Source organism: Musca autumnalis, unplaced genomic scaffold (genome assembly GCF_047663935.1).
Source record: "Musca autumnalis isolate F117 unplaced genomic scaffold, ASM4766393v1 scaffold_1, whole genome shotgun sequence".
NCBI lineage: Eukaryota > Metazoa > Arthropoda > Insecta > Diptera > Muscidae > Musca > Musca autumnalis.
The window spans coordinates 136,235,723-136,379,901 of record NW_027411644.1 but is presented as its reverse complement, the minus strand read 5'-3'; the positions used below and the strand labels follow the sequence as shown (position 1 = coordinate 136,379,901).

Sequence of the window (144,179 nt, the reverse complement as noted above, 5' to 3'; positions counted from 1 at the left end):
AATGAATGAATGTGCAATAAAATCGTGGGATTTTCCCCGCAATTTTTTCCAATTAAAGATTTTTATGACTTTTATGGTATGTGGACATGTAGATCCATAATTTTTTATCATAAATAAATGTTTGTGTGTGTAACATAGACAGTATATTCAGAAAAAGAGAAAGGCAGGTAAGCGGTTTTGGAAAATATGCTACATTTGGTCTATTCTAATTATAATAATCATTAATCCGAAAGAGAAATCTTTAAAGTCACCTCTCGTAAGCTGAGAAGTGTGTACAACATCATTTACCGCACCGAGAAAGAAGCCAGGCTCAAACTGAAGGCGTTACAGGGCAGACCCAAAATAGTAACCACGCGAATTGACAGGAGAATGATTAAAGAAATTGACGAAAGAGCCCAAAGCAGCACGAGAAAATTGATTTTTTTAATTAAAAATGATTTCGGAGTAAGTGTGTCACATGGAAAAGTCAGAAAAGTGCTACATAATAACAAGCACTCATCACGAGTGACTAGGTAAGTCCCGGGCCACACTAGAGTAATTTCAATGACATTTTGACATGAAACTTTGCATTTTTTTGGAAAAATGCATCATTTAAAGAAACTAGTGTACACGATTTCATGTGTTCTGCAATTTTGCTTGGTTGCAATATTCGTATGAAGCAAACAGGCCGTTTTATTTTACATTTTCTTTTACTGTCATGTCAAAATTTCAGTGAAATTACTCTTAGTGTGGCCCGGGACTAAAAACCATTGCCCTCCCAGTACAATATATAGAAACTATTCAGACTTGTTACAGACAACTTTTCACGCCATCTTTAGTATCGGCATGTCGTTATATTTTCTGATGAGACTAAAATTATGCTGTACTATCACGATGGGTCTCAAAAAGTATTGCGAAAATCCTTTACAGCCATGGAAAACAAAAAATTTAATACATACCGTAAAGTTCTGAAAACTGTTATTTATGGTATGGGGTTGTATACCAAACAGTGACGTTGGTAACATCCAGATTTTGGAGGAAACAATGACAGAGGAAGTTTATTTAGATGTTTCAAAACATGAATTAACCAAAAGCGTCAAGAAATTTAGACCTGTTGGCCCTGAAAATTCAAACGAATTGCAATATAAGTACTACCAAAATCCTTTACAGCCATGGAAAACAAAAAATTTAATACATACCGTAAAGTTCTGAAAACTGTTATTTATGGTATGGGGTTGTATACCAAACAGTGACGTTGGTAACATCCAGATTTTGGAGGAAACAATGACAGAGGAAGTTTATTTAGATGTTTCAAAACATGATTTAACCAAAAGCGTCAAGAAATTTAGACCTGTTGGCCCTGAAAATTCAAACAAATTGCAATATAAGTACTACCAAGACAACGCCCCTAAGCATAAATCTAATTTATGTAGGACATGGTTGTTATAGAACTGTACCAAAGTCATTTACACCCCGATGTCTAGATATTAGCCCCATCGACAATTCATGGGTACACCTGAAGGAAAAAGGGAATAGGCCGCCCACTAACCTGGCGGACTAAATAAAATGCAATAAAGAAGAATGGCAAAAAATACCATTGGAATATGACATTACGAAACTTATTTATTAAATTCAGATACGTTTACAAGCTGTTTTTGATGCCAAAGGTGGGCATACGAAATATTAGAATCAACTTTTCGAAAAATCCGTAAAAGACTGGAAAGTTGTGAATTTTGCAATTTTTTAGTTGACAGTGCAAATAATGAGCTGTTTTCATTTTTGTTAATTTTAAGAAAATGTTTAGTGAAATTTAGCTGTTTTTTATTTTATTATATTAATGAACATCTGTAAGTATTATACTGTTAACAAAAATATCAAAAATTATATTTATTTATATCAATAAAATGATGTTTTATTTCAAATTTTTTAATACAGGTATGTGATGAATTTCGAATCGATTTGGTATGAAAACGATTTGTCCAAAACGAGTGAATTGTATTTAGATGTGATGGGAACCGCATCGAATTTCAATTCCACGTTGTTTCAATTTCATTAAATTCCCCCATACAAAAAACGGACTAGTGATCCCGAATCTCCAGCTGAAAGCGAGATAAAATACTTTTTGGCAAAAGCCGAAATAAAATTTAATGGAAAATAAAATAAATGTGTGTTCTTATTTAAATTGGCCTATATGAGAGTTTAGTGAGGAAATGTTTGTGCTATTACATGATGAGAACTAGAAACAGCGCATAACAACATATTAAGCGGGTGTCTTCACCAATTTGGAGATGTTACAAGTAGATTTTTTGTTCTGTGCTTTTTTTATCAAAATCTCAAATATTTTGTTAACAAAATATTCCAAAAATAAGGAAAATAAATGTTAATTTATCATTATAGTCCTGTTCTTACATTTCAAACTCTTTCTCACAAAAAATCTAACCAAATTTATTACATCGTTTTTCAATCGACCACACAAATATGACCGTTTTCAAAACGAGAAAAATAAACGATTATCGGATTGCTTCACACGTCTTTTTGATCAATTTTTCCATAGAACAAAATGGAATATGAAACCGATATCGAAAACAATTCGATGTCGGAAATGTATATGCATAACACCTACAGTCGTTTTTGACTCGTTTTGAGATCGAAATCGGTTTTCATCACATACCTGATAATTTTGGTCTTGCAATAATTAAGTTGACTAACTGTATATAATACAAAGCGCCGTTTCCATTAAGCGCTCGGCACATACGGTGCGTTGAGCGTCGCGCTACAACAACCACATGAAAAATGTGTAAGTGATGCCAAGTTTTTTGAAAAACAACAATATGGCTGACGCCATGGTATAAGTAAAGAGGTAGATTTAAATGAAAAAAATCTATAGAACCCTTTTTTTCTTGAATTCCTAAAACTTCAAAATAAAAGCAACAAGTGGGTTTGTTTACAATGCATTTTTGAGCATTTTATCAAAAACGCGAAAAATGAATGAAGAGTTAAGTTTTCTCCACATAATCGAGTTGTGAATATGATAAACTGATTGTTTCAATGCAAATCTCACCAATTTCTTCCATACAAATGGTCTAAAAACAATTTTAAAAATCATTGAATTCGATTGTTTTTAAAATTGTTTGGCATATTATTCAAACACCACACACACATACACAGTTTGTTTATATTGTTTTGACGTTTTAGGCATACTCGAATGAAAAAATTTAAATTGACATAAAGCTTTGGCTAACCTTTCTTATTAAACCATGGCTGACGCATTAAAGTTAAACATAATTTAACTGTTTTGGGACAACGCGTGTCCCAACGTGTCACTAAACGGACCGTATGTGCCGAGGGCTATAGAGTTTTGCCGGCAGTGCGCTTACTGAGAGCAAGTGTGCATACATTTAATTCATTATTTACGCAAATATTTGCCTAATGTTACCTTAGGCCGCCATCAGACCATCTGCTTTTTCACATGTATGTAGTCATTTTGGGTATACTAATATACAGAACAGCTGATCCCATACATGTGAAAAAGCAGATGGTCTGATGGCGGCCTTACCTTTAAGCCATACAAAATGCAAAAGTAAGTTTGCACCGGAGAACCTTTGTGGAACTGTGCAAAAACTTCTTAACGTTCATTTTCCGGCGACAACAAATTAGCTGTCGCCGTGCATTTTTACAAACAAATAAAAACGAAAAATTGAAACGTAACATTTTCATTTATTTTAAGTGAATTTATTTAATTTTATATAAGTTTTTTGGTGTTTCAGTACTTATAATGGTAAAAATTACTACAAAACAGCAATTTTAAATACTGGTTGAAAAAATGGAAGCTCACCCAAACGTAGCCCGTGGAGTCACACTTTTTGGCGAAACCAAAGCCACTTTTGATGAGGTATGGAAGGATGTTGCGGAGCAATTAAATAGTTGTGGTCCACCAACCCGTACACCAGATGAATGGCACTGAGTGTGGACTCATTTTAAATCCAGCCCAGACAGCCTCCAGGCAGTTCTACTTTTCCATGCACTTCTCCGGCTTTTACAAATGTCAAAAGTCGAGAGTCTAAGTGTACTATGTCGACCCGCTCTTCTAACAAACATCAAATCAATCATCCAGACACTGATACCTTGAGCAGTAGTAAAGTTCTTGCTTCGCCATCTGTGAACCCCCCTCCGGCTTTTAAATATGTCAAAAGTCGAGTATTTAGCCCTTTTTTGTCGCGCTCAAATACCTCTCCGGCTTTTACCAAGGTCAAAAGTCGAGTATTTAGCCCTTCTTTGTCGCGTCCATCCTCCTAACCGGCTTTTACTGATGTCAAAAGACGAGAACCGCGTTTGTTGGATCGGTCTTCGGACAACACCAAACTCTTCCTTAGATAGCAAAGTTTCAATTGTGTCAAAGAAACTTAAGAAAACTATTGGGTTTTCTACTTGCCCTGCTGGATCTTGTTCCAGTAAAACAAAGTCTGGTACCCCAAGAGAAGTTTGTTCTCTTCAGTTGTCTTCCCCTAAAAATACCTCTAGCATTGTTGAAACTAAAGCATTAGTCCTGCCTAATGTAAAGGAAAAATCGGTCGACCCTCCCCCTATTCGTAACTTGAAATCACAGATTCCTAATCTTGATATAGCGGATTCGCTTGATGACAGCCCAATAGATTTGCTACTTGGCGCTGATCTATACCCTAAAATTCTCGAAGCCGTACCGCCAAAAATCGTTTGGATTCGTTGCTGGCCCAAAAGTCTATTTTTGGGTACCTCCTCACCGGTTCGGTTCCTCTTGCCGCTGGTACGTAATCTCGCATCTGATATTGAAAGTCGACCTCAATAGTCCAATAGTCCATTCTAGAAATAAATCGCTTGAAACTAAAATTGAATTGATCAATAACTCGTCTCCATATTCTTGAATCGAGCGAATATCGGAGACGTTCATTTCTTAATTACTCGTTATAGAAATCGCTAATTCCCAATTTGAACTATAGCTCAATTGAAATCTGAATTTAAGTTCGTGAATCCTATTATTAACACATTTGCACAATATTCACCCTTATTACGGTTGGCGTTGTCGTATCCAAAATTACAAACTGACGTGTCGTAACGTCTAATTGGTATTATTATGTATTTGTACAAAAAAGCAAAAATTTAAATTTTTAAAGAATTCTTTTGGTACCAAAATTAATAGAATTATTAGTAGATCATTTTTAAACTATTAACTCAGAAGAACAACTAACCCTACAGTTTTTACAATCAAAATAAGTGTTCGGCGTAGACGTTTTTGTGGTCATTGGCGTAGTCGTTGTCGTATGGATATTTTTTGGTACCACGTAACATTTACGACGACATTTTTTTCTCATACAAAATTGAAAAATATATATATTTTTTTAATTCACGACTCTTTCCTCGTATTTCAACGCCATACGTAATACCCATTTGTCGTATTACGCCAAACGTAATACCGATTTGTCGTAACAAAAAAAATAAATGTTATATTTAAAACTAGAAATACGTTCTGGGAAATACGAATGTATTTCTTTAGATTTTTTAAGGATATAACATGCTATAAAAGTAAAAAATTTTCGTTATATATCATTTTTCATCACATAAAAAATGTAACTTACGACTACGACAACGTCTACGTCACTTGAACCTCCACGACTACGTCAACCGTAATAAGGATGATTATAAATCTTTATCGTAATTATTCCTAGCTTTAATTTGTTGATCCACGCTTACGTGTATCAAGGTGGGCGGCAATGTATAAGTTAGATACCTTGTCCCTCAACTTCCCCTGCTCGATCAATCACGGATGCTGATTGGCGCGCTAGCATCTCCTCTACAATTCCCTCTGCGGATACCGCAGTGTTCGGATCGCCACTGGGCATCGGTTGTTGTCGGTTTGCTCACTTTGCTCTCAATGGAATAATTGTAATTGTATTAGTATATGACATGAGATCCTCCGCGATCACTCAGAACCTCAGCATTCACTTGTCATTAGTCATTTGTTGAAGAATAACGTCTACGCGTTATTACTAAAAGGCCTATGTCGCCACTACCACCGATTACAAAAGGTAATCTTTGTTGTAAGAAAAGAATCACCAATAAACTTCAATTATATTTATATTAAGAATAAATACTGGTTGTTTTTATTTCTCTTATTCTCCCCACTGCTCAACAAACGGTAACTGAGCTATCGAAGAAACCTGGAGAATTTCGAACTGGAGAATTTGTTGTTGCCCAACTAAACAATCCATATTCTTCTCTATACAACCCACAACCTCGTGCAGCGCAGTGTCTGTCGATTTCCCTTTTACGTAGGCATGCTGAGAGTTGCTTACACGGTCATGATTTATATATGATCTGATTTCCAAATCTAGTAGCCTTTCTAAAGTCTTAAGAAGAAAGGAGGAAAGACTTATCGATCTATAGTCTTTCGGCAGAGTGTGACTTGGTTTCCCAGCTTTGGGAATGTAGGTCACAGTTACCTCTTTCCATAGCGCCGGTATGTGCGATAGCAGAATGCATCCCCTAAAAATCCTCCTTAGCGTTGATATCAAAACATGCGGTGCATTTTAAAGCATCGCTGGGATGATACTGTCAGGCCCGGGAGACTTGTAGGGTTGAAAAGTGCTGATCACCCATGAAATTCTGTATTACTTGTTAAACCGTCAACAAAAGTTCACTCTCCGCTGTGGTGTAGCTTCTGCTCGCATCTCTCCTAGGTTGACACGAGCTAGCATCCTTGCAGCCTGGAAAGTGTGTGCTTGGGCCAGCTAAGTAAGTAAGTGTGACTACAACCGTCGAATGTTTTTATTGCACTCGACGCACATTCGACGGTTGAAGTCACACTACACTAGTTTTTAAGTTTGATTATTATTATTATTATTATTATTATTTACATATCTAATATACTCCCTGATGATGAAATTCATAGAATTTCGAAATATTGGAGACAATAAATAAATAAACCAAATTTATAGACCTCAAGCTCGAATAGAATTTTTTATCCACCGAATAAAAAGGTCGAAAAAACACAAAAATAATTATTTTAAAGAAATTTTTCTAAAACATGCAATTTTGCTGCAGATGTATTGGCCACCACTGTCTATTGAAAGCCAATAGCCTTTAAACCTAAAAAATTAACAATTATTTTGATGTACGTTGGAAACCAAACATACAATACTCATGGCAATTCTAAAATAATGGATTTATTTCATAAGTGTCGTCTGATAGATGCTACGTTACTATATATTCTTCTCTATCATCAAAATATAGTTCCACTGAGCTTATCATTTTAGAAAACTATGACATTTGTGTACAAATTCATTTTTCTCATTTATTCAAAACAAAAAAACGCTCCGCCACAGCACCGATTACTTGCTATCGGCGATTATTTTCTATCGCTTTACGTGGTACACATTTTAAATTTTGTCGCAGAGACGATTGACAACGCGACACGACTCGTCCCGCAATACGGAATCGACCCAGAAAAAATTGTGAACTTAGCCAAGTTTCACGCCAATTTTGTTACCAATTGCTTTGGAAAGTGAGACAACACAACACGAAATATTTTTGGTATATTTATTTTAAAATTCATTCTCAGTTTTGCCACTGCTTCATTGAGATTATGGCGACCTTGAGAATGGGAAAACTCCCTGGGAATATTCGGAACAGGGCTCTAAACAATAATCATTGTTTTTTTGTGAATGTGTACATAATTATAATTTATTACTATATCTACAGCTCGTCATGTTCATTGACTTGGTCGTCTTGTTCTGACAGTTCCTCTTTATCATCATCATCTGAATATGAAGACTTTTGTTCATTCTCATCTCTTTTTCTCCGTTCTTCATCTTGTTCTTCCTTCATTTTCCTTTCACCAGCTTGAGTATTCTTTACATCTCCCGCGACTGTCATTGCCATTTCAATATCGTCCGTAATAAGTATATTATCGAATATTGTTCCAGACTTAACTTGCCACAAATCAAAACCAATGGTGCATATTTCCTTTCTAAGATACAGATTTGGATCAGAACTATACTCTGGATTATCGATTTCCGGATGTTGCCAAGGTCCTTTATAATTTGGATTATCAAGTTGTTTTGGTTGACATTCTCCTTTATATTCGGGATTATCAACCATTGGGGGTTCCCATTCACCATCCATTTCATCATCCCAGTCTTCTGGTTTGGTGGCATCAGGATCAGGAATGAGTTGAGGTTTATCCCAATCTTCTGGTTTTGTGTCATCTGGGTCGGGAATTGTCGCCTAAAAATGAAAAGTAAACAAATTAGTCGCCCACTTCACCTGTAAAAAATATTTGTACTAGCGCTTATTATCATAAACTGCTTTATACACCGTTTATATATAACCGGATTTAACAAACCGACTGGGTTTTAAATGTCAATTCCATTGCTTATATTTCAAACAAATCCTCTCAAAGAAGGTTAACCCTGCAAAAAGCTCTAATATAAACAGCATATTATTCTCCATAATATTTATTATTAATTTATTCTATTCTTTTTATTTGTTATATTAATTCTAGAAATTGTATAATTTGCTTCTGAGCGGTATGTATACACAGGCTGACTTCTTAAATGCAACATGATTCGTCTCATGACATCGTCTTGACTTCATAAATGCAACAAGACGCGTCACGTTACACGGTAATTGCCAAATTCGCGCAGTGTCTCCACTTGTGCTACACTACAATTGACATTTCTTTAGTACTGTTATGTCAACTGCCATTTACGAAGAAAACAAGAACAATACATGAAAAAACAATTAGAAACTGCGGATTTGTGGTATGATGTATAATAAATATATTAAAAAAAAAGACGAAAGCAAAAAACAATTTTACGAAAAGTACGCAAATTAATGCAGTAAAATGACATGTGTCTTTTTTGACAATGTCTGTGTTGCCACTCATACTGACTTTGTCTTCACATTACATTGTCATCACTTGCAATGGAAATGATGCATTTATGAAGTCAGCCATAACTAAATTATATTTATATAATACAAAGCGCCGTTTGCATTAGACAACGACATTTTTTCTCATACAAAATTGAAAAATATATATATATTTTTTTAATTCTAAAACAATTAGTTTGAAATCATCTCTTGAACAAAAACTAAGAAATTTGCATTGAATCGTTATATGAGGACTCTAACAGATTTTCAATAGAAATTTTGTCATCTGATAAAAATACGAAATTTATCTTATGCAAATGAATAAAAGTATACTTTAATAATCAATGCTAAAAAATCTTTTGAAATTGATTTGTTTCTATTTTTATATGCTGTCGTTTACAAAATCGGGCATGACTCTTTCCTCGTATTTTAACGCCATACGTAATACCCATTTGTCGTATTACGCCAAACGTAATACCGATTTGTCGTAACAAAAAAAAAATAAATGTTATATTTAAAACTAGAAATACGTTCAGGGAAATACGAATGTATTTCTTTCGAGTTTTTAAGGATATAACATGCTATAAAAGTAAAAAATTTTCGTTATATATCATTTTTCATCACATAAAAAATGTAACTTACGACTACGACAACGTCTACGTCACTTGAACCTCCACGACTACGTCAACCGTAATAAGGATGATTATAAATCTTTATCGTAATTATTCCTAGCTTTAATTTGTTGATCCACGCTTACGTGTATCAAGGTGGGCGGCAATGTATAAGTTAGATACCTTGTCCCTCAACTTCCCCTGCTCGATCTCTCCTCTACAATTCCCTCTGCGGATACCGTAGTGTTCGGCTCGCCACTGGGCATCGGTTGTTGTCGGTTTGCTCACTTTGCTCTCAATGGAATAATTGTAATTGTATTAGTATATGACATGAGATCCTCCGCGATCACTCAGAACCTCAGCATTCACTTGTCATTAGTCATTTGTTGAAGAATAACGTCTACGCGTTATTACTAAAAGGCCTATGTCGCCACTACCACCGATTACAAAAGGTAATCTTTGTTGTAAGAAAAGAATCACCAATAAACTTCAATTATATTTATATTAAGAATAAATACTGGTTGTTTTTATTTCTCTTATGTATTGGCCACTGTTGAACTTATCTAACTTGTTTGAATAAACACTTTATAAAATAGTTACAAAGTAGCATTTTGTTCTTTCTGTAATAATGTATCTATACATGAAAAAATATTTTTTCATTCCGAATTCTGTCTTTCAACATTAAATGCATTTTAATATTTTTTCACAATCTATTATAAAAAATCACACCACTGTTTTATTCATTAACCCAAAAGGATAACGTTAGTTTCCAATAGGTTATGGGCCTTCGTCCGTTTGTGATTAAGAATTGATTTGTGAAAATTTGTGCTGTAAAACACTGCAAAATGGAAGACGTGAAATCGTGTGTCAAGAAATTAAATGGGGAAAATTACCAAATTTGGAAATACAAATTGGAACTCTTGCTTATAAAAGAGGATTTGTGGGATATAGTTTCCAAAGAAAAGCCAACTACATCTTGGACAATGAAAGACGGAAAAGCTCGAGCTACCATAGGACTTTTGGTAGAAGACTCTCAGTTGGTACATCTTCGGAACTTAAAAACTGCTGCGGAGTACTGGCAAGCATTGTCAAAGGTGCATGAGAAAGCGACATTGTCAAACAAGGTCATGTTGTTAAAGAAATTGTGTCGTATGCGATTACGGAGTGGCCAGGATATGGAAAGACACATATCGGAGATGCTAGAAACGGTTGATAGATTAAATGGACTGGGTGAGAACTTGGCAAATCATCTTCAAGTGGCATTTTTATTGGGAAGCCTTCCGGATGAGTATAACTCTATAATTACTGCTTTAGAAGTTCGGGCGGATGCGGACTTGACTCTAGATCTTGTCAAAGAGAAGCTGATTCAGGAACATAAACGTAGGCAAGAAGGGGATCAAACAAAAAGCTCGTCAAATCTTGCCTTGAAGTTGCAGACTAAAGCAAAGTTAAAATGTTTTAACTGTGGTAAATATGGACATATAAAACGTGAGTGTCAATTTAACAAGAATGCTGGAAACAAAACTATTAAGTTCAAAGCCAAGAAAACATCTGAAAAATCTGATTCTGACGAAAATTTTGAATTTTGTTTGAACTCTGGTGAAAAATTATGTCAAGATGAATGGTACATCGATTCTGGTGCTAGTAGTCATATGAGTAGTAACAGAAATTTCTTTACATCATTAAATACGGAAATTGGTGGTAACATTTATTTGGCAAATGGTAAAAATATAAACGCTCAAGGTTGTGGAGAAGGAGTCATTTATAGTTGTGGCAGGAAATTGACTATTAAAAACGTCTTATTTGTACCTGAACACGAAGGAAATTTATTATCAGTGTCAAAAATGGTTAAAAATGGGTTACAAGTTATTTTCAGAGAAAAGGTATGCGAAATCTTGAATGGCGAAAATGTGTTGGCAACGGCTAAACTGGCGAACAATCTGTACATTCTTCAACAAGAACATCGCGCAAATCTTGCAAAGGGAAGCGAAGTTGAATGCGTTCACACATTTCATCGAAGATTCGGTCATCGTGAAATCAATACAATAAAATATGCCATTAATAATAATTTGATTTCAAATGTGAAATTGAAAAGTTGTAATTGTTCCAACAACTGTAGTGCATGTTCACAAGGCAAAATGACAAGGCAAGAATTTCCGAAAGCAACGCAAAATAGAACAGAAGGAATTTTGGATTTGGTACATGCTGACTTGTGCGGGCCCATGCAGGAAGTTACTCCAAGTGGAAATAAATATTTTCTAACGATGATTGATGACTATACCAGGTACTGTGTTGTATATTTTTTGAAAAGTAAAAACGAAACATTTGAGAAGATAAAAGAATATCTTGAATATGTCGAAACTCTCTTTCAAAAACGAGTAAAAATATTAAGAACAGACAGGGGTAGTGAATGTATGAATAAGAATATGGACAATTATTTGAAAAGTAAAGGGGTTCGTCAACAATTCACAGCGCCCTACACACCTGAACAAAATGGTGTGGCCGAACCGAAGAACAGAAGTTTAATCGAAAAGACTCGCACCATGAGTGTTCAATCCGGTATTAATTTAAAGTATTGGGCCGAAGCAGTAAATACAGCGAATTATTTGCAAAACAGGCTGCCATCAAAATCGGTTAAGAAGACTCCGTACGAATTGTGGTTCTCTAAACAACCTAGTATGAAACATATTAGGACATTTGGTTGCGATGCATATTACCATATTAATAAAAAGTTTCACCAAAAGCTGGACAATGTTTCAAAGAAGGGGTTGTTAGTTGGATTTTGTGACGAGTCCAAAGCATATCGGATATTGGATTACGACACTAATAAGATCATCATTTCAAGAGATGTGAAATTCGAAGAAAATTTCAGCGGCAACATATCTGAAAGCAAAGATAATTTTAAACAGTCAAATCTATCTGAAGAAGATAATAGTGATGATATTGAAAATATTGGTATTTGTGATGATCATGATATTTACGATACGGCTGATAGCGATACTGAAGGTTCCAGTAAAAGCCTAATAGCAGATGATACTTTAGTTAATGGTCAAGAATCAGGAGAAATTGAAACAGAACCTGTCATTCGAAAATCGACAAGAGTAAACAAGGGAAAATTACCTGCTAGATATGAATGCAAAATTGTGTCGTCGAGCGAGCCATCAACATATAAAGAAGCAATTCAGAGCCCTGATAGAGAAAAATGGATTGGTGCCATGGAGGATGAAATGCAATCGATGTATGCAAATAATACGTGGGAATTGGTAGAACTGCCTAAAAGAAACAAAGCTATAGGATGTAAGTGGGTATACAAAAATAAAAACATTATCCGATGGTTCTCATAAATTCAAAGCTCGTTTGGTAGCTAAAGGATTTTGCCAAAAATTCGGTCAAGATTATGATGAAATCTTTGCGCCAGTGGTTAAGCAATCTACATTTAGAACACTTTTGGCTGTGGCATCGTACAAAAATTTGATTGTACACCACATTGATGTTAAAACTGCTTTTTTAAATGGGGATTTGGATAATGAAATATTTCTTAAACAACCTGAAGGTTTCAAGACTACTTACAAACAGAATTTAGTTTGCAAATTGAACAAAAGTATATACGGATTAAAACAGTCAGCCAGATGTTGGAATCAAAAACTTAACGAATTTTTAGTAAGTTTAGGATTCAGAAGGGGAGATGCTGACTGTTGTCTTTATACAAAAGGAGACAATGATAACATAATTTATTTGCTTGTCTATGTTGATGACTTACTGATCTTTACGAAGCATACAAAATATATTGATGACACAGTAAAGGACATTTCAAGAAAGTTTAGTATCACAGATATGGGTCCTTTGAAATTATATCTTGGAATACAAGTTAAAAAAGAAAACAACAAGTTTTACATACACCAACAGCAGTATATAAATAAAATCTTGAATGATTATGATATGGCAAGTTCTAAACCATCAAAAGTTCCTTTAGACGTCGGATATATAAAAGAATACCCATCAAGTGAAGATGTTTTGGAATCAAATGACTTATATAGACGTGCAATTGGTTCTTTACTATATTTAGCAAATACTACAAGACCAGATATAAGCGTTGCTGTTTCCATACTAAGCCGTAAAATAACAGCTCCAACAAAAAGAGACTGGAACGAAGTTAAAAGAGTCTTTAAATATCTCATTGGCACTAAAAAGCTTAAGTTGTGTATTAATTGCATGGATCTTAAATTAAAGGGTTACGCTGATGCTGATTTTGCCGGGGATATAAGAGGTAGAAAATCTACAAGTGGATACGTTTTTCAACTTGGCGGTGCAACAATTTCGTATGCCAGCAGAAAACAGAACAACGTTACTTTGTCATCTACCGAAGCTGAATTTGTTTCATTGGCTGAAGCAACTCAAGAGCTAATTTGGTTAAGACGAATGTTTAAAGATCTGAGAATCGATATTGCTGACATTACTTTAAAAGAAGACAATCAAAGTTGTTTAAAACTGTTAGATGCTGAAAAAATTAATCCTCGTACAAAACATATTGATGTTAAATATTATTTTGTTAAAGAAATCAAGCAATCCAAAGAAGTAAAATTTGAGTATTGTCCTTCTGAAGACATGCTAGCTATTCTAGATATTCTAACAAAACCATTACAAAATATCAAGATAACAAAATTTATTAAAATGATTGGCCTCACTTAGATATGGAACTATTTTTAAATTGAGAAGGGGTGTTGAACTTATCTAATGCCTTGTTCAGACTGACGGTAATTCGTTCTCTATTCGTTGTTCGACCCCAAATAACGATGTAATTACTTCATTTCCCATACAAATTTTTGAGAACGAACAACGATTTGTGTGCATTGTTCAATTTAAATTACTCTCAGAATGACGATAAAATATGTCCCATCTCTAACAAATGAGAGAATTTATCGAAATAAATTAGTTATGACAGGAAAAATAAAAAAATAAAAAATTAACTAAAAACCCAAACATATTTAGAAAAACTTCAAAACATGAATGAAATGCAAATGGTTTAACGACTAGTAAACACTCAAATCATAGCAAATTTTGTGTTCCCTTTCATTGCAGTTGCATTTCTTGCCCATCGTTTCAAATTCGCGTACAAATCTAGAAACAAAAATCAAATGCCTGCTAGAAAGTCTGTATACCAAAAAGTTATTTTGGCAGGTCTCTCTCTCGTTAATTTTGAAAATAGAATAATTAAAAAATGTTCTGAAAACTCCAAAATTGTTGGAAAAAATAGAAAAAAATGAATGAAAATAATATAATTTAGTATTAAATAGATATCTGAAAGAAGGACAAATATTTTTTCAGTTCATATCAATTAATTTTACTCGTCTTTGGGCTGAAACTTTCTTTAAAATCAGTAAATAAAAATAAAGAAAATATGAATCATGTTGCTGGGAATTGTGTATGAACGGGTTAATTCGTGTACGTAATTGTGAGAGCCAACAACGTAATTAAAGTGCTGGTCTGAACATGGCATAACTTGTTTGAATAAACACTTTATAAAATAGTTACATAGTAGCATTTTGTTCTTTCTGTAATAATGTATCTATACATGAAAAAATATTTTTTCATTCCGAATTCTGTCTTTTAACATTAAATACATTTTAATATTTTTTCACAATCTATTATAAAAAAAATCACACCACTGTTTTATTCATTAACCCAAAAGGATAACGTTAGTTTCCAATAGCCACCACTGTAAATAACAGCGTCTATTGAAAGCCAATAGCCTTTAAACCTAAAAAATAACAATTATTTTGATGTATGTTGGAAACCAAACATACAATACTCATGGCAATTCTAAAAGAATGGATTTATTTCATAAGTGTCGTCTGATAGATGCTACGTTAACTATATTTTCTTCTCTATCATCAAAATATAGTTCCACTGAGCTTATCATTTTAGAAAACTACGACTTTTGTGTACAAATTCATTTTTCTCATTTATTCAAAACAAAAAAACGCTCCGCCACAGCACCGATTACTTGCTATCGGCGATTATTTTCTATCGCTTTACGTGGTACACATTTTAAATTTTGTCGCAGAGACGATTGACAACGCGACACGACTCGTGCCGCAATACGGAATCGACCCAGAAAAAATTGTGAACTTAGCCAAGTTTCGCGCTAATTTTGTTACCAATTGCTTTGGAATGTGAGACAACACAACACGAAATATTTTTGGTATATTTATTTTAAAATTCATTCTCAGTTTTGCCACTGCTTCATTGAGATTATGGCGACCTTGAGAATCGGAAAACTCCCTGGGAATATTCGGAACAGGGCTCTAAACAATAATCATTGTTTTTTTGTGAATGTGTACATAATTATAATTTATTACTATATCTACACCTCGTCACGTTCATTGACTTGGTCGTCTTGTTCTGACAGTTCCTCTTTATCATCATCATCTGAATATGAAGACTTTTGTTCATTCTCATCTTTTTTTCTCTGTTCTTCATCTTGTTCTTCCTTCATTTTCCTTTCACCAGCTTGAGTATTCTTTACATCTCCCGCGACTGTCATTGCCACAAATCAAAACCAATGGTGCATATTTCCTTTCTAAGCTACAGATTTGGATCAGAACTATACTCTGGATTATCGATTTCCGGATGTTGCCAATGTCCTTTATAATTTGGATTATCCAATTGTTTTGGTTGCCATTCTCCTTTATATTCGGGATTATCAACCATTGGGGGTTCCCATTCACCATCCATTTCATCATCCCAGTCTTCTGGTTTGGTGGCATCAGGATCGGGAATGAGTTGAGGTTTATCCCAATCTTCTGGTTTTGTGTCATCTGGGTCGCGAATTGTGGCCTGAAAATGAAAAGTAAACAAATTAGTCGCCCACTTCACCTGTAAACCATATTTGTACTAGCGCTTATTATCATAAACTGCTTTATTCTCCATAATATTTATTATTAATTTATTAACTTTGTTATGTTTTTCGACCTTTTTATCCAATTATTAAAAATAAAATTATCTTCGAGCTTGAGGTCAGTATATTTTTATTTGGTATTTATCCCAATATTTCGCAATTATAAAATTGCATATTCAGGGGTAGGTCTACAAAATAACAATTATATTCTATAATTAAAGATATAAAATTATACAGAAAAATATCACAGCATTCTAAAGACTAAAAATTAAAATAATAAAAACATCAAAAGATTCGCTTACATATACGTAAAAACTATGTTGTCAAATATTACTTAAGATCTAGCGTAGTTTCACTACAATTGTCTGATGTAAATATTGAACTGAAAGGTTTTTACGTATCGCACATTCTCTTTTGAGTTAGGAATCGATAGCAGTAAGCTGCATTGTCAGTGTCGCTCTTGTAGTTTATCTTCTTATTTGTTGGTATTTTGTTAATATGCAGCATTTCTAATGTTAAACGTCTGTTATAGTTACTCTCTGTTTGTAGGGTATTAACATTTTCAAAATTTGGCAGGTGGTTGTTAAGCTTGCAGTGTTCCGCAAGCGCAGTTTTTTGTATCGAGTTTTGATTCCTTAATTTAATGTCAGATTTGTGTGCCGAAAGTCTTTGCTTGAGTTTGTTTTTGGTGGTGCCCACATTTATCTTCCTCATTACCGTCACATTCGATTTGATATATAACATTGTGTCTTTCAAGACTTGGGATTTTGTTTTTGGTATTGCTGAACAGCCGTTTCAGTGTGTTGTGTGAACGTTGTGCAATATTAAATTTATTATTGTCATATTTTTATATTGATGTTAAATTTGTTGAGTATTGCCATTGTATCCAGTATTACATTATCTCTTAGAATTGCAAATAGATCGTCCACATATTTCGTCAATATTACAGATTTTGTCGTCAGTTGTTCCATACAGGTGTCAAGTAGTTTCTCCATAACTATATCAGCTACAATCGGAGAAGCTGGTGAACCCATTGGTAGTCCTTTCTTTTGTTTGTACAGTTTGTCACCATATATGAAATAACGATTGTCCTTTATGCAGAATTTTAGAATACTTAAAAATAGCCTCTTTGTCATATTTGTGTATTCTTGTATTTTGTCCCATTTTTCTTCTATAATTGAGAGTGCTAAATCTACAGGTATGCTGGGAAACAGTGATACCACATCGAATGAAACCATCTTTTCATTATCCGCAATCGTCAAATTGTGTATCTTATTTCTAAATTGTACGGAATCCCTTACATTGTACTTTGAATTAGTTGTTAAGTTCTTTAGAATGTTCGTCGCATTTCCCAAATCATTAATAGAAAATTTAATATCAAACTACAACAAACTAAACAATAAAGAAAAACCTGGTACCTGGTATTTCTGAGAGATTCCATAATTCTGATTTATATGACAATAATAAATTTAATATTGCACAACGTTCACACAACACACTGAAACGGCTGTTCAGCAATACCAAAAACAAAATCCCAAGTCTTGAAAGACACAATGTTATATATCAAATCGAATGTGACGGTAATGAGGAAGATAAATGTGGCAAAATATATGTGGGCACCACCAAAAACAAACTCAAGCAAAGACTTTCGGCACACAAATCTGACATTAAATTAACGAATCAAAACTCGATACAAAAAACTGCGCTTGCGGAACACTGCAAGCTTAACAACCACCTGCCAAATTTTGAAAATGTTAATACCCTACAAATAGAGAGTAACTATAACAGACGTTTAACATTAGAAATGCTGCATATTAACAAAATACCAACAAATAAGATAAACTACAAGAGCGACACTGACAATGCAGCTTAAGGGTTGTTTACACCATCTATCAATGTCGTATGAGATGTCAAATTTTCTACCTGCGAAAGTTGTACACATAGTGTGACCACTATGAAAATGTTCATCTATAAAAATGATTTGGCAACTCATATGTAAATTTTTCATTTAGGGAGCGCTCTATTTGATACGGCATTCTTGTATGTAAACATAAATTTATCAGCTGTTTTCTGGCATTCTCAAAAAAAAAAGAAAAACAAAATCTTTTAAAAAAGAAAATGGAAAGTTATGTATATTTAAATATTTAGAAAAGTAAACAAAGGGTGTTTATAATGTAATTTTCAGATCGATTGGTCGAAAGAAGCAGTCTTGGAAATGATTGCTTTGTGGCAAAAACATAAATGCCTCTATAACCCCAAAAACCTATTCTACCACAACAAACATGCTAGATATTCATTTTCCTTCAACCAAAATTAAAATTTGCGCAAATTTGCAAGTCAACAATAAATGTAAACAATGACAAAAACAGCTGTTTTTATATTTATTGGTTATGTCATACGAAAATAACACTTGTAGGTATGAACGCTCAAATTGAAAGTTGTATGGATGACGTCAATTTTGACAAACATGGAGAATGTCGAATGGGTGAAAGAAATGACAGCTCATATGACATTGATAGATGGTGTAAACAGCCCTTTACTGCTATCGATTCCTAACTCAAAAGAGAATGTGCGATACGTAAAAACCTTTCAGTGCAATATTTACATCAGACAATTGTAGTGAAACTACGCTAGATCTTAAGTAATATTTGACAACATAGTTTTTACGTATATGTAAGCGAATCTTTTGATGTTTTTATTATTTTAATTTTTAGTCTTTAGAATGCTGTGATATTTTTCTGTATAATTTTATATCTTTAATTATACAATATAATTGTTATTTTGTAGATCTACCCCTGAAGATGCAATTTTATAATTGCGAAATATTGGGATAAATACCAAATAAAAATATACTGACCCCAAGCTCGAAGATAATTTTATTTTTAATTATTATTAATTTATTCTATTCTTTTTATTTGTTATGTTAATTCTAGAAATTGTATAATTTGCTTCTGAGCGGTATGTATACACAGGCTGACTTCTTAAATGCAACATGATTCGTCTCATGACATCGTCTTGACTTCATAAATGCAACAAGACGCGTCACGTTACGCGGTAATTGCCAAATTCGCGCAGTGTCTCCACTTGTGCTACACTACAATTGACATTTCTTTAGTACTGTTATGTCAACTGCCATTTACGAAGAAAACAAGAACAATACATGAAAAAACAATTAGAAATTGCGGATTTGTGGTATGATGTATAATAAATATATTAAAAAAAAAGGCGAAAGCAAAAAACATTTTTACGAAAAGTACGCAAATTAAAGCAGTAAAATGACTTGTGTCTTTTTTGACAATGTCTGTGTTGCCACTCATACTGACTTTGTCTTCATATTAGATTGTCATCACTTGCAATGGAAATGATGCATTTATGAAGTCAGCCATAACTAAATTATATTTATACTAGCAAAATGCCCGCTACTTCGTATGCGGAAAGCATATAAAAAACAAATAAACAATATATAATATGGAAATGACAAACACTGAAAATTTGGTCGCACTAATACCAATTTTAATCAATATTTTTTTTTATCTTAGTACTGTACGTACCCTTTAAGTTCGATTTTCAAAAAGATCAGCCGTATCTCACCCTTACACATTAACAGCGAGATCAACGTTGCACACCAATACACACCCTAACTCCAAAAAATAAAAATTCCAGCACTGTCCCTACACCCAAAAACAAATTGAGTACCATTAAATAATTTTCGTATACTTATGGTACGTATTTCGACGATATATCTCATCCATACACAGACATTAATACAAAATAATTACAGTAAATTCCATAATAATTACAGTATTTCCAAATCTCAAGATTCCAGTCCAATTCCAAATTGTACCAAACTTAGTATCAAGTCAAACTCTTCGTATCCATAAGTAAGATTTTCCAAAACTACCTCAATTCTTCACTTTAGTAGTAATCTTACTTCCAAATTTCAGGATTCAAACTCTATCCGTTAAACCAAATTAAAATTGTACAAAATTTAGAACAATTTAGAATTTTCGTACCAATTTTCAAAACTTTCTCAACGCAACAGGGCTACAATAATCATACTTTCAAATTGCAGGATTCCACCGCTATCCGTTCACCTACATACAAATTGTATTAAATTTAGTACCATAAGTTTGCTTTTTCAAAACAACCTGAATCCTACTCTTCGACTGTAATCGTAATTCCAAATTTCAGGATTCCAGCTCTATTAATTCACCAGAATCCAAATTGTATCAAATTTAGTACCATTTCATTCCCAAACAAAATTTTCAGGATTCCAGGTCTACACGTTCAACCAAATCTATATTGTACCATATTTAGTACTTCTCGTACCCACACGTACGACTTTTCAAAATTTCCTCAATACTACACTCCTACAGTAATCTTAATTCCAACACTATCCGTTTACTAAAATTCAAATTGTACCAAATTTAGTGGTTTTCGTACCCATAAGTACGAATTTCCAAACTACCTCAATTCTACTGTCCGGCAGTAATCATAGTTCCGTTCATCCAAATCCAAATTGTACCAAATTTAGTACCATTTAGTACTTTTCGTACCCAAAGGTACGAATTTCCAAAACTATCTCAATCCTACACCCCTACAGTAATCTTAATTCAAAACTTTAGGATTCCATCTCTATCCGTTCACCCAAATCCAAATTTATTACTGCTCGTAATCATAAAAACGAACTTCCAAACCCATATCCTTATTTCAACGCCACTTCCCAACCTTGATTCCCATACCAAATTTGAAGATTCTAGCTTTATCCATTAAAAATATGCAATTGGTACCAAATTTAGAAACTTTTAGTACTTTTCGTACACTTATAGGTCGAGTTTCTAAATACCCTTTGGTACATCTTCCTAACTCTCCACCAATGACCACTCGTTCAAAATTTCAGAATTCTAGCTCTTCGCGTTTGCCTAATACAATGGATTCCATATTTAGTACACTTTAGCACTTTTCGTACCTTTCTACGACGAATTTCCAAAAACCCATTTACACAAAAACAAATTGTACCAAATTCTGTACAATTCGATTTTCCAAAACAACCTTAATCCTTCACTTAAACAGTAACCATAATTCCAAATAACAGGATTCCAGCGCTATCCGTGCACTCAAATCCAAGTTGTACCATTTGGTACATTTCGTACCCATAAGTACGAATTTCAAAAACTACTTCCATCTCAATCTTATACTCCAACAGCAGTCTGACCGAATTCCAGGATTCCAAATTGTATCACAGGTAGTACCACTTAGTAATTTTCGTACCCTTACTACCTCAGTCCTACACTCCAATAGTTATCCTAATTTCAAATTTCAGGACTCAAACACTATCCGTCACCCAAATCCAAATTCTACTCTATAGCCTACCGCGAACGGGTTTCAAATTCTAACTCTTTCCGTTTACTAAAATTCATACTTTAAATTAAAATAAATAAAATTAAAATACTTAAAATTCAGGATTCCAGTTCTATCCGTTCACCCAAATCCAAATTGTAATAAATTTAGTACCATTTAGTACTATTCGTACACATAAATACGAATTTCCAAAATTTCCCCAATCCTATGCTCCAACAATAATCTCAATTTCAAATTTCAGGATTCCAGCTCTGTCCGTTCACTCGAATCCCTATTGTACCAAATTTAGTACTTTTCGAACACATAAGTACGACTTTCCAAAACCACCCTCATATCTCAGTCCTACACTTCACAGTAATCTTAATTCCAAATTTCAGGTTTCCAGCTACATACATACGTTCACCCAAATCCAAATTGCAATAAATTTAGTACCATTTAGTACTTTTCGTACCCATAAGTACGAATTTTCAAAACTACCTCAATTCTACACCCCACCAGTAATCTCAATTCCAAATTTCGAGATTCCAACTATATCCCTTCACCCAAATCCCCATTGTCCCAAATTTAGTACTTCTCATTAACATAAGTAAGAATTTCCAAAACTTCCCCAGTCCTACACTCCAACAGTAATATCAATTCCAAATTTCAGGAATCCAGCTCTATCCGTTCACCCAAATCCAAATTGTACTAAATTTAGTACCATTTAGTACTTTTCGTACACTCAAGTTTCCAAAAACCCTTTGGTGCATATTTCTTACTCTTCATCAGTGATCCTCAGTCCAAATTTAAGGAATCAAACTCTATCCGTTCACCCAAATCGAAACTGTACCAAATTTAGTGCTATTTAGTATTTTTCGTACCCTATGTACGAATTTCCAAAACTTCCACAATACTAAACTCCACCAGTAATCTCAGTTCCAAATTTCGAGATTCCAGAGCTATCCGTTCACCCAAATACCCATTATACAAAATTTAGTTCCATTTAGTACTTTCCGTACACATAAGTACTAATTTCCAAAACCACCCTCATATCTTAATCCTACACTTCAACAGTTATAGGCCGTTTATATATAACAAGGTTAACCCAGTGGGTCTGGGTTTCAAATGTCATTTCCCTTGTATATACTTCAAATAAATCCTCATAAAGAAGGTTAACCCTGCAAAAAACTATAATATAAACGCCGTATAATATTAATTCCAAATTTCAGGTTTCCAGCTCTTTCCTTTCACCCAAATCTAAATTGTACTAAATTTAGTACCATTTAGTACTATTCGTACACATAAATACGAATTTCCAAAATTTCCCCATCCTATGCTCCAACAATAATCTCAATTTCAAATTTCAGGATTCCAGCTCTTTCCGTTCACTCGAATCCCTATTGTACCAAATTTAGTACTTTTCGAACACATAAGTACGAATTTCCAAAACCACCCTCATATCTCAGTCCTACACTTCACAGTAATCTTAATTCCAAATTTCAGGTTTCCAGTTACATACATACGTTCACCCAAATCCAAATTGCACTAAATTTAGTACCATTTAGTACTTTTCGTACCCATAAGTACGAATTTTCAAAACTACCTCAATCCTACACCCCACCAGTAATCTCAATTCCAAATTTCGAGATTCCAGCTTTTATCCGTTCACCCAAATCCCCATTGTATCAAATTTAGTACCATTTAGTACTTTTCATACACATAAGTACGAATTTCCAAAAGTTCTTCAATCCTACACTCCAACAGTAATCTCAATTCCAAATATCAGGATTCCAGCTCTATCCGTTCACCCAAATCCCTATTGTACCAAATTTAGTACTATTTAGTACTTTTCGTACACATAAGTACTAATTTCCAAAACTACCCTCATATCTCTATCCTACACTTCAACAGTAATATTAATTCCAAATTTCAGGTTTCCAGCTCTATCCGTTCATTCAAATCCAAATTGTACTAAATTTAGTACCATTTAGTACTTTTCGTACCCATAAGTACGAATTTTCAAAACTACCTCAATCCTACACCCCACCTGTAATCTCAATTCCAAATATCGAGATTCCAGCTATTATCCGTTCACCCAAATCCCCATTGTATCAAATTTAGTACCATTTAGTACTTTTCATACACATAAGCACGAATTTCCAAAACTACCCTCATATCTCAATCCTACACTACAACAGTAACCTTAATTCCAAATTTCAGGTTTCCAGCTCTTTACGTTCACCCAAATCTAAATTGTACTAAATTTAGTACCATTTAATACTTTTCGTACACATGATTGGTAATTTTCCAAACCATTTCCTTTTAGAAGCACCACTTCCCAACCTTGATTTCCATACCAAATTCCTATATTCCTGGGGCCTATTATTGATTTCATTAATTAGTTATCGATTTCTTCAAATTACAGATTTTGAAATTGAATAGTTATGACTGTACATCTCCATATACGATAAAATTCTTAATTGCAAATAAATAGTGGTAGTATGCACAATTTTATTGCACTTTCATTGATTTGCAAACATTTAGTTATTCACGACATCTGTTGCAATGGAAGATAACAAATGTCTTGTCTTTCTATTATTTAGTGGTTTACGGTAAAATAAGTGCGCCTAGAAGTAAACTACAAAATTTGAAATTATGTGTGATCGTTTACGGTATCATGAAGTTATAGCATTGTTAATTTGACACATGTCTTGCAGAGGGCCAACTAAGTGCATAAGTACGTAATAATAATGAAAAATAAGGATTTTTGTTGTTGTTATTTTTTGTGGTTCCAGGACGAATTTTCTAAAACCCGGCCTTATCTCGCACATTTGCATCAACAGTGACCCACTGGTAAAATTTCAAGCTCCTAGCTTTAGCCGTTTTGGCTGGGCGTTGATGATGAGTCAGTCAGTCAGTCAGTCAATCACTTATCACCAAGCTCATTTATATATATAGATAATACAAAGCGCCGTTTGCATAAGAGAGTTTTGCCGGCAGTCAGTGTGCGCTTACTGAGAGCAAGTGTGCATACATTTAAGTCATTATTTACGCAATATTTGCCTAATGTTACCTTACCTTTAAGCCATACAAAATGCAAAAGTAAGTTTGCACCGGAGAACCTTTGTGGAACTGTGTAAAAACTTCTTAACGTTCAGATGTATTGGCCACCACTGTAAATAACAGCGTCTATTGAAAGCCAATAGCCTTTAAACCTAAAAAATTAACAATTATTTTGATGTATGTTGGAAACCAAACATACAATACTCATGGCAATTCTAAAAGAATGGATTTATTTCATAAGTGTCGTCTGATAGGTAGATGCTACGTTAACTATATTTTCTTCCCTATCATCAAAATATAGTTCCACTGAGCTTATCATTTTAGAAAACTATGACATTTGTGTACAAATTCATATTTCTCATTTATTCAAAACAAAAAAAAAAAAAAACGCCGCCACAGCACCGATTACTTGCTATCGGCGATTATTTTCTATCGCTTTACGTGGTACACATTTTAAATTTTGTCGCAGAGACGATTGACAACGCGACACGACTCGTGCCGCAATACGGAATCGACCCAGAAAAAATTGTGAACTTAGCCAAGTTTCGCGCCAATTTTGTTACCAATTGCTTTGGAAAGTGAGACAACACAACACGAAATATTTTTGGTATATTTATTTGAAAATTCATTCTCAGTTTTGCCACTGCTTCATTGAGATTATGGCGACCTTGGTAATGGGAAAACTCCCTGGGAATATTCGGAACAGGGCTCTAAACAATAATCATTGTTTTTTTGTGAATGTGTACATAATTATAATTTATTACTATATCTACAGCTCGTCATGTTCATTGACTTGGTCGTCTTGTTCTGACAGTTCCTCTTTATCATCATCATCTGAATATGAAGACTTTTGTTCATTCTCATCTTTTTTTCTCTGTTCTTCATCTTGTTCTTCCTTCATTTTCCTTTCACCAGCTTGAGTATTCTTTACATCTCCCGCGACTGTCATTGCCATTTCAATATCGTCCGTAATAAGTATATTATCGAATATTGTTCCAGACTTAACTTGCCACAAATCAAAACCAATGGTGCATATTTCCTTTCTAAGATACAGATTTGGATCAGAACTATACTCTGGATTATCGATTTCCGGATGTTGCCAAGGTCCTTTATAATTTGGATTATCAAGTTGTTTTGGTTGCCATTCTCCTTTATATTCGGGATTATCAACCATTGGGGGTTCCCATTCACCATCCATTTCATCATCCCAGTCTTCTGGTTTGGTGGCATCAGGATCAGGAATGAGTTGAGGTTTATCCCAATCTTCTGGTTTTGTGTCATCTGGGTCGGGAATTGTGGCCTAAAAATGAAAAGTAAACAAATTAGTCGCCCACTTCACCTGTAAACAATATTTGTACTAGCGCTTATTATCATAAACTGCTTTATTCTCCATAATATTTATTATTAATTTATTCTATTCTTTTTATTTGTTATGTTAATTCTAGAAATTGTATAATTTGCTTCTGAGCGGTATGTATACACAGGCTGACTTCTTAAATGCAACATGATTCGTCTCATGACATCGTCTTGACTTCATAAATGCAACAAGACGCGTCACGTTACGCGGTAATTGCCAAATTCGCGCAGTGTCTCCACTTGTGCTACACTACAATTGGCATTTCTTTAGTACTGTTATGTCAACTGCCATTTACGAAGAAAACAAGAACAATACATGAAAAAACAATTAGAAATTGCGGATTTGTGGTATGATGTATAATAAATATATTAAAAAAAAAAAGACGAAAGCAAAAAACAATTTTACGAAAAGTACGCAAATTAATGCAGTAAAATGACATGTGTCTTTTTTGACAATGTCTGTGTTGCCACTCATACTGACTTTGTCTTCACATTAGATTGTCATCACTTGCAATGGAAATGATGCATTTATGAAGTCAGCCATAACTAAATTATATTTATATAATACAAAGCGCCGTTTGCATTAGAGAGTTTTGCCGGCAGTCAGTGTGCGCTTACTGAGAGCAAGTGTGCATACATTTAAGTCATTATTTACGCAATATTTGCCTAATGTTACCTTACCTTTAAGCCATACAAAATGCAAAAGTAAGTTTGCACCGGAGAACCTTTGTGGAACTGTGTAAAAACTTCTTAACGTTCAGATGTATTGGCCACCACTGTAAATAACAGCGTCTATTGAAAGCCAATAGCCTTTAAACCTAAAAAATTAACAATTATTTTGATGTATGTTGGAAACCAAACATACAATACTCATGGCAATTCTAAAAGAATGGATTTATTTCATAAGTGACGTCTGATAGATGCTACGTTAACTGTATTTTCTTCTCTATCATCAAAATATAGTTCCACTGAGCTTATCATTTTAGAAAACTATAACATTTGTGTACAAATTCATTTTTCTCATTTATTCAAAACAAAAAAAAAAAAAAAAACGCCGCCACAGCACCGATTACTTGCTATCGGCGATTATTTTCTATCGCTTTACGTGGTACACATTTTAAATTTTGTCGCAGAAACGATTGACAACGCGACACGACTCGTGCCGCAATACGGAATCGACCCAGAAAAAATTGTGAACTTAGCCAAGTTTCGCGCCAATTTTGTTACCAATTGCTTTGGAAAGTGAGACAACACAACACGAAATATTTTTGGTATATTTATTTTAAAATTCATTCTCAGTTTTTCCACTGCTTCATTGAGATTATGGCGAACTTGGTAATGGGAAAACTCCCTGGGAATATTCGGAACAGGGCTCTAAACAATAATCATTGTTTTTTTGTGAATGTGTACATAATTATAATTTATTACTATATCTACAGCTCGTCATGTTCATTGACTTGGTCGTCTTGTTCTGACAGTTCCTCTTTATCATCATCATCATCATCTGAATATGAAGACTTTTGTTCATTCTCATCTTTTTTTCTCTGTTCTTCATCTTGTTCTTCCTTCATTTTCCTTTCACCAGCTTGAGTATTCTTTACATCTCCCGCGACTGTCATTGCCATTTCAATATCGTCCGTAATAAGTATATTATCGAATATTGTTCCAGACTTAACTTGCCACAAATCAAAACCAATGGTGCATATTTCCTTTCTAAGATACAGATTTGGATCAGAACTATACTCTGGATTATCGATTTCCGGATGTTGCCAAGGTCCTTTATAATTTGGATTATCAAGTTGTTTTGGTTGCCATTCTCCTTTATATTCGGGATTATCAACCATTGGGGGTTCCCATTCACCATCCATTTCATCATCCCAGTCTTCTGGTTTGGTGGCATCAGGATCAGGAATGAGTTGAGGTTTATCCCAATCTTCTGGTTTTGTGTCATCTGGGTCGGGAATTGTGGCCTAAAAATGAAAAGTAAACAAATTAGTCGCCCACTTCACCTGTAAACAATATTTGTACTAGCGCTTATTATCATAAACTGCTTTATTCTCCATAATATTTATTATTAATTTATTCTATTCTTTTTATTTGTTATGTTAATTCTAGAAATTGTATAATTTGCTTCTGAGCGGTATGTATACACAGGCTGACTTCTTAAATGCAACATGATTCGTCTCATGACATCGTCTTGACTTCATAAATGCAACAAGACGCGTCACGTTACGCGGTAATTGCCAAATTCGCGCAATGTCTCCACTTGTGCTACACTACAATTGACATTTCTTTAGTACTGTTATGTCAACTGCCATTTACGAAGAAAACAAGAACAATACATGAAAAAACAATTAGAAATTGCGGATTTGTGGTATGATGTATAATAAATATATTAAAAAAAAGACGAAAGCAAAAAACAATTTTACGAAAAGTACGCAAATTAATGCAGTAAAATGACATGTGTCTTTTTTGACAAAGTCTGTGTTGCCACTCATACTGACTTTGTCTTCACATTAGATTGTCATCACTTGCAATGGAAATGATGCATTTATGAAGTCAGCCATAACTAAATTATATTTATATAATACAAAGCGCCGTTTGCATTAGAGAGTTTTGCCGGCAGTCAGTGTGCGCTTACTGAGAGCAAGTGTGCATACATTTAAGTCATTATTTACGCAATATTTGCCTAATGTTACCTTACCTTTAAGCCATACAAAATGCAAAAGTAAGTTTGCACCGGAGAACCTTTGTGGAACTGTGTAAAAACTTCTTAACGTTCAGATGTATTGGCCACCACTGTAACTAACAGCGTCTATTGAAAGCCAATAGCCTTTAAACCTAAAAAATTAACAATTATTTTGATGTATGTTGGAAACCAAACATACAATACTCATGGCAATTCTAAAAGAATGGATTTATTTCATAAGTGTCGTCTGATAGATGCTACGTTAACTATATTTTCTTCTCTATCATCAAAATATAGTTCCACTGAGCTTATCATTTTAGAAAACTACCTATGACATTTGTGTACAAATTCATTTTTCTCATTTATTCAAAACAAAAAAAACCCGCCACAGCACCGATTACTTGCTATCGGCGATTATTTTCTATCGCTTTACGTGGTACACATTTTAAATTTTGTCGCAGAGACGATTGACAACGCGACACGACTCGTGCCGCAATACGGAATCGACCCAGAAAAAATTGTGAACTTAGCCAAGTTTCGCGCCAATTTTGTTACCAATTGCTTTGGAAAGTGAGACAACCAGTCGCTACTCAACCTTGGTTGACATTAGACCTCTCTTTTCGACTGCGTTTCTTTTTGTGTGTTTTTCTAACAAACAACAACAAACATACACAGCAAAACATAAACAAACTGCAAACCCGCATTTTTGCATGTCTTTATAATTTTTGCTTTCTTCTTTTGAAATTTACAAAAGAATATTATAATTTTTATTGTGTGATACGCTTAAAAAATGGACGGGGTTGGCAAACCACCCCCGTTACCACCTCCTCCTCCCCTTCCTGGGGATTCAAATAAAAGAAAAGCCCCAAGATTATCCAGTGATAAAAAATCCTTCAAATTTAATTACGGCGCGCCCATTAATAATAATAAATCTCCACAATTCTTTGCTACAGTACCTTCGCAACCTGTTTCATTTGCAACTCAACACAAGGCTTTTACTCCAACATATCCACAGTCAGATCCTGCCTCAGCGACAACTTCAAGGTCGACACCATCTTCATATCAAAGGTCATTATATGGTTCCAATCAGAACCTAAATGAATCTAACCAACCACTATCAATAATAGACATTCCGCAACTCTCAGCACCACCAACAGCAAAACAGCAACCGTCATCAGCTCCAGAAGCAACACAATCCAATAACCCCATTTCAACCAATCCGTCCAATACAACAAACAAAACGGACATTTACAGCTTCAATGAAAACGAAAACAAAATAGTTCTTTATAGCGAATCACATCCAGGTCCCTATTATGTACTTCTTACTTCGGATGAGCCCATTTGTCCTAGGAGAAAGAACTCTGAACTGCATTTATATGCCAAAATAGCTTCAGCAAACATAAAAACGCATTTTGTATCTAAAAATATAGCGTATAAAACTTTCCGCCTACACTTCAACGATTATAACGAGGCTAATAATTTTGTACTAGACCCCAATGTCAAAAGAATAGGGTTTAATGCTTTTATACCTGACAGATTTGTGCAAAAATTCTACGTCATCAAATCTGTACCAGTTGAGTTTACAGGTAAAATGATTTTTGACGAAATCAATAGTAGTGACAATGATTTCAAAGCGGTGTCGGTTTACCGTTTCAAATACAAGAACGAAGAAGGCCAATATGTTCCCTCACAAACCGTAAAAGTAGGTATTGTGGCGGATGGCATTGTAAAAGAAGTCAAAATGTTTAGTTGCTGGATTGAGACCGAATTATACTTACCACCTGTCCGTCTTTGCAAAAACTGCGGTCGCATTGGACATATTGCAGTTAGATGCAGATCAGCTAAAAGATGTCTCCTTTGCGGTGAAAAGATTGAATGTCCGAATAACTGTACCAATACGAAATGTAACACATGCCTTTCCACAACCAAATGCAATCCCTACTGTCGTCTACCTAGATGCATACTATGCAATATGGAAGATCACAATGCCATGGATTTCAAAAAATGCAACAAATATGTTATCGAAAAAAACGTTCAAGAGTCAATGGCTATTTTAAATCTGTCCAGAAAGGAATGTCTTCAAAAAATGTCCTCCAATTACTATGAAGTTTTAGATGAGCCGCAATATGAAAACCAATTTCCCTTACCTTCAAGGAAAAGCAAACCTCCAGTTACTACTTTCAACGAAGAATTCAACCGCAGACAAACTAAAATAAAATACAACAAAGTTACAGCTAACGTTCCTAAAAGAACACTGATCACAGCAGAACCAGAAATGTCTCTACCATCCAAACCATCATTCGAATTTCCGAACTTCTCGAAAGTATCTGAGTATGAAAAAATTTTTTCGAATTTTACGAAACAATTAGCAATTGTTCTAACAAACGCAAAATGCACTGAAGGTCTACAAGTCTTAAAAAATTTTTCAAACGCCTTAATGGCACCTTTACAAGAAACTCTTACAACCTCAAATATAACTAATCATGATAATTCTCCAACATAACATACAAAGCTTGAATAAAAACAAAAACTATCTAGATATCTACTTAAATAAGTTTGCTGTTGATATATGCATTCTCAGCGAAATTTTCAACGTCGATGAGAATGCATCCTTTTCCTACGTGAAAAACTACAATTTATTCTGCAAAAAGAGAAGCGACAATTATGGCGGTGTTGCCATATTACATAAGAAAAACATTAAAATGAAAAAAATTGCTTTTAACACGATCTTGGACATTTTAATTTGTGAAACCACAAATTTGTCTAAAAATCTAACGATTGTCTCTGTGTACTTTCCACATTCGGTAAAATCCAATGTCTTAAAAACTGAACTATCAAAACTCATAAACTTTATTAATGAAAAACCCAATGTCATAATTGGCGGTGATTTTAACGCAAGAAGTAAAGCGTACGGCGACTTATTTGACACTGTCCGAGGGTCCACTGTACAAACACTGATGGACAGCTCTGTCTTTCGATGCATGAATGATGGCTCTGCAACTTTCAAAAAGAATTTATTTGATAATTCCTTTGGTTCTGTTTTAGATCTTACTTTCACAAATATTTTCTCACCTTTTTCATGGAGCGTCAAAAACATAAGTATAGGAGGAAGTCATCACCGACCGATTCTTATAAACGTTGATAACTGTACACCAAAACAGCAATACTTCTTGGCAAAAAGACATCTTCTCAAAAACATTTCTAATCTTAAAGTTGAAGCAAATATGAATGACATTCAATTAAAACTAAATCGTTCAATTAAAAACTCAACTTTTGCAATTGGACCTGACACCAAACTAAATTCGTGGTGGAATGAAGATCTCAACAGGCTGTTACGAATTAAAGATGCAGCGGAAAAGAAATTTGATAAATATAAATGCACAGAAAATGCTTTAAATGCAATTGAAGCAACGGATAAGTTTAAAAAAGCTGTAAAATGCGCAAAGAATCGAGCAAAACGTAAAAAACTTTCCGAATTAAGCCAAATTCCCAACTCCAAAGCGCTTTTTCGCTATGTAAATAGCTGTAAATCTGTTTTTGAACCGCAAGCAGGTTCAAAATGGAATGGAGACAATAATGAAATTTTCCTGCGTCATCTGTGTGAACAAGTTCCTAACAACAGTCAAACAATTTATCCATTGCCATTTAATCATCAATCTCTCGACTTCTCCATGCAAGATCTGAACAATGTCCTAGAACAAAAGAAAAAACCTTCCGCAGCTGGTGTGGATGGAATCACATATGAGATGATTAACAATCTGTCCCATGAAGGTAAACAAAACCTACTGTCATCGTACAATACGCTATGGAGAAATTGTGATTACTTTGAAGAGTGGAGAAAAATTAAAATAATTCCTATACCAAAAAAGGAAAAAATTTAGATATTTGCACCAATTTCCGACCAATTGCCTTAATATCTGTGCTTGCAAAGATTTTAAACCTCATGGTCAAACAAAGACTGAATAGCTTCCTAGAAGAAAACAATATTCTACCACCAAGATCATACGCATATCGCAAACATGTTTCAACATCAACCTGCATAAATGATATACTTCACACCATAAACTCTTCTAAGGAAAATAATGAAAAAGTTCTTGTACTTTCAATGGACGTATCAAAAGCATATGAATGTGTTGATATAAACTGTCTTCTGACCATCCTACATGAATTAAATATCCCACTTCAAATACAAGTATGGATCAGCAATTTTCTCTGCAAAAGAACTCTATTTATGGGAAATAGTTCTATGGATATTTACAACGGTATACCACAAGGCAGTTGTTTAAGCCCGACGCTTTTCAATTTATACACATTAGGATTACACGGTGTTGCAAATGAAAAAACACAAGTCTTTCAATATGCGGATGACTTTATTATACTTGTATCGAGTTCAGATTTCGATGAAGCCAATTATATTATGCAAGTAAAAACCAACAAAATGGTTGCATTATTCAAAAAATTGAACCTTGAGGTAAATGTAGAAAAAACTTCGGTCATGTACGTGGCAAAGGGAGGTCGAAAAACGCCCCATATTCTTATTAATGGAATTCCTGTAAACGTCGTTACGTCCATCAAATTTCTTGGAAGGAACATCAAAAACAGCCTCTCACTCAAAGAACACTATGAGGAAGTAATGCTGTCCTGCAAGAACACTGTCAATGCTCTCAAATTGGTCACTGGACCCAAATGTGGAGTTCATCCTGCAAAAGCAATAAATTTGTCAAAATCGCTTGTCTTTTCAAAAACAGAATATGCAATATCATCGATGGCACACAGGCCAACTTACATAAATAAAAAAATAACAAGCTTCCAAAACCAGATCCTAAGAAGAAATATGGGCCTTGTTCCTTCTACGCCAAATCATGTGGTATGTGCTCTAGCTGGCATTCTACCCACAGACTTAAGAGCACAATACTTGGCTGCCAAAGAACTAATAAGATTAAAAATTTTCAATTCCTCATTATACACATTCTTCACTACAAACGTCTCTACAAAAACTAGCATTGGACTTGTATATTCAAAATTTCGCAACATATTCGATAATCTCAAAATCGGTGTTAACAATACTGTGTCCAAGAAGTTGGTCTTTCTCCTGGATGTCTTTAATACTACAAAAACCGAGACTTCAACGGAATACATAAAAGCACACTACTGCAAGCTCATAAATGGTTTTATGTCGCAAGGTGTATCTATTTGGGCTACGGATGCTTCAGTAATTGGCAATAGCACTGGTTGTGCTGTATGCAACATTTCCTCAAAACAAAAACTTCGTCTTTAAAATTGACACAAAGCTTTCCTCCCTTAGTGGTGAACTACATGCCATTGAAAAGGCCATTGATCTAATGATTGAAGACGGTGTCAGCTCAGCAGCTTTATTTACAGACAGCAAAAATGCATGCCTCCTGCTTCAAAACAACACATCACATAATATCACTGTTCACAACATTTTACATAAATTAGCCAACTCAGAAATTCTTCAACTCTCCGTAATCTGGACACCTTCACATGTTGGCATTTTCGATCAACGAAACAGCCGATTATTTTGCTAAACACGCTGCCAACTTTGGAGCGCCAATAAATCACTGCCTTTCTGTCACAGATGCATCCAAACAAATCGAATCCTGCTTATGGAACGAGTTCGTCGATTACTACAGGCAAGCCTCTCAGTCAAAAGGGGCATACTTCTTTCAATTTTTCCCAGTTCCATCAAATCAACCTTGGTTCAAGAAGTCCAATATGAAACCTGAAAATATAAAAATTATTAACAGACTGCTCACTGGGCATACATACACAAAAAAATATTTCCACAGAATCGGCATAGCAGACACAAATCTGTGTGAGATCTGCAATGAGATTGAAGATGAAAAACATATTATCTTTCACTGCAAGAAATTCGAGGAAAATAGAAATCGTTTTGCCCTTTTCAACGTATACAACAGCTTACCTGAAGTCCTGATGTGCAGGAACCAACAACATATCGATGAGCTTCTCAATTTCATATTTGAATGCAAAATTGAGTTATAATTATTAACGAAATTTTTAAATACAATTAATTAATCAATTACAAATTATTATTTTCATAATTGAATAATATCACGATCTCATTATCCTATTGCCTTCCTTTTTCTATCACCTTTGTTTTGATATAATGTTCCTATAGCTATAAGCACACTAATACATATGTACATACCTTGTAAACATAACATAAAAAGAAATAAAAGAGTACTCAAGTCCATCATGCCCTGGTGAATGACCACGAAAGTGTTCTACCACCAACATACTTGACGACTTTATAGAAGTACAAAAAAAAAAAAAAGTGAGACAACACAACACGAAATATTTTTGGTATATTTATTTTAAAATTCGTTCTCAGTTTTGCCACTGCTTCATTGAGATTATGGCGACCTTGGTAATGGGAAAACTCCCTGGGAATATTCGGAACAGGGCTCTAAACAATAATCATTCAGCCTTATTACGGTTGGCGTAGTCGTATCCAAAATTGCAAATTGACGTGTCGTAACGTCTAATTGGTATTATGTATGTCGTACACGACATTTTCGCAACGACTAATTGGTATTATGTATGTCGTATACGAGATATTACAACTCTGTATGCCATTCTTTTACAATTTTGCTACCACGAGAGGCGTTTTATTACGAGAAACTCTGTGAAATTAGTCGTTAGAGATTTTGTTGACGACAACAGACAAATTTCTTAAAACGTTAATAAAAACGAACAAATAAAATGGATTTAAACAAAAGGTATGTGTCTATATAACAAAAAGATTATATATTCGTATAAATTTTATAATATTGCACATGTTTTAGAACAAAAGTCACCACAAAAAAGCAGTTTGACACAATGGTCCAGATTTTGCAGAACAATCCAAATTTGGCCAGAGGTTACAGCAATGGAATAAAAAACATTAGCGTGAAAGAAGAGTGGAATAAAATTAGTACGAAACTCAACATTTTAGGACCGCCAGTACGAACAGGTGAGGGTTGGATGAAAGTCTGGGCTGACTACAAATTCAAGTTAAGGAAGAAGTTAGTTCACAATCAGCCCTATTCTGAACATTCCCATGGGAACGAAATTTCCCATTCCCATGTTTTCCATATTCTTAACGACGTGGGAACAGCAAACGATGGGAGCTGAAATTTCGAAATTCGAAATCAGTTACACCAAATTATTATAGCATACTTTTGGGGGCTGTAATTATGTTTTGTAATACAAAATGCCTATTTGCATTGCATTCGCGGTTTTTGAATTAGATTAGCAAAGCACAACTCACTTAATTCAACAACCGTGCATTGATTTATGGATTTTTTAAGTGAATGGAGTCAACGATGTGTGGTGTTGTTCTAATAAGCACATTTTCTTCAGAATTTGCGAATTGGTGTAAGCATTTTTTTAATTAGTAGGTAAACATAAGTTTTGTGTATAAATTAATAGGAGCTTTTTAAGTTTGCAACGAATTTAAAAATTGTATGTTGATTCGGAATAATTTTAGTTAGGGGTTTGACGCGTATATCTCTAGTTTTACTTATTCCTAATGATCGCTAGTTCTCGTATTTTGCATATTTTTAAAAAAATTCAAAAAGATAAATTCGGATATTTTTATCGATTATTAAATATTTTAGAAGACGTATCTCAAAAAAAAAAAATAAATAAATAAATAAAATACGTTTTTGATTGAATCTAAAAGTAAAACACATGCCCTTGCAAAATTTCAATCTTCTACGTTCAAAAATAACGATCCTATTCAAGGCATTTCGGAAAATGGAATAGTATTGCAATAATTTAGCATATATGTATGTACGTTTGTGTGATCGTTGTCGTGTCGTTGAGGAGACTAACACGTTTTCAATAGAACGTTAGTCGTCTGATTTAAAAAACCCGAAGGTTATTTTACGAAAATGAATGAAAGTTGTAAAGATTGTATATATTATGGTTATTTTCCAATATATTTTAATAATTATTGCCAAAAATTCTGAAATTGATTTGTTTTTACTTGCTGTGCTGCGTTAATAGAATCAACCATGACTCTTTTTCTCGTATTTCAATACATATGGTCTGTTCCAGAACTGCAAAAATCTACTAATGTTTGCTACTTTTTTGTTTTGTTCGATAACATAAAGGATTGAATCTAAAACTAAAACACATGCCCTTGCAAAATTTCAATCTTCTACGTTCAAAAATAACGATCCTATTCAAGGCATTTCGGAAAATGGAATAGTATTGCAATAATTTAGCATATATGTATGTACGTTTGTGTGATCGTTGTCGTGTCGTTGAGGAGACTAACACGTTTTCAATAGAACGTTAGTCGTCTGATTTAAAAAACCCGAAGGTTATTTTACGAAAATGAATGAAAGTTGTAAAGATTGTATATATTATGGTTATTTTCCAATATATTTTAATAATTATTGCCAAAAATTCTGAAATTGATTTGTTTTTACTTGCTGTGCTGCGTTAATAGAATCAACCATGACTCTTTTTCTCGTATTTCAATACATATGGTCTGTTCCAGAACTGCAAAAATCTACTAATGTTTGCTACTTTTTTGTTTTGTTCGATAACATAAAGGAAAATTTTTTATCGGTGTAAAACATGTTAGATTCTTGCAGGTTTTTGTATCATATAAGAATATGCAAAATCCGAAGTCGTCTAATGACATATTTTACAGTACATTTTGTATGCTTTTATTAAGCAAACACATGGCTATTATAAATATTTGCAATAATTTTGTCGTGTAGATGTCTTAAAATATGAAATTACATAAAAATATGAAACTTCTTAAATTTTTTTTCAAACTCCCACACTGTTTGCTGGGGAGATTTTTCCCACAAAAAGACACAAAATTCTCCCATAATTCAAGATAGAGAATGTATACTTTTTTCCCATGGGAACAAATTCCCAATTCGAACTTCATTCAGAATGAGGGGAGATGGGAAATGGGAAAAAAACTCCCACAAAATTTTATTCAGAATACGAAAATGTGGGAATGGGAAAAAATTCCCAACTCCCATGCGTTCAGAATAGGGCTGAATAAGGCGGAATGTCGTGCTACAGGTGGAGGATCCTTCAAGCAGTATGAACAATTTGCTATGAGGTTTTATTAAACCCATTTTAATTTTTAAATTTGTTTCAAGGATGCTTTTTCTCCTCATTGGAGTCTGTCTACTACCTTAAAATACGACTATGTACTTCGTACATAAAATGAAAGGTAATGACATTCTAATGAGTGACGTTTCTATATAGCCCGCCTTTCAGTATCTACGCTAGAGCTACTAAAACTAACACCAACGATAGGATCACGTCCTACTCGTCAAACCCTTTGTACAAAGGTAATACCGTTCCACGAACGTTAAATCAATAAAAATACAGTCCACTGCGATTAGAAAAAATACTTTCACATCGTGTTTTATTTTTCTCTAATTTTCTTTCCATATTGCTACGCAAACATTGGTCCAATCGAGCCGGATTTTACGATCGGTCTCTTTGCCTTTACAAGGAAAACCCAAAAACCAACAAAAAGCAACGACTACGTCGCAGCAACAACAACAAAGGATCTACGATCAACCACATCAATTTATTTTCCAATAAATTGCGATTTTTACCATCACAACAAAGGTATGTACACATTTCATTACGTGAAAAAGTGACATACCAAAATTTACAAGTGTTGTGCATAATTAAAAGTAAAAAACAAAACCGTTTGTCGTTTTACAATAAATATTTAATGTCCGTCCGCCACCTACGATATTGCCGTCGGTAAAATTCATTTAAAAATACCAACAAAACTAAGTGTCAAATCGCCCACTATTTTCTCACATAATACCAACAACAATCACAGTGATTTTTTTATGTTTATTAATTTCCACATTTATTGGTGTTTTCGCACATTTCTTTTATATTTAATACAAATACATATTGTTATTGTGGTGTTTTCCTTTTATTCTCTTCTTCGTGTTCGCCAAAAACACAAAAATCATCACAACAATAACAATTCTAATATAAAAGAATAAATGTCATTCACTTGTCATTACTGCTGATTGTTTCCACCTTTAATTAATACGGGTGGCAGATTTGGCACTTATATACCATTTACACTACGATCGATTGTATTAGGGGTATTCCCGTGTACTAAAAATTAAAATTATTTTCGTAAAGATATTTTAGTGCAGTTTTCTCTTATTTTTTGAGTTGAATCCTTCGGATATTAACTAAAAATAAATTTTATTCGTGTTTTTGACACCGTGCCCCCCTACCGTCGGTATTAGTGAAGTGGTTTTGCGAATTTTAATTTTTTTTAATATTTTTGGAAATTTGTTTTCGGCAAGTGCTATCTTCGATACGTTGCCATAGTTTACGTGTATTATACGATACACTCTAAATATTTTGCAAAATTTGGAATACACTGAGAGAAAATTGGATTTAGTTTTACATTTTTCTTAAAATTTAAAGAATTTTTTGTGGTTTAATCACGTTAAACCTCAAATATATTGCCGTATCCACGATACATTATTGAAATAGTCTACGACTATTAATAAACTCAGTGTATTTTACCAATAAAATAATTTTATTTTGAAGCATCACGTGTTTTAAAATTATTTTTTCTAATACTTTAGTGAAAATTTACCTTTATTGGATTTTCGCATACAATTTTTGACATCACGTGTCATTTCCAAAGTAATAAAATAATTTTTGTGCAATTTTGTTGAATTTGTACAACTACGTGCATTATTTAGGAAATTTATTTAGTCTTCGACTACATTTAATTTCTCAATACGACATTTCGTGTCACAAATTGTCTTTGTTTTTGACTTTAATCCTGAATTTTATTCAAAATGCCCCTCACTCCTTTAGATTTATTCAACAGAGCTGCTGATGCTTTAGTCAATTTTGATGCATACTTATGTTCCCAACGGGACGATGAGCTCGATGTTTATATCTTAGAATTGCTAGGAACTGAGGCGAGATCATTATGGGAAAAAAATAAACTACAATCTGATATATGCCTCAATTATCTATATGAAGATAAAAATTCCAATAAGGACAACCTTGTAGCTGCCGACATCAAATTCGATGTCGCATACAAGTGTTTTATGAATGTTTTATCGTCCATTAATAGAAAGTTAGGTGTACTCCGGACCTCGTCTCAGTCACCTACTTTCACTTCTCCAAAATCTCATATAGATAAACCTACAGTACCACGTTCTGAAGATACAACGACCATTTCCGATGTTTCACATCGATTGACACCTTCAAATAACACATCCTTCACATCCTGTGGAGATGTTAATGCTGGTCACAGACTTAATTTACCTCCCTGTGACATTGAAGTGTTTAATGGCGATTTTCTCTCCTGGCCTACGTTCAGGGATTTATTTTCTGCCCTCTATATAAACAACAGCGGCATAAGTGATATAGAACGCTTATGTCATTTAAAGAAAAAGACCAGTGGTGATGCCCATGAAATAGTGGCTAAGTTTTCGCTTACCCACACAAATTTTAGTCTGGCGTGGAATGCTTTGCAACAAACTTACGACAATCCACGTATTTTGGTGAACCACCAACTAAAACGCCTCTTTGACCTACCAGTTTTAGAAGAGGAAACTAGTTTAGGGTTGAAGACTTTGCAAAGAGGCATAAACGGGTGTATTTCGTCCATGTCTAATTATGACGTGCCGACAGAAGACTGGGATCCAATTCTAGTTTTCCTTTGTCTTCAGAGATTACCTAAACACTGCGTTGTGCTATGGGAACAATGCATTAAAAACAAGTCTGCATTGTCCTCGTGGGCAGATTTGGATCAATTTCTCACGGAAAGAATCCAAACTCTGACCTGCTTACGTGATATTAGGGGCATAGACTACGTCGAACCTCTAAATCACAATAAAAGACTTTCCCATTCCACGAATGGTGGAAGCATTAAAACATCTGTGGCCACGCCACAAAGCACACCTCGTTCTTCACGGTATTCTCGCGCACCCTCGCCTAAATCATGTGCTCTTTGTTCACGACAAAGACATCATCTTAGGGTTTGTCAAAAATTCCTTAGATTTTCAGTTCCTGAAAGGATAAGTGCAGTTAAGAAACATTACTGTTGTCTTAACTGTTTGTCTCACGGACACAAGGCTTCACACTGTAATAGTGTACATAATTGTGCTATATGCTACAAAAGGCATCACACCCTGTTACATAGGGAGGTCTCAACACTTCACACGTCTCCGACGTCACCTGTTTCCAGGAGTTTAGTTGCAGTATGTTCCCCTTCTACCTCTACAGTTCTTTCATCTGGGTCTACTACGAGACAGGTATTCCATACCACTCAGAATAGGAAAGTATTGTTAGGCACGGCTATGGTCCATATTGTGCACCAAGGTACTACGTATCCAGCCAGAGCTTTAATTGATCCTGCTTCTGAATCATCTTTCATTTCTAAAAATATGCAGAGTAGAATAGGTATTGCCACAAATGCAGTTAGAGCCTCAATTTTGGGTGTGAGTAGGTCAGTTTCTGTCATTTCTGACAAAGAATGTTCCATTCACATTGTGTCTCCTTTGGACGCTACGCATTCAATGGACACAACTGCTCTTGTCGTCCCGACCATTGCAGATAATCTGCCCTCCTGTTCCATCCCAACTGACACTCTACCACAATTGCCAAATCTACGTTTGGCGGACCCCGATCCATTCTCTTCCCATTCTGTTGACCTTCTTCTTGGTGCAGATCTTTATCCGAAGATTCTGGCACAGGGCTCTCATACTAAGATATTAGGTTCGTCGATAGCGCAAAGTACAGTCTTCGGCTGGATCCTTACAGGTCCAATGCCATCCACCCATACTGGGCCTTCTATTTAGGGATTCTCCTTGAAATAGTTAGGATAGAAGACTGGGGACATTGAGTCTTTGGGCTCCAATTTATCCATACGGACGCTATTGACAGTCATGCACTTAACCTTCGGTGGTGTATGTGTTGACGGGTTAGTAAGCCATGCTAGGTTAGTTTTCCCACGGAAAACAGAGATTACATCGCCTACACTTCTCCACCACTTGCTACGCAAGTATTGGTTCTACGACCATCTACTTAAACTTTGGCCCTACGGCCGTCTATCTTATTGGTTTTAATGGGCACATCCCAAAATGTTCATTAGGCATTTGATTGAAATTTTGATTAATAAAAAGTCCTAAAATATTCCGTCACTGGATATTTCATTCAAGCTCCTCCGGGGCAAAAATATTTATCTATGTTCGAAAGAGGGTATCAATACTGATACTGAAAACGAAATTTAATCCCGACGGCACTCAATCATCCATATTCCCACTCCCACGGAGTTAATTAATAATAGACCATGTTTCGAGGCGTCTACGCGACCTCACTACTTTTTCGTGTTATTGAAAAAATATAGCTTTGATGACCGTGTTAGAGCCGCGAAGCATCGGGCTATATATATGTAAAACGACCAACGGTTAAGAGGTCCTTCTGACCTAAAAGTTTGTTCTTTGTTTAATTCTCGCTTCCTCTCCATTTTTCTTATGACTTGGAAAATTTCGAATGATGGTTGCGACGATGGTGTGAGGATGACGTCCCCATGCACGACAAGGAACAACAAGCTGACTGCAAAGCCGCCAACCAATGAAGCCTACGGCAAACATGGCAGACGATGCGGCCCTCCTTCGGAAAAAAAAAATTATACTAACCAATTTCGCCCTCGGCGACTCCTCGGAGTTCCTCCAGGAGAAACTTGTGGTCTCGCCACGTATATCTGTAAAAGGTGGTCTTCAATCACCTTTTACAATCTTTACATGATGATCAAGGTCTCCACGAGGCATTGCACGATCGTGCCCCACGGGCACACGAATGTAAAGTACTTAAATAACTAACATTCAATTTTGCAACATAGCTGGATATTGCAAGGCCGGCGGAATGAACAATTTGCTATGAGGTTTTATTAAACCCATTTTAATTTTAAATTTGTTTCAAGGATGCTTTTTCTCCTCATTGGAGTCTGTCTACTACCTTAAAATACGACTATGTACTTCGTACATAAAATGAAAGGTAATGACATTCTAATGAGTGACGTTTCTATATAGCCCCTGTCTGTATCTACGCTAGAGCTACTAAAACTAACACCAACGATAGGATCACGTCCTACTCGTCAAACCCTTTGTACAAAGGTAATACCGTTCCACGAACGTTAAATCAATAAAAATACAGTCCACTGCGATTAGAAAAAATACTTTCACATCGTGTTTTATTTTTCTCTAATTTTCTTTCCATATTGCTACGCAAACACAGTACATACTAACAGACACGGAAGAAGCAGCATTAAGCTTGTTACAATTGGATACAATTGTAAACGCGGACATCAGTCAATTGGAATCCAGTAGCCTTCAACGCTTCGAGAAACAACCACTGAGGAAGAACTGTTTGAAGCATGTATAATCCATGAAGATAGAAACCACGATCCCTGCACAGTTACTCCCCAAAGCGTAAGCAAGTCTCATGCAAAAGAGCCGCAGGTCGTAGTGAATCAGGATCCCGCACAAAAACCCTGTAAGCATAGGTATCACTCATGGAAATGAGCAACAGGTCCAAGTGAACCAGGATCCCTGCACACTAGTCACACAAAATACCCCTCACAGAATGGATTTCAGAACAGCAACTGAGTATCAGTCATGGAAAAAATGTTTTTGATTCTTGTCGTAACTGTTTTCGTCTTACGTTTAAATCGTTCGGAGTATATTCATCCTCATCGTCAGATATAAAATAACCACCCTTAACATTTTTATGGTTTACTAGCATATGCCCGCTACTTCGTTAGCGGAAAATCCCCATGTTAAGAGTATTATGAACAGTTTCGTTAAGACGATACGAATACAAATGTGTTCAAACTGCTACCTGAGTTACGTTTTGTTTATATATGAAGTTATTTTGTTGTTTTTTTTGTTTGTTTTCAGTCTAACAACCATTTTCTACACCGAAAGGCGTTTGGTAGTAATTCGAACGAATTTGATTTCGGATCGTCTTAGAAATCAAATATATTATAGTCATTCATTAACCATCATTCAAAACACAAATTTGGTTTTCACTGAACACTAATTTTAAATGTAAGTTATATGCATAGGTAAGGGTACTTTACACAAAAATACATTTCGAAATGTCATATTTTATTGGTATTTTTCCCATTGATCTTTATTAAGTTTCGCATATTAGTGGAGGGTCTTTTTCCAGCATTTTTCCTCAGATGAATCCATAAAGTTTTTGTAAATATGATTTACGTCTAGAATGTCTTGTCTTGGTAGATTTTATTTGTATATACTTTTTTGATTTTCAGGTTCCAAAAACCACAATTTTGACGTTGTCGTTAAATAAGTTGTAGAAGATCTTCAAATTAACCTTAGAAAACTTATTTTACCTAATGCCAATGCTTCATATACAACCCTTTGCCATAGACAAATTAAATGTACATATAGACAAAGGAATGCTCTAAACAATGTTCGTAACATCGAGTTTGTTGACAGAACAACTCAATTAAAACTACAATAAACACAATTCTATAAAGTTACTTTTTGACGGAATCTACATCCTCGGATAAAAATGTAAAAGAAAATCTTGCAATTTTTCTCAAAAATCTCCTTAGAAAAATATTCAATATTTTGGTTTGAGTCTGTTGACAGCACACAGCATGAGTAATCTTTTGTCTATACAATTCGTTTGTCTATGCCAGTACCATAACTTATAGTTCTCCGAAGTTTTCAGTATGTATTAAATTTTTATTTTCCAGGGTTGTAAGATGGTTGCGCCATACTTTTGGTGTCCCCTCGTAATAATACAACATAATGTTCATCTCATTAGAAAATATAACGTCATCAAAGTACTTTAAAGGGCTTGAAGTCTTCTCTGTAGAAAATTCGTTTCCCTATATTTTACGGGGAGAGCAGTGGTTTTTCCTATCCCTTCGCGATAATGCTTTTCTGACTTTTTCACGTAACGCACATATTCCAAAATCCTTTTCAATTACAAATCAAAGGTTTGATTCTGGTTTGTGGTCTATTATTGATTTTCTAAATAATTTAGTGACGAAAAGTTATAGACTCTACATTTCTATATACCAAGAACGCCATAAAAATTGCTAATTGCAAACAAATCATGGGAGTATTCACAATTTTATTGCACTTTAACTGATTGCAAACATTTAGACCAAGGCCAAGAAATCAAGTACATACAGTTTTTGCTGTTGTTATTTCTGGCCGATTTCTGATTTTATTGCTTAATGATATTTTAAACAGTAAAAAACTTAACATTATTGAACTAAATTTTGTTTTAATCTTAAATTAAAAATCACAATTTTCCAAATTCGCTGGTAATAATTTTTTTGTTTAAAAAAGAAAATCTGTTTTGCGACATCTATTAAGTGAAAACAAAATTACTCCCGACACGTAAATCTGGATTGGTTGGTTTTTATACTGCTTATATTACGTTAATACTATACAATTGCGACATCTGTTGAAACGGAAGAAAAACTTCTAATGTGGTTTTATAATTTAGTGGTTTACGATAAAATGATAAGATAAAACCTGCGCCTAGAAGTAAACTACAAAATTTGAAATTATTTGTGATAATTTACGGTATATAATATTTTACGGTATATAATAGCAAAATATAAGGATTTTTGTTGTTGATATTTTTTGTGGTTCCATGACGAATTTTCTAAAACCCGGCCTTATCTCGCACATTTGCACCAACAGTGACCTACTGGTAAAATTTCATGTTTATAGCTTTAGCCGTTTTGGCTGGGCGTTGATGATGAGTCAGTCAGCACTTATCACCAAGCTCAAATATATAATATAGATAAATGCCCGCTACTTCGTATGCGGAAAGGATATAAAAAAAACAAATAAACAATATATAATATGGAAATGACAAACACTGAAAATTTGGTCGCACTAATACCAATTTTAATCAATATTTATTTTTATCTTAGTACTGTACGTACCCCTTAAGTTCGTTTTTAAAAAAGATCAGCCGTATCTCACCCTTACACATTAACAGCGAGATCAACGTTGCACACCAATACACACCCTAACTCCAAAAAATAAAAATTCCAGCACTGTCCCTACACCCAAAAACAAATTGAGTACCATTAAGTAATTTTCGTATACTTTGTTACGTGCGCTTACGGGGCTTATCATTCGGGACACCGGCTAGTCAGGTCGCCTCTCTTGGGTGTGGTCCCAACCCTATTTGTCCCCACTCCTGGCACGCAACAGTAAATACAAAGGAATTTCTCAAACAAACATATATTAACATATTACAAAAACGCATCATCGCCCATACAAACCACATCCTGCTGGCCAATATCCTGCCCTCCCAACCATGGTCACTTATTCCTTTCCTTCACCCCAGTGACCCCACACGCCGCCACATCACAACACTTACCTCGTCATATATGTCCTCCTGTTAATTACTTAACACATTGTCATTTTTCTTATCAGACTATACATTAAGTCATATTTATTTAATAAAAAATCCTAATACTAACAAAAATTTCAATACTATTACTAACTCTTAATTTCTCAATTTTTTCTAGGATGTTTACAGTAATCAATAAAATAAATGGTATTAAAAATTATAAATCAAATTATTGAGAGTCTTAATTTTCATTTTCTCCTGCTTAGGAAATTTAAAATTGTAACGGCTTATTGCCAAATTTTGTTTTAAAGTATTAGAACGATAGGTCTTTAGACCAAAAAAAATTATGCCTAAAGGGCTTTCTTTTTTTATGTCATGCAATTGAACAAACAAAACGAACTCAACATTCACAAAGGAATATAATAACCCCAAAACGGGTAATCAACAATAACTCTATATCCCAAATTTATCGCACCCCAACCTAATGTTCTTAACAAAAGAGCTCTTTTCTTAATCATAGACAGGGGGAGGGAATAAACTGATCACTTTTAAAAACTTAACTTTGAGAATGCTGAAAATTACAAAAATAAGTACATAAATATATCAACAAAAACTAAATAAATAAATAAAGATAACTTAAAATCTAAATGAATAAATATGTCAATAAAAAGGTTATTAAAAAAATATGAATCTGATAAAAATTTAGTGCCATGCAACAAAATCATAAATATATATCATGTTCAAAGGATTTCCAGTAAAAAGTTCAAGTAGGTTCAGTTTGAAGTTTGTTAATACATTTTTTTTGGATCAAATCCAAACCGCTAGGGCAATAAATGCACATTACAGTCCTCTTTTGGGCCCTTTGGTTCTCGTATGGGCATAATACGCAGCTTGGACTGACTCGAAAATATGTCAGTTATTATATCTTTTTGTTAAAATCCAAGCCACTGTGATTATAACAAAACAGGCGAATTCAGTTCGGTTGGGTATGTGTGTCAGACTAACACAAATTAAACTGGTGCTGAACCTGGGATGGCGAGTGTTACACTGTTGGTGGTGTCCAACAGATGGCAGTGAGACACATTTATCTATTATCTTTGGAAAATATAGCTTTCCTACCTTGAGATGATCGGGGTTGTGTCTAGCATAAATAGTGTAGCTAGAATCCAACAGGTATCACTGTTTCACTTTTTTGGTCGATACGCCAGTGCACCCAGATTCGACTTGCCTATCCACGAAGGATAAATAATTAATTTTCTTTGAATATTAGGATATTTTCATCATTTAACTATTTACCTTTTGGCCTTCCGTCGACTTATTTAATTTTTGGAATGCTATACCGGTAATATCTGACTTAATTTCTCCCACTCGTCACCTATTTTTAGAAATAACTTTTATAAAATCACTTATCTCACACGATTTACACGGTTTAAATAGATTACCTCTAATGTCAAATCTCAATATTTGCACTTTTCGGATTTAAATATTTAAACTTTGAAAGTTTTTAACCTTTTTCTCACAATTAACTTCCATTTATTATGACACTACAGGTTTAGTTCAGCACCAGTTAACAAACTAACCTGTTCTCTTAACATTTACTCTCTTTTATAACTTTGGTGTAACTGTCCACTGGTAGACATCTTGATAGAGTAACTAATTCTGTCCTTCTTTATTTTTTTATATAGTAATTGTCCCTTTCTTAAACTATTTTTTTTGCAATTAATTGCACTCAAAGATATTAAGAGACCCATTTTTCTCACGGTGTTATTTAAGAGAATTGGTACTGCCCATTGTCGGTATTGCCGTACCCTACATTATCTAAACTTGGCAGCACCTATTCGTTTGTCATTAGTCCCATGGTCCAAAGTGAATGCAATTATTTGAACTCTCATCATCAGCTGACATTTTATTGACAAAGACAGACGGCGTGTGGTTTGTATCGTTCCTGAATTTTACTTTTACAATTTTCTAATCTATTTTTTTCTTTTCTTTTCAGGATTTTCTCGTGTGATGATCTGCACGAGCCCACCCAAACTCTCGGTGGATCAGTATATGTTTCCTTGGAAGAATATGCCAGTCCACCGGTAGAGGAAGGAACTTTTGCATTCTCATCACAAGAGGAAATGTTTGCAATGACCTGGCTTAGCATACCCAGCCATTGCAAACAACAGATCAACAGTTTTGGGCACAAGAAACAAATATAAATTTTCGCCTCCCCACCAATGAGGCTTGAATAAAAAAATAATCGCCGGCCCCAAATACTTGTGGTCCACAACAACATACGCCACCAATCTATATTTGTGGCCCACAACAATAAATGTTTGTGGCCCCTCAGCAATTTTGCCACCCACAACAACAATTCGCCGCAGGAATGTAGTCCAATCAGAATTCTCTAAGAATATAAATGCGAAATTCTGTAAAAAATTTCTAAAATGTCGCATACTGAGGCCCGTTGGGGACAATATGTATGAACTTGAAAATTTACAAGGTAACCCCATTGGGATATATCACGTTAAAGATATCAAAGTATAAGTGCAATGTAAACCGATCTGTGATACAAATAGGATTAAGCATACATGTTTGTTTTTTTGTCCTAATAGTATCTAGGTTAAGTTTACAGTGCAATATATTTTTAATATCTGTGATAACCAAGTACCTGCAAATTTCTGTCCGTGTTTGTCCCGATTATACATGCATTTATACATCTGCCTTAATTATACACCTGCATTTTAATTATACTCCTACTTGAATTATACACCTAGCTCAACTATACCCTTTCCCAATTATACTCCTTGCTTTAATTATTCAGAATCGAAAATTTTACCCTACACCAATCATACCCCATGTATAATTAGTATTAGTATATACAGTATACATTCATTGACACTTACGCCAATCCATATATATAGCGATTCCAAAAAAATCCAATATTCGGAACACAAATAAGGCGGCCCCCCTACAAGGAAAATGATAACACCAAGTAAATGAACATATAATAGGAAATATTCATTATACTTCCCTAAAGTCATATGCCCGGCTTGTCTCAGGGTGTGGGAGTTCCCCACGTTGGGTTCCCATCTAATTCAACAACTAGGCCCGTCGCACACCATCACTTCCGGCATACTTTGGCAGTGCTGGAGTTTTGTTGCGAGGCCCCCAACAAACCTAAGATCGCCCATGGACTCAAAAATAAAATTTGACGTGGGGGTACCTTAGGGAGAGACCTTTTTGGCCGTGGGGGTCTCAAATCCACATTCAAAATTTATAGCTCACAATGGTTATGGCTGGTGGAGCATTAAGGGAACTACATTTTATCACTGGAGCACTCTCTATGGGTAACTACACGTATGCGGGGTGTAGTTAGCCATGTTCCAGGTGATTGTGGCGAATTGTTGTTGTGGGTGGCAAAATTGCTGAGGGGCCACAAACATTTATTGTTGTGGGCCACAAATATAGATTGGTGGCGTATGTTGTTGTGGACCACAAGTATTTGGGGCCGGCGATTATTTTTTTATTCAAGCCTCATTGGTGGGGAGGCGAAAATTTATATTTGTTTCTTGTGCCCAAAACTGTTGATCTGTTGTTTGCAATGGCTGGGTATGCTAAGCCAGGTCATTGCAAACATTTCCTCTTGTGATGAGAATGCAAAAGTTCCTTCCTCTACCGGTGGACTGGCATATTCTTCCAAGGAAACATATACTGATCCACCGAGAGTTTGGGTGGGCTCGTGCAGATCATCACACGAGAAAATCCTGAAAAGAAAAGAAAAAAATAGATTAGAAAATTGTAAAAGTAAAATTCAGGAACGATACAAACCACACGCCGTCTGTCTTTGTCAATAAAATGTCAGCTGATGATGAGAGTTCAAATAATTGCATTCACTTTGGACCATGGGACTAATGACAAACGAATAGGTGCTGCCAAGTTTAGATAATGTAGGGTACGGCAATACCGACAATGGGCAGTACCAATTCTCTTAAATAACACCGTGAGAAAAATGGGTCTCTTAATATCTTTGAGTGCAATTAATTGCAAAAAAATAGTTTAAGAAAGGGACAATTACTATATAAAAAAATAAAGGACAGAATTAGTTACTCTATCAAGATGTCTACCAGTGGACAGTTACACCAAAGTTATAAAAGAGAGTAAATGTTAAGAGAACAGGTTAGTTTGTTAACTGGTGCTGAACTAAACCTGTAGTGTCATAATAAATGGAAGTTAATTGTGAGAAAAAGGTTAAAAACTTTCAAAGTTTAAATATTTAAATCCGAAAAGTGCAAATATTGAGATTTGACATTAGAGGTAATCTATTTAAACCGTGTAAATCGTGTGAGATAAGTGATTTTATAAAAGTTATTTCTAAAAATAGGTGACGAGTGGGAGAAATTAAGTCAGATATTACCCGTATAGCATTCCAAAAATTAAATAAGTCGACGGAAGGCCAAAAGGTAAATAGTTAAATGATGAAAATATCCTAATATTCAAAGAAAATTAATTATTTATCCTTCGTGGATAGGCAAGTCGAATCTGGGTGCACTGGCGTATCGACCAAAAAAGTGAAACAGTGATACCTGTTGGATTCTAGCTACACTATTTATGCTAGACACAACCCCGATCATCTCAAGGTAGGAAAGCTATATTTTCCAAAGATAATAGATAAATGTGTCTCACTGCCATCTGTTGGACACCACCAACAGTGTAACACTCGCCATCCCAGGTTCAGCACCAGTTTAATTTGTGTTAGTCTGACACACATACCCAACCGAACTGAATTCGCCTGTTTTGTTATAATCACAGTGGCTTGGATTTTAACAAAAAGATATAATAACTGACATATTTTCGAGTCAGTCCAAGCTGCGTATTATGCCCATACGAGAACCAAAGGGCCCAAAAGAGGACTGTAATGTGCATTTATTGCCCTAGCGGTTTGGATTTGATCCAAAAAAATGTATTAACAAACTTCAAACTGAACCTACTTGAACTTTTTACTGGAAATCCTTTGAACATGATATATATTTATGATTTTGTTGCATGGCACTAAATTTTTATCAGATTCATATTTTTTTAATAACCTTTTTATTGACATATTTATTCATTTAGATTTTAAGTTATCTTTATTTATTTATTTAGTTTTTGTTGATATATTTATGTACTTATTTTTGTAATTTTCAGCATTCTCAAAGTTAAGTTTTTAAAAGTGATCAGTTTATTCCCTCCCCCTGTCTATGATTAAGAAAAGAGCTCTTTTGTTAAGAACATTAGGTTGGGGTGCGATAAATTTGGGATATAGAGTTATTGTTGATTACCCGTTTTGGGGTTATTATATTCCTTTGTGAATGTTGAGTTCGTTTTGTTTGTTCAATTGCATGACATAAAAAAAGAAAGCCCTTTAGGCATAATTTTTTTTGGTCTAAAGACCTATCGTTCTAATACTTTAAAACAAAATTTGGCAATAAGCCGTTACAATTTTAAATTTCCTAACCAGGAGAAAATGAAAATTAAGACTCTCAATAATTTGATTTATAATTTTTAATACCGTTTATTTTATTGATTACTGTAAACATCCTAGAAAAAATTGAGAAATTAAGAGTTAGTAATAGTATTGAAATTTTTGTTAGTATTAGGACTTTTTATTAAATAAATATGACTTAATGTATAGTCTGATAAGAAAAATGACAATGTGTTAAGTAATTAACAGGAAGACATATATGACGAGGTAAGTGTTGTGATGTGGCGGCGTGTGGGGTCACTGGGGTGAAGGAAAGGAATAAGTGACCATGGTTGGGAGGGCAGGATATTGGCCAGCAGGATGTGGTTTGTATGGGCGTTGATGCGTTTTTGTAATATGTTAATATATGTTTGTTTGAGAAATTCCTTTGTATTTACTGTTGCGTGCCAGGAGTGGGGACAAATAGGGTTGGGACCACACCCAAGAGAGGCGACCTGACTAGCCGGTGTCCCGAATGATAAGCCCCGTAAGCGCACGTAACAACTTATGGTACGTATTTCGACGACATATCTCAGCCATACACGGACATTAATACAAAATAATTACAGTAAATTCCATAATAATTACAGTAATTCCAAATCTCAAGATTCCAGCTGTATCCGTTCGTCCAATTCCAAATTGTACCAAACTTAGTATCAAGTCGAACTCTTCGTACCCATAAGAAAGATTTTCCAAAACTACCTCAATCCTTCACTTTAGTAGTAATCTTACTTCCAAATTTCAGGATTCAAACTATATCCGTTATACCAAATTAAAATTGTACTAAATTTAGAACAATTTAGAATTTTCGTACCAATTTTCAAAACTTCCTCAACGCAACAGGGCTACAATAATCATACTTTCAAATTGCAGGATTCCACCGCTATCCGTTCACCTACATACAAATTGTACTAAATTTAGTACCATTTAGTGCTTTTCGTAACCATAAGTTTGCTTTTTCAAAACAACCTGAATCCTACTCTTCGACTGTAATCGTAATTCCAAATTTCAGGATTCCAGCTCTATTAATTCACCCGAATCCAAATTGTATCAAATTTAGTACCATTTCTTTCCCAAACAAAAATTTTAAGATTCCAGCTCTACCCGTTCACCCAAATCCACATTGTACCATATTTAGTACCATTTAGTACTTCTCGTACGCACACGTACGACTTTTCAAAATTTCCTCAATACTACACTCCTACAGTAATCTTAATTCCTAATTCCAACACTATCCGTTTACTAAAATTCAAATTGTACCGAATTTAGTGCTTTCTGTACCCATAAGTACGAATTTCCAAAACTACCTCAATTCTACTGTCCGACAGTAATCTTAGTTCCAAATTTCAGAATTCCTGCTTTATCCGTTCATCCAAATCCAAATTGTACCAAATTTAGTACCATTTAGTACTTTTCGTACTCAAAGGTACGAATTTCTAAAACTATCTCAATCCTACACCCCTACAGTAATCTTAATTCAAAACTTTAGGATTCCAGCTCTATCCGTTCACCCAAATCCAAATTTAGTACTGCTCGTAATCATAAATACGAACTTCCAAAACCATTTCCTTATTTCAACGCCATTTCCCAACCTTGATACTTAAAATTCAGGATTCCAGTTCTATCCGTTCACCCAAATCCAAATTGTAATAAATTTAGTACCATTTAGTACTTTTCCTGCACATAAATACGAATTTCCAAAATTTCCCCAATCCTATGATCCAACAGTAATCTCAATTTCAAATTTCAGGATTCCAGCTCTGTCCGTTCACTCGAATCCCTATTGTACCAAATTTAGTACTTTTCGAACACATAAGTACGAATTTCCAAAACCACCCTCATATCTCAGTCCTACACTTCACAGTAATCTTAATTCCAAATTTCAGGTTTCCAGCTACTTACCCAAATCCAAATTGTACTAAATTTAGTACCATTTAGTACTTTTCGTACCCATAAGTACGAATTTTCAAAACTACCTCAATTCTACACCCCACCAGTAATCTCAATTCCAAATTTCGAGATTCCAACTATATCCGTTCACCCAAATCCCCATTGTCCCAAATTTAGTACCATTTAGTACTTTTCATACACATAAGTAAGAATTTCCAAAACTTCCCCAGTCCTACACTCCAACAGTAATATCAATTCCAAATTTCAGGAATCCAGCTCTATCCGTTCACTCAAATCCAAATTGTACTAAATTTTGTACCAATTATTACTTTTCGTACACTCAAGTTTCCAAAAACCCTTTGGTGCATCTTTCTTACTCTTCATCAGTGATCCTCAGTCCAAATTTGAGGAATCAAGCCCTATCCGTTCACCAAAACCGAAACTGTACCAAATTTAGTGCTATTTAGTATTTTTCGTACCCTATGTACGAATTTCCAAAACTTCCACAATATTAAACTCCACCAGTAATCTCAGTTCCAAATTTAGAGATTCCAGCGCTATCCGTTCACCCAAATCCCCATTATACAAAATTTATTTCCATTTAGTACTTTCCGTACACATAAGTACTAATTTCCAAAACCACCTTCATATCTCAATCCTACACTTCAACAGTAATATTAATTCCAAATTTCAGGTTTCCAGCTCTATCCGTTCATTCAAATCCAAATTGTACTAAATTTAGCACCATTTAGTACTTTTCGTACCCATAAGTACGAATTTTCAAAACTACCTCAATCCTACACCCCACCAGTAATCTCAATTCCAAATTTCGAGATTCCAGCTATTATCCGTTCACCCAAATCCCCATTGTATCAAATTTAGTACCATTTAGTACTTTTCATACACATAAGTACGAATTTCCAAAAGTTCTTCAATCCTACACTCCAACAGTAATCTCAATTTCAAATATCAGGATTCCAGCTCTATCCGTTCACCCAAATCCCTATTGTACCAAATTTAGTACTATTTAGTACTTTTCGTACACATAAGCACGAATTTCCAAAACTACCCTCATATCTCAATCCTACACTACAACAGTAACCTTAATTCCAAATTTCAGGTTTCCAGCTCTTTACGTTCACCCAAATCTAAATTGTACTAAATTTAGTACTTTTCGTACACATGATTGGTAATTTTTCAAACCATTTCCTTTTAGAAGCACCACTTGCCAACCTTGATTTCCATACTAAATTCCTATATTCCTGGGGCCTATTATTGATTTCATTAATTATTTAGCGATTTCATCAAATTACAGATTTTGAAATTGAAAATTGAATAGTTATGACTGTACATCTCCATATACGATAAAATTCTTAATTGCAAATAAATCGTGGTAATATGCACAATTCTATTGCACTTTCATTGATTTGCAAACATTTAGTTATTACCAAAAAGTCAGGTCCATACAGTTTTTAGTTGTTGTTATCTCTGGCCGATTTCTGAATTTATTCCCCTAATGTTGTCTTCAACAGCAACTCATTTGTTCATTTGCGTAATTGATGTTTATACACCATTATCACCAACTGCGACATCTGTTGCAATGGAAGATAACAAATGTCTTGTCATTCTATTATTTAGTGGTTTACGATAAAATAAGTGCGCCTAGAAGTAAACTACAAAATTTGAAATTATGTGTGATCTCTTACGATATCAAGAAGTTATGGCGTTGTTAATTTTACACATGTCTTGCAGAGGGCCAACTAAGTGAATAAGTATGTAATAGTAATGAAAAATAAGGATTTTTGTTGTTGTTATTTTTTGTGGTTCCAGGACGAATTTTCTAAAACCCGGCCTTATCTCGCACATTTGCATCAACAGTGACCCACTGGTAAAATTTCAAGCTCCTAGCTTTAGCCGTTTTGGCTGGGCGTTGATGATGAGTCAGTCAGTCAGTCAGTCAATCACTTATCACCAAGCTCATTTATATATATAGATTAATAAATAATTGTTTTTTTTTTTTATTTTAACTGACTCTATTTTTTATTTTCTTTTTTATAACAGGGTGGCGTGTAATAGTCGAAAATGTTAATAATCTTCAACACCCTATATTTTTGCAATCTATTACAAAACAGGCGTAGTCGAAAATTTTACATAATACCAAAAATTCACCCTTATTACGGTTGGCGTTGTCGTAGGCGTTCAAGTGTCGTAGACGTAGTCGTAGGCGTTGTCGTAGTCAATAATTTTTGGTATTATGTAAAATTTTCGACTACGTCTGTTTTGTAATAGATTGCAAAAATACAGGGTGTTGAAGATTATTAACATTTTCGACTATTACACGCCACCCTGTTATAAAAAAGAAAACAAAAAATAGAGTCAGTTAAAATAAAAAAAAAAAAAATTTTAATAATTAACCATAAAAATGTTAAGTGTGGGTTATTTTATATCCGACGATGAGGATGAATATACTCCGAACGATTTAAAAGTAAGACGAAAACAGTTACGACAAGAATCAAACATATTTTCCATGACTGATACCAGTTGCTGTTGCTGAAATCCATTTCTGTGAGGTGTATTTGTGACTAGTGGGCATAGATCCTGGTTCACTTGGACCTGTTGCTCATTTCCATGAGTGATACCTATGCTTACAGGGGTTATTGTGCGGGGATCCTGATTCACTACGACCTGCGGCTCTTTTGCATGAGGCCTGCTTACGCTTTGGGGAGTAACTGTGCAGGGATCGTGGTTTTCTAAATCTTCATGGATTATATATATTGTCCCCAACGGGCCTCAGTATGCGACATTTTAGAAATTTTTTACAGAATTTCGCATTTATATTCTTAGAGAATTCTGATTGGACTACATTCCTGCGGCGAATTGTTGTTGTGGGTGGCAAAATTGCTGAGGGGCCACAAACATTTATTGTTGTGGGCCACAAATATAGATTGGTGGCGTATGTTGTTGTGGACCACAAGTATTTGGGGCCGGCGATTATTTTTTTATTCAAGCCTCATTGGTGGGGAGGCGAAAATTTATATTTGTTTCTTGTGCCCAAAACTGTTGATCTGTTGTTTGCAATGGCTGGGTATGCTAAGCCAGGTCATTGCAAACATTTCCTCTTGTGATGAGAATGCAAAAGTTCCTTCCTCTACCGGTGGACTGGCATATTCTTCCAAGGAAACATATACTGATCCACCGAGAGTTTGGGTGGGCTCGTGCAGATCATCACACGAGAAAATCCTGAAAAGAAAAGAAAAAAATAGATTAGAAAATTGTAAAAGTAAAATTCAGGAACGATACAAACCACACGCCGTCTGTCTTTGTCAATAAAATGTCAGCTGATGATGAGAGTTCAAATAATTGCATTCACTTTGGACCATGGGACTAATGACAAACGAATAGGTGCTGCCAAGTTTAGATAATGTAGGGTACGGCAATACCGACAATGGGCAGTACCAATTCTCTTAAATAACACCGTGAGAAAAATGGGTCTCTTAATATCTTTGAGTGCAATTAATTGCAAAAAAATAGTTTAAGAAAGGGACAATTACTATATAAAAAAATAAAGGACAGAATTAGTTACTCTATCAAGATGTCTACCAGTGGACAGTTACACCAAAGTTATAAAAGAGAGTAAATGTTAAGAGAACAGGTTAGTTTGTTAACTGGTGCTGAACTAAACCTGTAGTGTCATAATAAATGGAAGTTAATTGTGAGAAAAAGGTTAAAAACTTTCAAAGTTTAAATATTTAAATCCGAAAAGTGCAAATATTGAGATTTGACATTAGAGGTAATCTATTTAAACCGTGTAAATCGTGTGAGATAAGTGATTTTATAAAAGTTATTTCTAAAAATAGGTGACGAGTGGGAGAAATTAAGTCAGATATTACCCGTATAGCATTCCAAAAATTAAATAAGTCGACGGAAGGCCAAAAGGTAAATAGTTAAATGATGAAAATATCCTAATATTCAAAGAAAATTAATTATTTATCCTTCGTGGATAGGCAAGTCGAATCTGGGTGCACTGGCGTATCGACCAAAAAAGTGAAACAGTGATACCTGTTGGATTCTAGCTACACTATTTATGCTAGACACAACCCCGATCATCTCAAGGTAGGAAAGCTATATTTTCCAAAGATAATAGATAAATGTGTCTCACTGCCATCTGTTGGACACCACCAACAGTGTAACACTCGCCATCCCAGGTTCAGCACCAGTTTAATTTGTGTTAGTCTGACACACATACCCAACCGAACTGAATTCGCCTGTTTTGTTATAATCACAGTGGCTTGGATTTTAACAAAAAGATATAATAACTGACATATTTTCGAGTCAGTCCAAGCTGCGTATTATGCCCATACGAGAACCAAAGGGCCCAAAAGAGGACTGTAATGTGCATTTATTGCCCTAGCGGTTTGGATTTGATCCAAAAAAATGTATTAACAAACTTCAAACTGAACCTACTTGAACTTTTTACTGGAAATCCTTTGAACATGATATATATTTATGATTTTGTTGCATGGCACTAAATTTTTATCAGATTCATATTTTTTTAATAACCTTTTTATTGACATATTTATTCATTTAGATTTTAAGTTATCTTTATTTATTTATTTAGTTTTTGTTGATATATTTATGTACTTATTTTTGTAATTTTCAGCATTCTCAAAGTTAAGTTTTTAAAAGTGATCAGTTTATTCCCTCCCCCTGTCTATGATTAAGAAAAGAGCTCTTTTGTTAAGAACATTAGGTTGGGGTGCGATAAATTTGGGATATAGAGTTATTGTTGATTACCCGTTTTGGGGTTATTATATTCCTTTGTGAATGTTGAGTTCGTTTTGTTTGTTCAATTGCATGACATAAAAAAAGAAAGCCCTTTAGGCATAATTTTTTTTGGTCTAAAGACCTATCGTTCTAATACTTTAAAACAAAATTTGGCAATAAGCCGTTACAATTTTAAATTTCCTAACCAGGAGAAAATGAAAATTAAGACTCTCAATAATTTGATTTATAATTTTTAATACCGTTTATTTTATTGATTACTGTAAACATCCTAGAAAAAATTGAGAAATTAAGAGTTAGTAATAGTATTGAAATTTTTGTTAGTATTAGGACTTTTTATTAAATAAATATGACTTAATGTATAGTCTGATAAGAAAAATGACAATGTGTTAAGTAATTAACAGGAGGACATATATGACGAGGTAAGTGTTGTGATGTGGCGGCGTGTGGGGTCACTGGGGTGAAGGAAAGGAATAAGTGACCATGGTTGGGAGGGCAGGATATTGGCCAGCAGGATGTGGTTTGTATGGGCGTTGATGCGTTTTTGTAATATGTTAATATATGTTTGTTTGAGAAATTCCTTTGTATTTACTGTTGCGTGCCAGGAGTGGGGACAAATAGGGTTGGGACCACACCCAAGAGAGGCGACCTGACTAGCCGGTGTCCCGAATGATAAGCCCCGTAAGCGCACGTAACAACTTATGGTACGTATTTCGACGACATATCTCAGCCATACACGGACATTAATACAAAATAATTACAGTAAATTCCATAATAATTACAGTAATTCCAAATCTCAAGATTCCAGCTGTATCCGTTCGTCCAATTCCAAATTGTACCAAACTTAGTATCAAGTCGAACTCTTCGTACCCATAAGAAAGATTTTCCAAAACTACCTCAATCCTTCACTTTAGTAGTAATCTTACTTCCAAATTTCAGGATTCAAACTATATCCGTTATACCAAATTAAAATTGTACTAAATTTAGAACAATTTAGAATTTTCGTACCAATTTTCAAAACTTCCTCAACGCAACAGGGCTACAATAATCATACTTTCAAATTGCAGGATTCCACCGCTATCCGTTCACCTACATACAAATTGTACTAAATTTAGTACCATTTAGTGCTTTTCGTAACCATAAGTTTGCTTTTTCAAAACAACCTGAATCCTACTCTTCGACTGTAATCGTAATTCCAAATTTCAGGATTCCAGCTCTATTAATTCACCCGAATCCAAATTGTATCAAATTTAGTACCATTTCTTTCCCAAACAAAAATTTTAAGATTCCAGCTCTACCCGTTCACCCAAATCCACATTGTACCATATTTAGTACCATTTAGTACTTCTCGTACGCACACGTACGACTTTTCAAAATTTCCTCAATACTACACTCCTACAGTAATCTTAATTCCTAATTCCAACACTATCCGTTTACTAAAATTCAAATTGTACCGAATTTAGTGCTTTCTGTACCCATAAGTACGAATTTCCAAAACTACCTCAATTCTACTGTCCGACAGTAATCTTAGTTCCAAATTTCAGAATTCCTGCTTTATCCGTTCATCCAAATCCAAATTGTACCAAATTTAGTACCATTTAGTACTTTTCGTACTCAAAGGTACGAATTTCTAAAACTATCTCAATCCTACACCCCTACAGTAATCTTAATTCAAAACTTTAGGATTCCAGCTCTATCCGTTCACCCAAATCCAAATTTAGTACTGCTCGTAATCATAAATACGAACTTCCAAAACCATTTCCTTATTTCAACGCCATTTCCCAACCTTGATACTTAAAATTCAGGATTCCAGTTCTATCCGTTCACCCAAATCCAAATTGTAATAAATTTAGTACCATTTAGTACTTTTCCTGCACATAAATACGAATTTCCAAAATTTCCCCAATCCTATGATCCAACAGTAATCTCAATTTCAAATTTCAGGATTCCAGCTCTGTCCGTTCACTCGAATCCCTATTGTACCAAATTTAGTACTTTTCGAACACATAAGTACGAATTTCCAAAACCACCCTCATATCTCAGTCCTACACTTCACAGTAATCTTAATTCCAAATTTCAGGTTTCCAGCTACTTACCCAAATCCAAATTGTACTAAATTTAGTACCATTTAGTACTTTTCGTACCCATAAGTACGAATTTTCAAAACTACCTCAATTCTACACCCCACCAGTAATCTCAATTCCAAATTTCGAGATTCCAACTATATCCGTTCACCCAAATCCCCATTGTCCCAAATTTAGTACCATTTAGTACTTTTCATACACATAAGTAAGAATTTCCAAAACTTCCCCAGTCCTACACTCCAACAGTAATATCAATTCCAAATTTCAGGAATCCAGCTCTATCCGTTCACTCAAATCCAAATTGTACTAAATTTTGTACCAATTATTACTTTTCGTACACTCAAGTTTCCAAAAACCCTTTGGTGCATCTTTCTTACTCTTCATCAGTGATCCTCAGTCCAAATTTGAGGAATCAAGCCCTATCCGTTCACCAAAACCGAAACTGTACCAAATTTAGTGCTATTTAGTATTTTTCGTACCCTATGTACGAATTTCCAAAACTTCCACAATATTAAACTCCACCAGTAATCTCAGTTCCAAATTTAGAGATTCCAGCGCTATCCGTTCACCCAAATCCCCATTATACAAAATTTATTTCCATTTAGTACTTTCCGTACACATAAGTACTAATTTCCAAAACCACCTTCATATCTCAATCCTACACTTCAACAGTAATATTAATTCCAAATTTCAGGTTTCCAGCTCTATCCGTTCATTCAAATCCAAATTGTACTAAATTTAGCACCATTTAGTACTTTTCGTACCCATAAGTACGAATTTTCAAAACTACCTCAATCCTACACCCCACCAGTAATCTCAATTCCAAATTTCGAGATTCCAGCTATTATCCGTTCACCCAAATCCCCATTGTATCAAATTTAGTACCATTTAGTACTTTTCATACACATAAGTACGAATTTCCAAATGTTCTTCAATCCTACACTCCAACAGTAATCTCAATTTCAAATATCAGGATTCCAGCTCTATCCGTTCACCCAAATCCCTATTGTACCAAATTTAGTACTATTTAGTACTTTTCGTACACATAAGCACGAATTTCCAAAACTACCCTCATATCTCAATCCTACACTACAACAGTAACCTTAATTCCAAATTTCAGGTTTCCAGCTCTTTACGTTCACCCAAATCTAAATTGTACTAAATTTAGTACTTTTCGTACACATGATTGGTAATTTTTCAAACCATTTCCTTTTAGAAGCACCACTTGCCAACCTTGATTTCCATACTAAATTCCTATATTCCTGGGGCCTATTATTGATTTCATTAATTATTTAGCGATTTCATCAAATTACAGATTTTGAAATTGAAAATTGAATAGTTATGACTGTACATCTCCATATACGATAAAATTCTTAATTGCAAATAAATCGTGGTAATATGCACAATTCTATTGCACTTTCATTGATTTGCAAACATTTAGTTATTACCAAAAAGTCAGGTCCATACAGTTTTTAGTTGTTGTTATCTCTGGCCGATTTCTGAATTTATTCCCCTAATGTTGTCTTCAACAGCAACTCATTTGTTCATTTGCGTAATTGATGTTTATACACCATTATCACCAACTGCGACATCTGTTGCAATGGAAGATAACAAATGTCTTGTCATTCTATTATTTAGTGGTTTACGATAAAATAAGTGCGCCTAGAAGTAAACTACAAAATTTGAAATTATGTGTGATCTCTTACGATATCAAGAAGTTATGGCGTTGTTAATTTTACACATGTCTTGCAGAGGGCCAACTAAGTGAATAAGTATGTAATAGTAATGAAAAATAAGGATTTTTGTTGTTGTTATTTTTTGTGGTTCCAGGACGAATTTTCTAAAACCCGGCCTTATCTCGCACATTTGCATCAACAGTGACCCACTGGTAAAATTTCAAGCTCCTAGCTTTAGCCGTTTTGGCTGGGCGTTGATGATGAGTCAGTCAGTCAGTCAGTCAATCACTTATCACCAAGCTCATTTATATATATAGATTAATAAATAATTGTTTTTTTTTTTTATTTTAACTGACTCTATTTTTTATTTTCTTTTTTATAACAGGGTGGCGTGTAATAGTCGAAAATGTTAATAATCTTCAACACCCTATATTTTTGCAATCTATTACAAAACAGGCGTAGTCGAAAATTTTACATAATACCAAAAATTCACCCTTATTACGGTTGGCGTTGTCGTAGGCGTTCAAGTGTCGTAGACGTAGTCGTAGGCGTTGTCGTAGTCAATAATTTTTGGTATTATGTAAAATTTTCGACTACGTCTGTTTTGTAATAGATTGCAAAAATACAGGGTGTTGAAGATTATTAACATTTTCGACTATTACACGCCACCCTGTTATAAAAAAGAAAACAAAAAATAGAGTCAGTTAAAATAAAAAAAAAAAAAAAATTTAATAATTAACCATAAAAATGTTAAGTGTGGGTTATTTTATATCCGACGATGAGGATGAATATACTCCGAACGATTTAAAAGTAAGACGAAAACAGTTACGACAAGAATCAAACATATTTTCCATGACTGATACCAGTTGCTGTTGCTGAAATCCATTTCTGTGAGGTGTATTTGTGACTAGTGGGCATAGATCCTGGTTCACTTGGACCTGTTGCTCATTTCCATGAGTGATACCTATGCTTACAGGGGTTATTGTGCGGGGATCCTGATTCACTACGACCTGCGGCTCTTTTGCATGAGGCCTGCTTACGCTTTGGGGAGTAACTGTGCAGGGATCGTGGTTTTCTAAATCTTCATGGATTATACATGCTTCAAACAGTTCTTCCTCAGTGGTTGTTTCTCGAAGCGTTGAAGGCTGCTGGATTCCAATTGACTGATTGCCCGCGTTTACAATTGTAACAAGCTGGATGCTGCTTTTTCCGTGTCTGTATGTACTGTTTGAAGGATCCTCCACCTGTAGCACGACATTCCGCCTTATTGTGAACTAACTTCTTCCTTAACTTGAATTTGTAGTCAGCCCAGACTTTCATCCAACCCTCACCTGTTCGTACTGGCGGTCCTAAAATATTGAGTTTCGTACTAATTTTATTCCACTCTTCTTTCACGCTAATTTTTTTTATTCCATTGCTGTAACCTCTGGCCAAATTTGGATTGTTCTGCAAAATCTGGACCATTGTGTCAAACTGCTTTTTTGTGGTGACTTTTGTTCTAAAACATGTGCAATATTATAAAATTTATACGAATATATAATCTTTTTGTTATATAGACACATACCTTTTGTTTAAATCCATTTTATTTGTTCGTTTTTATTAAAGTTTTAAGAAATTTGTCTGTTGTCGTCAACAAAATCTCTAACGACTAATTTCACAGCGTTTCTCGTAATAAAACGCCTCTCGTGGTAGCAAAATTGTAAAAGAATGGCATACAGAGTTGTAATATCTCGTATACGACATACATAATACCAATTAGTCGTTGCGAAAATGTCGTGTACGACATACATAATACCAATTAGACGTTACGACACGTCAATTTGCAATTTTGGATACAACTACGCCAACCGTAATAAGGCTGATTATTGACTACGACAACGCCTACGACTACGTCTACGACACTTGAACGCCTACGACAACGCCAACCGTAATAAGGGTGATTGTTTTTTTGTGAATGTGTACATAATTATAATTTATTACTATATCTACAGCTCGTCATGTTCATTGACTTGGTCGTCTTGTTCTGACAGTTCCTCTTTATCATCATCATCTGAATATGAAGACTTTTGTTCATTCTCATCTTTTTTTCTCTGTTCTTCATCTTGTTCTTCCTTCATTTTCCTTTCACCAGCTTGAGTATTCTTTACATCTCCCGCGACTGTCATTGCCATTTCAATATCGTCCGTAATAAGTATATTATCGAATATTGTTCCAGACTTAACTTGCCACAAATCAAAACCAATGGTGCATATTTCCTTTCTAAGATACAGATTTGGATCAGAACTATACTCTGGATTATCGATTTCCGGATGTTGCCAAGGTCCTTTATAATTTGGATTATCAAGTTGTTTTGGTTGCCATTCTCCTTTATATTCGGGATTATCAACCATTGGGGGTTCCCATTCACCATCCATTTCATCATCCCAGTCTTCTGGTTTGGTGGCATCAGGATCAGGAATGAGTTGAGGTTTATCCCAATCTTCTGGTTTTGTGTCATCTGGGTCGGGAATTGTGGCCTAAAAATGAAAAGTAAACAAATTAGTCGCCCACTTCACCTGTAAACAATATTTGTACTAGCGCTTATTATCATAAACTGCTTTATTCTCCATAATATTTATTATTAATTTATTCTATTCTTTTTATTTGTTATGTTAATTCTAGAAATTGTATAATTTGCTTCTGAGCGGTATGTATACACAGGCTGACTTCTTAAATGCAACATGATTCGTCTCATGACATCGTCTTGACTTCATAAATGCAACAAGACGCGTCACGTTACGCGGTAATTGCCAAACTCGCGCAGTGTCTCCACTTGTGCTACACTACAATTGGCATTTCTTTAGTACTGTTATGTCAACTGCCATTTACGAAGAAAACAAGAACAATACATGAAAAAACAATTAGAAATTGCGGATTTGTGGTATGATGTATAATAAATATATTAAAAAAAAAAAGACGAAAGCAAAAAACAATTTTACGAAAAGTACGCAAATTAATGCAGTAAAATGACATGTGTCTTTTTTGACAATGTCTGTGTTGCCACTCATACTGACTTTGTCTTCACATTAGATTGTCATCACTTGCAATGGAAATGATGCATTTATGAAGTCAGCCATAACTAAATTATATTTATATAATACAAAGCGCCGTTTGCATTAGAGAGTTTTGCCGGCAGTCAGTGTGCGCTTACTGAGAGCAAGTGTGCATACATTTAAGTCATTATTTACGCAATATTTGCCTAATGTTACCTTACCTTTAAGCCATACAAAATGCAAAAGTAAGTTTGCACCGGAGAACCTTTGTGGAACTGTGTAAAAACTTCTTAACGTTCAGATGTATTGGCCACCACTGTAAATAACAGCGTCTATTGAAAGCCAATAGCCTTTAAACCTAAAAAATTAACAATTATTTTGATGTATGTTGGAAACCAAACATACAATACTCATGGCAATTCTAAAAGAATGGATTTATTTCATAAGTGACGTCTGATAGATGCTACGTTAACTATATTTTCTTCTCTATCATCAAAATATAGTTCCACTGAGCTTATCATTTTAGAAAACTATAACATTTGTGTACAAATTCATTTTTCTCATTTATTCAAAAAAAAAAAAAAAAAAAAAAAAAAAACGCCGCCACAGCACCGATTACTTGCTATCGGCGATTATTTTCTATCGCTTTACGTGGTACACATTTTAAATTTTGTCGCAGAAACGATTGACAACGCGACACGACTCGTGCCGCAATACGGAATCGACCCAGAAAAAATTGTGAACTTAGCCAAGTTTCGCGCCAATTTTGTTACCAATTGCTTTGGAAAGTGAGACAACACAACACGAAATATTTTTGGTATATTTATTTTAAAATTCATTCTCAGTTTTGCCACTGCTTCATTGAGATTATGGCGAACTTGGTAATGGGAAAACTCCCTGCGAATATTCGGAACAGGGCTCTAAACAATAATCATTGTTTTTTTGTGAATGTGTACATAATTATAATTTATTACTATATCTACAGCTCGTCATGTTCATTGACTTGGTCGTCTTGTTCTGACAGTTCCTCTTTATCATCATCATCATCATCTGAATATGAAGACTTTTGTTCATTCTCATCTTTTTTTCTCTGTTCTTCATCTTGTTCTTCCTTCATTTTCCTTTCACCAGCTTGAGTATTCTTTACATCTCCCGCGACTGTCATTGCCATTTCAATATCGTCCGTAATAAGTATATTATCGAATATTGTTCCAGACTTAACTTGCCACAAATCAAAACCAATGGTGCATATTTCCTTTCTAAGATACAGATTTGGATCAGAACTATACTCTGGATTATCGATTTCCGGATGTTGCCAAGGTCCTTTATAATTTGGATTATCAAGTTGTTTTGGTTGCCATTCTCCTTTATATTCGGGATTATCAACCATTGGGGGTTCCCATTCACCATCCATTTCATCATCCCAGTCTTCTGGTTTGGTGGCATCAGGATCAGGAATGAGTTGAGGTTTATCCCAATCTTCTGGTTTTGTGTCATCTGGGTCGGGAATTGTGGCCTAAAAATGAAAAGTAAACAAATTAGTCGCCCACTTCACCTGTAAACAATATTTGTACTAGCGCTTATTATCATAAACTGCTTTATTCTCCATAATATTTATTATTAATTTATTCTATTCTTTTTATTTGTTATGTTAATTCTAGAAATTGTATAATTTGCTTCTGAGCGGTATGTATACACAGGCTGACTTCTTAAATGCAACATGATTCGTCTCATGACATCGTCTTGACTTCATAAATGCAACAAGACGCGTCACGTTACGCGGTAATTGCCAAATTCGCGCAGTGTCTCCACTTGTGCTACACTACAATTGACATTTCTTTAGTACTGTTATGTCAACTGCCATTTACGAAGAAAACAAGAACAATACATGAAAAAACAATTAGAAATTGCGGATTTGTGGTATGATGTATAATAAATATATTAAAAAAAAAGACGAAAGCAAAAAACAATTTTACGAAAAGTACGCAAATTAATGCAGTAAAATGACATGTGTCTTTTTTGACAATGTCTGTGTTGCCACTCATACTGACTTTGTCTTCACATTAGATTGTCATCACTTGCAATGGAAATGATGCATTTATGAAGTCAGCCATAACTAAATTATATTTATATAATACAAAGCGCCGTTTGCATTAGAGAGTTTTGCCGGCAGTCAGTGTGCGCTTACTGAGAGCAAGTGTGCATACATTTAAGTCATTATTTACGCAATATTTGCCTAATGTTACCTTACCTTTAAGCCATACAAAATGCAAAAGTAAGTTTGCACCGGAGAACCTTTGTGGAACTGTGTAAAAACTTCTTAACGTTCAGATGTATTGGCCACCACTGTAAATAACAGCGTCTATTGAAAGCCAATAGCCTTTAAACCTAAAAAATTAACAATTATTTTGATGTATGTTGGAAACCAAACATACAATACTCATGGCAATTCTAAAAGAATGGATTTATTTCATAAGTGACGTCTGATAGATGCTACGTTAACTGTATTTTCTTCTCTATCATCAAAATATAGTTCCACTGAGCTTATCATTTTAGAAAACTATAACATTTGTGTACAAATTCATTTTTCTCATTTATTCAAAACAAAAAAAAAAAAAAAACGCCGCCACAGCACCGATTACTTGCTATCGGCGATTATTTTCTATCGCTTTACGTGGTACACATTTTAAATTTTGTCGCAGAAACGATTGACAACGCGACACGACTCGTGCCGCAATACGGAATCGACCCAGAAAATATTGTGAACTTAGCCAAGTTTCGCGCCAATTTTGTTACCAATTGCTTTGGAAAGTGAGACAACACAACACGAAATATTTTTGGTATATTTATTTTAAAATTCATTCTCAGTTTTGCCACTGCTTCATTGAGATTATGGCGAACTTGGTAATGGGAAAACTCCCTGGGAATATTCGGAACAGGGCTCTAAACAATAATCATTGTTTTTTTGTGAATGTGTACATAATTATAATTTATTACTATATCTACAGCTCGTCATGTTCATTGACTTGGTCGTCTTGTTCTGACAGTTCCTCTTTATCATCATCATCATCTGAATATGAAGACTTTTGTTCATTCTCATCTTTTTTTCTCTGTTCTTCATCTTGTTCTTCCTTCATTTTCCTTTCACCAGCTTGAGTATTCTTTACATCTCCCGCGACTGTCATTGCCATTTCAATATCGTCCGTAATAAGTATATTATCGAATATTGTTCCAGACTTAACTTGCCACAAATCAAAACCAATGGTGCATATTTCCTTTCTAAGATACAGATTTGGATCAGAACTATACTCTGGATTATCGATTTCCGGATGTTGCCAAGGTCCTTTATAATTTGGATTATCAAGTTGTTTTGGTTGCCATTCTCCTTTATATTCGGGATTATCAACCATTGGGGGTTCCCATTCACCATCCATTTCATCATCCCAGTCTTCTGGTTTGGTGGCATCAGGATCAGGAATGAGTTGAGGTTTATCCCAATCTTCTGGTTTTGTGTCATCTGGGTCGGGAATTGTGGCCTAAAAATGAAAAGTAAACAAATTAGTCGCCCACTTCACCTGTAAACAATATTTGTACTAGCGCTTATTATCATAAACTGCTTTATTCTCCATAATATTTATTATTAATTTATTCTATTCTTTTTATTTGTTATGTTAATTCTAGAAATTGTATAATTTGCTTCTGAGCGGTATGTATACACAGGCTGACTTCTTAAATGCAACATGATTCGTCTCATGACATCGTCTTGACTTCATAAATGCAACAAGACGCGTCACGTTACGCGGTAATTGCCAAATTCGCGCAGTGCCAAATTCGCGCTGGGACGGCGAGACCCATAAGCGTAACTACTTCTCTGACAGTTTTTCTACCATCACCAAATAAACCACCACCTCTCTTTCTTTATTATATCTTCATTTTTTCTTTTTTTTTTAAATCCATTTATTATTACATTCCAAACCACACCCTCTTTTCTGTATTCTTTTCTCTTCTCTTGTCTTTTCAGGTAATTCTGAACCTCTTTTTATGGATGATCACAATGGACCGAAAGGTCTCCGAGTGGCGTAGTCATTATTGACTACACATCCCCAAACCTAACCTAACCTAATGGGACCGTAAATAATCTTACAGCCACTCTTCTCCGCTGCCATAAGGAATCCTGTCCACTAACCTACCCTGTAAAGAAATCTCAGCCGGTGTGGTGGAACAAGGAAATTGGCGAAACCACTAGGCGACTGTATAACATGGCGCATGAGACTAAACTCGACATTGATTGGGACTCCTATAAAGTGAGTTTCAATAAATACAAGCGAGCAAAAAAGTCTTGGGTAAATTTCTGTGAGTCAATAGGAGTAAACCACGCAGCTAGGTTTCGAAGATTACTCTCCAAAGACACTAAAGCCATCGGGAGCATCAAGAAACAAGATGGTGCGTGGACAAACTCTGGTACAGAGACTCTCAACCTCTTAGCAGGTACCTACTTCCCTGGCTATAAGGATGCGGAAACCGCCAACAGTGAGTGTGACGACTTCCAAATCCAAGAGGCTGTGGATTGGGATCTCATTGGCATGGTGGTTAGCAGAAATAAAATTATATTTTCCATGCCAGTGCATGCAAAGAGCCTCGTTTTGGGGTATCTTAAGCCTTCCTTGAAGTTGTTGCGTCTATTTTCACGGATTATTCTCCGCTGTTCACGGATAAAGCTTCTAGAGGTCCTCTCCGAGAGCTTCTACTGTAGACAAAATCATACGAGTACCGTTCCTACAGGACATCTTACAGGGGTCCAGCAGCAATGACAATTTCATGGTTAGGATTTTCTTGAAGCCATGCTTGATTCTTTTCGAGACAGGTGGTCCTTCAGATTCTATGATACGTTTAGCATCAAAACAAGACCTCTTTGAAAATCTATTGAATTATGAAGACATTGACAAACAAATATAAGAAAAAGGAAATAACACAATGATAAATCATCTTTGGTATCTTAGTCCTGAACTTGTTGGCTTGGCATTGTTTGATCCCACAGTGCAAAACACCTTAAAGAGCCAAATGGCGAAAAAATCTTAACAAAGCAAAGATGGAAACTTCTCCAGAAATATTCGACACAAACTTATTAAAAAGCAACTGCCGAAATTCCTAGAAAAATGTCTACCTGGCGTTATTAAAAGTGAGACTTTTTGTTGTTCAAGAGATTAAACATTAACTCCGAATTTCCAGGAGGCGCAAAGGATGGTAGACAACTTGAAAGTTGTGAACGACATAGCAGAGCGAGGAGTCGACCTCATTAATTACAAAGGACGAACAACTACAAGAATGCGTTCTCAAAGTAGTCAGCTGTACCCAGATAGCTCCAAAACCACATGATGTCAGACACGTGAATAAATTTAAATAAGAATAAAATGTTAAAGACATTTGTTTTACACTCCATTTTTGTCATAAATCGTACCACGTTTTTCGGGACATTAGCTTTATTATCTCGCATTCAGTAATAATTACGCATTTTGTTTTTGAACATAAAATGGACAGAATGGCCTTTACTTTAATGCATAATACGGGCAAATATGGCTTTAACCGTTCCACGTCTTAACATATTCCATTTGTGCCAGGATTGTCAGGTATTGCGATTTCTCACCAAACGTGAGGTATTTTCAATGCGTTTTGCAACTTTATTTTTAACATGGCGACATGTGACTTTTTGGAGGATTACAGAATAGTTGGAGATTTTGTTGGCTAATTGTAGGAAATGCCTCTGTTTTATTAAGGGGTAGTTTACACTATATGTAAATGTCATATGACATGAAATTTTCCATCGTTAAATATCTGTGGCAACCCTATTGTATGCATACCAGTTACATTTGTATGACAAGTATTCGATTTTCAAGTATTGTAACCTTTTTTGAACGACACTAACTGCGCCATTGTATTATCTTTTCCTTTCGAGTCAGCTAAGTGTTTCTAAAGCTATTTTAATAAATTCGAATAAATATTAAACAAAAAGCACATTCTTTGTCATCACATGGTTTTTTCATTTTATGGAAGATATAAGAAACTAATCTTCCAAAGTGGTGACCCCGAATACGACCTGTGGTGTAAAAGGAAACATTTGCCGGCCGGCGTGTGTCACATAATTTTTTGCAGCATCTTCGCAAATTTTTTTAGCACGTTTTTTAACCTCACTTATTGTGATGTCGGAGGAAAACGATCCTGCAGCTGCTGGTAATGATAGTGGTATCTCCCAAGCGACTAATTCGTCAATGGGTAATGTTTCAGCGGTTTATGCTAGATTGCCTGTCCCCCAGATGTCAAACACGAATATAGAAGCGTGGTTTACTACCATGGACTTCTGGTTCACCGCGTCTGGCATAGTGGCAGACAAACAGAAGACAGCAACGATATTGGCAGCGCTGGATCCAAATCTTATCTCGCAATTGGCAGACGTTATTGCTAGCATACCACTCACAGACAAATACAGCTACATTAAACAAAAGATCACGGAACACTTTGCTGACAGCGAACAACGTCGCCTCAATCGCCTTTTATCAGAGCTTCCACTTGGAGACAAAAGACCGTCGGAGCTATACTTCGAGATGAAGCGGGTTGCCGGAAACACTCTAGGTGATGCGGCTTTAAAAGGTTTGTGGACAAAGCGGCTACCAGATTTCGCTCAGCCCGTAGTGGCAGCTTCAACAGGAACTCCAGCCGAGTTTACGAAGATTGCAGATTCAATTGTGGACGCCATGACATCTACCCAAATTAATAGGGTACAAAGTTCCTCGAATGAACTTAGTGAGCTTCGGTTAGCCGTCGTAGAGTTAAGGAAAAAGTTTGAGCAATTGTCCACCCGCTCTCGTTCCCGCTCTCGTAGGTCAACAATGCGACGCAACAGATCACAAAGTCGCCCAGCAACCACTAACAACACCGCAAGTGACGAATGTTGGTATCACAAAAAGTATGGCCGAAATGCTCACAAGTGCCGCAGTCCATGTTGCCATAGACGTCAAAGAGTAAATGGCGTATCTGCAGAAGCTCCGTCTTTTTCCAATTGACTATATGAGTCAGTGGAGGGTAATGGCGTAAATGCCCCCACTAAAAACCAATTATTTCGCCTCCAGGTAAGGGAAAGGTACACACAAAAAAATTTTCTCGTTGATAGTGGCGCTGATGTGTCTGTTCTGCCTATGATGTGTAAGACGTTCGATGTCCGACCTACCGCAATAACTCTCTATGCTGCAAACGGGTCCCCCATAAAGGTGATTGGAGAGAAACGCATAAAATTGGATCTTGGTTTGCGCCGTGAATTCCTCTGGTCATTCGTTATTGCAGATGTAACGTCTCCAATAATCGGATCCGATTTTATAAAGCACTACGATCTTCTTATCGATCTGCGACGGAATCGGCTAGTTGACAATATTACTGGTCTGGTGGCTCATCTTTCCTCATCAGAGTTCGGCAAAGCCGTTGAAGTTAAAACGTTTAATTCAGCTGATACTTTTGCCGACATTTTGGAAAGATTTCCCGAAATTATGAAGCTTTCGCCATATGGATCAACAACAAAGTCATCGATCACACACAGAATAGAAACATCAGGCCAACCAGCATTTTGTCGACCCCGGCGTCTTTGTCCGGAGAAACTAGCAGCTGCGAAAAAGGAATTCGAATTTTTAATGAAAGCCGGTATTTGTCAACCTTCGAAAAGCAATTGGTCCAGCCCGCTACACCTTGTCAAGAAAAGCGACGGTACTTGGCGCCCTTGTGGTGATTACCGCGCCCTTAATTCTAAAACATTGCCAGATAGGTATCCACTGCCGTACTTAACCGACTTCACGGCTAATCTTCGAGGTAAGACCGTGTTCTCCAAGATTGACCTGCAGAAAGCTTTCCATCAGGTGCCGATACATCCGGAGGATATACCGAAGACCGCTATTAGTACTCCATTTGGATTGTTTGAGTTCAAATACATGACGTTTGGACTTTGTAACGCCGCCCAAACTTTCCAGCGGCTTATAAACGAGGTTTTGCGTGGTTTGGATTTCGTTTTCCCATACATAGATGACATATTTGTTGCATCGTCTTCAATTGAGCAACACCGTAGTGATCTCACCGAAGTCTTTAAGCGACTTTCTGAGAACCGTCTCACAATCAATTTAAAAAAATGCGAGTTTGGGAAAAGTGAGATAACATTTTTAGGCCATCTGGTCAATTCTGAAGGCATTCGACCCTTGCCCGAAAAAGTGGCTGTCGTACGAGAATTTCCTAAGCCTAAGGTGGCTCAAGAGCTCAAACGATTTATTGCCATGATAAATTTTTATAGAAAGTTCTTGCCACATGCGGCGACATATCAAATGCATTTGCAGAAGTTAATTATTGGTAACAAAAAAAATGACTTAACACCGTTGTCCTGGAACCAAGATGCGAAAGTTGCCTTCGATCGATGCAAGGAAGAGCTGGCAAATGCGACGCTTTTAGCTCATCCTGCTGCTGACGCCGAGCTATCGATATATACAGACGCTTCTGATACAGCTGTTGGGGCAGCCCTCCACCAAATTGTCGACAATGAGCTTCAACCATTGGCTTTTTATTCAAAAAAGTTAACGAGTGTCCAACGTAAGTACTCTACATATGATCGAGAGTTAGCCGCCGTGTACCAATCCATTTGCCATTTCCGATACATGATTGAAGGACGAAGATGTCATGTGGTTACGGATCATAGGCCACTGATTTTTGCGTTTTCACAGAAGATGGAGAAGGCATCACCTCGTCGTATACGCCAGTTAGACTTTATTAGCCAGTTTACGTGCGACATTCGCCATACGCCTGGTGTTGATAACGTAACGGCAGATGCACTTTCCCGCATTGAGTCCGTCAGTCAGCAAATGGACTACACAGCTGTAGCAGTTGCACAAGAAAACGACAACGAGCTGAATCAATTAATTCAAAGCAACAATTCGCTAAATCTTAAAAACGTACAAATTCCCGGTTGTGAAGTCCAGTTGGTGTGCGATACCTCAACGTCACGCATTCGCCCGTACATTCCGAAAGAGTTCCGTCAGAAAACACTCGAACTACTACACAATTTATCACATCCTGGAGTTAGAGCTACTACCAGACTAGCGACAAGCAGATTTTGTTGGCCTGGAATTCGCAAAGACTCGGCAACATTCGTGAGAAATTGTTTGCAATGTCAAAGGTCGAAAGTGCAGCGTCACACCAAGTCCGCTCCAGCTATGTATGAGCCACCTAAAGAACGTTTCGCCCATATTAATATTGACATCGTTGGCCCGTTTCCACCATGTGAAGGGCAACGTTACTGTCTAACTATAATCGATCGTTTTACGCGCTGGCCTGAAGCCGTTCCAATTCCAGATATGTGTGCCGAAACAATAGTAAAAGCCCTCTTGGCCCAGTGGATTTCTAGGTTTGGTGTTCCAGCACGAATTACGTCAGACCGTGGTCGTCAGTTTGATTCTTCAATTTTCGCTGAACTGGTTAAAACAATCGGAGCTACGCACTTACGCACTACTCCGTACCACCCCCAATCGAATGGAATAATTGAAAGGTGGCACAGGACGTTCAAGACTGCCATTTTATGTCATAATCCAACCAAATGGGTTTATCATTTGCCTACAATTTTGCTGGGACTACGAGTTGCTTTCAAACCAGATATTAATGCATCCCCAGCAGAGTTAGTGTATGGTTCAACTTTATCAATCCCAGGAGAATTTTTTCATCAAACATGTGTTCGAGACTCCTCAAACGATTTTGTCTCCGAATTTCGCACAGCGATGCAAAAGTTGAAACCAACAAACACCGCCCATCATGCATCACAGCAAACCTTTGTCTCAAAAAGACTGATAGAGTCCTCACATGTTTTTGTACGCAACGATTCTATCCGTCCTGCACTTACTCACCCATATGATGGTCCATATTTGGTTTTAAAAAGATTTGACAAGTTTTTTACAATTTTGGTTCGGGGACGGCGAACAAATATCAGCATAGATCGACTCAAACCAGCCTTTATTTCAAATAATGATCTCAGCTGTACTACAAATTCTGAAGATCCCGGATTTAAATCTTCAAACAGTAAAACTGAGTGTTCAACAAGTACTGAAGTTTCCAGTCCTGTCGAGAGTTGTTCACCTGATATGTCTAATCCGAAGACTACTGCAAGCGGTAGACAAGTCACTATTCCGAAGAGGTTCAGGTGAACCTGCTCTAGCGGGGGAATATTGTGGCAACCCTATTGTATGCATACCAGTTACATTTGTATGACAAGTATTCGATTTTCAAGTATTGTAACCTTTTTTGAACGACACTAACTGCGCCATTGTATTATCTTTTCCTTTCGAGTCAGCTAAGTGTTTCTAAAGCTATTTTAATAAATTCGAATAAATATTAAACAAAAAGCACATTCTTTGTCATCACATGGTTTTTTCATTTTATGGAAGATATAAGAAACTAATCTTCCAAATATCCAATAATATGTGGAATATTAGAAATTTTCCTTACGCCATTTATTCTGTGCGTCCACCCCAACAAAAATATAATAAAATTACGTCTCCACATTGCCTCCGTGGGTAGATATGGAATGTTTTTATTTCGTGTCATATGACATTGATAGATAGTGTAAACTACCTCTAAGCAATTTGTTTATTTTGTTGTTATATATATATATGGCAAATACTTAATCCAATTTGTTATAGATAAAAAATTTAAATCTAGATTTTGTATAACCTCCACCGTAGAATGAAGGGTATAATAAGATTGTTTTCCGTTTGTAATACATTGGAATCATTTGCGACCCTATAAAGTATACATACACACCTGTTCAAAATAATAGATACACATTGTACATTTTTCTTAAAAGTTTAAAAGAACGGTTATAATTATTTAAAGAAATTGAGAACATGCTTTTTCTTATACTTCAATATCATATCATACAAGTATAACAATCAACAACCAACGTAACTTTCATTTGAAATTAATTTAGTTTAGGTTATGTTTCCACTAAGGGCAATAGATTTGCTGCTACTTTTTTATTGCATACAATATTATTTCACTCCAGAATGCGAACATTGTGGTAAATATTTATGTAGTAAATATTTCTTCCCACTCTAACGTTCTAGATCTTAGATACGATGGAGTTTCAATACAATTTGTTAGTGTTTTAGAGATCCTTGTTGTTGTTGTTGATGATAAATTGGCATTTGCTTCGCACATCGATCGAGTGGTTTCATGCAGGAATATTGCGTTGCGAAGGCTCTACAACTGCGATCTTACTCTTCCGCAGCATGTGAAGAAAAAATGGTTCATGCACTTGTTCTACCTAATATTATCTATTGTCTGGAAGTGAGTGTACTCTGCGGCTGATGTGCGTTGGTTGTTGATTGCTATACTTATGCGACATTAAGGTTTATGAAAATTCCTTTAAATAAATATTAAATTAAATTACCAAAGATCTAAGGCCCATGCCTATATACGGACGTATACCCAGGACGTGTGTGGTGAAAAAAGTAGAACACATGTATTGCGTTGCGAAGGCTCTACAACTGCGATCTTACACTTCCGCAGCATGTGAAGAAAAAAATGGTTCATGCACTTGTTCTACCTAATATTATCTATTGTCTGGAAGTGTACTCTGCGGCTGACGTGCGTTGGTTGTTGATTGCTATACTTATGCGACATTAAGGTGTATGAAAATTCCTTTAAATAAATATTAAATTAAATTACCAAAGATCTAAGGCCCATACCTATATACGGACGTATACCCAGGGCGTGTGTGGTGAAAAAAGTAGAACACATGTATTCTTATGAGAACTACCGAAATACGCCGAGCGTGTACTTTTTGTAAGTTGAAAAAGTTTAACTTTGACAGAACGTTATTGTTTGTATGTGTGTGTGTTTTGTATTTTAAAAACAAAAGCCCAACAAAACATGAAATAAAATTCATTGCAAAGGAAAATTATTTGTTTGACGAATGAAAACATTTAAGTAAGTTTCGGTCGCGGATTTTGTGTTTAAATGTGATTTGGGACTCAACGTATTTGGGTAATACGGACGCTCAGAGAGCGTTGTTTTGGTAGGTTGGTGAAATATTTGTGTACGTCCCATCGTTATTTAGGTTTAGCAGTAAAAGCTGAACCAACAACATAAGGATACAACTTAAAATTGGGCAACAATAATAACACAATAAATATTACCTTTTTTGAAATTTCTATTACAAATTGGATTAAGTATTTGCCGTTCTTTTGAACATTCAATAAGATGAGGATAAAATTCGAAGTCGATCTAGAATGTTCGTCTGTTGTAATAACTTAGCGTCCACAATAATTGAGCTAGATGCCTATATTGGCAGGTCAATTTCGAAGATGGGCTATATCGCTCACGTTCAGCCCCCGATTTCAGTTTTATTTTTTTAAATTTTACAGGCATGTCACAGATTCTGATCTGAATGGTTTCAATTCCGTAATTTCATTTCGATCGTTTTTGTTTAAGCTTCTTCAGATTCCGATCGATTTTGTGAAACCGGAAAACTTCATTATTTAGTTTAATAAGATATTAAATATAAATTTGTTAATAAAACAACATTTTTATTATTTCGAAGTGTTTCCAGAGTGTTTTTAAATGGCAAATTTCAAAAAAAAAAAAAAATACAATTCCGTTTGCAAAATCAAAAGTGGTTTCAATCCGAAAAAGTCTTCGTTTTTCGTTTTCTGAAGGAGCTAAATACGGAATTAATTCCACTTTCGATCGGAATTTGTTTCTGTGACATGCCTGTTAGATACATTTTCTGACAGATTTAGTTCAAATGCCAAATAAGCTATAAATCGGTCGGAAATGTAACGAAAAACTTCAAATAACATGAAATCGGGCGGTATAGCTTTATGAGGACTATTCCACAACCTAGGCCGATATAATCCGTAGTCGAAACAAACAAAAGGCTCATTGGTGCAAAATTTGCAGGATACGCTCTCAATTTGTTTAGAAGCTAAAGTGATTACCATAGACGGACCGGCAGACATGCAGAATTTCACCCTGATATACCTTATAGTGTCCCAAACTATTTTTTTAATGCGGAAATGAAAAAAACTTGATTTGGCGATTTAGGTAGAATAAAATCTGATAAAATAAAAATAATATGGGGCCTGCTGTTTATGGCAGAGTCCGAACGGCGTGTCTTAAGACACTACTTGTAGAGAAGAATTATGTTGAGGTTTGAGCCATGCCAATACCCAAGTAGATTAGAGCTGGCAAACTATCGATAGTCGCACCATTCGATAGTTTCGGTATTTCTTATAAAATATCGATAGTATCGATTATCGTTAGTTTTTCATCGCCTGTATTTGAAATCAAAATTGTGGATTTTAAATGTCAACTACATAGAGTATACGTCAAATAAAATCCACTGGATTTATTTGTAAAGATTCATTTGACAAATAAGCAAGGTGACAACTGAAACTGAGCTAACATGTGCCGCGCGTTCACCCATAAGAACGTTAAAAACTTGGGTTTGGGCGTCGGGTTAGTAACCCTCCCCTAGAAAAAAACAGCCTACTATGAAAAAACGAAAGAAAAGAAAAACAAACCCCTCTAAAGTTGACGAATCCCGCAAACGTTTTAAGGACTATGATCTGCGAATCTGCACCTGGAATGTTCGCACTCTTTATAGAGAAGGTGCAGTTTTCGCATTGGCAGACGTACTTGAAAAGTACAAGGCCGATATTACTGCCATACAGGAAATACGATGGATTAGGAAAGGCGTCACAACAACACCTAAAGGTGACGCACTGTATTATAGCTGCCATGACGTAAAGCATGAGTTTGGTTGCGGATTCGTAGTTAGTCGGAGACTAAAACATCTGGTATCCAGCTTCACCCCAGTGAATGAAAGACTTGCTGCAATTCGAATAAAAGCTAAATTCTTCAACATCAGCTTTATTTGCGCTCATGCTCCCACTGAAGAAAAGGACGAACAGACCAAAGATATATTTTACGAGCACTTAGAAGAAACATATGACCGTTGCCCTGCCCATGACATTAAAATCATTCTAGGCGATTTTAATGCCAAAATTGGAAAGGAGAATATCTTTGGCCCAACAGTCGGGAAATTCAGTCTCCACAGTGAAACATCTGACAATGGTATGAGGCTGATAGACTTTGCAGCTGCAAAAAACATGGTAGTTAGCAGTACCAGATTTAAGCATCTCGATATTCATAAGTGCACCTGGCTGTCCCCAGATCAAAGAACAAGTAATCAAATTGATCATGTTGTGATAGATGGAAGACATTCATCCAGCGTGTTGGATGTACGATCGTTCCGAGGCGCAAACATTGATTCGGACCACTATCTTGTTGCAGCAAAGGTACGTACCCGTCTAAACGTTGCAAATAAAGCACGAACAGACACAACGCGGAAGTTGGACATCGATAGGCTGCAAACACAAAAGATAGCCACAGCATATTCCACTCAACTAGCCCAATTGCTTAACGCGAGCACTCCTTGTCCCGATAACATAACAACACAATGGCAAAATATTGCCCACTCCATGCAAACAGCCGCAAAATCCATACTTGGATTCCAGAGACCTCCACAAAGGAATTCATGGTATGACCAGGAGTGTCGTGCTGCTACCGAAGATAAAAATGCGGCATATAGAGCTACTTTACAATCAGTAGCAACGCGTAGCGCACGAGAGAGATATCGGGAGAAAAGGAGAGAAGAGAAACGTCTTTTCCGCAAGAAAAAGAGAGAAATGGAAAAGCGGGAGTGTGAAAAAATCGAGATGTACAGGAGCCAGAATGAAGTCCGAAAATTCTACCAAAGAGTGAAACATCAAACAGATGGCTTTGGTACAGGCACATCCTCCTGTAGAGACCAGCAAGGTAATCTGGTAACAGATACAGATAGCGTGCTCAGGATATGGAAGGAACATTTCTCCAATCTGCTGGTATCCAATAGTGGCGAAGACGATGATACCGCAGGTCCAATCCCAGAAGATGGTATAGAATGTATACCACCCGGCCAAGATGAGGTAAAAACAGCAATCAACCGGCTGAAGAATAATAAAGCAGCAGGAGCCGATGGCTTATCAGCCGAGCTGTTTAAAACCGGAGGCGACGCGCTGATAAGGTGTATGCATCAGCTAGTTAGCACCATCTGGCAGGAAGAACGCGTACCCGACGATTGGAACCTGAGCATCCTATGTCCCGTCCACAAGAAAGGAGATAAGACTGTATGCTCCAACTATAGGGGCATAAGTCTACTCCCTATTGCCTATAAGATAGTGTCAGGGATGCTGTGCGAACGAATAAAGCCTATGGTCAACGAGATAATTGGACCATACCAATGTGGCTTTAGACCTGGCAAGTCCACCATTGACCAGATATTTACCCTGCGGCAAATCCTAGAGAAGACCCAAGAGATGCAGATCGACACATTTCACCTTTTTGTCGATTATAAAGCAGCATTCGACAGTCCCCTCCGATCAAAGGTATTCCATGCAATGTCTGAATTTGGTATTCCCGCAAAGCTCATCCGGCTTTGTAAGATGACTCTAACTGATACTAGGTCCTCAGTTAAAATTAGAAAGAACCTCTCCGAAGAATTTTGTACCAAAAGAGGTTTCAGACAAGGAGACAGCCTTTCGTGTGACCTATTCAACATTTTGCTGGAAAAGGTAATACGAGATGCAAATGTCAAAAGAAATGGCACAATTTACACCAATAGCCACATGTTACTTCCCTATGCTGATGACATAGACATCATGGGACGATCAGTAAAGGAAGTAACTGATACCTTTAGGAAGGTCGAAGCAGAATCTGCGAAAGTGGGTCTGGCGGTAAACGGCGAAAAGACCAAATTGATGGTGTCGACGCGCAAAGCGTCCATAGAGCTCGGACCAACCGTAGAAGTTGGTACCTATAATTTTGAGGTAGTTAAAGACTTCGTCTACCTCGGCACTGCCATAAACACAACAAACAACATCTCCTACCAGGCGCGTCTTCCCGGGTGGCGGATGGGAAGGGGGTCACTGCAATGTGCGAAAACGAAATCGTCCTAGGGCAACCAAAGACGGGGCCGTTTCCGCACATTGTGGGGACTCTGGGGGTCTTTGGACCCCCCGTGGACCAAAAACTGGATCGGGGTAGTCCCCTTAAATAATTAACTAAACATGGGTAGAAGAAAAAGAAGGAATAAAGTTACGGTGCAGGGAGTTAATAACCCAGTACCGGCGGCAAGTGTTGGTGTGACCACAAGCCATGTGCCGTCGAGATCAAGTGATTGTGATCCGGCTGTTTTAGGTGTGGATGCCTTGGCACCTACAGCTGTACCTGCTACAAGTGCATCAGTTTCTAACCCCAAAGTTGACGACTCGGCTTTTCGTAAGGATCATGAATTGACCAGGGCTGGTGAAAGCCAGTCCAAGGCAGACAGGACTGCAAGATTGGGCGGGGACGACCCTAGGACGAATCTCAAAAAAACTATCGACGACAGTTTAGAGAGACAGAGTAGGGAACTCCTCGACCAGCTGGAAAGGCTTGTGCCGAAAGAAACCACTGAGGACATGCTCCCGGAGGAACTGCTGCACAATCTTACTCTGACTGACGATGAGCTGGACACCACGGTGATCCCGGCCAAGTCTACACGGGTAGATTGTTGCAGCCCTGACGAAGGGGGTATAAGCCTGGTGACTCAACCGGAGGCAAGTCGTATTCCGACTGGTCCTGTGTCGGCACATGCCGACAAAAAGCTTGAAAGGCAGGAGGCGACGGAAATGATGTCCGACGACGGGGAATCGGTAGATGACCCGGAAGCGGACAGCTGCTCAAAGTTTGCCTCGGCCCGCAAAGCATCGGATGCGAGACACTACAAGCGTGCCGTATCCTATCTCCGCAGGTTTGTAGGGAGAGATGCAAACTTGCATTCGGAGAGGGAGGTCCACCTCATCAAGGGCAAGTTGAAATTTATGAGGAAGTTCGAAAGAATGTACCCTCGTAAATTTCATCGCGAATTCCCGGTGGAGAGGATCTTCCTCCCGGAAGACGTAGTAGAGAAGGCAAAGCCTGCTACCTCCGGTAAATGTGCTGCGCCAAAATCTTCTTCTTCGAAGCCTAACCCGAACCGAGAGGTAAAGAAAAAGGCTATTGAGAGCACCCCTAAGCGGCAAAGGACTCTGCCTCAAAGCCCGATTCTGCTCCAAAAGGCAAGGGTGACGCAATCGAAGATGCTGGTCTCAACAGGGAGAGGGTTGGACCAGCTAAGGAAATATCGTCTTCGGGTGGGGAGAACAGCGCCTCGCAGAGTAAATCTGTGAAGCGTGTGCGCTCCTCTGAGGGTCCGCAGCCTTCAGCCAAGAAGACGATGACTTCTCAGCTGATCGAACCATCAACCTCGTATGCAGCGGCCGCTGAGCGTGTGACCAAGGAGAAGCAACTGAGTACGGAGAAGGTTTCCGCCTCTTCTGGAAAAGTTAAATCCAAGGTACGCGGTCAAAGGCGCAATAAGCCATACGGTAGACCAACTGCTGTGACAGACGACGGCCTGCAAATAGCAATCATCGACAGAGCTGATCCAAATGGAAAAATCAGCGACAGTCACTGGTTGCTATTTGAAACTGGTCTTCGAGCTGCGATAGTTTCTGGACCGGAAGATCCGGAAGACCGTCAGCTTGGCAGCGCCTTCTTGCGTAAGGGTGTCAAGGTCATCAACTGTATGAATGAAAGGTCGCGAGACTTTCTCGTTCAGACAGTGAGTGGTCTTGGTGCTCTGTGGGAAGGAGCTGATCTGGCGGCGGTCTCCCTATCGGACATCCCGTCCAGAAAGGTACTCTCAGCGTGGATTCCCCCACCTACGGAGCAAGGAAATCCTGCTGAGAATGCTGAGGTTGCAGAATCCCAATCTTGTTACAACAGGCTGGACTGTTATTAGTCTAGTCCCCTGTAGCGAGTTGGGTGGCTTAGTGGCCAGAGTGGCGGTCGACCCCCCTGGGGAGTTATACTTAAGAGAACGTGAGGGAAAGCTGAATTTCGGTTCAGGATGGGTTCGGTTTCGACTGAGTCCACCTCACGAAAAACAGTAAGGGTAGGGAAGCGGCAAAGGCTGCGCATACTGCAGATTAATCTGCACCATTGCAAGGCCGCTGCCGCTGAACTGCTCTTGTCCCTCACGAACTCTGAAGTAGACATTGTCTTAGTCCAGGAGCCTTATATCTATAAAAATAAGGTTTCTGGACTAAACAATGCCAACTTCGACGTCTTTGCCGCGTCCGAGGGGGACAAGGTAAGGACTTGTATAGTAGGTAAAAAGAGTTTAAATCTAATCTTTCTATCTAATTACAGTAACGGTGACATATGCACGGTCAGGATGGAGCATGGAGAAAGCAAGGCCACGCTGCTGTCATCGATATATATGCCTTTTGAGGCCCCAGACCCACCCAACCAGTGTGTCCGACGTCTGCTTGACGAGATGATGGGTACCTGTAACGTAATCCTGGGTTGCGACGCAAACGCTCACCATTTCCAGTGGGGCAGCAAGGACACCAACAAGAGGGGCGAGTCCATATTCGATTTTATTTTATCTTATAATTTACGGATATGTAATAGGGGCAGTGATCCAACGTTTAAAATTAGGAACAGGGAAGAGGTCATTGACCTAACCCTTTCTAATTTAGATGACTCTGTCCTGAGGAATTGGAGGGTATCTAAAGAATGTTCCTTTTCGGACCATATGCAGATATTCTTTGATGTCTCTCTGGACAGAGGTCGCCAAATTCCTTATAGGAACCCACGAAGGACAAACTGGGACAAATACACGGAACTAACTAACTCGCAACTTACTCCTAATATTAGTACGGAAACAGTTGATGACCTCAATGGAACCGTAAATAATCTCACTGATGTTCTTCTTCGTTGCCATAAGGAGTCCTGTCCACTAACATATCCTGGGAGGAAATCTCAACCGGTGTGGTGGAGCAAGGAGCTTGGCGAACTTAGGAAAAACACTAGACGACTGTATAACAGGGCGCATGAGACTAAACTCGATATTGATTGGGACTCCTATAAAGTGAGTTTCAATAAATATAAGAGTGAAATCAAGCGGGCAAAGAAAACATCTTGGGTTAACTTCTGTGAGTCGGTAGAAGGAGTTAACGACGCAGCTAGGTTTCGACGACTACTCTCCAAGGACCCCAAATCCATTGGAAGTATCAAGAAACAAGATGGTGCGTGGACAGACTCCGCCACTGAGACTCTTGATCTCCTTGCGGAGACCCACTTCCCAGGCTGCAAGGATGAGGATACTGTCAACAATGAGCGTGACGACTTCCGAGTTCAGGAGCCTTTGGATTTGGTACTCATTGACAGGGTGGTCAACAGAAGTAGAATTAAGTGGGCGGTCAGCACTTTTAAGCCTTACAAGTCTCCTGGGCCGGATGGCATAACGCCGGCGATGCTACAATTTGCATCACCGACCTTATACCAAATCCTGGAGGAGATTTTTAGGGCGTGCTTGACTTTCTCTTTTATACCGGGGCTGTGGAAGGAGGTAAAGGTAACTTACATTCCCAAAGCGGGAAAACCTAGTCACTCTGCACCTAAAGACTACAGACCCATAAGTTTATCATCCTTTCTCCTTAAGACACTCGAAAGACTGATCGACCTGGAGATAAGGAGTCAGGTAGACACCGTCTCTATAAGCAACTCACAGCACGCCTATGTTAAAGGTAAATCTGTTGAGTCTGCCTTGCATGAGGTGGTCGGCTTCATTGAGAAAAACATGGAAGACTCAAACTTTACCTTGGCTGCCTTTCTAGACATAGAAGGAGCTTTTAACAATGTAAAACTTGAGTCCATCAATCTCTCACTGAAGAAAGTTAATGCACCTGAACCCCTAACGTGCTGGATTAATAATATGCTTCAAAGCAGGATTATAAATTCTAGCATTGGGGAGGTAAAAATAAGGAAAACAGTGACTAGAGGCACCCCTCAAGGAGGTGTGCTCTCGCCATTACTGTGGCTCCTTGTTATAAACAATATTTTGATGGAGCTGGACAATCAAGGTATCAAAGTTGTTGCTTATGCTGATGACGTGGTACTGCTGATTTCCGGTAAATTTCCGTCAACCATTTAGGAGCTTATGCAAGGAGCACTATCGACTCTATCACGCTGGGCCAAGGCTAATGGCCTTGGGGTTAACCCAACGAAGACGGAACTGGTAATGTTCACAAGAAAGCGTAAGCTCGGCGCCTTTGTTCCACCAACACTGGATGGGGTGCAGCTCCAACTCTCCCCCGAAGCAAAGTACCTTGGCACAATCCTTGACTGTCAATTGCGATGGAATAGGAATGCTGAGGAGCGGGCGAAGAAGGGAATGATTGCACTTTATTCATGTAAGAATTCCATTGGGAAAAGCTGGGGACTAACTCCTTCGATTATACACTGGCTGTATAATACAGTGGTTAGACCCATCCTATCCTATGGTTCCCTCGTTTGGTGGCACTCATTGCGTCAAAAGTCAACATCCACCAAGCTCGATAAGGTACAAAGAGCCGCCGCAACTCTTATTACTGGAGCTACCAGGAGCACGCCACAGGCTGCACTGAACGCAATGCTGAACTTAAGACCACTGAGTATCAGCATTAAGTGTCAGGCAACCAGGAGTGCCCTGCGGCTTCATGAACAGGGTCTTTGGCGTGGTCGTACCTATGGGCATGGGTGTATCCTGAATGAATCAGGTATTTTTGTGAACCATTGTGGCAAAATAAGTGACTATATATCACCAGTCTTGAGATTTGACGATATAGAAGTCATTATACCTAGTAGAGACGACTGGAACCGCAGTAACCCCCCTCTGGGCGGTCTGGCTATATATACAGACGGCTCCAAGATGGAGGAAGGTACCGGTGCCGGTGTCTACTGTGAAAGTCTATCACTTGAACGCACATACAGGCTAGACAGCAACTGTAGTGTGTTCCAGGCTGAAATCTTCGCGATTTGGAAGGCGGCGGAATTGATTAAAAATCTGGATGCAGAAATCTTTGAACCGGTGACTATCTATGTGGATAGTCAAGCGGCTCTTAAAGCCATCAAATCCTGTAACATCAAATCCGACGTCGTCCTCAAGTGTAGAGCAGCTCTGGATGCGCTAACTAACGGCTTTCGGCTATGTTGGGTACCTGGACATCGTGACTACCAGGGTAATGAAAAAGCAGATGAATTAGCTAGACGAGGATCACAGTCCGCTGATCTAGCTATCACTGACTCTATCAAACCACCTATCTGTCACTTTTTCCAAAAAGTCGAAGCGTTCTCTGACGAAAGAGCCAGTGAATTGTGGCGCAATGAACCTAGGTGCATTGTGGCAAGATCCATATGGCCGTCTCTGTCAGCCAAAAGAACGAATTCGTTGTTGAACCTGAGCAAAGCGGAAGTGAAGGTAACGACGGGAGTCATCACTGGACACTGCTATGTCAGGGCCTTTACCATTAAATGGGTTAGGGATGTTAATGACTACTGCAGACTCTGTGAGGATGAGGAGGAGTCGATCGAACACCTCCTGTGTCGTTGTCCAGCTCTGGCTCGTAGACGACTCAGACTAGTGGGTGTTCGTTTTCCGCCGTCTCTAACCTTCTACTCAACTGTGGAACCTACTGTAATCTGCAACATCGTTAAAAATCTAAAGTGGCTGGGACAGCGCAACCTAAACGCGTAACGCTTTGTTTTTTCGATTATTCTGCCTACCTTGTTTTCTTATCTGTTTCTTAATTCTTTTAATTCTTTTTATTCCTATTTATCTATTTATTCTATTATTTCTATTCTATCTCTCTTATCTATTTTTATCTCTCTCCACTTTTCTAAAGGATGATCACAATGGACCATAAGGTCTCCGAGTGGCGCAGTCACATTTAGTGGCTGCACATCCTCTAACCTAACCTAACCTTGCATTTACGAAATCGAGTGGATTTCAACTGTCAATTCTTTGGGTATATGGCAAATGAAAACTCATGTGAAATCAATTGGATTTCATTTGATGTTTAAGCAAAGAAATTGACAGTTGAAATAGAATGGATTTCATAAATAGATTTCAATTTTGTTCCTCGAGAGCAAAAACGCATCATTATTTTACAAAAGAAAAAATGCTTCGTAGTGTCATTGTGCGGCAAAAAAAAAATATAAAAATTTTCAGTTATAATTGATCCAAACAATTTTCATTTGTGTTGACTCTGGCGTTATTCTTTTGATTATTCTTTCATTATTACTAATGGCGGTAGAAAAAAATAGCTATCGATATTAGCTCAAAAAATAAAATATCGATAGTATCGATAGTGCTATCGATATTTTGCCAGCTCTAAAGTAGATATCGATATGCATGTTGTCAATCTCAACCCTTCAGCGGGGTACACGCCGACAGTTAAAACTGACAGTCAACGTACTTTTAAAACATTTTTCTGGCAATTTTTTTTAGACCATGTTTATATTATAGCCTTTTGCAGGGTTAACCTACTCAATGGAGATGTATTTGACGTATACGCCAAGGAATTGACATTTGAAACCCAGTGGGTTTGTTAAATCCGGTTATATATAAACGTACTATTAGCTAAATATTTTTGAAATAAAATGGGCAAAGTATTGTTTAAATGTTAGGAAAGTAATTATTCAGCTAGACTTTGATATTAACGAAATAAGCCTCGATGACTGTCAGCTTTGTTGGTCAGCGTGTACTATGCTTTAGAGGAAGGCTTTATCGATAATTTACCTTGTCTACTTATCAACCAACTTTGGAATAAGGAAGATCGTCTTGATCGTAAACTCAAAACCAAAAATAAAAGATTTAATTAGTGACTGCCTTGCGTCCATATTTTGAAAAGTGTGTGTTTTTTTATTTTTTTTTGTGTGGCAATTCTAATTGCACGTTTAATTACACCACGTAGGTATATTTAATATATTTGTGGTGTCCTCTCTGTGTATTTGCTGTTTGTTTATGGCTATATTACACTATATGATTTTTACATCTATGCATGATAAAATAAATAGATCTTGCATCTATGTTGTCACTTTGGGTATACTAATATACAGACCAGCTGATCTCATACATGTGAAAAACATATGGTGTACCATTAGTTGCCATTACTCTATAGGTCCCGGTCAACACTAGAGTGATTTCAATGAAACAATTTCATGAAATTAGTAGACAGCGGAATTTTATGCAACCCCTATTTTTGGTCCGATTCATGTCAAATTTTGAGACTGGGCATATTTTTGGCTTCTGATTACAAAAAAGCCAAAAATATGCCCAGTCTCAAAATTTGACATGAATCGGACCAAAAATAGGGGTTGCATAAAATTCCGCTGTCTACTAATTTCATGAAATTGTTTCATTGAAATCACTCTAGTGTGGACCGGGACCTATAGCGTAATGGCATATTTTCTTATGCAATAAATATTTCAATAATAGGTACAAAAATTTTTGTGTGTACAATTTTTCTGTTTAAAATTCTCTTCAGACAAGTCAATTAAATAGAGAAGTATCGCTCTAAGGGGGCTATATGAAGGCCTGAACCTAAACCGACAAATTTAAGGTGGAAAGTTTTTTACCCCCAAGGAAGATCTAATACCAAATTTCAGCCTTTTCGGAGGGATATTGAGGCCACAACCTTCAAAATACCGAAAATCCGGAGGTACCGTTCTATGGGGGCTATATGAAGACGTAGACCTATACCGATAAATTTCAGGTGGAAAATTGTATACCGCCCAACGAAGACTTAATACCAAATTTCAGCCATTTCGGGGGGATATTGAGGCCACAACCTTCAAAATACCAGAAATCCGGAGGTACCGTTTTAGGGGGCTATATGAAGACGTGGACCTATACCGACAAATTTCAGGTGGAAAGTTTTATACCCACAGCGAAGACAAAATGCCAAATTTCAGTCATTTCAGTGGGATATTGAGATCACAAGTTTCAAAATACCGAAAATCGGGAGGTACCATTCTATTGGGGCTATATGAAGACGTGTACCTATATCGGGAAATTTCAGGTGGAAAGTTTTGTACCCTCAAGGAAGACTTAATACCAAATTTCAGCCATTTCGGAGGTATTGAGGCCACAACCTTCAAAATACCGAAAATCCGGAGGTACCGTTCTATGGGGGCTATATGAACACGTGGACCTATACCGACAAATTTCAGGTGGAAAGTTTTATACTCTTAACGGAAACTTAATACCAATTTTCAGTAATTTCGGTGGAATATTGAGGCCACAACCTTCAAAATCGGGAGGCACCATTCTGTGGGGGCTATATGAAGACGTGGACATATGCCTACAAATTTCAGATGGAGTGTTTTATACCTCCAACGGAGACTAAATTCCAATTTTCAGTCATTTGGGTGGGATACTGAGGCTACAACTTTCAAAATACCGAATATCGGTAGGTACCGTCCTATGGGGGCTATATGAAGACGTGAAACTATGCGGACAGATTTCAGTTGTAAAGTTGCATACCCCTAAAGAAGACTTAATACCAAATTTCAGCCATTTCGATGGGATATTTAGACGACAAATCCTTGAATATATTTGCATATGGTTTTGCATATGCTAATTTTATGCAGATATGTACAAATATGTCAAAATATGCACGATATGCAGAATATGCAAAATATGCAAAAATTTCTGGGCCTAATTCATTTTATTTTGTAATAAAACGAATTTCTGTCTAATCAGATTTTCTCTACGACCATCCTAACCATATATGCATTTGCATAGGATTCCGCTGTCTAGAAATTTGTCGTTTTTAGATCGAGTCCCTCATTACAGCAATTTCATAAAATTACTTTAGTATGGAACTCGGTCTAGGAACGCATAATTTATTGAAATTTTTTTGTTTTGTCCGATCGAAATTTTTACAACAAAAAAAAATAATGATACGTGGAGGCAATCCCGTAAATAAATATTAATAATGGTCCGTATTGTATTTATATGAGAAAAAATAATGTTTCATTTAAAGTCCTGATTTTTAAACTCCACAGTAGCACTTCATATAAAAAGTGTTTTGGTTGAAATGTGACAAATCGTGTTCCATGTGACACAAACTGCCAAAAACATGAATAAAAGATTCCATGGAACAATTCAGCAAATTTCTGCAATTATAAAAATTGGCCATAACTTCTAGACTATCACAGATATCTGACTAAAATAAACTACTGATACATTCTATGAGTTTAGTTAAGTAGAAATGAGCTCTTAAAGTACTAGATTATTGCACCATTTTTATACTGTATGGCCTTCAACATTAACTTGAGTTTTTCTCGAATCAGGGAAATGGCGTATGGAACACTTAAGCATGACACCGACGATATATTAAACATGTTTACTAAAATCGAATAGTATGGAAATTTTGTTATCTGGTTCCCTTTCCCTAAGCACACTAGTATACAATATGTATGGGGGAAGTTCATACTTCCCGAGATATAAGTATCTGAATATTTTGTTGGTTATATCTTTGTCATTTATGAATCCATAATAATGTCATCGTAAAGCTTATGAAATACACTATTTTTTAATTTAAAAAGATTTCTCCAAGTAGCCGGCCTTCGGCCGGGGATTTAAGACTTTCTTCTATGGACAGTTACAAATTTCGGCAATGGGAACAAAATTTCCTTTAAATTGTAAATTTATCTCTAAGTGGGCGGTATTCGGCCGAGGATTTAAGATTTTCTACTATGGACAGGTGCAAATCTCGGGAATGGGAATAAAATTTCGTTTCAATTTAAAAAATTAAAAAATGGTGTATTTCATAAGCTTTACAACGACGGCACTATTATGGATTCATAAACGAAAAAGATATAACCAACGAAATATTCAGATGCTTATTTCTCGTGAAGTATGAACTTCCCCATACATCTATACTTATAAAAGAGTTGAGTAATGATGACTCACTTATTTACTGACTGACTGATATTCAACGCCCAGGTTAAACGGCTGGAGCTAGAATCTTGAAATTTTGGGTGAGGGTCACTGTTCGTTCGAATGTGTCAGATAAGTATTAAGTACTAAACGGTACTAAATAAATCTGAATTTGTCGAACCGGTACAGCTAGAGTTCTGGAATGAAGATCACTCATTGTGTAGGATAGATGTACCAAAGGATTTTTGGATATTCGAAATATAAGTGCACGAAAAGTACTAAAATGTATTAAATTTGGTACCAATTCGTATTTTGGTAACAGATAAAGCTTAAAGGTTAAAATATGGAGTGATTTTTTGGAAAGGTGTACATATGTGCACGAAAAGTTTCAAGTAGTACTAAATTTGGTACAATTAGGATTTGGGCGAATGGATAGAGCTGGAATCCTGAAATTTTTATTAAGGTTACTGTGGAAGTGTAGAATGGAAGTAGTTTTTATTTTTATTTATTTTCACCCATAAGTACGAATTTTCAAAACGTAACGTACTAAATTTGGTACAATTTGAATTTGGGTGAACGGATAGAGCTAGTCTTGGAAATTCGTACTTATGGGGACGAAAAGTACTAAATGGTTCTAAATGTATTAAATTTGGTACCAATTCGTATTTTGTTAAAAGATAAAGCTTAAAGGTTAAAATATGGAGTGATTTTTTGGAAAGGTGTAGAGCTAGTCTTGGAAATTCGTACTTATGGGGACGAAAAGTACTAAATGGTTCTAAATGTATTAAATTTGGTACCAATTCGTATTTTGTTAAAAGATAAAGCTTAAAGGTTAAAATATGGAGTGATTTTTTGGAAAGGTGTACATATGTGCACGAAAAGTTTCAAGTAGTACAAAATTTTGTACAATTAGGATTTGGGTGAATGGATAGAGCTGGAATCCTGAAATTTTTATTAAAGGTTACTGTGGATGTGTAGAATGGAAGTAGTTTTTATTTTTATTTATTTTCACCCATAAGTACGAATTTTCAAAACGTAACGTACTAAATTTTGTACAATTTGAATTAGGGTGAACGGATAGAGCTAGTCTTGGAAATTCGTACTTATTTGGACGAAAAGTACTAAATGGTTCTAAATTTGATACAAGTAGGATTTTGGTGAACGGAATGCAGAAATTTGGAATTAAGGTTACTGTTGGAGTTTGGAATGGAAGTAGTTTAGAAAATTCGTACTTATGGGTGCAAAAAGTACTAAATGGTACTGTTGTGTCTGCCCATGTCAATAATTAATAAAACGCGAACTGGATAATTACTAACATAAAAACTTTATTACTAAAACATTACAAATTAACAAAGGGATTAAATACGTGTAACTCGAAAGACAGTTGAAACAAGAAGGAAGTTAATATAGAACAATGGCATTTATGTAAAGCCTAAGAATACGGTATACAATAAAAAAGGCATTGATAAATGAGTGTATAATGACAAACATTGATGACAGTAAATACAAGTATAACAGATAGGGATATCGATATAGATAATAAAGGATACAACAATCTCCCACGCTAATAAAGGACGTGGCCTCTTAAATGTGGAGGTGGTCTTCTGTTTCGGGCAGATCTTCTAAGCGGTGTAGGTATTGTTGACTGTTGTTCTTGATCTAGTTGTGTTGGTTGAGCCAATGTAGGCATAGATGGTTCTTGATCTTCAGTAAATGTTTCGTTATGATTCGACCTGGAATTGCTTTGAGCCAATGTGGGCATATGTGGCTGTAGATGTGATGAGTTTTGAGTCGATGTGGAATTTTGATGACGCTGTATTAAAATTTGTTCCATTTGTGTGCGTTTGTCATTGGAATAGTGTGTGTTAGAAGTAGGAATGATCTGTTGTGGCACTAAAGTTTTGTACATTTGATTGATGTGGCGTTTGATTACATATCCATTATCCAATTTGACGATATAATGACAATTTCCTAATTTCTTCTGCACAACTCCGAACTTCCATTTTTCCTTATTTTGTGTGTACCACTTTATTTGTACCCTCTCTCCCACGCTAATTTGACGCACTATTGGTTTGTGTTCTTCTTGAGTTTGCTTGTGTTCAATGGGCCGAATTGCATCTAATTTGATTCTTATGTCGCGTCCCAAATACTTTTTTGCTGGAGTCTGGCCGCATGAGAGAGGGGTTGCACGATATTGCATTAAAATTTCTTGAACTTTTGTCCGGAGTGGAGTTTGCTCGTCTTCCATTGCAATTAATTTTGTTTTTAGAATACGAACGTATCGTTCCGCCAAACCATTGGTTGCTGGGTGCCCAGGAGCAATGAATTTTTGAAAAATTCCGTTTTCGCTGCAATATTTCTTGAATGTAGCACTTTGGAAAATTGAAGCATTATCTGACACTATTATTGATGGAAATCCGTGTGTGGCAAAAATATCATTTAATAACCTTATGGTGTTTTCTGAATTTGGGGCTTCCTTGATAATTCGAATTTCAGGCCATTTGGATTTAGCATCTACTAGGACCAAAAAATTGTGATTTAAAAATGGACCGGCATAGTCTATATGCACTCGCTCGAAATTTTCAGATGGTTCGTCCCAATGATGCTGTTCTACCTTTGCTGGATTATTTTTAACCATCGCACAGTTGGAGCACTGTTTTACCATATGTTCGATGTCTTCATCAATCCCCTTCCAGAAACAATACCGCCTTGCCAATTGCTTCATTTTTACAATTCCAATATGAGTGCGATGTAATTCTCGTAAAATTTCGTCACGTAGACTAGCTGGTATGACAACTCTGTTGTCTCGAAATAATACACCTTTTTGTAGTGAATATGCTGGATCTAAAATATCACCTTTAATCAGAGACTTCTTCATATGGCACAGCTCCTTATCACGTTCTGTTTCATCTGCGATAGATAATGCTGAAATTGTAAAGGTTGAAATTTCATTAATTTTTTGATTTTGAATTGATTCAGTTTCTTTGTCCAGGTAGTGCTTCTTGACGATTGGGTATTGAATGGGGGCTCTAGATAAGCAGTCGACATGCTCTATTTGATCAGCCTTTTTATGCTCTATTTTATAGTTGAATCCTTGGAGGAATGAAGCATATCGTAGTAGACGTGCCGAAGTCATAGCTGGTGTTTTCGAATTCGGATGAAAAATTCTTGAAATTGGTCTGTTATCAGTTATAAGAGTGAATTCTCGACCGTGTAAATACATGAAAAATTTATCCACCGCAAAAACAATAGCAAGTGCTTCTCTATCAAGTTGGCTGTAATTCTGCTCAGCAACAGTTAATGCTCTTGAAATAAAAGCAATCGGTCGATCTTCAGTGCCAATAGTATGCGATAGTACTGCAGCTATCCCTGTGGGACTAGCATCACATATTAATGTAACTGGTTTTGTTTCATCGTATGGTATTAAAACACGATCGGCTACAATCTCATCTTTTAGTAATTTAAAGGATTTTTCACACTTTTTATCCCATTTAAATGTTTCTCCTTTTTGCAACAATTTTCGCAGCGGATGCGTTTTTGTAGCCATGTCTGGTATAAATCGCGAATAATATGTTATCATCCCAAGAAATCTTCTTACATCGTCCGCGTTCTTGGGACGTTCAAGTTTAACAACGGCTTCTGTTTTTGTTGGACATTTTGAAATTGAATTGTGGCTTATGTTGTAGCCCAAATAATGAATATGCTCTTTGAAGTACTCACATTTTGATTTGTTGAGGTGAAGTTGATATTTTTGAAGTCTATCAAAGCACTTGTTAAGACGTTGTTGACATTCGCTTATAGTTGAGGCATGCACAATAATGTCATCGAAATATGAAATTGTACCTTCAAGACCTTGTAATAGTTGATCCAAAATTCGATTAAATTCGCTCGGGGCGGTTTTGATGCCAAACGACAGTCTATTCATTTTGTATGTACCTCGGTGGGTTGATATGGTTTGCACCTCCTTGCTCTCTTCATCAACTGCAACATGAAGATAAGCTTTATAAAGATCCAGTTTACAAAAATATTTCGAATGTTTTAAAGAATTAAAAATTTCATCAATCCTTTTGATAGGGTAATGCGCCGGTTCAAGTTGTGGGTTAACAGCGATCTTGTAGTCCACACACAATCGTACATTACCATCAGGCTTTGGAATTACCACGAGAGGGGAGCCCCAGTTACTTGTATTAACTTTTGTAATTATACCGTCACGTTCCATAGAATCGAGTTCTTTTTCAACTTTCTCCCGTAGAGCAAAAGGAACTTGTCTTTCCCTTATGAAAATTGGTTTTGCACCTTCCTGTAATTTAAGAGAACAAATCAGATTTGGTATGCACCCCACTTTCTGTTCGAATATGTCTGCATACTTTTTTATTAATTCCGAAACAGAATGGTTTGTATTTATAGATCTGCAATTGTTTACCTCACATCCATTTCGGTCCAATTCGTTTAAATCGATTTTTAAGTGCCTTATCCACACTCTGCCCAATAATGGTGTGTGCTTTTCTGGTACTACATACATTTCCTCATTTGATTGTTTACCTTTGTATGACACTTGCACTTTTACCACACCAATTGGCACAAAAATATCACCAGTATATGAACGGAAAGCAATTGTTGATTTTTCTATTGGTGTTTTTAATTGTAATTTTTCAAACTCGTTGACTGGAATTAGAGTATACCCGGCACCAGAATCGACCTCGAAGGATTGCTTGCGTCCATTTATCTGCACTACTGTATAAAATTTTTTAATTTCTGGAGACGCTACCACTGTTTTGCTGTATATGTCAATAATTTTGTTTACATCTTCTTCGTCGGATGAGCAAGATTCTATGTAAGATGTTTGGTATGCTTGTTGTTTTTGTTTTATTCTTGACGTTATACACACATCTTTAACATGTCCTACCTTTTTGCATATGACACAGCGCAATTTGTTTTTGTTTATGTTGCATTCTTTTGACATGTGGTTACTCTTACCACAACGTAAACACAATCCTTCAATACCCAGATCACGATAACTGACTTTAGAATTATTTGATATCGATAATCGATTATTTTGATATCGGTTACCATTCCTTTGATAACCAGTTGACGTTTGGCGAATATGATGTACATCACCTGTTGAAGTATTTGCAATTTCATCGTTGTTTATTTTTGCCGCTTCAAGCACTTTCGCCTTTTCCACAATTTGTCCAAATGATTCGTCCGGCTTTTGTAATAATTGTTCACGAATGTTGTTGTCACGTAGACCTCTAATGAACTGTGCTCTGGAAAACAGATCAGACACTGACTTCTTACACACACACACAAACTCGCACGTAGCGGCTCTTTTTTGTAATGTTGTCACAAATTCGGCAATCGATTGGTTTTCATTTTGCACTTCAGATAAAAACCTGTGTTGCTCTACAAGAATATTCTTTTTTTGACTAAAATGTTGATCAAGCAGATCGATGATATCTTCGTATTTAAGCTCAGATACAGTTTTTGGCGCGGCCAATGTTGAAATTATAGAGTAGTTTTCCGTGCCAATATATTGTAAGAGTAGCTTGGCACATAGCTCTTTATCGCCAAAAACGTTTTTTAACTGAAGATGTATTTCCAGTCTATCTTTATATGTCTGGAACGTTTCCACTTTAGGATTGAATGGCTCAAAATTTGAAATTATATTGACGCTTGTACTTGTTGTAGGTTGCTGTTGTGCTAATGCGGCCGTCATAGAGGTTATGGCCTCCAGCAATTTTTGCAATTGATCGTTCTCCATTTTTTTTTCTTTTTGTAAATTGAATTGATTTATGATGCACTGTTTATCCTCGTCGCCAATTGTTGTGTCTGCCCATGTCAATAATTAATAAAACGCGAACTGGATAATTACTAACATAAAAACTTTATTACTAAAACATTACAAATTAACAAAGGGATTAAATACGTGTAACTCGAAAGACAGTTGAAACAAGAAGGAAGTTAATATAGAACAATGGCATTTATGTAAAGCCTAAGAATACGGTATACAATAAAAAAGGCATTGATAAATGAGTGTATAATGACAAACATTGATGACAGTAAATACAAGTATAACAGATAGGGATATCGATATAGATAATAAAGGATACAACAGGTACTAAATTTGGTACAGTTTGAATTTGGGTGAACGGATAGAGCTGAAATCCTGAAATTTGCAATTGAGATTGCTTTTTTGTAGTATAGGATTGAGGTAATTTTGGAAATTCGTACTTATGAATACGAAAAATACTAAATGGTATTATATTGCTCACAGCTTGGATTTGGGTGAACGGATAGACCTAGAATCCTGAAATTTAGAATTATTTGTACAAAAGTACTAAATTTTGTACAATTAGAATTTGGGTGAACGGATAGAGCTGGAATCCTAGCTGATAAAGGCTACAATCGGAGTGTAGAATGTAAGTAGTTTTGGAAATTTGTACTTATGGATACGAAATTATTAATGGTACTAAATTTGATATAATTTGGATTTGGTTGAACGGATAGAGAAGGAATCCCGAAATTTGGAATAAGGATTACCGATGGAGTATAGGATTGAGGTAGCTTTGGAAATTTGTACTTATGGGTACAGGAAACCTGAAATTTTAAATTGAAGTTACGTTTGGAGTGCAGGATTTTGTTAGTTTTGGAAATTCGGACTTATGGGCACGAAGAGTACTTATTGATACTAAATTTGGTAAACTTTGGATTTTGGTGGACGAAAAGTACTATTTTATAAATTCTGAAATTTGGTACGAAGGACTGAAGGAATGGACTCTAAGGGCTGAGCTATGGAGCTAACAAGAAATGTGTTAGAATTAATAAAATCTACAGCCCTAGAAATAATTATATGGTACAAATATAAATATGTCAAAATTTTTCTTAAAAATGTACATAACCGGGATTTTTATAATTTATGTTTTTAGTGTATTAGGTGCTTATTATAACCTATAACTGTTCACCTTGTGGCATTTATACATATACCGTTATTTTAATTTATTTTATTTTATTTATTTATTCAATCAATAACATTTCGAGTCCTTTAACAGTGGTGAATACTTAAATATAAAGAGTTTAGGAACACATTTCCTTTTCTACTTAGTTATGATATTTATTTGTAACGTTAAGATATATGATTTAGCATATTTATGATGTTTATGTAAGGAAAAAAAATAAACCTTACTATTGTATTGACTAGATGTGGTGCATTTTTATGTTAAATCCATTTATGAAATGGTTTCATTAATGTGAGCATAGCACGAGGATAGACATCGTGCCTCAAAATTGGCCCTAGATTTCTCCAGTTTGTCTCTTACTAGTTGGAATCCAGATAGGGTATGCAGTCTTTGTGTAGAATAATGCCAAGGCAGATTAAAAATCATTTTTAATAATTTGTTTTGTGCAATCTGTAATTTCTTGACGTGGTTATTGGCTACTGACGAAAATAACGGTGCACAATAAAACATTATTGGCAGGAAAATTGATTTAATTATCAATTTCTTGTTTTCTTTGTTTAAACCGGATTTCCGGTTTATTAGTGGGTACATAATCCTGGTAATCTTATTCATTTTATCGACGACATATGAAATGTGGTCAGCGAAATTGAGTTTTCTGTCCAATATAACTCCCAAGTATTTAACGTTAGCTTCCCATTCAATGCTGTGATTTAGAAATAGTAGTGGTTGTTGCGGCAAATAACATTGTTTTCGTTTTCTTGAAAAATAGATGGCTTGTGTTTTATCCGGATTAACAAGAATTTTCCACTTTGTAAAATAATCGTTTATTTTAACGAGAGCTTTTTGTAGTTGTACTGTTATGGTGTTGGAATGCATTCCAGAACTAATTATAGATGTGTCATCGGCGAAAACAGATACAACGCAATTACTTAATTGAGGTATATCTGCAGTGTAGATGTTATACAAAATTGGCGATAAACACGAACCTTGAGGACATCCACTTGGTATTGTAATTTGCCTGGATTTGGAATTTTCAAGGTGCACACAGAAGGATCTCTCTATTAAGTAGCTGTGTATAATTTTTGTAATTTGAAGGGGAAATCCAAACTTCTTCATTTTGAATATTAAGCCATTATGCCAGACGCCATCAAATGCAGCTTTTATGTCTAATAACACCATGCCGGTAGACAGTGACTTGTTAAAATTGTTTTTAACCATATTTCTTATTTTAACTAGAGGATAGCAAGTGTTAAGGTGTCTTCGAAAACCGTATTGTTGTGGTGGCAATATGGTGCGTGTCTCAATAAAATCATTTAGATGTTCCTGTATGATTTTCTCGAAAATTTTACTGACAGATGACAGAGTAAACTAATTGATCTGTATGACTTTGGATCATCATAAGGCTTGCTTATTTTATGAATAGGAATTGTTTTTGAAAGCTTCCATTCACGAAAAAAATAACATTGTTTTAAACAGGCATTTATTATGTTTGTTAGATATTTTGCTCCAGCAATTGGCAACATTTTCAAGCATTTGTTGCTAATCCCATCAATACCCGGCGCTTTTTTGTTTTTTAATTTTTTAATTAAACTTACGACTTTTTCAATGGACGTGAATTTCAGACTTTGTGGATCTGGTCGTGCATTCCTTATCCAATAGACAGTATCATTTACTTGGTTAATGATATTGACATCGCTAAGTGAAGAAGATATGTTATGGTTGTTTAAAAACGTTTCAGCTAGGACCTCACATTTTTCCTCTTGCGTAAAAACCATCTTATTATTCACTTAAAGAGGTGGAATAATATTTTTCTTTTTCCTCATCACCTTTGATATTTTTCAAAAAGGAGATGAGGCTTTTTCCATTTCAGTTAATTTTTTATTCCAATTCTTGTTTCGAAAATGGGATAATTCAATATTAATTTTTTTACTAAGCACATTCATTTGGCGTCTGTCATCTGAATCCCTAAAACGCTTCCAATTTATTTTATAAATATTTCTGAACTGAATCATTTCTTTGATGTGTTGAGGTATTTGTATAGGTTTATTGTGGAATTTAGTTTTCGGTACGCTAATTTCAATAGCCTCGTTAATAATGTCAGTAAAATTTTTTAGCAAATAGTCAATATTTGATTCAGACGTGTCCACTATTTGGCTTAAATTTGATTTTTCTGTGATGTACGATTTAAATCGTCTCCATTTGGCTTTTTTGAAGTTATAGAAACATTTTTCATTCGTATCAATGGAAGAGTTTAGCTCTATTTTTACTGGGAGATGATCCGCGGACAGATGATTTATAGCTTTTACAGAGCATACATAATTAGGAATATCAGTCAGCAGAATGTCCAGTGTTGATGGTTGTCTTCTGGGATCAGCAGGGATATACCTACGTAAAATAATTATATGTGCAAACTAATATTGTGATATTTGTTGTCGAAAACAAAATATATTTCCAATATTATTTTTACATTAAAGTTAGTGCTAACATCTGCTTTAAAAATATAAAAGAAAATTGCGTTCTTATTAATTTCATATTAAAGAAAAATAATTTATAAAAAATTTGTCATAGAAAATAATTATATGTGCAATAACGATTTTTTTTAAAAAATCATAATAATGAACAAAATTGTTGTACATTTAACATGATATTGTATTGCCCTTATAGATTAGGACTTGTTGTAGCCTTCGTGTCATAGAACCGACTAGGTTTCTTAAGGTGTTTGTGGTGATATACTCCCATTCCGCCAATAATGCACATTTCAATTATTTCAGCGTCGTGCACTCCTTTGACTTCGCGAAAACTTTGGCGGATAGTATGACCCGAAGGTCTTCAATGGGTTTGTGGCCATGAGTTACAGCTGGCCACTCCAATAACGGTACATTTCGTGCCTTTAAAAACACCTTTGTAGGTCGAACGGGATGATTCGGGGCATTATCCTGCTGGAAATTCCAATTATATCCGTACATTTCTAAAGCAAAAACTATAAACTTGTTCTCTAACAACTAAATTTATGTTTCGGCACTCATTTTTGTCGGAACAAAACTTAAAGTAGACTTTCGTCGACGTTAAATGTTCCCTTTATGACGTGACAGACGCGAATGTTTTATAATGTTCATATAATTATTTTTTATTGGTTTTTAAATTAAAATCGAATGTCTCAACTAACGGGATTACAAATTAAATCCAAGGAAGGTATTACCACTAAGCAAAAAGTGAGAGGACATAAGCAAAATGTAGAAAAAAATTGAAATTTAATACCGTTAGAATTTATTTGAGAATGGGGAAGTTTTCGCGGAGGATCTCTTATGGTATGCGCTGCATTCAGAGCTGGACGAAAGCCTACTTTAAGTTTTGTTCCGACAAAAATAAGTGCCGAAACATATGTGGAGTTGTTAGAGAACAAGTTAATAGATTTTGCTGGAGAACTGTACGGATATAATTGGACTTTCCAGCAGGATATTGCCCCAAATCACCCTGTTGGACCTACAAAGGAGTTTTTAAAGGCACGAAATATACGGTTATTGGAGTGACCAGCTATAGCTCATGGCCACAAACCCATTGAAGACCTTCGGGGCATAATATCCGCCAAAGTTTTCGCGAAGTCAAAGAAGTGCTCGAAGCTGAAAGCATTGAAATGTGCATTATTGGCGGAATGGGAGTATATCACCACTAACACCTTAAGAAACCTAGTCGGTTGTATAAGACGAAGGCTACAACAAGTCCTAATCCACAAGGACAATACAATATCATGTTAAATGTACAACAATATTGTTCATTATTATGCATTTTTTAAAAATTTTCGTTATTGCACATATAATTATTTTCTATGACAATTTTTTTATAAATTATTTTTCTCTAATATGAAATTAATAAGAACGCAATTTTCTTTTGTATTTTAAAAGCAATCGTAAGCACTAACTACAATGTAAAAAGAATATTGGAAATATATTTTGTTTTCGACGATAAATATCACAATATTAGTTTGCACATATAATTATTTTACATAGGTACGTAGAGTCTTGTGGGTACATAACATTTAATGAACTAGTTTGTATCTTATCATGAAGGAGGTTACCCCAGACATTATTTCTTCGGCAACCCCAGTAATGGTGTCTGCAGTTGAAATCACCTCCAAGAATTATGTTTTTGGCGTTTGTCATTTTGTGTATATCAGACAGGAATTGTTGTTGTCGTTGTAAATCCCGAGTACCTCCTGGGAAATAGCAAGCGTATATATCTATTGCAGTATTATTAAGATAAATCTGGATACCAATATTTTCTATTAGATTTGTATCAAAAGGTTTTAGCATCTTATGTCGTATGTTTTTTCTAATTAATAAAGCAACACCACCTCCTCTTCTATCGAGACGATCGTTGCGATAACATACAAATAATTGATTTTTAATGCTGACTGTTGAGTTTAGCCATGTTTCGCATAAAAGACAAATGTCGATTTCGTTGCTGTTTAGAAATTGAAAAAGTTCTTCCTGTTTATTTCTTAAGCCTCGGGCATTCCAGGAAATAATTTTTAATGATTTGTAGTTCAATTTAAAAATTTGAGGGCTAATCCAGTTATGACTTCGAATTGGTCAAGTTTTGTTTTACAATTTCTTAATTTAGAAATTAATTCACCGTTATTTTAATAGCAATATTTTTTTAAAGACTTTTCTTGAGAAATATTTATATGGTACAAAGTAAAATATTTATGTTCTTATTTTAATACAAAAAGATTAAGTACAGATATTGACATAAAATTAATTTTGGATTATGTGCAACGAAGTTGCATGATCTTTAAGTACAATCAGAATGGCTCGTATATCATTCCGTATCTTAATATGACCCTGGAAACCAGATGACAACTGCATATTGGCATATAGGCCAAAAGTTTGTTATATTGCAAGGTTTAACCACGATGTTTGTACATTTTTACAAACATTTCAATTAAAACTAAATAACAGAAATAAATATGTTCAATATCAATTGTGTAATACATCCAAATTAGTAGTTTATAACCTGCCTGGCAGCTATAATTTTGGTCAGGACCAAATAAGTGACCTACAAAACGTTACGTAATCAAACAATATGCAGATTTTTCAACTTTAAATGATAGATAACTAACAGACGATTTAAAAAAGTGTAAAAATTGGAAGTTTTCGTACTGTTCGAAAGGCCAAATTTAACACCAAACTTGTCCTTTATTGTGCCGAAGCATAATAAAACACATGTACCTGTTAGACAGATACATATGCACAATATAACGGTGTAATATCATTTAAAGTGACATAAAACGAGAAATTTAGATGATATATACCCGTTTCGAGAACGTACAATAGGGTACTTATCGAACAACTGAGTAAGCAACTGTAATGTTTTCTTCTATTATTTAGTATTTAACATTACTATAACTTGCCATTTTTAATTTTTATTTTATCATTTGTTTATTTTCTACAATTAAAAGTTGTAAAAAGAGTGTACCGTTTGATTACATAAGTTTTTGTTGGTCACTAATATGATCCAGACCCAAATTGTAGTCGTCAGGCAGTTTACAAACACCTTGTGGGGTATGAGTTTCATCATTTATATTGAAAGTAGTTGGTTCTGTTGGACAGATCTGATTTAAAATTTTAAGAAAAGTAAAAAATCATGATATAGCTTTTTTAGATTGCATGATTTCTGTCCATAAAACAGTTTCCACGATTTTATTGTTTCCCAGGGCTGCAGCCAGGGACTGAACCAAATGGGAACCATTCCAATAATTCCTAAATTGCATGTTTCTTTATTGTACTTAATCCTAAATACATTTTATGTCAATAATTTTGTTCAGGTCCTTTGTAGTGAAAGTATAACTTTAAAATTTTTCCCTGTACCATATAATTATTTCCAAAGAAAAATTAATTTGAATAATATTACGGATATGTATATAAGACACACAAGGTCGGCAGTCATAGGTATGAACAAGCACACTAACCACTACTATCGTAAATAAATAACATCTGGTTAATTGTCGTTATCTATAAGTTTAAAGATAATCATGGCTGTACCATATAATTATTTCTAGGGCTGTACTACAAATTGAAACAATGATAATAGAGTGGGGCGATTTGAACACCATCACGGTGCCTGGAGTTTCTGATTCTTGGGATTGTACTGAGCAAAAAAGTCAACTAGACCATATGTCTACGATGAAAATCGAGCCCCCGGATTTTGTCTTGAAGTATTTTTCCAAGGGTTTTTGAATATTTTGGCCTATAACAGCCAAACCACTGAGATTTTCGATTAAACATAAAGACAAAAATTGTAGCCAAGACAATAATTAAGAACTCTCCAGTATATCGTAAAAGCATTGGAACGCTCCAGTTTAAGAAAAAACTTTCTGATAATCGATCGGAATAAGATAAATTTTGTGGCTGGACTCAGAAAATGTTGAATGCTGATTACGCCAATATATATATGTATATATATATACATCTTGTTTTGGAAGTCCGTGTCTCCCGAGATATAGGCTTCGAAAGTTCCGAAAAGCCATATGATTTTTCACAAAAAAAAAAAATAATAATTTTGAAATGTTGAATGTTGATGTTAGCCCTGTTTAGCAAATGTCCATAGGAGAAAGTCTTAAATCCTGGCCAAAGGCGTCGGCTATTTTCGACAAAAATTTAATTTTTGAAAATTTTTTGTGGAAAAAGTTTCAAATCCAGCCACTACATTCAACTTGCTCCAATCGATTTATCCTCCAACAAAATTTGTTATTAACGTGTTCGTCATTACAAGAGCTATTTATGGTAAGTATTTCAGAAGCACCGCAGACCAATAACAATATACATAAAAGCAAAACACAGTTTTCTGAACAAAAACCGGGTAAATGTCAAAACGGACCATGAAAACGGGGAAATATCGAATGACAACCGTACCTAAAATCTTCTGAACAAAATGTTTGGATAATATTTGGATGCTGTAAAATCTCGTCTTGTGGTGCATTTTATTTATTTATTTATCAACTTTACAGTAATTCTAAGCCGTCGGGCCAATTAAAATGAATTACATTACAATGTCTTGGTTTGTTTCTTGATAGTGGTTTGGTGTTTGATGTGCATGTGAATTCTTTGGTTTCCAAGGTGAACTTTATTCTAAGGAAGTTGTACTGTTTGGACTTAGCTCTGCCTAAGAGCATTAGAATTCAGTTGGTCCATGCACTGATTATGCCTCACTTTTTGTATTGTGTTGAGATTTTTTGGGGGAAGTCCGGGTCATGTTTTGCGTAAGTTGAAACTTTTGTTCCATAGTGTAATGCGATATGTTTTCTGTGTTAAACTTCGTGATCATATTTCTCCTTATGTGAAAGAGTTTCTTCTTGTTATTCTTCTATAAGCTTTTTAAGTTGAAGACCCCTTTATGTGTGTTGAGTCTGTTCACGTTTTCTCGTTCTGAGAGGAACAAACAGATAATTGTTCCGCAGTTGACTCCTTTTTGGAAAAATGTTTTGTTAGAATTTCGCGTGTTTATAACAATCTGCCACCATGTCTCAAGACATTTAATTCCACCTTAAAATGCTACAAGAATAAATTATGTGCTCATTTTAATCGTAATGAAATACAGCGTTCATAATTTTTGTCTTAGTTTGTAATGATATATTGTTGCATAGCTGATTCTATTAATGATTATTTTGTTATATATTTTCATTTCTTTATTTACATGCTTTCGCTTTTATTTTTGTTTAATTCTGCTCATGATAAGCTAAGAAATATTGTTAGATATAAGTAACTGAGAGTAGTTATTGTATAGCTGTTTTTGGAACCGCTCATGGCCCTATGGGCTAGGTTACTGGGTTTGTCAAATAAAAATTAAATAAAATAAAGCACCACCTTGAACAATTTGTTTGCCACTACAAAAACAATCAAGATTGTTGTTGTTTCCACTATTGCTGTTGTTAGGTGCATATCCTAAGGTGTCCCCTTTTAAAACTTTATATTCACATTATTATAAATATTTGTTTTTGGCAGCTTTAACCAAAATCTATCAAAAAAGAGGCGAAAAAAATAGCACCACTTACATTTTCTATAGAAAATATGTTACTTTTTTGCATTTTCTTGCATTTAAACACTTGTTTGACTTATTGAACATTAATTTCCATTTTTCGACATTCCACCAAATAGGATGTTTTAAATTAAAATAGATCGTAAAAGGGCCTACAGTGCAAAGAAGCCCAAACTAAAGAACAACACCTCTGTTGATAGCAAAGTTTTACAGATAAGTTGGCAGATTTGTTTGAAAATCTAAGAAAATGATTCATCACGCTATTAACTGTGAAGAAAATGCGTAAGGTAGTGAAATTAATTTATCCCTGACATAACAGCAGGTCAAAATTTTCATGTGAAATGCAAAAAGGTACTATTTCAAAGGTCCTAGTAGGCTATTAAAAGACCATATTGTATCGGAAACAGTACAAAAAGTTCGCAAATATCTCTGAGAACATATTTAAAAGCACACAGTTGCTGAAAACGCCATAATTTTAGCGGATTACACGATATAGAGCCGAATAATAGTCACAATGAAATTTTACATTTGCAAGACCAACTGTGGGCCAATATTTTATGTAGTTGTAGTTCTAAATATTTTTGTTTGGAGGGAATAGTTTCCTTTCTCAGTTGCATGATCTCAAAAAACTCGGAATAGAACCAAAAATATATAGCAAAAACCATTATGAAAGGATTGTTTAACCGTAATAGTATAGAGCTGATTTTGTCGTTAGAGACTAAGCCCTATGCATGGCAAGAAAACTGTAAATAATTAACTTATTATCGTTGAAATCCTAGAAAATATGACTCTATTTCATTTAGAAAATAGCATGGCACTAGTTTGGTCCTTCCAAAAGGATATGAACAGTAATAAACTGAGTTATAATCTGGAAGAAAGTCAAGGAATTTGTCTTTTAGAATTTCCTTGGCTCTTCTCTAGGGTTGTGCGTTGTCCGTCCCTAGGCTATGACAAATCAACAAAGTGTTAGCTAAGGTCAATAAGGCAACTACAGCATCAAAACCAAAGATAAAAAAATGATTTTGGATAGTTATTCAGAGGTCCTTTGAGAATAATCCTGCGAACAATACCAGAATCCGATCCGCTTGTTCGATACCAACCCCATCCCGAGGCCTAACTATCGAATTCAACTGCTCAGCACAATCCCAAGAATGAGAAACTCCGCTAACGCTTTTTCCTTCCATACAAATCGCTCCGGCCTGATATGAATGAACTGGTAAATCTAGCGCTATGAAATTTGTTATGAGTCACTGTTGGGATTAGATCACAATGGTTCTGAAAATTCGCACTTAAAATATATGTCATGTTTCTACATGTAATGCCATAGGCATTGGGCGAACCAGAAGGGATAGAACTGTATTAATCGTTGTATGTGAACGCGAAGGCGGTTTTTATTTTCCAACAAAATTGTGTTTTTATTATACCCTACACCACTATTATGTTGGGAGGGTATTATTAGTTGGTTTTGGCCAAAATCGGCTGAATCGATCTGGAAGAAGCCAATTGATTTTGGTGATGGTCGGATAATATTTAGGGGTCGGAATGGGCAAAAAACTTATTTGGAGAAAACGACAATATTTTTTTCCAAACCGAATATCTCAGCTTCTATAGGGGGTATACCAAAAACAAAACCTGACAATGGAAGTAGAAAATATCACCTTTTTAACGATGTTGTCGTAGGTGGTCAAACAACGAAGATATCGCAATAGTCGCAAATATATTCTTTATAATGACGAATATCACAGCTTTTGTTGGTGAGTTTCCAAAAACAAAGCCTGGTTATGAAAATAGAAAATCCCGTCTTTAAAATGATGCAAATAACGAAGATATCGTAATAGTCGGCAATACATCTCATATTTTTTTTCACTTTTTAGGAAATCACGCTACAGGTCGTAATTTTGATCGGATCGTCACGAAATTTTGGGATAATGGGGGTCCCGGAGGGGAAGGAGATTACTGATTTTGTTGATGGCCAGATAATATTCAGGAGTCGGAATGGGCAAAAAACTTATTTGGAAAAAAGACAACGTTTTTTTTCAAAACCGAACATCTCAGCTTCTATAAAGGGTATGCCAACAGCGAAACCTGACAATGAAAAAAGAAAATATCACATTCACAACGATGTAATGTAGGTTTTCGTAGATGGTTTTCGTAGATGGTCAATGGAGATATCGCAATAGTCGCTAATCCAACACAATGTTTCATTTTTGCGATTTCAATTATAATGACGGACTAATTGGGCTCCCAGAGAGGAATGAACATATTGAGTTTGGTGGTAGTCAGGTAATATTTCCTAAAATAAATGTTTACCAGTGAAAATCTTATGCACACGGGTAGTGGTGTAGGGTATCAAATAGTCGGCCCTGTCCTGTTCATTTGAAAGCGAAATTTTTTTGGCAGAAACGTTTTTACACCCTGGGGACAGAAAGCCATAGATTGAAATACATCGCTGCTGATTTGTAGGGGTGAGATAGTCCGATTTTAGGTTAAGAGTTAAGAGTTGTGCCAAAGGAACTATATGGAACCATCTCGTTCACTTCGCAGTTCCAATGGCCTTATACTTAATATCACACGTTATATATCATGATGTTACTCATACGTTTTGGAACTACAACAGTTTTGAAAGTTTTGAATGAAATAATTCGAATATCAAATTGAATTCTCAAATTACAAATGAAATAATTGGAAATTTAATTGGAATTCTCAAATTACAAGTGAAATGTTTCGAATTACAAGTGAAATTTTTCGAATTACATGTAAAAATGGTGTAGTACAAGGAACTAGATTACCCAAGTCCAGTAGTAGTACCACAAAATTTTCAGTGTTCACCATTTCGGTATTAAATATTAGCGGTATTCACTCATAGTGGTAAAGTGGAATTGTAGATCTTCTACATGTTGTTAATATTGTAGACTTACAACTGTTCACATTACCACAACAACAAAATACATGAAAGCATAGACTAATGAACATACAGACGACGGATTACTCAATTTTTCCGCGTTCAAGTAAATCAAACCCGAAAACTCAAAAAAGTTCGAAGACGATTTTTGGGGAAAATGACAATATTTTCTTGGATATTCTTATCTGAGGATAACTTAGAGGTTTTCCGGCCTATATCACGTGAAGTATACATTTCCGTGACAAAGGTTACATATCGTTGGAATGAGAATAGAAAGGGCTATCTGTCGTGAAAATGTGGTCTTCCTATCTTAGTTGCCGCTAAAGGAAATTTAAGCCATTGGCAGTCGCTTCCTTATGGTAGCGTAAAAAGAAACCACATGTATTCTCTCTTTATTTCTGATTTACCATTGCCATAGACTAATGAACATACAATTTTCCGCGTTCAAGTAACTCAAACCCGAAAACTCAAAAAAGTTCGAAGACGATTTTTGGGCAAAATGACAATATTTTCTTGGATATGTTTATCTGAGGATATAGTTTCCATCAAGAACTATCCCCATGTACTCTTTTGCCAGAACAAAATATTTATTAACTTGTATTTTTTGGCATTTAGTATTGAGTTTCTTTTTTACCACACTCAATTCGAACATTCTCGGTGAGTGCATTCCGGCCTTATGTTTTCATTAGTCAATGCGCACGCTACAAAACAAATAAAAAAATCTCTCTTTTGTACGCTATTTCTATGCATTCGGGTCGTATATGTGTAAAAATTTCGGCAACACATTGATTTTATGGAGTATGTGTGCACAAGAGAAACGAAACGCATAATCTATAAAATGTACTCACCTTATCATCCCAGTCCTCAGGTTTCTTTGCATTCGGATCTTTGATTTTCTTAGGTGGAAGGAAGTCCCAGTCATCTTCCAAGTTTCCAGATTGTACGCTCTCATTGTCGATTAATACTTCATATGTGTTGTCGGGCTTTACAATTAAAGTGTAAAAATGTGTGTATATATCGTCTTTGCAGCGTATATCTTTATTTATCAAATAGTTTTTCCCTTTATATCCAAATATAACATGCACTTTTTTTGTTCCTGGCCCGCATATATCTGGCCCAAACATAATTTCATAAGGAGATTCTCCATGCATGTCAGTCTGATCCAGTGAACAATCAAAAAGTTTCACATATCCACCACCACAATCAATATTTTGTTCGTGTTTAACAGAAAATTGAATTACTAATGGTTTGTTCTCATTGGAAAACGGAGGAAATTTGCGAGAAATTGCATAAAATTTTGCGTCCTGGGATGTTTGAATACCTGTAATTTTGCTTAGATCAAATTCAAACACAAAAAATAAAATACTGCCTTACCTCTTTCCGAATGTTGATCATTAAAGAAAGTTCCAGCGCTTAGGACAAATTTCCCAAATTCTTTCCCTGGGTGTTTGCTGTACACCCATGAATTCTTCCACGTATCTTAAAATTAATTGTTAATAAATAATAGGACGCTAAAGTGGATTTTAAAAGTTTTTTTTACCATCAAGAAATTTTTCTTCTAAGAAAACAGTACATAGCGCACATTTCAATAACACAAAAATAAACACCGGTAATACACTAGCACGGGCCATTTTATTCCCACTTCTCGTTCACAACTATAAACTACAAAATGAAACCAAACTAGATGTCAAAATAGTCACAAACCACAAATGTATGTTTTGCTCACATATTATTGGTTGACTTAAAATAACCAATAGGCGGACGACGAGTTTGATAATTTTTCTAAACACTTCCTTTTCTGAACACTCCCTAAATTTACCATTCCCCAGCAAAAATCATGGTAGAATAAGAAAAGGTAGCAGCAATACACAGCTGACTGAACTGGGTTGTAACGTTAGTGTCAAATTTCATATGACATTTTATACATTTATTTCTACTTCGATGTACATAAGGGACATATATTTTTTGAAAAAAAAAATATATATCATTCGGAAAAAACCATTTCCCAGAAAGACTTCTTCATATCAATGATATGTAACCTCCTCCAAGTTCGAACGATAAGCCGCGCAGTAAATCCCCGCTTGTAGAGGCGGTACAACGTTTGTTAATATGTGAGGTATTTTGTTAAAATTTAAAAAAATAAAGCCCTAAAAAACATGTGCTTCTTTGATTTTTAAAACAAAACATTGAAACAGCTTCTCCTTTTTCTATGAATTTTCAGCGACCCCAAACTTTTCTGCAAGAATTCTACTTTCTGCGAGAATTTACGCATTTAGTGGAATGATGTGGAAACATAAAATTAAAAATGTAACGAATTTTCATTCATGTTTTCCAAAATATTCAACCAAATGTGAAAAATTATTAGTTTTTTAAATTCCAATAATTTATAGACATTTCCTTGTTTTGTTTACAAATACAACTGGCAGTAACGTTACAAACAAAAACAAATTCCTTTGTGGTTGTTGTTCGAGTTGTATTTGTTGTAGTATTTACTTTACCTTATATTTGTTCTACCATGAGCAAAAATATGCATGTAGATGCTTCGGCGGATTCTCATATCTAATAAATTAGAGCGCATTTCTACCAATGATATAAAACAATAAAGCAGGAATTACACGCATTTTTCACTTGCACCTAAAACAGGTGTTTTGGGATTTTGACAGATATTGTATGGAACTGACAACTTAAATGATGCTAGTTTTATAAAACATACATTTGACAGATATTGTATTGAATTGACAACTTACAAGGCGTTTAAACCAGACAATTTGTCTAAAAATACAACTCTGATTTACTAACACATACATACATTTGTCGGCTGTCTCCCAGCTGTGCATCATTTTTTCACAGACAGTCGGCTTGACAAATTTTTGACATTTTTGTAAAAATAAGTGAGATAATAATTGAAAATGTTGAAAACACAAGAACATGAACAAAAACAAAACATGTGAACGGAAAACAAAAAGAAGTCGACGATTTTTATTTATAATTTTAAAACTGTTTTTGCAATTGTCTGAACGCCTACGTCACACAGGCAATTTTTTTGGGTTTTGACAATCAATACACGTACTTGACTGTCCTGTCATGTGTAAACGCAGGCTTAAATGATGCATGTTTTATAAAACATGCTAATGTGCTTTTTACATTAGCACGAAAAACAGGTTTTAGGGCTGTTTCGTCATTTATTTGCTAAGTCCCGGTCCACACTAGAGTAATTTCATTGAAAAATTGGCATGAAATTATGCGTCTCTAGATCGACCTCCATAGTAAAGTAAAATCATAAAATTGCTGTAGTGGGGAATTCGATTTAAGAACACCTAATTTCAAGAAATTTTTTAATGAAATTCACACTAGTGTGGACCGGGACTAAAACAGGCAACGTTTTGCGTCATTTACCATACAAAAATAAATGACGATAGCTGCGTCATTTATTCTAAACAACGCACGAAAACACAATCAGCCCAATCATGAACATCATCTCACCGTGAGTTTTCTCACTCTCGCCTCCTCCCTTAGTCCCAATTTACATTAGGCGAGTTTACTTGCGGCAATTGTCACTTTGTGGGTGAGAGAGGGTGTTGAGAGGCAAAGGGTTACAATATACCTCACCTCTCTCTCCATCAAACTGACAATTGCCGCAAGTAAACTCGCCTAATGTAAATTGGGACTTATTATAAACATCATAAGGGAGAACGAAACTCACGTTCGTGAGAAAAGTAGCTATCATAAATGTAAAAAAGTGAGAATGTGAGGCACTTTTCTCTCACTACAGAAATCAAGGTGAGTTGAACAAAAAAAATGTAAATATGGACATTTTATAAAAAAAATCGACGAAAACGAATATTTTACATTTGTAATGATAATTAATTGCATTAATTAGTGTTTTACGTTGAAAGTAACAAATAAAAAACAATCAGAAATTATTTTGGAAACTGTACATGTTCATCCGTGTTTTAATGAAGCAAGGAAGACCTCAATCAAGTTTCGCGTAATTTGGAGTCGGAGTTGAAGTTGGCCAATATTTTTCAGATATGGGAAGCGGTTCAGAATCATTGGATGGCAACAGGAATGGAAGAGGACCAATCAGAAACAAACCCTTTCTGCAATTGTTGTTCCTCGATAGAACAATGTGCATATTACTTAATGTACATACATATGTAGGTACTTACAAACTTTGCGGCATGTCAAGATAATAAGTGACATATCGTAAGTGCCTTTGAATTTTTCTTTGTTCGCTAAGGTTCCCAGCAAGACATTCGATGCCAAAGATGCTATTCAAGCATGAGTGCAAGTGACATGTCACCTTTTTACCACCTCGCTCAGATCCAAATCATTTTGGATGGCATCTTCAATAACCCAGTGGAATGGTATCTTAACCAACAACTTGGCATGGCATCTATACCAAACAGGGATGGAAAATTCAGTACAATAGTACTTTTTTCGGTACCATTTCACTATAAAAAGTACCGAAGTACCCCCGCTGCCATTTCAGTACCATTTCACATACTCCAGTCCCACAGATTGAAAAATTTTATGTGAAACTAAAAATGCAACATTTATACTTTGCTTCCAAGGTTAACATTTTAATATATGCAAATTGCTAGAAATTTGAAAAATATGAACCTATATTGACAATTTTCTTCGTGGAGCTCCCATTCCCCCCATTGATAATCCGAAGTACCACGTTACAGTCACTACAATAAACTAGTCATTTAAAAGACTTCACATCGAGCGGTATCGTAGTACCTTCCAATCTGGGAACCTGTCATACCTCTTCTATGGGACTATATTAGTGCTGACAAACAATCGATAGTCCTACTATCGTTTTATTACTGACGTAAAACAAAGTTTACATCGGTCACCAAACCACGTTTTTTGGGCTACTTATCGCGAATTATTTAAAAAATAATTTGTTAGAGTTTAATATAAACGAAGCTTTACAGCAGTGATCAAAACAATATTCGGACTATCGATAGTTTGCCAGCTTTATGCTGTATTAAAACATTCATATACACCATGGCTTCTCAAAACGGCATTTTCCACACGAAAGAGAGTAAAACACCATTTACGAGAAATCGGGAAAGAACGATTTTTGGAAGTTTCTTTCGACATTTCATCCATATTTGCGCCTCAGTATCCTCTAAAATGACAATTTAAACAAAAAGTCTATAAAAATATTCACTTATTTCTGTTTCAACAAAAACCAAAAAAGAATTGATGTTGAAACATTTCAACTGATATGCACCCACGATTCTCTATAGGAATGCTTTATTCCAGTGTCGACCACAATATTTCCATCAATACTAAAGCATATGCCTATGCATGGGTGAAAAAAACAACAACCACATGATATTCATCGTTTGTTTATGTACACTTACACTGTACGTGAGGGAGAGAAGCAAATGCAAAAACAACTCAGTGGGCGCCCTCCCTCACTATACAAAAAAGCAAAGAAGCTCGCCCCTGCTTTATGCCCATATCAAATGTAAAATACCTAATTTCAGTAATTTCGGTGGAATAAAAAAAATTTCAACAATTTTGGTATTATAAAGTGGTTCAAAAAGTGGCTATATAAGCACGTAGACCGATAGAGGCCATTTTGAATACCAAATATCCCAGGAGTAATTGAAACTTCTGTACCAAACCTGCTGTATCTTGATTTCAATAGACGGACGAACATGGTTACATACTTTATAGGGTCTCCGACGTATATTTCGATACGATATACGATTTTGCAACAACCTTCAGATTTAATATAAGCTTTTGTTATTGTTTTTTACTAAATACAAAATTTTTTCTTAAAAAAAATAAAAAGTACCTTTTCCACGAAAAAAGTACCATTTTAGTACTCTTTGAAATTTTTAATTTTCCATCCCTGATACCAAACCTTGGCATGTCATATTAGAGCTGGCAAAAAATCGATGGCACTATCGATAATATCGATTATTATTTAAAAATTCAATATCGATAGATAGTTTTTCCTATCGATATTATCGGAATAAAAACCCATAACATGAAATCCATTGAAATAAATAGAAATTTCGCTGCTTTTGGGTTATGTGTGTGTAAGAAAGTAAGTCCGTAGTCACAGTACACATTTTCCGGTAAAATAAAATGTATTTTTTTTTTAAATTTTTATGAAATAAAAGCAATTGTTTATTCTCCTTTACATTTCTGTGAACTACTTTTGCATAATTTCAAGAAAATCATTGACATTTCCGCCATTTTCATCCCCAAATTAATGGCGATGACAACTTAACGATAATATCGATAGCAATCGATATTTTAAAACATTATATCGAAAATATCTAATGTTGGGAATATCGATGGTTTGCCAGCTCTATGTCATATACCACGAACAAGAAGGATTTAATTCATAAAGTAAAATATAAAAATATAAATAAAAACATAACAAAAGGAACAAATTTCCTTTATCGACCCTTCCGAGAAAAAAATACAAAAATTTCCTTTAAATCGAAAGTTTTCTTAAGTAGCCGGCCTTCGGCCGAAATCGAAAAATTTTTCCCAAGTAAACAAGGGCATTTTCGGAACTTCGGAGGCCTATATCTCGGTAAATATACATTTCCCCAACAAAAGAAATACATAGTTAGAATCGGCATGAGAAGCACTATCTGCGGTAATTTTTTCATAATTTTCTGCTGTGGGTCGGTAAACGAAAGATATGCCTAACAAAAAGAAAGTTAACATTATGAAATTGGTTTAAATGTTGAAGAAAGGAATTTAATTGAATTGTACTTAGCATTCATAAAATTGGTCCTAATGCTGGAGAAAAGATTGGATGTTTCACGTATGGTATTTATTTATAATTCTTGAAATTCCATTAAATGTTGAAGATGGGATCATTCACAACTTCATTTGAACTAATACTAAAGATCCCAGTGAGATATTGGCATCTCATGGAACAACTTCCAAAAAATTTTGCTTGGTTTTCTTTGTATTCCTCAGCGTCTGTCGTTTATGCCATCATCCAAAATGCAATATTAAACATTTTCATTACTTTTTGCCATTTAATGACCTCTAAACGATATTTGTTCATTTTTTGCAAAGTGCAGAAATTCTTCGGGCGTAAATAAACAATTTTTACATTGTATCTGTAAAACGTAAAACGAAATCATTTAATGTGCATATGTAAATTGGACTTAAGGCCCGTTCTTACATCTTGTCTTTAAAGTCCATTTTAGTTATACCTTTCTTTAAGAAAATAAAAGAATAAAGTTCGAATTACCAGGGATTTGTTATTACATCTTCCATTTAATATAAGCTCTGTTCCTTTACGTGCCTGAGGTTACCATTTCTTACCATTTTTAACCAGCAAAGTGTTCCTTTACTTTATAGCCCGTTTCCACGGTACGTCGTTCGTTCTCTATTCGTTGTTCGACCCATAACTACGAATAAATTACTTATTTCCCCACACAAAATACTATGAACGAACGACGATTTTTCTACGTTGTTCGACATGGTAGAGCAAATATAAGGGTAAAGTTAATACTACAACAAATACAACTTGAGCAACAACCACAAAGGAATTTGTTTTTGTTTGTAACGTTACTGCCAGTTGTATTTGTAAACAAAACAATGAAATGTCTATAAATTATTGGATTTTAAAAAACTAATAATTTTTCACATTTGGTTGAATACTTTGGAAAACATGAATGAAAATTAGTTACATTTTTAATTTGAATGTTTCCACATCGTTCCACTAAATGCATAAATTCTCGCAGAAAGTAGAATTCTTGCAGAAAAGTTTGGGGTCGCTGGGAATTCATAGAAAAAGGAGAAGCTGTTTCAATGTTCTGTTTTAGAAATCAAAGAAGCACATGTTTATTAGGGCTTTATTTTTTTAATTTTAACAAAATACCTCACGTATTAACAAACGTTGTATCGCCTCTACAAGCGGGGATTTACTGCGCGGCTTATCGTTCGAACTTGGAGGAGGTTACATATCATTAATATGAAGAAGTCTTTCTGGGAAATGTTTTTTTCCGAATGATATATTTTTTTCCCAAAAAATATATGTCCCTAATGTACATCGAAATAGAAATAAATATATAAAATGTCATATGAAATTTGACACTAACGTAACAACCCAGTTCAGTCAGCTGTGTATTGCTGCTACCTTTTCTTATTCTACCATGGTTGTTTGATTAGAAATACTCTCTGAACGACGAATAAGTATGTCCCATCCCTAACAAATGAGAGAATTTATCGAAAAAATTAATTAGACATGTATAAATTCAAAATTGAAAAATTTTTTGAAAACACAAAAATTTTTAGTAAAAAGGAAAAATATGAATGAAAATTAATGAACTAAACATTTTATATAGATGCAGAAGGAAGATGGTTGTGTTTCCTTCTTAATTCCACACACATTTCTTGTCCATTAGTTCAAAATCGCGTAAAAAATCAGAAACAAAAAGGAAACAAATAACTGAAAGTCTGTATACACAAACATTGTTTTGACATGTCTATCTCTTTTTAATTTTCAAAATAGAAACATATAAAAATATATTGAAAATACAAAATTATTCAGAATTTATGGAAAAATTGAATGAAATGTGTGTAGATAAATATAGAAGATACATTTGAAGGAAAGTCTATTGCTTTCCCTATTCATTTAATGCATATTTTATATTTTTTCGGTTCAAATTTTCGTGAAAACCAGGAAACAAAAATTAAGGAAATTTTGTTTATGTTTCTGTTAATTACGAATGGTGTCGTGGAAACGGGTTAATTCGTGTACGTCGTTCGACAGGCGAACAATGTAATTGAAATGCTCATGTGAACATGACATTAAGAAGCATACAATTTATATGAGACCAGTTCACCACTTTTACCATTTTTTGCCACTGTTACCATTTTTAAAAGTAAAGGAACAGACCAATAAATAGCCCTGTTCCTTTACGTGCAAGAATCTTTAAGTTTTACAACTTTTTACTCGAAAAGCGTTCCTTTACTTCAGACACCATACAATGCATATGGAATCAGATTACAACTCTTGCTACTTTTGCCGGTTTTACCACTTTCAAAAGTAAAGGAACAGACCAAATGTTAAATGTTGTAAAAAATATGGCAATATCAGTCAAAAAAGTCTGTATACATAAAATTTTCTCATATCTGATTGGTTGATTTGAATTTCCTGATAATTTTTTTGCTTTTGGTGCAGCATACTCTCGGGCGCAGTTTAAATTTTAAAAGGAACACAAAGATCCTTTTAATTTATCCGACACTTATTGTTAAAAGAAACATAAAGGAACAAAAAAACGGGTTATCTGTCCGATACCGGCCAAAATTTAACTACAGAAAGGATGTAATAATGGACCTAATAGTACGTTTATATATAAACGGATTTAACAAACCCACTGCGTTTTAAATGTCAATTCCATTACATATACGTCAAACAAAAATGTTGTCCACCCTGTTGTGATAGTTATCAAAATTTGTGGTGCTCCGTGATTTTTAAATAAATTTAGATTTTATTTAGTAATAGTACGTTTATATATAACGGGATTTAACAAACCCACTGGGTTTCAAATGTCAATTCCATTGCTTATATTTCAAATAAATCCTCATAAATAAGGTTAACCCTGCAAAAGGCTATAATATAAACATGGCCTAAATTGTGTGATAGTGTGATCAGAAATTATTTAACAGCCTGCTTCTGTATGTCGAAAGAAGAATGTGTGCGAAAGAAACACGTCTAAACTCTTGTGTGTTTTTCAAATTTGTTTTTTTTGTTTTGAACCAAAAGCAAAGGTAAAATTATTTCGAAAACTAAAGTTCGGGCGTGTTTCATTCGCACACATTCTACTTTCGACATACAGAAACTGACTGTAATTGTTTTTGTTTACGCCGAAATTGCGTGAAAATAAAAACCAAATAAAACACGAACGTTTTAATGATTAAATTCAAAATAAAGAGCAGTTGCTTTATTGGTAAATAAGTATAGAGAGAGGGTAGTCAGATTACCTGGTTTGGTTGGTAGGCGATAGATAAGTGACAATAATGACATTGAAAGATGGCGTTGGCGGTAATTCGATACTCGCTAGAATCTGCATTTTGACAGTTCAGTTGTAATAAGAAAGGAGTATGCAGATTGCAACGAGGATAGAACTAAATACGCTTTTTCAAACACAATGAAAGTGGAAACGACTAGTAAAAATAAAGTTAATAAAAATTCTAAATTAAACATTGGCGGCCACCTTGCAACATTATTAATGTTGTAACATTATGAAATACTTAAGTCTAAATGTTAAAAGGACGATAATAATTAAGGTGGACAATGCAGTTTGGGTGAGCAATTCATATTTATTCATTTTTATTCAAGTATGTATTTTTTCCAAAATTCAAATAATGTTAAATTAGGTATGGCATGCGCCCGAAAATACCCATCCAAATATAGTATAATGGGCGACAGGTAGACCCGGCATCGCTTGCACTCGATTAGCGACGATTTTCGCATACACGTCGGGACCGAACATCAACGCCACGCGACCAGGGGTGTTAAAACATGGATCAGCCAGGGGTAGACCCAAAAATGACTCCTTGACACTTTGTGGAATCGGCTCTGAAGGGGTAAACACATGACGAAGGTCTGTCACCTTAGCCATTACAGAAATATACTGGGAGGGGTCGTAGTTCGATGCCACCGAAATGCGGCAGAACATGACTCCATCGAGGTTACACGGATCTAACACTGCCCGAATTGGAACTGATGGGATGACATTCTGTAGACGGACTATAAGGCTCAGGGATATGGTCGAGACCGTTTGAAAAGTTAATGAGCCGAGAGAATTACCTCCGTGATGGGAGATCGGTAGATGAACCACAGGCGATCTTGACTCGGAACTGTACCTCGGACGGAACGCCGGACTAGGATACGGACCATATCGTTCACCATGTCCGGAACGGACCGACTTTTTATTAATAGTATCGGCCTTCACTGACTCCGCATGTAGCAAAGTGTTATGTCTATCACCACATTTAATACAGCATTTTCGGCTGTAACATTCATTGGCTTGGTGCCACTTCGCAAGGCAACGTGTGCAGTCCCGATGTACTTCAATTACTTCTATGCGCTCTTGTACTGTCATGGCCAGAAACTCTTTACACGTACTTATCAAGTGCCTGCGATTACAAACCCGACAGCCATTGCGATTACTAATGGAGGAACCCGCAGACAGATATCCGATGGTTGAACGCGAGGGGCCGAAGTTGCCGAAGAACCCACAGTTATGGGTTCGACCCTGACATGGTGATCCTTCCGCAGTTACGGATTCAGATCGTTCGATGCATGAACCCGCAGGTACGGATTCAATAGAGTTTGACGTGGAAATTGGTTGGGAACGAGAATCCGCAGTTACGGATTTCGTTAGTTTCACCGCAACTATTGGCATTACCAAATCGTCCACAGATTTGGTAGTATTCTCGATAGTAGTGTTGTTATTGCCGTCCATCTTCTCCAGAACATTATCAATTTCAGCGATTAGATCAATACCGAACATATTTGTGGAGTCAATTTTACTAAGAAAAGAAAACGTTTTAATTTTCTTCATCCGACGCTTGGTCGGTCAGAATGACCAACTTATATGCTGTTTATATTAGAGCTTTTTGCGGTGTTAACCTTCATTATCAGGATTTAACTGCTTAATCTGGTCAACTTCATCAAGATTTACCATACAATTTTAAATCTTCTCATGACCGGATTTGTTTGAGATCCTGCACAAAATCTGGATACTATTGTCATGCAACACTGTTATTGTACAAAAAAATGCAACTCATTTGTCAAAGTACAAAAAGTTGCAAGTGTTTTCATAAATAGTTTGTTTACATTTTGTTTGAATGTCAAACAAAAAGAAAATTGGAATTTTGTATAAAAATATAAAATTGAGATGAATTCGCACAGAGGTAAGTAAATATTTACTTGAATAAGAAAATAAAATAGCACTTCAATCTCTTTTCAATGAAATGTCTGCAGAAAAATGAGCCGTTGGTCGAAAAACAACAAAAGGTGTCAACAGCGACTACGCATTTAACGGCCAGCAGAAACAACACGAACCCATGCTAGGAGGAATTTGCTTACTTCGTCCGCTTTTTACAGATACTGGGTGATGATATTCCAATCTTACAAATCTTATTGGCACCCACCACAGCAAGATTTTCTACTGCGTACAAACTGTAAACGTCGAAAAGCCATATCATGGTAATGTAGATCTGCAGAACTGCCACAAGTTAATGGATAAAGGATGGACCTTTTAATAAACCTCCATTCAGCAATTTTAGAATCAACTCCGGCAATTGTGCATAAAATTACACTGTGCTACACGAAAAATATTTAAGGGTTCTGACGCAAAAATTATATGGTGTTGGGGTCCGTGGACAACGATAATGCCTTTTGTTCTTTTGGGTCACTTCGTTCTTTGTTTTATAACGGTAATTGTAATGAAGAACGGGGGTTTTCACGAAGTTTTTATTGTACTTTTTATTTTTTACTTTTTATTAATAAAATACAGAATAAATATTTTAAGTATGTGTATGTGTTCATTTCGCTGGTTGGGTACTGCCATCCATCAGTCTGAATATCTCTCAAACCTGCCTGGTACAATTGTTGATCTAGGAGTTCTATCTTGTATCTCTGGACCTCCATCTCGAGTTCACGGAAATCCTCCCTCACTCCGAGGGCCTATCCATAAGGTGGTAATTTGGATAACATCAAAGCAAATATTGCATCAAAATTTGTACCGACGCACCGGCAGAATCTTGAACTCCTCATCCAAATGGTCCACTGAAGACATGAGACTCCTTGTTAGTGTTCTCAGTTCTTGCATATTTGCAATTTATCCCATTTCGTTTTATTAACGTTGGCAAACCGTCATATCGCGTTGTATGTGGTTAACAAAGTACCTTTGACCACACCCCAAGTGCTGCCGGCTAGGAACTTGAGGGCCTTGTTCTTGTTTCTCATCTTATCTCAGATAGTTGCAGCATTTGGGACGACTTACACATGCTATCGAATGTGACCTCTAGGAATATGGGATAGTTTGTAGCCGGAATTATTGAACCATCGACCGGCACATTCAGTGGGAGCTTCATTTGCGCCGTCAATGTGGTGTACATTGTAGCTGTTGACTTAGTGGTGATCAATGCGTTTAGCCTGTCACAAATGTTATCAACGGTGGGACCTGATGCCATGAGCGTACAATCATCCGCGTACGTAATTAACTCAATGTCATTAGGAGGGCGTGGGATTGTAGAAAGGAAGAGGTTAAACAGTTCCGGATATATCACCCCCCTTTGGGGAACTCCCTGCTTCACTCTACGGGGATTGGACTTCTTGTTTCTTGTCCGATCATCCTTCTTTCCAGGGTTCGATAGCGCCTTTACCGTGGTCCACAATTTATTGCAACCGGTTCCAATTATGCAGCACTTTAGATGCTCTAGCCACTTTACGCTTGTGTTCACCGACCTATTGACTTCCACTGTCAGTTCTCTGGGGTCAGGCCACTTGGTTCGTGTGGCGAAGTTCATCATGCTCATTTGCTTATGGTGTTCATGGCCAGGATTGCAATTATTTTGGGAGCTCATATAATATCTTGCGTATGTTCGTCCTTCTATTCCATTTTTAATCCATTGTTGTCTTAGAATTTAAACAATTAAACATTTATGTAGTTTTCTTTTAGGATTGCTGTTTTGAATGTATACACAAACAAAAATCAGCTGTCGTTTATACCCTCATAAAGGCATATATAAACGGTTAAGATTAACCCACTGGATCTTTAAATCCCACAGGGTTAACCTTCAATAGTATAAACGCCCTATTAGTAACCGGCCGCTTCACAACGCCGTTTGCTGTACGCACGTCCACGGCTCTAACCCTACCTAACTTCCACAACGTCGGAGGGAGATTTTCATGCACGACCAGATCATCGCTTTGTACTTCTCTTTCCGGGAACTTCTATTTATACCTCATATGCAAATTTTTAAGATATTCCTCCTTCCACCTATTACAAAACAAATGAGCGAGCGCTTGAAGTTTTCTATACCGATTCACGAGCGATATAGGTTGTTTAGATATGAAGGGTTCCGGAGGAGAAAGTAACGGCGCGCCAATTAAGAAATGACCGGGTGTTAAGGAAACTAATTCTTGCGGATCGTCAGACATAGGACAAAGTGGACGCGAGTTAAGGCAAGCCTCTATTCGAGCTAAAACTGTCGCTAATTCCTCAAAAGTGAAACGAAGATTTCGACAATTCTTCCGAAAATGCAGTTTGAAGCTTTTAACTCCAGCTTCCCAGAGACTACCCATATGTGGTGCCCCTGCTGGAATGAATTTCGGCGATAGACCTTGATGTACAAGAGCATCAGAGGCCGAATCACAGCTATCTCGAATAAGGCGAATATAATCTTTTCTAAGTGCACGAGAAGCGCCTACGAAATTTGTGCCATTAGTTCGTGGACAACCCCGACGAGCTATAAACCTATGTAATGCGGCCATGAAATTGGCAGTCGACAAATCCGACACCGCCTCCAAATGAATAGCCTTAGTCGCAAAACAAACGAATACACAAACGTATCCTTTCGTAATTTTACAAGCGCGTCCAGTAAATGATTTGACCTCAAAAGGACCAGCAAAGTCGACACCAGTAGTAGTAAACGCCCTATCGATGACAGTTCTTTCCGGCGGATGAGCTGCCATAATTTGACTACAATGTATCTTTTTATCGACCAGACATACCTTGCAGTTACGAACAACTGCGCGTATCAAATTTTTAACTCTCGGAATCCAATATTCCGTTTGCAAAATCCGCAACATCAGTTGCAGTCCGCCATGAAAGCACGTAATGTGAATATATTCCACCAGAAGTCTATCGAACCTACTTCTATAGGGGACAATAATCGGTCAGCTTTCCGAGTTCGAAAGTGTAGGTGACTGCGCTAAACAACCATTCATACGCATGATACCATGTTCATCAAGGACGGGATTTAGAGGGGCTAAACAACTCGACGTTGACACTGGTTTATTGTCCATCAAACTTTTGTACTCATTTGCAAAATGGACTTTTTGAGTATTTATTATAAGGAGCATCCGAACCTCATTGAATTCCGAAGTGGCAATTCTTTTCGAAGGGTAAGTATATCTAGCTCGGTACCGAGAGTTGGTCTGACGAACGAACCTAAACATGTAAGCTACTGCACGAATCCCCATTGTAAAGGACGAATACCTATCCAGAATATCAGTATAAGTGGACGTAAAGAATGAGAAATGACACTGCACCGAACGCATTTCAATGTCAGTCTCAAGTGGAGTTAGGTCACGAATAGCCCAATTCGATTTATCTTGGCTGAGCCAGCATGGCCCATGCCACCAAAGGGGACTAGTAGCTAAGTCTGATGGAGGTACACCATGACTTCCTAGGTCCGCATGATTATCTTCCGACCGAACATAATACCAATTATGGTTTCCAACATTTTCTTGGATCCTACAGACTCGATTTGCAACAAAAGTTGTCCAGGTAGAGGGGGTTTTTCGAAGCCACGACAAAACAATAGTTGAATCCATCCAATAATACACCTGACGACATTCAATGTCGATCTCCTTGACGATGACTTTTAACAGTTCCGGCGCTATAACCGCACCACAAAGCTCTAAACGAGGGAGCGAAATTGATTTAATTGGGGCCACTGTGGTCTTACTAGACAACAAATTCACGAACACATTCTGACCTGGGACCTCAATTCGAATATATACTACCCCCACGTATGCCTTAATCGAGGCATCTGAAAACACGTGTAATTCCGCCGAACACTGTGGAGTATATCGAATCCAACGAGGAATTTGTATCGTATTTACTTTATGATACGTCTCTACGAATTTACGCCACTCCAAATAAGTGGCTTCTTCAAGGGGATCGTCCCAACCGATTTGATCTAGCCAGACCTTTTGCATAATAATTTTTGCCGTGACAATAACTGGCCGTAACCAACCAACAGGGTCAAACAACTTAGCTATTGCGGACAGAACTTCCCGTTTAATATAACTAGCTTTCTTTTCTATGGGTTTGACATCGAAATAAAAAGAATCCAACCTAGCATTCCACCTGATACCAAGAGGTTTCGAACTACTAGCATCCACGAATGACAATAATTGCGCATCTACCAAATGTTCTGGAGGGAAACGATTCAAAATAGTCTTATCATTGGCCGTCCACTTTCTAAACTCAAACTTTGCCGAAGAAAGTGCCGAAATAAGTTGATCCCTAGCTGTCACCGCGGTCTCAAGGTCATGAGCTCCTGCCAATACATCATCCACATACATGGATTTTCGCAATATATGCGCTGCTAGGGGATATTGAGTTTCTGTTTCGTCCGCCAGTTGCAATAATGTTCTAATAGCTAGATAAGGGGCGCAATTCAAACCGAAAGTCACTGTTTCTAATTCGAAATCTTGAACGGGTTTAGTTGGCGAGTCCCGATAGAGGATTTTTTGAAGCGAAGTGTGCTGAGGGTCAACGCGAATCTGCCGATACATTTGGGTTATGTCTGAATTGAAAACGAACTTAAATACTCACCAACGAAGTATTAAAAGTACAAGGTCCAGCTGCAAAGTGTGCCCGACATGTAGAATTTCGTTCAGATTGTTCCCGTTAGAAGTTTTTTTCGAGGCGTTGAATACGACCCGCAATTTTGTTGTCTGTTTTTCGAGGTTTATGACCGGATGGTGAGGCAAATAACACGAAAGGGTGCTAGTATTGGCAGCAGAAACTGACTTTATATGGTCGAGCTCTAAATATTCCGTCAGAACCTTATCATATGTAACTTTTACATCCGGTTTTTTTAATAACGACGCCTCATTCCGAAGGAATTGTTTTAGGACATTACCACGAGATTCCCCCAAGTACCCGTTTACGTCTAACTCTGTTCGCAAGGGCAGGGTTACAATAAATCTACCGTCAGAGGATCTACGAGTGGTTCGAACAAAATTTTCCTCACAAATGCGGTCAGATGGGGATAACATTTTCCGTTTAGGAGTTTCTTCCAATTCCCAGAATCGCAACAAAGTTTTATTAAGAGAGTCCTCTTCCTCAATATTAATTGTCGTAGCAAAGGTTCTAATTTCCGACGATGGAACATCCCTCTAACAACATCTTCGGAGCAGCAGATCTACTGGACGAGAATCAAATAAATTGACGTCCGCCAAAAGAATATTTGGTATTTGCGACCTAAAATCTGTAGAGACAGTAAAGGATGGTAAACTTCCCGAAATTAGTGGCAATACTAATGCGTTCGTTGATAACAAAACCGAAGGATCGCATGGACTTCCAATTTGAATAGAACAAACTTTGCGAGAATTTGCCGAAATTGCACAATTGCCCGAAATACTAACATTCGTGGAACTGGAAGTTTTAGGCGATTCTGAAGCCGCTCAGACAAAAATTAAGATTCCGAAGCGGGGTCTATCAGAGCCCTAGCTGGGTACGAGATACCACAATGAATCAAATTTACCATCGCTGTTCCTAAAAGCACAGAATTATTTTGAGCTGCGTGGAAGACTTGTCGGGGGTTACCTGCCGAAGGATTTCTGTTAACGACATTTGTAACAGAAGTCGATTGGTTGTAAGAAGAATCATTTCTATGTAGTAACGTATGACGTGTACCACTACATTTAGAACACCGAAACTTACTTATGCAAGTTTTAACCTCGTGCCTTTCGCTTAACAATAGAAAACCGGCTGGAGATCGACATATTTTTGAACCGAGGACATTCAAAAAGTTGATGATTATGTTTTGGGCACAGAATACAATCGGTTTTTTGTGGAGACTTGGGATTATTCGAAGAATCCGATTTAGTTAAGTGCGTTTGGACCTTCCTTACGTTATATTTTGTTGCCTGTTCACTACCCCTCATATCATGTAGACACATTAGAGTTCGAATTCGTTCCGTTAAGAAGCTATCTAAATCTTCCCAAAGTGAAATAGCCAGTTTATCTTTAACGCTTTGTTCCCACAGGGTTTGCGTAATTTTTGGTAACCGCTGAAGACAAATAAATACCATAAATGGATCCCAATTTTCTGTAGGGATGTCGTAAATTGACATCGCTGACAAACAACCATTAATTCCGCGTTGTATTGTCTTCAAACCCGAACTAGATTCATTCTGGAGGACTGGCAAAGCGAAAAGTGTTTTCAATTGGTTATGGACGAGTAACCGAGGATTATCATAATTATGCTTTAAAGCATTCCACGCTAGATCGAAACTGCGGTGTGCCAATGGAAATTTCGAGACAATTTCTCGAGCTTCTCCACTACTTTTGCGCCCGAGATGGCAAAGGCGCTCTATATCGCTCAAACGCGAATTTTTTGTATACACCGCGCTAAAAAGGTCCCTAAACGTGGGCCACGATTGAAATTCTCCTTCGAAAACATCTATATCACATGGAGGTAGTCCTAAATTATGAACATTGTCATTATTAGGAGGATTCATAAAACTCTGACGACTCTCTGGGGGAGCTAATGACACTTACTTCCTTAGAAGTATAAGTAGAAGAGTTCGTTTTACCTGCTGCTGCATCATTAAACTGTAATACTTTTGGAGTATCACAGCGATGCTGCGAAGATAGCGAAACTACTGAACTACAACGAGAAGAGTTTAAAGATTTCCTAGAAGCTAGTAATTCCGACAGTTGAACATTTAAATTTGTTAAACATTTCATATATTCCTGATGCACGACCTCATATTTGTGATCGGCGGACTCAATCATATCTTTAGTTGTATCCTCAGGCGTTTCCAAGTAGAGCATACACGAATTAAACTTATCCTGAGTATCTCTCCAAACCTTTTCTAGTTCGACGCTACGAACTTTTAGTGCACAAAGATTAATTTTCTCAGGTTTCATTGCTTGAATATTTTCCACGAATCTAACGAAGGCATCAGAAACTCTGATAAAACTTTCCAAGGGACTGAATGGCATAATTGTAAATATTATTTATACACACGCAAAAGAAAAATTAAAAAATTCGCCAAAAAAAAAAAAACAAATTTTTATCGATCAAGGACCAAAAAATGATTTATAATAAACCAAAATATCGAAAACATTAAAATTTTATACGAAAAACCTCCTAATTCTTCACGAGAGAAACCAATTTCTTCTAGAAAAGAATTAAATCGACAAAAATATTCCGATTTCTAGCGAAACTTTCAAAGAATTGCTCCAAAAGGCACACATTTCCCGAAATTCCAACAAATTGCTCGAAATAGCACAAATAAATGTTAATTACAATTTCAAGAAATTCAACAAAATTATCGGAATGACACCAACTTTCAACCAAAACCCGAAATTATCTGCAAAAAACGTTCAAAATTTTCCCAAGAAATCACCAAAGTTAATAAAAACGACAATTAATTACAAAATTTTCAACAAAAATGACCGAAATGTCACCAAAAATTTCGAAAAAAAAAACAAACTTATTTCCGACGAAAAATCAAAAAAAAAGTACCCAAATTTGCCAAATAGTACGAATTTTTAAAATATTTGTGTATAATAATATAGAAAAAGATCAATAAAAAATTGTATATACAGTATAGTCTCGATAATCCGGACACTCGTTAATCCGGACAACGCGGTAATCCCGACACTAGAATTTTTTACATTGTAGACTCGGTAATCCGGACATCTCATATTTTTCGTACCTCGATAATCCGGACATCAATATTTTTTCCTATCTTGAGCATTAGATTCGTATCTATTTCATTGACATTTTCGTTCTTAGCAATAGCAATTGGTGTATAAACAAGAAAAATTAAGTTTTTCAAAGTTTTCGGTCCACATCTCCAGCCATTGTTGACACAGTATACAATCAATAACAGTATACAGTCAATCTGTCGAATGATTTTTCTACCCTTCAACCATCGATGTCCAACTATGATAAGCAACAGTATTTTCAACCTACTGTTGGCTAGCCTAGTTCCCTTAAAAAATCGATGTTGGATGTTCCTTTCCTCTAAATGAATTAGTTCTTTAGGCCTCCGATTAGAAAGAAAGTCCCTTGGAACTGTGTAATGTATTCCAATGATATTTTATCTGGAAATACTTAAAATATTTAAAGCGTTGAAATTGATATCTTAATTTTTAGATTTTTTAAATTCTCAAACTCATATTTTCAGTTACCGAAAAAAAAACGCAAAATTATGAATGAAAAGTTGAAATAAAAGTTAACAGCAGTCTTACTATAGGCAGAATTTAACGGCTACTTTATTGATCACTAACTTACTGAAAAATATCGTTGATAACGAAATTATAAACAATTTAATTTTACCGTTTTTTCGGTAAGGCAAAAAATGAGTTGGGGAATCGCAGCACTTCTTGTATAGAAATTGCAATAAATTATTTAAAAATGCATGACTCCTTTTATTTTCATTCTTTGATATACAAAATCACCGCAATTATACAACCAACAGATTTAAATTCCATTGTCTTACTCCAACATTTATATAAAACAATACCTTTTTTGGTTTCGACGACAAGGTAAAGCCAGTTGCTGATGTTCACAGAAATGGCGAAAATATATTCACCATAACGAGATAAGTGCATTTGAATTCTGAAGTTATATCTCACGTCGTAAGAGATTCATGTTCCATGGACACTGAAAATCAATATGTGTACATGAGCTACGAAGTTTATATCCTTGAATAAAACTATGAACAGGAAATGTCATCTAAATTACGCTGGAGGAGTAAAATAAAGAAGCAAATTTGGGTGCCAGGAAAGCTGCCTAAAATGGTCGCAACCCGTGATATTTGCTTAATATGAATTCGGTTACCTTAGATGTCAGGTTATTATCTGGTAAAGCTCCGATATTACTAATTTTAACTTACAAAATTATGTGTTTTTGTGACTACTCGGTAATCCGGACAATTCGATAATCCGGACATCGCCGAAACCTGTGGGGTCCGGATTATCGAGACTATACTGTATATCAAAAAATAGCGAAAATATCAATAATTTTCTAAAAATATCAATTTAGTATAAAATAATACGAAATATTATTTATACGAACCGAATAAAATGTCGACCAATGTGGACTGTAGGGTGCACGATATTTAATATTTTCCAATATTCGTTCACTACACACACATACTACTAATATAATTAGCAAAAATATTTCTCCTTTATAACAAACGTATTAACTAACCACAATCGACCGGACCGATTGGTGTAGCGCACACGTAATAAAAGAGAAACGAAATAACAAAACGTATGTATGTATGTTTATAATAGGCAAGCGACGGTTGCCTATACCAATGGTAGGTATGTAGATAGTGTGTGTGTATGGCTAAACGATAGACTAACGATTGACCGCCAAGCGTACGTATGTTTACGCGTAAATATGTAAATATAATTGTGTATTATTGACCAGTGAAAAAAGGGAATATGCGAAAAATTATTTTGGGTATTTGTGTGGTGTTTCTTTTCTGTTTTCTTATTAGAACAATTATGGAACACTAGAGTTTGTGGCAATAAATGAAATATTTATTATTATTTTAATAAATAATTAACACTTTAAATGAATATTAAACCACCAAATCAATTTAAATAAATTATTAAAATATTTTATTCCACTCAACAGTAAAAAATGCACTTTTTGAAATATTGATTTTGCAAATTAATAATAAACAATCGAACGATAGACGGAGGCACAAAAAAGGGATTGTTTGTTGTTGTAAAACATATTTAAAGAAATATATATATTTTTTTGTTATTTGCTTGTTTATGATTTTTTTGTTATTTTTTTCGCGAGCTCACAAATTAAAAAAATCTCTGCACTGACCTACCTGTGTTTTGATGTAAATAAATAGAGATGATGATAATGGTGTTGTTGTTGATGAGGTTAATGATGATGATGACGATAGCTGCGAGAAACGAAAAACCAAAAAACCAATTAGAAAAGAGTATCCAACGCTCTTATCCAGGCTCTATTGGACCAATGTTTACGCCTAAATTGCGTGAAAATAAAAACCAAATAAAACACGAACGTTTTAAAGATTAAATTCAAAATAAAAAGCAGTTGCTTTACTGGGAAATAAGTAAATAAATATAGAGAGAGGGTAGACAGATTACCTGGTTTGGTTGGTAGGCGATAGATAAGTGACAATAATAACATTGAAAGATGGCGTTGGTGGTAATTCGATACTCGCTAGAATCTGAATTTTGACAGTTCAGTTGTAATAAAAAAGGAGTATGCAGATTGTAACGAGGATAGAACTAAATACGCTTTTTTCAAACACAATGAAAGTGGAAAATAATGTTAATAAAAATTCTAAATTAAACAGTTGTTATAACAGTTTTTATTATTTACTGTGCTAATTGGTGTATTGAATTTTGATCTTTTTAAACCTGTTTGTGCTAAATCAATTTTTCTGTGCTTTATACAATTTTTAATCTTCTTTTGTGCTTGTTTTCTATTCATTTGTTGTTGTAGCATTTCGTTAGTTAATTTTGTTTTGGTCTTCCATACAGAGTTACCAACGTGTTTTTTATTTAAACGCATGGTAGAACAAGTCAGGTAAAGAAAGTACTACGACAAATACAACTCATCAACAACCACATAGGAATTTTTTTTTTGTTTGTAACGTTAGTGTCAAAGATAAATGTAAACAAAATAAGGAAATGTCTATAAATTATTGGAATTAAAAAAAAACTAATATTTTTCACATTTGATTGTATATTTTGGAAAACAGGAATGAAAACTCGTTATATTTTCAATTTGAATGTTTCCATATTGTATAATTTCAAACTTGGTTTAATTCATTTAAATGATTTTATATTCTATATGGGTTTTCCACCCCTGCGTTAAATTTTGTCCCCTACCTAGTAACAAGATTTAACGAGTAACTTTTTTCTAAGCTCCGCTATGTTACATCCTAGCTTTTCTAAAATCACTCGCTCTTTGGATTTCGTCCACAAAGCACACACCATTTACACTCTGCAAAAAGGTAAATGAGTGATTGCTCCATGAACAATCAATAATAAAACATAATCCCAAATTTAATTGGAGAAAAGCTCTAATCCTTTGAGTTTTATTTGTTTTCTTATATTTTCTTTGCTACGCAAACATTGGTCCAATCGAGCCGGATTGTTTTCAACGAAAACTAACGCTCTCTTTTCTTCCTTTACAAGGCAATTCGACTACGTCGAGAACCATGACAACAACCCCACAGTTCTACGATCATCCTCACATCACATTTTTATTTAATTCACCCAAAACAGTTATGTACACTGCCTAATTTATTTTTACTAATAATAGTGTCATACAGTGATTACAGTGTTGTGATAAATAACTAAAAAAAGCCGTCGGTCGTTTTACAACGCGCGTAAGTGTCCGTCCATTTGCCGTCGGTAAAATTCATATTGAAATTCACACAAACACAAGTGTCAAATCGTCCACGATTTTCTCACATAAAAAACAACAACAATCACAGTGATTTTTTAACTATTCCATTTGTAATTAATTGAATTAATCGAGCTTTATGTCCTAAGGAGATTACATTGAAAAATTGGTACCTAGCGGAGTCCTACACACACATCAACCACTATGCGACGATCGTTTCGTTAGCTGGTTAGGCTAACATCATCAGGCATATTAGATGTTGTTGTTGCTAGACAATTTTCGCCATTTGGAGCCCCTATTTATACATCAAAGATGGCAAATTTGCAATTGTGAATTTTAAATTGAAGCTTTTTATTTTCCAAAGACGACTCATTTGTCTCCCTTCTATTCCAGAAATCAATTTTTCAATATTACATTCATATTACAGCCAATGGCTTTTTTCCATTTTTACAGTCCGTGCACCCTATAGTCGGTCTCAGTGAATTTTTTTTGCGAATTTTCGATTTTTCTTTAATATTTATGGAAATTTAGTTTCTGCAAGTGCTATCTTCTATACATTGCCATAGTTTACGTGTATTATACGATACACTGTAAACATTTTGTGAAAATTTTAATACACTGAAAGAAATTTAGAGTGAGTTTTGAATTTTTTCTTAAAATTTAAAGAATTTTTGGTGTTTTAATCAAATAATAGATTTCTAAATATTTTGGTGTATTTTCATGCAGTTTTACAGAGTCGTCCGTTTACAAGAATTGTTTTTCAAAAAAAAAAAACTATCTGGAAATTCCTGGTGCAGTGCTACATTTTTGATAGCTTTGTATAATAAAAAGCATCGTTTTCAACGAAACTTTACTTTTATTTTCAAATTTTAATTTTTCTGAATCACGTTCAGTTGTGAGTTAAAATGTCCGTAACACGGTTTGATTTGTTTATCAGAGCTACTGACGCTTTGGTTAAATTTGACGCCAGCTTCAGTGCCCAACAGGACGAGGAGCTCGATATTTACATATTAGAGCTGCAAGAAGCTGAGGTCAAGAGATTATGGGACAGAGTAAAAACTACGTTTGACGACTGTCTTAATTACTTTAAAGAAGATGCAAGTTCTGGTAGCGATGTTACTGCTGTTGATGGCAAATATGAGGTTGCATTTAAATCTTATCTCAATGCTCTTGCCTCTATTAATAGGAGGTTAGATCAACATCGGGCTCAGCCCAAGTCATCAGCAGCAACATCTTTCCCTCATGCTAGTATAGGCAATAGATCACGTCGTTCCGACGGTGCAACTTCAATGTTGGATGCCACGCATCATTCTCATCATTCCTGCAATACATCATTCACATCCTGTGGTGATGAACATATTGGGCATAGCTTAAATTTACCACCCTTCGACATTGAAGTATTTAACGGGGACTTCCTTTTTTGGCTGACATTTTGAGACCAATTTTCGGCAGTGTATATTAGTAATATTGGCATTAGTGACATTGAAAGTCTATGCCATTTAAATAAAAAGACCAGTGGCGGCGCCCATGAAATTGTGGCAAAGTTTTCACTTACCCACAAAAACTTTGGTCCTGCGTGGAAAGCTCTTAAACAAACTTAAGACAATCCACGCATTTTGGCGAACCACCAACTTGAACTTTCATTTGACCTACCAGTTTTAGATAGTGAGACTAGTTCAGGGTTAAAGAAATTAAAGAGGGATTTGTTTCTGCCATGTATAATTTTTAGGTCTCAAGTGAAGATTGGGGTCCTATCCTAGTGTTCACATGTCTTCAAAGACCTCCTAAAAATAGTGTCACGCTTTGAGAACAAAGCGTTAAAGACAAGTCTGCTTTGTCTTTGTTGAAAGATTTGGACGAGTTTCTTACTCTTACCTGTCTGCGTAACATAAGGGGGATAGACACTGGGAAACCATCCATCAATAACAAGGTTCGTTCGCATTTCACGAATGCTGGCACGAACCGTACCCCTACATTTTCTCCTCGGAATTCCCCTTCTTCTTCTAGGTCCTCTCGTGGCTCTTCAAATAAAACATGCGTTTTTTGTCCACGACAAACGCATCACATCAGAGCATGCCAAAAACTTCTACAACTTTCAGTTCCTGAAAGAATAAATACCATTGGGCGACATAACACGTGTTTAAACTGTCTGTCCCCTAAACATATTTTTAACCACTGCTGTAGCCCCTACACTGTAATAAAAGACACCACACTGTGTTACATAAAGACAATACATCTGCTGGTACGTCTTCGACTACAGCAACGCCCAACAATAGGAGTATAGCTTCTTCTGATCAACCCTCTACCTTGACAGGGATTAGGTCATATTCCTCTTCTAACCCTGCGTTTACAAATGCCAGTATTGGCAAGACAATAGCAAAAATACAAACCTTTTTCACAAATACATTTATAAATTTTTAAATATGTATAGAGAAAAATATTAATGTATTGGTGAAAATGGTTTGTATTTTTGCTATTGTCTTGCCAATACTGTCTGTGTGTAAACGCCTAGTAATAGACAGGTATTCCATACTGCACAAAGCAGGAATGTTCTATTAGGCACGCCAATGATGAACATCGTCCATCATGGTACCACGTACCCTGCTAGGGCAGTTATTGACCCCGCTTCAGAAGCATCTTTTATTACAGAGCGTTTACAACGCCTCATAGGTATCGCAGCTACTATCACTTAAGCTTCAATTTCTGGGATCAATCAGACAGTAACGACCACGCCGCGCAATTTATGTTCAGTTAGCATTAGTTCTTCAAGGGCTGCATCGCGTTCAATGAATACTACAGCCTTGATTTTGCCATCTATTTCGGGCAATCTGCCTTCTTTCACTGTCAATGCTGACATCGTTTCTTAATTGCCAAATATTCGTTTTGCAGATCCCAATTTATTCAATTGTCGTCCTGTTGATATTTTGCTGGGAGCAGATCTTTATCCGAAGATCCTGCAACAGGGTACTCACACCAACATCATAGGGTCGCTAATAGCACAAAATACGGTGTTTTGTTGGATCATTACAGTTGTATTCCCCCTCAAAACATTCCCATCTTTTCCACTAAGGTTAGCTTTTCAGAAGAGGAAAATCTTGACAAGACTCTTTGTAAAATTCTATCCCGCTCTAACCAATTATGCGAGGACTATTATAAGCGTACCACACGTCGGGATTCAAATGGTAGGTACGTTGTTAGCCTTCCCCTCAAGACTGAGATAGTTGGACAGGTGGAGTTAGGCCACAAATAAGCGTAGTCCATGATCAAGTTGTTAATGAGTACTTAGCATTGGATCATATGAGGCCTGTTGGTTCCGCTTCAATAAACTCGTCGGTTTGTTACTTGTCACATCACCCAGTGATAAATCCCGACAAATAGACTACCAAACTTCGAGTGGTTTTCAACGCCTCGAACAAAACATCCAACGGGAAAAGTCTTAACGACATTATACATGTGGGACCTAATCTGCAATTGGATTTAGATTTGCTTATTCTGAGGTGGAGATTATTTAAATTCGTTTTTAATTGCGACAACACCCAGATATATCGCCAAATACGTGTCGATCCGGCACATACTACACTTCAACGGATAGTTTTCCGGGATTCTGCACAAAAACCTGTTCAGGATTTCGAATTGCAGTCGGTGACATTTGTCGTGAATTGCGCCCCCTACTTAGCTATACGGACGCTTTTACAATTAGCTGCACACATACTTCGTAGGTGAATGTACGTCGACTAGTACGTCGTCGACAGGATGTCATGACATACGTACAGCCCTAGAGTCTAGAGAACAGCTGATATCAACCCTTTCCTCTGCAAAATTTGAATTGAGGAAGTGGACAGCAAATGACCGTGCGACAGAACGGGACTGGCAAAATTTCCCAGGATGGGAATTCCATTCATTTTCCTCGGTGGGTTCATTATACGCCAGAGTGTTCCGCCGAACTTCATGTCTTTTCTGACGCGTCAGAAAAGGCATACGCGGGGGTGATATATTCGGATAGTAACTCCGAATAAAAACATTTATACTCACCTCCTGACGTGCAAAACTAAGGTATCCCCCCTGAAGTCAGTTTCTTTACCACGCTTGGAGCTTTGCGGAGCCGTTCTGGCCTCCGAATTATTAAAAAATATTCAGAATGAAATTGATATTTCATTCCAAAAAATATATTGCTCAACAAACCTCCATCTACATGGACTATGTTGCCAACCGTGTTAGTAAGATTCAGGAGATTACAGACATATGTAGATGGCATCACGTGCGCTCTGAAGATAATCCAGCTGATTTAGGCAGCCGGGGGGTTTCGCCCTCTGGACCAAATTGGCTTCGCCAAGATAGTTCTCAGTGGAATATTTCCGATTTAGCCTCCCTTGGCATCGATACTGAAATATGTGCTGTCGAGGCGCATGCTTAATTTTTAACTGATTCCGAGGACTTTTTAGCGAGATTTTCATCTTTATATAGGGCTTTACGAGTCCTCTCTTATATGAATAGGTTTACCCATAACACTCACCGTGCATATAGAGGACGTTACATTTACAATGATGACAACCTCTCAAGTTCGGAGCTTAAAGCATCTAGATTACGTCTAGCTGTGCTAGCTCAAAAAACACACTTCGCGGATGAGTATCAGTCTTTGTTAGATAAGGTTCCCTTAAATCCAAAAAGCTCTCTTCTACCCCTAAATCCATTTCTTGATGACACAGGAGTTATGAAAATTAATGGACGACTATCACGGTCACCCACTCTTTCTTATTCAGAAAGACATCCCATAATTCTACCTTACCACAGTCTCTTTGCACGTCTTCTGGTAAATTCTATTCATACCATTTCCATCCAATCCTTAGGATTGAGTACTGGATCCCAAGACTCACTTCATTTAGTCGAAGGTCACACTAGAATGGTTTCATTGAAACTTTTATTGATTCTGAAATCGATTTCCCCATTACAGCAACTTCATGATTTTACTCTGGTAGGGACATCGACCTAGGAGCCCTGGATTTCATGAAATTGTTTCAATGAAACCATCTAGTGTGACCAAGGACTTATTTAAAAGCCGTACTTGTACCCAAATTATGGCTGATCTTCCACCGGAAAGAGTAACTTGTTCAAGGCCTTTTACCACTACTTGTGTTGACTTTGCAGGTCCTTTTGACCTCAAATCCTTTACAGGCCGCTTGACTAAAATCACTAAGGGGTACGTCGTGTGTTTTTATTTGCTTTTCTACGAAAGCAATCCATTTGGAAGCTACTTCAGAGATGTCCACGGCAACATTTATAGCAGCCTTCCAACGCTTCTTTCCAAGGCGAGGTTGTCCAAAAACTATATTTTCCGACAATGGCACCAACTTCTTTGGACCTTCTAGGGAATTAGAACAGGACTTCAAAGCCGTGTCGAAATAGTCTGTGTTCCACACTGCACTAGCAAGAACTTTCATACCTGCCGGCGCTCCCCATATGGGTGGTCTTTGGGAAGCCGCAGTAAAAAGTTAAACAAGCTAAAAACTTCAAATGTACATTTGAGGAACTTTCTACGATTCTTTCCAGAATCGAAGCTTGTTTAAATTCACGCCCTTTGTGTCCCATGAATGACAATCTTCAACATCTCCGATCCTAGATGAATCGCCTCTTAATAGATGAAGCCCCTCTTCACCTAGTAAATCGCTTCCGGAAAATGAAAGCTTTTACTCAACAATTCTGCCTTGGGTGGAAAGAACAGTATTTAAAGAGCTTGCATAAAGAATATTAATGGAAGTTTCCGTAACGCGAGTTACAAACGCGTGACTTGGTAGTAGTACGGCACGAAAATCTACCCCCCACTTCGTGGAAATTAGGTCGAATAATAGCGGTGCGGGTACTGATAATCGAGTACGTGTCGCAGACATTTATGCGGAAAATGGTACTATTCGACGGCCAATTGTCAAATTAATCGCGCTACCGTAATTATTATAGTCCATATCTCGTGTCGGCTCTCGCGTCCTCTATACTTTTTCGCGAAATGAAAAATGACTATTGATGGTAGCGAAGGAGTCGCGAATAATCGGGATATGGTAATTGCAAAGCGACCTACGGTTTTTTACATTGGTCATTCTGCCAAAATAATAATAATGTGTTCCTCGTCATTGTATTGTTGCATTCTCTCTATTTTTCACAGAAGATGGAAGATTTAGGCAAGATGGTGCAGCTCTCCCTGAGATTGAGGACAACGTCCTCATGTCTTATGAGGAACGGGAGCTTGATGCTTCGGCAGTCCCCCTTGCGGATTCTGAGCTTCCTCAGGCCGCTCCTTCGTCTACAGAAACAAGAAATCCGTTATCACCGGTCCCTGAAGTTCCTTCAGTAGAAACTGTGGCCACGCCACAACTTTCGGCACCCCGTCGAAAGAATCAGGTTTCGAAAAAAGTATGCGCTATATGCGACGGCAATCATTTTATGAGGGATTGCAAAGAATTTCTGGTGATGCGTGTTGAGAGAAGATTGAGGATGGTCGCACTTCACAAGTGCTGTGGCAATTGCTTGTCCAACGCCAATTCTCTCCGCAACTTTACTAGTCGGTACAGTTGCAAAATCTGTAATAAGGGGCATCACTCGTTGCTCCATCAATCTTCTCCCAACCCACGCAATCAACTAATGCTGCAACCAAGCCGTCCAAAAAATTGCGCAAGGGTAGATCATCAAAACGTCCGTCTGTTGGTACCTATATTCCTCCTGTTCCAGGTCTCTTGCTTCCACCCCAACATAACACCACTAACGTCTCCCAACCGGTTCTCCAAAGGCACGTATCTGCCTTACAGTGCGTAGCCACGCTGGTGCCTACAATGGTGGTACAGCTGCTGTCTAATGGGCTTCGGATACCTGTCAGAGCCCTACTAGACCCATGTGCAGGCCATAGCTTGAGTTGTCGGTCGTTGGCGGATAGTGTCAATTTGTGCCATGTCATGGTTGGTCCGGAAAGGTTCTGCCAGTTCTCCGTTGCATCACCATACGACGGTGCTCAACTACTATTGATTGTTCTGGGGCACCTTGTGGCTCCCTCGAAGTCTGTGTCCGTCGGCCTTAGGGATCATTATGCTGGCCTGCAGTTACTGGAGCCAGGGTTCAATGAAGCTGCTGCATTCAATATGATCATAGGCCCCGATGTCTATCACAAGGTAATGAGGCCTCAAACTTATTCGAGTCCTGGTTTCCCATGGGGCCAGCTCACCATTTTCGGTTGTGTGATATCGGGTCTCTGGCTAATCGAGCCCTCGTCACACGACTCATCGAGTCATTTGTCAAATATAAAAGTTAACGGATCAGGTCTCTTCGAAACAACAAACGATCCTGCTCATCGAGCAATTACTTTTACTAGTTTATAAAGTTTTTGAAAAAAGTAAAAAAGAAAAGATATGAATTAAAGAAAAAATAATATGAAAAAGCACTTGTATATATATTTTATTTTTAATTTTATTATTAATTTTGCAACATAGCAGGATATTGGATCGCGGGCGGCAATGTATAATTTCAAACTTGGTTTAATTAAATTAAATGATTTTATATTCTATATGGGTTTTCCACCCCTGCGTTAAATTTTGTCCCCTACCTTTGTATACAACGTTGTGTATCTCGTACACAAATACAAGGATAGTAACAAGATTTAAAGAGCAACTTTTTTCTAAGCCCCGCTATGTTACATCCTAGCTTTTCTAAAATCACTCGCTTTTTGCATTTCGTCCACATAACACGCACAATTTACACTCTGTAAAAAGGTAAATAAGTGATTGTTCCACAAACAATCAATAATAAAACATAATCCCAAATTTAATTGGAGAAAAACTCTCATCCTTTGTGTTTTATTTATTTTCTTATATTTTCATTGCTACGCAAAAAGATGGCATTACCAACGAACGACATTTGATTTTTATTTATATAGATACAGCATTTTTAAAGAAATAGGGGAAGTGTACATTCCCTGACAATTTCAGGAAAATCAGTCCAGTAGTTTTTTTAGAAATGATAAAAATTGAAAACTGAAAAAAGTGGGCGTAAAAGTGGAGGTGGTCAAATTTTTATCAAAACCCACCATAATATGGAGGGTATAATTAAATTTGTTATTCCGTTTGTAACACTTCGAAATATTCACCGGATACCTTATAAAGTATGTATATTGTTGATGGTTTCTAATACTCCTAGGATGTTTGGTAGCCCCATAGAACGGTAACACCCGATTTAAGGTATTTTGAAGGTTTTAGCCTCATTATCCCACCGACGTGGCTGAAATTTAGTCTGAGTCTTCGTTGGGGTATAAAACTTTCCCCAGAAATTTGACGCCTTTAAATTGTCACCATGGGGTTATCAAATATTCCAGAAGTGAATTATCAGTATAAAAGCGTACCTATTGATTTTCGGTATTTTGAAGGTTACACCGAAATATCGGAAATTTTGTATTTAGTCTTCTTTGAGTCTAAGAACTTTCCGCCAGAAGTTTGTAGGTATAGATCGACGTTTTGATATTGCTGAAATAAACTTGTAATATTTATACTTGTCTGCTGAACATGTTCAAATGCTATAGTAGGCTTGGACATACATATTGAATAAAATGTTACTTACTTTATTCTATGATACAATAAGAAGGTAGCAGCAACTGCCGTTTTTGGTAACATAAGATGTCAAAATTTGACATAAATTCAATGCAGTTGACATATTATGTTACCATCAGCTGGGCTTCAGCTGGGGTGATAATGCTACCTTCTTATTGTATCATGCTTTATTCCTAACACTCAAAAGGTTAGCTGAATTTATTCTACCAATTCCATATTTACATCACGCCGATTGTACCGTCTTTGATAGAATTGTTACGCGGAATTCATTTTTATAAATCGTACATTTTCAAACGCAATGGCTTCAATTTTCTAAAGCTACGCGGACGTGAAAATTTCGATGCGAGGTCTTGTTTGGTGATTAGGAAATGCTGGAATGTTGTGGAAAAGGGATGAAAGGAGACCAGGAGCGTGAAATTAATGAACTTGCTTTGGCGGAGATAGCGCTAATGATTGAACAGAGCAATTTTGCTCATATACAAAGAATGCCATGAATGTCTCAAATTCTCATAACATAACCCATGATAATTCATATTTAAAATCCCAGTTAGCTAATTTGCAAGCCAGCATTAATATTGGGCATTTTAACTGCCAAAGCTATAATTTATGTAAATCTACGAAGATGGCGGAAATTAAAACAATTTTAGATGGTCGGTTATTTGACATTGTGGGGGTGAGCGAGACATGGCTGAAACCAGATGTCTCTAACAAAGCAATTGATGTTGCAGGTTACACCTGCTTAAGAAATGAACGTCCTAACGTTAGGGGAGGAGGAGTAGCTCTATACATTGCTAGAGAAATTTTTATTTATTTATTTATTAACAATTATATTTATAAGTAAATTACAAATATAACAATATAAACAAGCTCTGGCTACTAAGGCCTTAAGCAAGATAAATACAAAAATAAAAAAAAATTAATGAATTTAGCAGACATGTTTAATTAGAATTTTATATGGAATTGAAAAGGTTACTTCTTTTTAGCAATTTTATTATATCATTTGTTTGTGATGTATTATCGATATTTTGTATAATATCGAGTAAGTTGTTATTAGGGAAAATTATATTGGCATGTTGTTGAATATATTGGCAGTTAAGTAAATAGTGATTCATATCAAAGATGTTAGAATTGCAAAACAAGCATTCCTTTTTTATGTCCTTGTTAATGACATGATCGTGAGTTGCACGACAATGTCCTAGTCTCAAACGTAGGATCTTTATTTGGTCGTTTCTTGAGAGAACATTATTATTTTGGAGATAATTTTTTATACTGATCTTTCTATTATTTATGAGTTTATACCAGTGAGATGTGTTGTTGAAAGTTCTTTCATGGGAAAATTCGTTATTGATAGATTTCTTGATGTCAGTCCAAAATAGATTTTCTGTACATGTAAGTGGAGAATTAATAGATTCCTTTGCTATTAAATCTGCGAACTCATTTCCTCTTATGTTTGAGTGTCCTGGGACCCATACTAACACATGCTTTTGGTGTATAATGTTATGCCTAATTAAGGATGCGTATATGTTAGTATTATTAGCATTCTTAATACAGTCTAAAGCTGATAAAGAGTCGGAAATTATAGCAAACTTACCCTTTAAGTTTTTGGTTAGTTGTATTGCTTCATAAATAGCTATAATTTCAGCCGAGAATACGGATGAATATTCCGGCAGAAGAGATGATTTAAGAATTGTATCTGTGGTAACTATACTGTAACTTGTACAGTTCTTAGATTTAGATCCATCGGTGTAAACAAATTTGTATTCTTTATATTTTTCTTGTATATTGAGGAATTCGTTTACATAAATTTCCGATATTGTATTATCTTTACGATACTTTCGAAGCGAAGTATCAATAAGATATGAATTAAAGTTCCAATAAGGTGAACTACTAGCCGGAACACTACGATTATATGGGATGTTGTAATCATCACAGTAGTTCTTTTTGCGTTTAAGAACTGAATCAGTTTTCAAAAACTTTTTGGTTTTTATTGAGCTTTTTAGTAGTTTCACAACTGGGGAATTATCGTTTAATAATATTGTTTTTGAAAGTTTGGCAGTAGATATGTCCCTGTAGTTTTCGATTGCCATTAGGTTAGCTTCATATAACATATTGCTTATCCTTGTTGTACGATGAGCTCCTAGAGCAATTCGTACGGCAGACCTAAAAATGGTTTTGATTTTGTTTAAATTGGACTTCGCAGTATAACCATACAAAAAAAGCCCGTAATTTATTTTAGAAATAATAAGCGAAATAATTACTGAAATTAGAGTAAATGTGTTACATTGAAATTTGGTGTTTGATAAGCATTTAATAATGTTAAGTTTGCTTTGCAAGGAAATTGATTAGTCTTCTATATGTGAATTCCAATTGTAGCTTTTGTTAATAGTTATGCCAAGAATCCGTAATTTTTCTACAGAATTAATTGTATCATTATTACAAGAAAGTTCAGGGAAGCAGTTACGTTTTCTGCAAATGTGCAGATGTTTGCACTTTTGTAATGATAACTGAGCACCTGAAAATGTACACCAGTTTTGAATATCAGTGAAGATATTCCTCAAGTTAACAGATGTGTGTGTTTTGTGAGACATGTTTTTTATTAAAACAAAGTCGTCAGCATATGATAAAAATTTTACTTCTTTGTGAGACTCCAAAATTTGAGCGAGTTTGTGGTATGATATTAAAAACAAGACAACCGAGAGTGGAGACCCTTGGGGTATATAATGGCTAGCTAGAGCCAGAGCAATAAAACAACACAAAAAAGATTCTTTAAAAAATGTATATAAATTGTCTCTGGGCAACTTTATTAAAACAGAATTATAAATAAATATAATTAGCCAATATTTCTGCTCCCAAGGGGACACTTAAAATAAATTAATTATAATATAAACTTAAAATAACAATGTAAACGCTTTATCGTTAATCGCGATTAGGCAGTGATTTGTTTAAACAGATTTAGTTTGGTTTCGCAGCAAGGCAGAAAAAATTAGTTTTTATCGACTTAATGCAGCACGGCAGAGAAAAGTAACAAGACTGATATTAGAATAATAATAGAAAGCATAACAAGGCATCATCGATCATACATATGTACATATTTATTGTCTCTGCTTACGCTATTACCTCTGTTACATAGCCGCTGATTGGTTTCGTTGGTAAACATAGAAACCAACGAGAGTAAATAAAGCG

The 144,179-nt window shown here is 36.0% G+C and overlaps 5 protein-coding genes and 3 long non-coding RNA genes across 9 annotated transcripts; 3 read left to right on the top strand and 5 right to left on the bottom strand.

Moving 5' to 3' along the window:
- Nucleotides 1-7,537: 7,537 nt before the first annotated feature.
- LOC141390845 (calreticulin-like) lies at nucleotides 7,538-8,254 on the bottom strand. The gene has a single exon (XM_073963793.1). It carries the CDS (start codon nucleotides 8,134-8,136, stop codon nucleotides 7,708-7,710), a length of 429 nt encoding a protein of 142 aa, XP_073819894.1. The 5' UTR covers nucleotides 8,137-8,254; the 3' UTR covers nucleotides 7,538-7,707.
- Nucleotides 8,255-25,394: 17,140 nt separating this feature from the next.
- LOC141405305 (calreticulin-like) lies at nucleotides 25,395-27,025 on the bottom strand. The gene is made up of 2 exons (XM_073989536.1): nucleotides 27,017-27,025; nucleotides 25,395-26,095 (listed from the first exon to the last, which is right to left on the bottom strand). Exons 1-2 carry the CDS (start codon nucleotides 27,023-27,025, stop codon nucleotides 25,565-25,567), a joined length of 540 nt encoding a protein of 179 aa, XP_073845637.1. The 3' UTR covers nucleotides 25,395-25,564.
- On the bottom strand, nucleotides 25,941-28,149 carry LOC141386945 (calreticulin-like). The gene has a single exon (XM_073955850.1). It carries the CDS (start codon nucleotides 28,017-28,019, stop codon nucleotides 27,585-27,587), a length of 435 nt encoding a protein of 144 aa, XP_073811951.1. The 5' UTR covers nucleotides 28,020-28,149; the 3' UTR covers nucleotides 25,941-27,584.
- A 21,566-nt stretch (nucleotides 28,150-49,715) lies between these two features.
- LOC141390844 (uncharacterized) lies at nucleotides 49,716-51,934 on the top strand. Its single transcript, XR_012409497.1, has 4 exons — nucleotides 49,716-50,196; nucleotides 50,419-50,563; nucleotides 50,631-50,709; nucleotides 50,778-51,934. It is a non-coding gene; the product is annotated as an uncharacterized lncRNA (long non-coding RNA).
- Nucleotides 51,935-56,298: 4,364 nt separating this feature from the next.
- Nucleotides 56,299-59,146, top strand: LOC141390843 (uncharacterized). The gene is made up of 5 exons (XR_012409496.1): nucleotides 56,299-57,062; nucleotides 57,285-57,429; nucleotides 57,497-57,575; nucleotides 57,644-57,752; nucleotides 57,825-59,146. It is a non-coding gene; the product is annotated as an uncharacterized lncRNA (long non-coding RNA).
- A 4,904-nt stretch (nucleotides 59,147-64,050) lies between these two features.
- Nucleotides 64,051-65,627, bottom strand: LOC141405257 (calreticulin-like). The gene is made up of 2 exons (XM_073989414.1): nucleotides 65,619-65,627; nucleotides 64,051-64,697 (listed from the first exon to the last, which is right to left on the bottom strand). Exons 1-2 carry the CDS (start codon nucleotides 65,625-65,627, stop codon nucleotides 64,167-64,169), a joined length of 540 nt encoding a protein of 179 aa, XP_073845515.1. The 3' UTR covers nucleotides 64,051-64,166.
- A 158-nt stretch (nucleotides 65,628-65,785) lies between these two features.
- LOC141386930 (calreticulin-like) lies at nucleotides 65,786-110,763 on the bottom strand. 2 transcript variants are annotated; one of them, XM_073955836.1, is made up of 5 exons: nucleotides 110,555-110,733; nucleotides 110,389-110,493; nucleotides 109,863-110,335; nucleotides 68,268-68,749; nucleotides 65,786-66,265 (listed from the first exon to the last, which is right to left on the bottom strand). In XM_073955836.1, the coding sequence occupies exons 1-5, from the start codon at nucleotides 110,643-110,645 to the stop codon at nucleotides 66,193-66,195; spliced, it is 1,224 nt and encodes a 407-aa protein (XP_073811937.1). In that variant the 5' UTR covers nucleotides 110,646-110,733; the 3' UTR covers nucleotides 65,786-66,192. The 2 variants fall into 2 exon arrangements, with proteins under 2 accessions (XP_073811937.1, XP_073811933.1); XM_073955832.1 differs by lacking the exon at nucleotides 65,786-66,265 and having other exon boundaries at nucleotides 68,046-68,749; nucleotides 110,555-110,763.
- On the top strand, nucleotides 89,609-98,299 carry LOC141386941 (uncharacterized). The gene is made up of 3 exons (XR_012408443.1): nucleotides 89,609-91,841; nucleotides 91,983-92,379; nucleotides 97,238-98,299. It is a non-coding gene; the product is annotated as an uncharacterized lncRNA (long non-coding RNA).
- Nucleotides 110,764-144,179: the final 33,416 nt, after the last annotated feature.

What these genes read in the sequence shown, in the direction of transcription:
- LOC141386930 (XM_073955836.1), bottom strand. Translation starts at nt 110,645, where the DNA reads ATGGCCCGTGCTAGTGTATTACCGGTGTTTATTTTTGTGTTATTGAAA. An exon ending in AGAAGAAAAATTTCTTGATG is followed by an intron (nt 110,494 to 110,554) that starts GTAAAAAAAACT and finishes ATTAATTTTAAG; the next exon opens with ATACGTGGAAGAATTCATGG. An exon ending in TCAGATGATGATGATGATAA is followed by an intron (nt 66,266 to 68,267) that starts AGAGGAACTGTC and finishes GTCTTCATATTC; the next exon opens with AGATGATGATGATGATGATA.
- LOC141390845 (XM_073963793.1), bottom strand. Translation starts at nt 8,136, where the DNA reads ATGGATGGTGAATGGGAACCCCCAATGGTTGATAATCCCGAATATAAA.
- LOC141386945 (XM_073955850.1), bottom strand. Translation starts at nt 28,019, where the DNA reads ATGGATGGTGAATGGGAACCCCCAATGGTTGATAATCCCGAATATAAA.